General features: G+C 29.5%; 11 protein-coding genes across 13 annotated transcripts; 4 read left to right on the top strand and 7 right to left on the bottom strand.

Moving 5' to 3' along the window:
* Positions 1–9,384: 9,384 nt before the first annotated feature.
* On the top strand, positions 9,385–19,468 carry LOC126845547 (uncharacterized). 2 transcript variants are annotated; one of them, XM_050584229.1, is made up of 8 exons: positions 9,385–9,882; positions 14,550–14,780; positions 14,871–15,733; positions 16,907–16,993; positions 17,696–17,790; positions 17,971–18,379; positions 18,495–18,676; positions 18,747–19,468. In XM_050584229.1, the coding sequence occupies exons 1-8, from the start codon at positions 9,849–9,851 to the stop codon at positions 18,931–18,933; spliced, it is 2,088 nt and encodes a 695-aa protein (XP_050440186.1). In that variant the 5' UTR covers positions 9,385–9,848; the 3' UTR covers positions 18,934–19,468. The 2 variants fall into 2 exon arrangements, with proteins under 2 accessions (XP_050440186.1, XP_050440185.1); XM_050584228.1 differs by having other exon boundaries at positions 16,907–16,996; positions 18,747–19,467.
* A 772-nt stretch (positions 19,469–20,240) lies between these two features.
* On the bottom strand, positions 20,241–27,338 carry LOC126845548 (protein RCC2 homolog). The gene is made up of 8 exons (XM_050584231.1): positions 26,912–27,338; positions 25,628–25,856; positions 25,426–25,557; positions 23,659–23,747; positions 22,434–22,712; positions 22,161–22,341; positions 21,866–22,044; positions 20,241–20,740 (listed from the first exon to the last, which is right to left on the bottom strand). Exons 1-8 carry the CDS (start codon positions 27,077–27,079, stop codon positions 20,561–20,563), a joined length of 1,437 nt encoding a protein of 478 aa, XP_050440188.1. The 5' UTR covers positions 27,080–27,338; the 3' UTR covers positions 20,241–20,560.
* Positions 27,339–30,428: 3,090 nt separating this feature from the next.
* Positions 30,429–41,045, bottom strand: LOC126845822 (ABC transporter G family member 23-like). Its single transcript, XM_050584751.1, has 12 exons — positions 40,923–41,045; positions 39,822–39,981; positions 37,787–37,941; positions 37,592–37,699; positions 35,845–35,938; positions 34,785–34,899; positions 33,502–33,548; positions 33,305–33,399; positions 32,639–32,816; positions 32,457–32,572; positions 32,330–32,388; positions 30,429–30,549 (listed from the first exon to the last, which is right to left on the bottom strand). The coding sequence occupies exons 1-9, from the start codon at positions 41,036–41,038 to the stop codon at positions 32,789–32,791; spliced, it is 918 nt and encodes a 305-aa protein (XP_050440708.1). The 5' UTR covers positions 41,039–41,045; the 3' UTR covers positions 30,429–30,549; positions 32,330–32,388; positions 32,457–32,572; positions 32,639–32,788.
* Positions 41,046–45,463: 4,418 nt separating this feature from the next.
* LOC126845737 (carbonic anhydrase 7-like) lies at positions 45,464–50,704 on the top strand. The gene is made up of 7 exons (XM_050584605.1): positions 45,464–45,607; positions 46,503–46,579; positions 47,582–47,749; positions 47,820–47,964; positions 49,136–49,241; positions 50,203–50,433; positions 50,524–50,704. Exons 2-7 carry the CDS (start codon positions 46,510–46,512, stop codon positions 50,629–50,631), a joined length of 828 nt encoding a protein of 275 aa, XP_050440562.1. The 5' UTR covers positions 45,464–45,607; positions 46,503–46,509; the 3' UTR covers positions 50,632–50,704.
* Positions 50,705–53,542: 2,838 nt separating this feature from the next.
* On the top strand, positions 53,543–58,783 carry LOC126845665 (carbonic anhydrase 2-like). The gene is made up of 6 exons (XM_050584472.1): positions 53,543–53,712; positions 53,807–54,025; positions 54,100–54,250; positions 56,185–56,290; positions 58,210–58,440; positions 58,523–58,783. The coding sequence occupies exons 1-6, from the start codon at positions 53,637–53,639 to the stop codon at positions 58,643–58,645; spliced, it is 906 nt and encodes a 301-aa protein (XP_050440429.1). The 5' UTR covers positions 53,543–53,636; the 3' UTR covers positions 58,646–58,783.
* A 1,667-nt stretch (positions 58,784–60,450) lies between these two features.
* On the bottom strand, positions 60,451–62,127 carry LOC126845664 (guanine nucleotide-binding protein subunit beta-like protein). The gene is made up of 6 exons (XM_050584471.1): positions 61,890–62,127; positions 61,547–61,755; positions 61,256–61,366; positions 60,961–61,167; positions 60,758–60,898; positions 60,451–60,695 (listed from the first exon to the last, which is right to left on the bottom strand). The coding sequence occupies exons 1-6, from the start codon at positions 61,996–61,998 to the stop codon at positions 60,513–60,515; spliced, it is 960 nt and encodes a 319-aa protein (XP_050440428.1). The 5' UTR covers positions 61,999–62,127; the 3' UTR covers positions 60,451–60,512.
* A 2,017-nt stretch (positions 62,128–64,144) lies between these two features.
* LOC126845768 (serine/threonine-protein phosphatase 2A catalytic subunit alpha isoform) lies at positions 64,145–70,142 on the bottom strand. The gene is made up of 6 exons (XM_050584653.1): positions 69,904–70,142; positions 66,167–66,376; positions 65,841–66,104; positions 65,582–65,754; positions 65,397–65,504; positions 64,145–65,303 (listed from the first exon to the last, which is right to left on the bottom strand). The coding sequence occupies exons 1-6, from the start codon at positions 70,003–70,005 to the stop codon at positions 65,231–65,233; spliced, it is 930 nt and encodes a 309-aa protein (XP_050440610.1). The 5' UTR covers positions 70,006–70,142; the 3' UTR covers positions 64,145–65,230.
* A 1,489-nt stretch (positions 70,143–71,631) lies between these two features.
* On the bottom strand, positions 71,632–79,292 carry LOC126845811 (integral membrane protein GPR155). Of its 2 annotated transcripts, none has more exons than XM_050584730.1 (16): positions 78,933–79,292; positions 78,752–78,859; positions 76,640–76,789; positions 76,288–76,577; positions 75,933–76,207; positions 75,737–75,858; positions 75,417–75,591; positions 75,188–75,343; positions 74,225–74,302; positions 73,867–74,081; positions 73,663–73,802; positions 73,486–73,588; positions 73,285–73,426; positions 72,354–72,511; positions 72,046–72,186; positions 71,632–71,958 (listed from the first exon to the last, which is right to left on the bottom strand). In XM_050584730.1, exons 2-16 carry the CDS (start codon positions 78,796–78,798, stop codon positions 71,757–71,759), a joined length of 2,394 nt encoding a protein of 797 aa, XP_050440687.1. In that variant the 5' UTR covers positions 78,799–78,859; positions 78,933–79,292; the 3' UTR covers positions 71,632–71,756. The 2 variants fall into 2 exon arrangements, with proteins under 2 accessions (XP_050440687.1, XP_050440688.1); XM_050584731.1 differs by having other exon boundaries at positions 78,752–78,856.
* Positions 79,293–80,941: 1,649 nt separating this feature from the next.
* Positions 80,942–97,326, bottom strand: LOC126845687 (mitogen-activated protein kinase kinase kinase 7-like). Its single transcript, XM_050584503.1, has 12 exons — positions 96,911–97,326; positions 96,618–96,843; positions 95,508–95,625; positions 95,294–95,436; positions 94,370–94,556; positions 94,149–94,276; positions 93,988–94,062; positions 92,192–92,286; positions 91,978–92,122; positions 83,971–84,092; positions 83,321–83,473; positions 80,942–81,640 (listed from the first exon to the last, which is right to left on the bottom strand). The coding sequence occupies exons 1-12, from the start codon at positions 96,986–96,988 to the stop codon at positions 81,539–81,541; spliced, it is 1,572 nt and encodes a 523-aa protein (XP_050440460.1). The 5' UTR covers positions 96,989–97,326; the 3' UTR covers positions 80,942–81,538.
* Positions 97,327–99,686: 2,360 nt separating this feature from the next.
* Positions 99,687–100,597, bottom strand: LOC126845772 (uncharacterized). Its single transcript, XM_050584659.1, has one exon. The coding sequence runs from the start codon at positions 100,430–100,432 to the stop codon at positions 99,857–99,859; it is 576 nt and encodes a 191-aa protein (XP_050440616.1). The 5' UTR covers positions 100,433–100,597; the 3' UTR covers positions 99,687–99,856.
* A 1,316-nt stretch (positions 100,598–101,913) lies between these two features.
* Positions 101,914–110,720, top strand: LOC126845719 (armadillo repeat-containing protein 2). Its single transcript, XM_050584563.1, has 13 exons — positions 101,914–102,053; positions 102,141–102,360; positions 102,545–102,630; positions 102,715–102,869; positions 104,523–104,661; positions 104,842–105,026; positions 106,071–106,543; positions 106,672–106,840; positions 106,913–107,035; positions 107,104–107,374; positions 107,463–107,576; positions 109,953–110,231; positions 110,500–110,720. Exons 2-13 carry the CDS (start codon positions 102,173–102,175, stop codon positions 110,649–110,651), a joined length of 2,334 nt encoding a protein of 777 aa, XP_050440520.1. The 5' UTR covers positions 101,914–102,053; positions 102,141–102,172; the 3' UTR covers positions 110,652–110,720.
* Positions 110,721–121,716: the final 10,996 nt, after the last annotated feature.

Here is a 121,716-nt window from a genome sequence, read left to right as displayed (position 1 = left end):
ACGGTATTCCCACTGATTTTATCTATCAGCTTAGACTTGTTATAACCTTTCCGTTGTTCCTTTGATGAAGGTAACTTTCCGGAAATTTAGAAAATTAGCCACACCACTCCGGTTTTTATGTCTGGTATTAACACAAACGTAAAGAATTACCGGTCTATATTTATTCTTTCTCATCTATCGAAAACGTTTGAATTACTAATTCTGGATAGCATTATGTCCCATTTCAATCCAGTTCTGATTGATGAGCAGCACGGCTCTGTCCCGGGTAGTCTCAACCGTAACTTGTATAATATTACTTTCTATGACTACATTTATGATTCCTTTAAATATGAGTCTCAAGTGGACGTGATTTACACAGATTTTGCGACTCTGTGAACCATCATGCGCTTATATATCTGTGCTTGAGGCACTGGGATTCGTTTATCTGCTGCTTGACTGGTTGCGTTCCTATCTACGTAACAGGCCCCAGTGGGTTAGACTTTTCGGCTTCAAGACTTATATTTTTACAGCTATGTCTGGTGTCCCTCAAAGCAGAAATTTGTCTCTCATTCTACTTGCACTATTCATACCCAGCGTCTTAAGTGTCCCTCGTAACTGTAACATCTTATGTTTTGCAGATGACATGACGATTTTTCTTAGAATTTATACCCTAATGGATTGCGTGAATTTACAGAAAGACTTGGACAGATTAGTCAAGTGGAGTGCAAATATTGGACTATCTTTTAACGTTGATAAATGCAAATCTATGTCCTTCTCTTTATAGATACCGCTCCCCTCGTAAATTCTACTATTCAATAAATAACACCGTTCTTGTCTCCATTGACAATGAGGTTTGTGATCTTGATTTCGTTCTTGTTCCCTCGTTATGCCCTAAAGCTCATATTGACCATATCACCTAAAAGGCTATTAAGGTTTTATAAGGATATTAGCTATGGAGCTTAAACTCCTCTCTAGGTCCTTAAAGGCGCAGTTCTTTGCACTATTAAGGTCCATCCTTGAGTATGGATATTATGCGTGATATTATGTATACACACATAAATAATATCGAAATACAGTCCACTAATTTAATTACATAAAAATAAATCGCCCCCTAATAATAGCCACGATCGTGACTCTTAAATGCACTATACATTAAAGCATTTAAATGTCTCGGGTATTCTAAACATCTAATATTTGGAATCCAATTCTTAACTTTGAGTATTTTTTGTTTTAAATTTTTACATTTCGATGCTTTAGTAACATGTATTTCTTTCGAATAAAATAACTGGACATGACGCTGTTACTCACGGAATACTACAAGCGTGGTTCACGCATGCTCTCTAAACTTACAATGTATTTGTCAGAGATATATCCTAAAATTATGAGAGTGGCATTGACCCCAACAACGTGGATCACGCTAGCGCTATGGCGGTTAAGGAAGACTTGATAAAATCAATATAGTTAACCTATACTATCCGGGCCCTATACTGACGGTCGCGAGTGCGCTAGGCTGATTATCTCCCACCATTTTTCCAACTTCCAACGCACAAATGTCGACGCCGCCTCTCACCCATCGTCACCGACAAGTGTTCGATCGGTATGGCGAGGTATGTGGAAGGGGATTTGATGCGCAGCGATAGATGAATTTAACATGGATATGTTATTGGGCTGGATACAAGAAATGTCATGTGGCTATTTTCGCGTTACACTTTCACTTTCAGTAAGAGATAAGAAATAAAATATCCATGATTTAATGTTTTTTTCCGCGGAATGAAGGAAATAACTAGGTCTTTTACGGCCGTTCTCTCGTAGGTATGCCTATAGTACAAAAATATCATTAATATCAATACTAGGCCCCGGACCCTGATAAAAATGAATACAGGGATGATACTTATCCCACAACAACGCGGCGGTCACATTCTTTTTAGTACACCACTATAATATTATATTTATACATTATTATTATTATTGGTTGTGTAAAGATTTAATATATAATACCAAATACTATAAATGACAATACCGGAAGGCCAATGTTAATTTGTATTGACTCAGAAATTTCCTCCCAACAACACTGTTTCTCAAATCAAGGAATCAAAATAGCATTATTCTGAAACGATGTTTACACTGAAAATTGAAATTTTACATTGGCTTATCAAATTTTAATTATTATCATACGTAATATGCATACGGTTTATTTCTTACAATATATGGCTACACTGATATTTGGGGGGGGGAGTGAGCACCTAAAATTATTTATAGTATTTTATAATACTAAATAAATAGATTTTACAAAATGGCTGTCACTTTTTCGTTTACATTGAAAGTGACTCTTCTGCTTTCATCTATTGTGTGTCGGTACTATCATCTAGTTGAAAATATCAAACATATATCGATATTTTAAGTCATAGTTATCGATATTTTGATATATCAATATATTTAGCCCATGCTTACTCGTGGGCATGTGTATACATTGATTTAATGCCTGGACTAGTGACCGATGCGAAAGTTTTAAAAGTGTTAATCGACGTTGTCAAAATTAGCAGTAGGCATTTTTATTTAAGACCGTAGGTGTTATGTTTGTATAGTTTTCAGACATCAGGACATTTTGAGTAAGGAAGACAAATAACATTAACATTGCTATTATTACAACAATGTGGGTTAATTTTTTGAAAGTATTCAAAAACTATACATTTTGTTTTATGGTCACACTGCATTTGCAAAGCTATTGTCAGATGGCAGGTGCGCCTCGACCAAACGCCGCTCAGCCCTCTGGTGGCGGGCATTCATTTACGTCACAGCAGTTAAAGCAGGAAGTTTGTGGTTCAAGTTAACATTTCTCTGTGCTCATGCAGATACTTTTAATACTTTTTACCACAATTAAAGAGCGAGTGGCCCCTTAATTACAGTTGAAACATACGAGCTAAAATAACGGAAACAACACTTGATTTACGAGCTCAACGATGAGATATATATAATATAACACAAACAGGTAATCACTCAAACATGGTATTTGTTAGTAAATGCAGGATTGTTTTCTTAACACATTTTCTCAACTCCTCCATGGCATTGAATACATATTAAATTAAAAAAAAAAAAAAATTACATAGAACTAAATTAATACATTGAGTTAAGATATTACAAATTATTGTTGGATATTCTTCTATTAATATAATATGTTTACTGCCATCGATAACCAAAAACTTTCGAAATAAATTCCCGCTGAAATATCCATTATCACAAAATGTGTGTAAATTACGATCATTTTTTTAAAAAATGTATATATTGGTATACTTTATTTGATGCTTTATCAAAGAAGATAGTCAAACTACAAAAAATTCCGTACAGATTATTTAATCATATAACTTTATTGGGATATTGTTTATACTTTTCTAAATTAATGTTCATTTGAAGCCACCTACTGTGGGCCAAAAGTATATTTCATACGAAATTACCCCGACGTTTTATGCGTGGATATTATTACATAATATAGTTGGATCATTTTTTATTAAAGGTGGTTCGTAAAACAAATTATCAATCGTCGAATGAGAATTCTATATCATTAGCCATTACAGCTGTAAGACTGTAAGAGATGACACAGTGAGTTTTGTCAAACCATCGCCAACTGCGTGGGGTGCCATTTTACATAACAAGGTGGAGTTAAAAAAAAAAAGATAGAAAAATGGAACCTACTGGCAATATTTCAGAAGGTTGGTAATTACATAAATAGTTCATTTATTTATTCGTTACGCTCTAGGTAAATAATTAAATATTGTTTTTATCTTTATTATTTATTTATTCATTTGTATTATTAGTCTAGTGTTATTATCGGTCCTAGGTATTATAAATGTGAAACTCTTTTAAATTTATGGTTCTCAACTTCCATAAATTATCTTTGTTGGTACTCTCTATTTTAACAACAAATTATATAATAGACATTTTCAGCATGTTTAGTAGCAAGGAGTATACAAAAAAGTAAATTTTGATAAAAATGTTGTTGCTATGTTTAAGCTTTGCTCTCTTTGTTGTGCATTATTCATACAACATTAATTGATTATTCATACAAGTTACAACCATAAATAATAGTTAAATTAACTATTATGCGTGATTAGTTTAATCATGACTAATTAAACTATTGCCCATGATTAACTTATTCAATCATGATTTTAATTATTGTTTTCGTAGCTATTAATTACTTTTCATTTAATTATTGAAATATAACGCCCAAATGGGCATAGAGTATACAAATAGCATAATAATCTAACAAACTAATTAATTTTAAAAAAACTATCAATAAAAACAATAAAATATATACTAAAAAAAATATAAGGTATAGTTTAGAATGCATTAAAAAAAAACTTAGTCAAACAAAAAATACTATGTAATATAAACTTTCACCTGATCTAATAAATCATGAAAAAAATCAACGTAATTACTAATTAAATACATTCTATATAGCAACATACGGTGGACCGAGCCGAAATAGCTTAAGTTTTGCCGATGGCTAGGGGTGTAGTCTGTAGAATACAGGTGTGAAACGTAAGGAAAAATAAGAGACATTAAAGGGAATGAAATTAATAATTTCGAGCCAATAAATTTTGTTATTAACTAGACCGTAGATTTAAAATATGCCAGGAACTCGCCGGCGAGAAACTCTGAAGCTATTTCATTTATGTCTACATCAATTTTACCAATTTTAAACGCTATCATGCGTAAAAACCAACGTTGTAGTTTTTCTAATTTATTTACAAACGTAAACTAGTAAGGTGACCAAATAATAGATCTTTATTCTACTATAGACCGAACCAGCGCGCAGTATAGAATTTTAATGCAAATAGGGTTCGTGAACTCCCAACAATTCCTTTTTATAAAACCTTAAGTCCTTAGAGCTTTGTTATAAGCGAAAGTTCTATGCTCGTTTAAAGATAAATCAGCAAAAATAATTACGCCTAAATCCTTAATATGTTTAACATTAACTAAATTAATTCCTGCAATATTATAAACAAATAGATTATATTAATCTATTAATATAATATGATTAAATTAACAGACAATCCATTCAAAGAGCACTACTAATAAAATATATAAAAATCTGCAAGGAGGTTTAACAATCAGTAATATTATTAATAGATATCAGTAAAAATGTTAACGTCATTGGCAAACAATAAACACTGTGGACGAACGAAAACTTTATCAAGATCGTTCATAAAAACTAAAAATAAAAGGGAAGACCACCTTATGGTACACCTGATTCGACATTAATGATCGAGGACATCGAACCATCAATTCTAACAAACTATTTTCTATCAAATAAATAAAACGAGAACCCAGCTAGCATAGGATTACTTATAATAACTTTTTTTTTGTAATACTCGATTGATAGGATAGTATTATAATGTTTATTAATCAAGTAGTTTTAGGCAAAACAAAATACTACTTTAGATAAAAATGTCTTATTTTTAAATCTATTATCTCTATTAAAAAAAAAATTATCATTCTACGAAAACATGTTCTATCCAGTATTTTTAGTTTAAAGTCCATTTAAAAATAAGGCAAGCGCTATTATAAATGCGTAAACTTCAGTCTTATTTAAGTTTTTTTAATTTAGATGAAATCTTAAAATTATATTATATAATTGTACAAAAATGTTTTCTTAAGTCACTAAAAATATTATTTGCATGCACTTACAATAAAGTAACTTTTTAATCATGACTAATTTTATTCGTACGCAATAGCTAAATTTTTATTCATGACCAATATGGTTATTTATAAAGTTAACAATTATCTTTTAACATTAATAAAAATGACCAACTCTGTGCGGAAGGCCGTATTTTGTACGCTACACCTGATTGATTTAGTCAGGCTTCCACTTTCCAGACGAATTTACCAGATCGTATCGTCTGCTACTACTTTATTTATAACTGCGGCAGTCGTGTGCTATCTCATCCGCTCGCCCTTTCCCATTTAACGCCCTAAAAATTGTGATATTTTGTAGGTACTTTCAGAAACTTTAATTTCAAAGAAGAGATAAAAAAAATCGTCTATTGTCTATTAGTTGTCAGTTATCACGTTTAACACTTGTCCTTAAATCGCTCCCTATTGACCATTATGTATACATAATGTTAATAATGTGAAATACGATTACACAATATCTATTATCATGGAACCTAGTCAGTACTGTTTCGGATTCTCATTTAATCAGTCTTATCACAATATTATTGCATTTTTCTAATCGAAGAATATACTTTTTTTTAAACTATAGATGGCATATCGTTATTCAAAACATCTTAAATTTGATAAATTCTGTAAGTTTTTTTAATTACATTTTTACTTAGTTTACATTTATTATAAAGCTATATTTTATAGCAGTATCAATATAAATTTTATAGGCATGAAGAGCGTTGAATGACTTACACACTGGACGTTTTAAATGCGAGTATACGCGCTTTTTTTATAGCACGTCAAAATTGTTTATTTTACATAAGTGCAGCATTTACCATCCATCGCGAATGTCTTTGCAACCGCATTTTATTTTAAATAATTTTATTGAAATAGATTTGTTGGAGTTTGGGTCAAATATCATTATTAGCATACTTAAATTGTAGTATTTCATTTTAAACATGCATATTTAATTAATTTGTTAAAATTAGGTTTGTATGCTGATCAATTAAGGACGGGAGGAAGGAAGGGTAGTGTGACTGTATAGTATTATTTGTATCTGCGCGCATTACATAACGTAACGAAATATAGAAATTTGATTGAATTAAATAATTTTTAGTAATAATTAAGTTAAATGATTAAATAATCACTTCTTCTTCTTCTTCTTCTGGGCTTTTACAGGCTTTTAAGGCCCATCGCCGCAACAACATAGTCTCCAACCCTCTCTATCGTTTGCACATTCTTCTGCGTTCCTTACGTTCAGAAGTTTCAAGTTACTTAATATAATCACTTCATAATCACTTTTTAGTAATAAATAAATATAAATTACAAAATGTACTTAGAAAATTAAGTGTTGAATTAAAATACTTAAAATACAGTCAATAATCAAATAAAATTTTAAAAAATACGTAGAACGTTAATAAAATAATTAATAATCGCCTATAAACGTTAAATAGTTCTACAACTCGTAGGTACTAAATAAATCTATAACAAACAATGTATAAGAATCAAATATGTTCCAAAATGTCGATATTGAATACGACTTTTTATCCGTAAGAAATTTCATTTTGGATGGACAAAATGTTTTATAATTTAAACTTGAAAAATGTTGTAAGCTTATTGAATTTAACTAAGCATGATTTTTTAAGTTCTTTACGTGGTTTAAAATACAAATCTATTGCGTTTTTGACAGATTTAAAAATGTAATAAAAAATGGAAAGTCAATACAGTGCGTGTGCGGTGTAAGAAATAAGAATTAAAAATAAAAAATAAATGTACAAACATTCTACTATCAACTCTCAAAATTGCTATAAAATCATAAACGAAAATTGTACCATATAGCCAATACAAATTTACTTAAATTCGAATTTACTAAAACTTTTTTTTTATATTAAAAAATTAATTTAGACATTAATAAACCGGACCCGATTTGCCTGGAAATTTGACATGAAACCACGCTAGTATACTGTATGATAATTTTGTTGTTTTATTGTACTCGTATAAATATATTTTTAATCACTTCACTGTTTATTAATGACCACATTACGATTATAGGTATATAATATTTTGTGTAAAGGGAGGTTTACACATTCAGTTATTGTGCAAACGAACTGTACGTACTTTGGTTTGCACAAACTAACTGCGCTTCACGCTTGTAAATAATAATCGTATGATTACACAGTAAAACATTTGAACTGTGCGAGTTCAAGCGGTCCTGAAAAAACTATACAATCGCACAGTTTTCGGAGTGAGGGTGGGTTTAGATTTGAACAAAAATAAAGCAAAAAATGAACATGAAATCCTAAATAATTTACTCAACTCATATGCGCAAACTGACTACACAAAAATACCATACATTAGTTTGTGCAGTTTAAGTGCCTTGGCACTTCACTACATAAACTCAGCATCTCATGACTCAACATTTCAAATATTTATTTTTTTTGGTCCTTGTTGTCTTATTTTTACAACTTTATTATTAAAATGAAAAATTAATTTTGATATAGATTCTAGTATAAAATATTATAAAACTAATTTTTAGATTATGATTTACGTTATTTGTTTAACACCAAAAGTACTTAAATTGCCCATACATGGTTTTTGTTTATAGGTGTAAATAATGAATAGAACCTAAGCAAGGCAATTCAACCACTGAAAAATGTAATACTTTTTTTTGTTGAAAAAAATTATATTAAATTTGAATTATATTGTTTACTATAAATTTACGCTTTAGTTGTTGTAAATGTAAAAAAAAATAGTTTTTAAGAAAGAATAATTTTATTTAGACAGAACAACATATTACGAAGTGCCACGTGTATTATTTGTTATTAACTAGGTCGCCCAAGGCACTGTGCGAGCTAGATGTAAAATCTCCAAATATGTAATATAATATTATTATAATACAATTTACATGAACAAATGTATAAAAAAACATCATTGATAGTACATGATTTTGTATAATCGTTTTGTAAATCGAAATTGTTTGTTCGACGTGGATGGAATTAGTACGAATGGAGGGGGCTGGCCGCTGGGTCGTACGATCAGTACACAATAGCAGGCAATAGGCATTGGGCATTCCACAACCCAAAATCCCATTATATATATTATCAGACGTGCCAACCACTAAATCATGCGCGAACAATAATTGTAATGGGTAAAGTGGGTAACGGGGCATAATATCCGGCGCGCTGTCTCTAGGTCACAATGGTGAGTAGAACCGTAGGCAGTTTGAGTGAACGGGAATGGTGGGAGGCGTGGGGAAAGTTATAAACTATATAGGCACGGCAAACCAAACAGCATAATGTCGTTGCCGAGCGGTTGGCAAACGGCAATTCCGATTACGGAACGATCTCTCTACAGTCCACACACGAAGCAATGTGGTTCGAATAGAGGCGATAGAGAGAGTGCGCTGGCGTGCAACGGCTCGATGGCCGTGCGTGCACGTTCGCGGGTGATATACGATGATTGCAGGGCGGTGTGGTGGGGGTCGTTTTGTGTACAGTTGTTAGTTGTTTTGGTAGAAAAAAACCTTGAACTATGCGCGCTCAGGCTGCCGTAGCCTCTATCCGGGTACGTATCGTCGGGGTCGGCGCTTAATGGGTTTTTCATGTTAATGGACGGCGGAGCCATCCGATTGGTCGACGGTACCGCCGCTGTCGTATGACTGTGGAGAACGGCTCGGGCGGTGAACGGGGATTCGTTTCACGACGTACCTCGTTTAGAGGCTACCCACTGGTTCCCCTTTGTTTGGACATTTCGAGCGCTCACTCACCAGTCACAGTTGGCACCGCTTGCCTCGTTTCGTCATTGCTCTTATCGCTCCGCGTGGTACATTTTTTTCATCGTCGTCGTCGTTACCGTCGCCGCCGTTACCACCGCTGCCGACATTACCGATACCGGCCATCACTCGATATTAAATTATAATAACAATATTATTATTCAATATTTAGTAATTATAAATTGATATATTACGCTACGATGTTACGCATGTTGCGTGCAACTGATAATCAAAACGTTTACGCAAATATCGCTTCTTTATTTTATATGTAAAAATAATACATTTATATATACACTATCTATATATAACGATATTTATATATATACGATTATTTTAAATATATATGTATATTATGACTATTTTACTGTGAGTTTCAAAAAGCCGGTACACGTTTAATTTCAATACTCGTTATACGCGAATATTTATATAAATATAAAAAATGACTGCCGTTGTCAGCGTACCAGCAAACGAAGGTAAATACAATAAATTATTCAATTTGTTATCTCTTATTTGATTTGTGAAAACGTTTTCCGTTATTACGTGACGTAATTGTTTAACGAGGTATTTCGTTAATTTATCATTATTATTACACGTCGTTAAATGTTTTTTTTTAAATTTCGGCTAGGCGACAATCCATGATAACGCTTACAACGGGTACACTTGTAATTGGTGATTACAACTGTAATGACGGTTGTCGCGTTATCGTTATCGGTTCGTGTAATTTATCGATCGTTGTTTTAACGACAATTACATAATATTATTACCTACGATATTATTGAGCTCAATTTATAATTAACATCCTATTAAAGAAACGTCGTCGACACGTGGGATTAAAATAACATTTTTTTCATATAAATAAGCTAAATAAATACGCGTACATCAATGATACTAATAATAATAATAATAAATAATCGAAGTACCCATTTTGGATTTAATACAAATAATAATATTGCCATGTGATTTATGAAATGTATTAATTATACCGGTTACTGCTGTCATATTTATTGTATATGAGTGGTGTAAGGTGTCAGCAGAAAGTGACTATCCCTCAAAGATTTGTCTTTATTTTTTAAAATGCAAAAACCATTCAGGTGATTTTAAAACACCAATACACAGCGCAGTACTTAGCATTACTACTTAATGCTTTTTTTTTTTTAACAAAAGACGGTAAAAGTATTTTGTTTTAGATCGTTTCAATGAAATGTACCTAGTTTTTTATTTTGCATTTTTATGGGTGGTCGATTTTGCATACCATTGCTCATCTAATGAAAAATTAATAAGAGGTTACAATAAATTTATTAAATACGTAACTTTAGTACGTAATGTGTAAACATTCATTTTCATTACTTTTAAAAAATACTTTCATAACGTCAATATATTTTTAGAAATATACATTTTTTTATTTAAATTTTTACGTTCACCGAACATACAATACAATAAATTATTATTTATTCCCGCCTTTATTGTTTTTGTTATTTTAATAATTATTTAACTCTTAAGACGGTTTAAGGTATATTTTATTGTGACAATTTTTAAGATTTTACTCGAAATTTACAGGTGCTGTTGTGACATGTGGTATGTGTGTGATTTTATAGACTGTTTGTACTTACAATCTGACGTTTTTAGTCAAACATCTGAATCTATAACATTTATTTGCATTTCTTACTTTATTGTACAATGTTTTTCTTTTAGATATGTTTTTTTTTAACAATTTCCATAAATTCAGATTACAAAGATGTGTCGTGTTTTCAGACAACAACTTGCAACTGTTCTTTGTTTCGTTTAAAATGAAAAATACAAAAAAATAAAATCATTTTTCGGTTGGTTACTTAATGACCTGAACTAGGGAGAAGGTAATATTTATTTTAGCATTAGCGATGTTAGCAATAAGCTGTTTTGACCGCAGCACTCTTATTATTGAACACTTGTAATTTCTAATAATTGACAAACCCACAATAAAATAAGAAATTTGTTAACTTTTTATTAGTTGGAATGTACACGAAGGTAGGTAAGCCGCCATTTTAGGATGTTCTTGTTGACATGTTAAGTCTTAACTGTACAAGTTGTTTCCTACATTTGTTTTGTTGTGAATTTAACTTCAGATAATGATTTATATTTTATTACTTTTAAACTGTTTGCTCCAACTAGTGTTCGTACAACGATCACAATAAGTAATCTATTGTGCTATGCAATTTTTTTAGACGCCTGTATTTCTTTTTCAATCTGAAATAGCTGTTTTACATATGTCGATTCAATTTTGAAAAAATCTTAATCTTATGTCCTCCCTCATCTAATATCGCCTTGTATATTTGCATTTCCAGTAATAAATAATTTTGTCGTTTGTTTTTAACTACAAAAAATGGAAAATGAAAAAAATATAATTTACCTAAATTAATATTTGTTTGAGGTTATGTGACACTTTTTAATATATATTAGGTATGTAGCGTTAAGAATGTTTCACTGGTAGTTACTATAAATAAAAAATTAGTACTTTTTGTAGTTTCTAGCTCTAGATGGTGAATCACCAAAACTATTAGTTAGCAGTTAAACATTTTGAACACTGATGTCTTTCCACAATAATTATTACCAAAATTGCCAAGAATGTGTTTTTCGCTTTACCATGCCCAAATTAGGGGTTTGAGTGTTCGATTATTTGTGTTAAAATAAACGAGCAATCAGTTAAAAAAAAAAATTGAGTTCTTGTATTTCACTGATACCCTGGTATTGAGTTGATACCCGTATATTTTTTCTGGTACCTTTTTGTTAACCGGGAATTAATTAAACATACTTACCCGTATCTGTGTACCTGCATGTCTTCCATTCAAACTGGTAACTCTTAGCTCAAACCTATTGTGCCAAACTAATTTGGTACAATAATGTGTACAAACTGCAACATTATTTCTAAATGGCGTTTGCAGTTTAAGCGGAAGTTTAGATGGAGCATACTCAATATTGTCAACGCTTACCACTAACCATACTTCCTGTTATCACTTTGAAAAATATAATTATTTTAAACTGGTTAATGGCCAGTCATTATTTTTTTGGTTAGCATACTTTTAAATTCTAGATTAAAATTCTTAATATTATTTTTTTAAACTCGTATTGTAAATTAGCAACTAAAGACTTGAATAGGTTTAATGAGTTATTTAATCAAATGATTGAAATGATCATGTCGATTATTTTTTTTAATTAATACGATCTTTTACATAGAAGGTAAAATGATTGCCAGCAGTTTGAAGGTTGTCTGTTGATAGTTTGATGTTGTGTACAGTGTACAGTATACTTGGTATACATAGGTTTAAGTATCCTATAGTCGAACATTGATCATATCGCTTTTTGTTTAATTCGCTTGGTTGCAATTATGTGGACAATGTTAAACAAACACACCTTAATCGTGATACAATGTTTACAAATACAAAAATAGTTTTACAATTACATTTACAATAAGTAAAAACATAACAGCTATAGCTTTATGTTTCCACGTGTATGGGAAGTTAACATTTAGACAATATGATTTATGTAATATTTGTGCAAAATTTAATAGTAATCACGGTATTTAATGAGTAAATTTGTAAAACTAAAAACACACATATAAAAACTCGCCCTGAAGCTTACAATATTATTTAAAATAACCGACGTGTATTATATTTTTTTAATTGTTATTATAATACCACCATAATTCAGCTTGCATAATGCATAAAATATAGTACTTATTTTGAACATTTTAATTTTGAAATCTGTATTTGTTATATTATTATGAGCCACACAGTCCGTACACAGTGCAGTGATTTTAATTATTTTCCTAGGCTTTCATTTCGTTCACATGTTCTCCAAGCGGGAAGTAAGGCGCTCGTTTTATTTGGTCAAACTTTCTCTTCAGGTATTTTATTTCCAACTGTCTCTACTGACGCTGATAAAAAACACCTTGTAAAACTATAAACCCGAGATATTGTACTTATTTATTTTTTTTAAACAAAACTAAAACCGTGTTGACTTTCAAACTAGTGTTTAAAAATAATAGTTTTTTGTTAATACGTCAAAGCGGTCTCTAATGGATATTGCTCATCCCCCTTTTTTAAATGTAATCAAGAGCTTTTAAACGTTGTTGTTGGGAGTGGGGAGGATGTCTCAGACTGTAGGTTCAACGCCTCTTTTTGCGTCTGGCGTTGTACGGCATAATAATACAGCACTTTACATTCATAATTTTATTATTGTGATAAAAATGCAAAAAGGCTATTTAAAGGGCATCGTGGATTTTACTAAAATTGGTAGCAAGGAAAAAATCGATTTTTAATACATAAATGCAACTGATTTTAAGTATTGGTTAATTTATTATACAGAAGCAATAGCCAATCTATCGACTGTTGTTATAAGACAAAAGAGCAAAAGTGACACGGTATACAAGGTTAGATGGAGATGATAAATGAGCTGCATCTAAAATGTGCTTGAACAAACAACGCTGTTACCATTTTATAACATCCCAGCTGAGATAAGCAAATTATTCGGATTCAGTTATTCACGAAATTCCCAAACCAAAATAAATTGAACAAAACACATACCTACAATGTTATCAACATTTGTTTAAATACATATTTATTTAAATACTTTCTAAACCAAATTATTTGAATAACAATTTTTTCAATTATTTAAATAACTTCTCAGTGTTTGTATGTTTAAGTCTATATTTTATGCGAATATAATGTATTTGAATAATTTATTATTCGACTTCTTATGTATCAAAATCTTTTGAATAATTTTGTAATCCAAAAAAAGTGTTTTTTGTAATGGAATCATATTAAAATTTACATCCCAAGTATTTTTTAAATATGTATAATTATAAAAAACTAGAAAAAAAAACAATAAAAGAACAGGTATATTTAAGTTTTTGAATGTGTTACAAAATTATAATGTGTATTAGGCTTATTTTAGTCAAATTGTTAGCTCTCGAGTCTTAGAACTGAGTCTAAAAAAAAGATCTTCTTAATAAAAAGATCCCTTTGTCTTGTTACTATTGATCACACTAAATAAACATACTTTTTTTAATATTAACTTTAATATAACATTACAAAACTTATTATCAATACTCTGATCTTTATTTATTCTATCGTGTACTATAGTTTATCATATATTGTGCTTGCAGGGATAAGCGTTAAAAATGAACGGGATGACCCTGAAATCAACGCTATGGCTCTTAAGATCAAAGAAAATATGCAAAAAACAGCTGCAGCAGCTTCGTCGAAACCAGCTGGTACTCCTAACAATGTCTATATAAACAGAGCAGGTAGACCGGTTCCCATTATAACTATACCAAATGCTGTGGTCAACGCTACTCCAAAAGATGTATGTAGCGAAGATGAACAAAGCGTTAAGGGTAAGCTAAAAAATTAAATATTACATTAGTATTTGAACAACCCCTGAGATAAATAATAAGAACCCATTATTTGTCGTGTGTTTAATGTAGGTAGATTTGGTTGGAAGAAAATCGGTGATACATGCTACGTTCCTTACATCTTACGTGTTATCGATAACGAATACTTGAAATTTGTATCCGTACGAATTGCTGAAACGCAATTACTAAGCAAATATCTCAACTATTTACATGCAGACATATACACTTGTACTTCAGTCAAGAGTCATTTCATAACAGAATGTGAAGCAAAATTGCTAAACGAGATTAACCAAAAGCACTGTGATTTATTGTATGGCAAAGATCCGTTTTACTCCGGCAAAGACTATATTGTACGATTAGAAGACGTTGAAGAGTTTTATGCATTTATAGAAGTGTGTTACAAAAAGTTGCTATGTAACATTGCACCAGGACGTCGTGAAAAATGTGGCTTCATACGAATAAACAATGAGTCTGTCGTACCTTATTGTATCAAGGATAACCAAAAATATGTTCCTTTATTCTACTTTGAAGGCGAAACAGACAATTTAAGATTACGTTCTGAAAAGTTAGAAAATTGGAATTTAGCGTACTTGAAATTCTGTTGCAAAGTGCAAGGCATAAGAAATGAATTGTTTGCCAGTGATTCTTGCATAGTAACCAGCTTAGAGGACATAAAAAATTATTTTCCACCCGACACAAATTTCGAAGAATACTGGCCAGCTAAGGTCGTAGACACTCAGTTGCTTAATAACCAGAAGGCTACGACCGTCAACCCACCAGGAGCATGGACAAGGGCTCCACCACCGATTCTCAGTAAAGTGGTTGCTTCCGAAAAAGTCCTCTCGCATCCTGCTATGCCTACACCTAATGTGCCACCACAAAATATGTCAATGCAAAACAACACTTATCAAAACGGATGGCCAAATAATCAAATGGTGAGTACTTTATTTTTATAGGTTCACAATTATTACTTTTTTTTTCTGCTTTTATTTAATAGCTTTTACAATTTTTCTTAAATTCTTAGTTTTTTCTTCTAAATAACTTCCTAAGTCTTATTGCACATTATATAAAAAAAACGCTTTTAGAATAATTGGATATAGATTTTTATTGTTAAAACAAATTTGAGCTCTAATAGTGAAAAAAATATTAATAAAAAATAAGTTGTAATATTTAATTTCAAAACTTTTTTCTTTGGTATTTTACGATTATCACATACACAATTTCATTATAACAACAATATTATAGAATTAAAATGATATCATATTATATTAAACAATATGATGCAATATATTCGAAGAACATAATTTTTTTTTTGCTAATATGCTGAATAAACCAAAAGAAATTGATAAAATTAAAAGTTACCATAAATAAACAATTAATCTTTGGTCAATATTTGATATAACATCAACAATTACTTAGATTATCTGTTAACTATCATTTCAAAGGTTCATTCAACCAACATAACAGTTCATCAAAAATTTGAATACAATCTTAGCAACATAAAAATGAATACATAAACGACTCCTTCTGATTGGTTTCATTTGATATTGGCAATGAATATTTTTTCTAGACAAATAATGTAATTTAAAAATCACAACAACAAACTAACAATACTTGTCCATAAAATATCACTTTTACCATATTCATAGTTTTTTTTTTTAATCAACTCATCTGTTGTTAGTCTTAGCTATCCGTTTTATTACCTTATTATCACTGTAATAACTGTCTATTTAATAAGTAGTTTATACAAGTTTGTTTAATATATAATTTGGTTTACAATAGTTTTCTCAATATACTTGACTGCTACTTCAGATATTGTTATTTATGACATATTTGCTAATAAATATATACAAATAAAATTATTTTTCAGAATTTTGTATAATGGATGGCTACATATACTTTCTACTTTTTGTTTTTTTTTTATAAACTTATAGAAATTGTTTATTGATAAATCTAGCTGATTAATAGACCAACAAAATATTAAGTATAGTGCTAATTTTCTTAACCTAAATTATTGCGGTTGTGGATTAATTTACTTTTATTTTTTAGTTAAGTGATTTTTTTAAACTTATGTGTTCTGTTCTCAATGATTAAAAATGTTTTTGTAGGTAAATTCTTATGGCGCACAAGCTCAGACAACACGTAACTATACTGCTGTTTCCAGAAACCAAAGTGCAGCAGCTCAATATTATAACGTGGTACTTTTCTTCTTTATTTTCTTAAGTTATTAGTTTGTATAAAGTGAATATTGTTTCGACATTTGTCTGTTGGAAAACCCAAACCAACTTAAATTTGTGACAAACCATACATAAACAAACAAACAAACATTTACAAACAAATATTTATTTTTATGTGTATTTATTGATTTCACTTGGAGCACTTGAAAATTAATGTTTTGTATATATTTTTATTATGGGTGGATATCTTTTTGTTAGAAATACTTAAAAAATTAAATCTTATTATTACCATTCATGTCAAATGATAAACATAGTTTAGTTATAATATGTTTAAATTCATTAAAAAGAAACATTCTGTTGTTGGTAAACATTATTCTAAATTTTAGCATCATTGCGATGATTAAACATTTATAGAAATATTTGCTAATTTTTTTTTTCAAACGCACGTCAAATTAACACTTAAAATTAATAGCTTGAATATACCTCAATATTCCTTATTCATTTTTGTGCTTCCAAGTATGCTAAGTTTCTTGGATTTATATTTTTTTCATAAACTAATAAAATGTCAGAGTTAGCAATAATAATCTCATTACACTTATTGATATACAAAATAATATTGAATTGATGTGATTGATAGATGAATAATGTATTCTTTACAACGAATTGAAAATAATATTTTGTAAATGTTATATTTAATGTTGTTTGTAATGTTACTTTTAGGGTAATCAAATGTTACAAAACAATGGCCATATGAATGCGCATAACCAACCACCACCATTGGTCAGAGTTACAAACACAACCACTCCTGTTGTTGGGTAAGAACTAAAAAAAAAACCAGAACAGATTTTTTATTGACATAACTTTTGGCTGTGGGTCCAAATTTAATCAGATTTGTGCACAGATTTGCCAAAAGACATATCCGTAATCCAACGTCTTTCCCAGTAGAAACATTTCATATTTTCTTTTTGGTAATATATTTTTTTTTTTTTTTTCAGAAATCCTGTCTCATACGCCAATGCATCCATGAATCAGCAAATGACTACAATGTATAATCAAATGGTAAACAACAGTGCAATGCCGACTAACGGCCAGATTCGACAGTTCTTCAACAGTAGCCAACGTGGCCAAGGCCAGATGATAACTCCTCAATCTTATGGTCAACCGATGCCAACAAGCGTTCCAAGCTCTCGAATGTCAAACACACAACAACGCAACAATATGAGAAACATTAATCCGGCACCTGTACCTGTTCAGGCGTCTGAGATCATCGACTTGTCATCACCGCCATCCAGTCCAGCACCACCCTCTCAGCCTCCTGTGCAAGATCAAAGCCGAGGGTGGGAATTGAAAAAAATCCCTGATCGAGCTTGGGGGCACGATTCACAAAATAACGCTGCTTACAAAGTATGTTTAATCTAAGGATTACGGTTCATTTTAAATTTCTGTTTCAAATGGATTAAAAAAAAAATTACTCATGCTGGCTATTTATTTTAATAATAAAGTATTCATTTTTTTACAGATTCAAAAAGCTACTCTTCAAGGAAAAACAATTCATTGCATTAACGCTAAACCATATATATATTCCGATCTCATGGTGACCATCCAGGATTTAGTGCAAGCAATATTCCCTATCTGCAGTGTTCAGAGATGCTGTATGCTATTATATAAAGGCCTGAAAATAGCATTGTACAGCGGCAACAAGTGAGTTTATACATCGGGGTTGAAATGTATACAGCAGTACAATGGTTTCTAATAAATTTAATTTGTTTAGTGAACAATTGTCCGTGCTGCGAGAAAACGGTCGTTTGAAGAGTATCTCTTACGCCGATGAAATTCCGTTAGCCATGCTTAATGATATAATTGAAAATCTTCAGCAACTCAATCGTTTAATCAAACAGGACGAACTGCACTTACAGCAACAGAGTGGACAACAAAATAAACGGCAACGTCTCAGCTAGGAATGGGTTGGGCCTGGCGGCAGCCGACCCACTTGGCCGAAAATGGCAATGGGAGGTGTTTATCACAGTGGCGGATGGTACACAGTTGCCGATAGTAACGATTGGCTAAATGCTGCTGCAACTCAACATGGTTATCCACACAGTAGTAGCTGGCCACAACTGCCTCCGCCACCGCCTCCTTACCTATAATTTTGTGTGTTATCCTTTATTCCCTTTCCAACCCAAACGTAAAACTGACACAAGTCATATTGTAATCCTTTCATTATGTATATATTATCATATTTATTGACTTATTATTACGTTATAGATACTTAACACATTCCCAGTAACAAAATTACTTTCTATGTAATGGGGATTAAAAATGTTAACAATTCTTTTTTGACTATGTTTATTAAAAAGATTGTAACAAACTAATTTTTTGGGTTTTTGTTCCTATTTATTTCTAATAAATATTTATACATTATGTATGATGTGTATAAAGAAAGAATGTATTTTAAATCTTCATCGCCAATGTCGTTTACTTATTGTTATTATATTCCATAAATTGTATGTATTTATAAAGAAAGAACTTTAGGAGGTCTTTTTGAAAAATTAATAGTGTAATATGGTTTTAACTTCATTTTGTTGTTTTCGTTAATTTATTGTGTAGTGTAATTAATTTTGTAATAACCAATAAAATATTATAAATATAAACTTATTTTCTAATCCATTACTTTTACCTAGACTCGGTAATTAAACTAATAAGCAAATTTACAAATAATTTAAAAAAATGTCTGGTTTTGCAAAATTTTAGTGGATGCTAAAGTGTGATTACACTCTCGATATATCACACATATGACCGCCAAAAAAGAATTTTGCCTTATAAGTGTTGATATAATGCTGCAGACAATCTGTTGTTATATCCTAACATTAAAACATAAATATTCTATAAATAACCTATATACAGGTAAAAGTAGGTTTCTGCCATCAATACACATGAAAATAAAAATAAAATTTAGGTACCTATGATAACAAACATTTTGTTTTACAATAATCTTCTTGAACAATAGTGTCATTCTTGAGGAAATTATTAATTATCTAGACATTTTTTAAACCTTGGCTCTCTATGACTTTTCAAAAAGAAACAACATTACTGCTGTTGCAAGAATAAATCATAAAATGCCAAGAATTTTTGAAAAGGGCTATTCCTTCCAACAATCAAACCAAGTAAATGAACGTTTTTAGATTAACTTTTCATAAGTTTTTTTATTACCTTAGTGAACTCGGATGGCAATTAACTTTATTGACATAATGTCAACAAAGAAAAAAAAACAATTGTTTTGGTATAATTTCTTATTTACTATGTATAATCGCGGACACTTGTCATTTTATAAATGATAATATTATAATAAGAAAAAAAAATTAAGAACAGACCATTAATATGTATCTAGCAGGAACTTGGGTCTGATCGACATTGTTCTGCTTACTTTACAATTAAAGCTTAAGTCTAATGGAACAAAACGTATTGTAAAAAAAATATTAAATTATAGAGTAAAAAAATTATTAAATACCACTTGGTTCTTAAACACTAGTAAAAAAATTGTAAGGGTTGTTTTTTTGTTTATTTTTATATACCTAGCGAGTTGTGTTAACCCACAACAGGTTTATACTCCGGCAATGAAGCAATATTGTCTTTGTCATCTTCCGACTCATCACGAGCCAGTAAAATTGTATGTGAAGCTCCACAAGTAACATGTTCTACGTACACACCGTCAAGTTTCTTCATTTCACATGGTTTTGCACTGGACTTTTTTAATTCACCTAGTCCCTAAAAATTTTGAACACAATATTAAATTATACAAATAATGTTGGACATTAAAAAGTACTGTAACGAGAAATTTATAATAGGGGGTGGGGAGGGGAAGTACCATGGCTATGACATCGAGATAAAATATAGAAAAGATCTCTCAAGCCGCTGCTCCTATTGGTTCATGTAGCAGCCCTATAAACCCTAAAAATAAAAATCCTTTCGATTCAAAATCAAGAAAAACATCCCAAAAATGTACTTAAAATTACGAAATGTCATAATTTTTCAAAAAAGTTAAATTAGCTCCTAACTGGAAGAGAACGAGTAGCCAATTCAGTAAGGTGGCAGTGGCAGGAGAGAGATATCATTTGGTGAAAATTAGCCACCATACAAATTTAAAATTATAGCCATCTCAGCGACCAAACGGCCCATTCTCAGAGTCATAAGTCATTTTAATTCCAAACCTGTGTGGTATATTCTTTAGATATAGTACACTATCATTAAAAAATGAATAATAAAAGTAATATAAGTTACCCCAAAGTGCGTGCAAATTTTTATTTCCATTTTTAAGGTGTAGTTTTAGGACTTAAACTCTTATGATGAGACGGAAGGTAGTTCTAGTGTGCCTAGATTAAGGTAAACATTAATTTAAAAAACTATAGTCAATACTTTTTTTTTAAAGAAAAGCTGAAAAAAAAAAACTAAAAACACAGTTACAATTACGTTCATTCTTATAAAATTATTACTTGTTGATATTTACTTATTGCGACTTTTGTTGGTATTTTATACTTATACAGAGTAATCAATTTAATGTAGCACATTTTTTTTTAAATAATAGTTATTCTGTAATCATTGTTTGTTGATTTTATACACAATAAATAATTTAAAAATCGACAGTACCTAATATTATTATTCCCCACAAATGCATGTTACCATTAAAAAAAAAAAAAAATGTTTTAAATCTGTATTCACACTTTGTTTTTGAGGAGAGCCTAAAAAACAAATAACTAAAACTATTATAAGCACATTAAATGTGTTATAATAAAATTTAATCATTTTTATCATCTTTACTTTTGCATCAGGGTATTGTTGAAAGTGATTTTATCACTAAGTGGCATTTTTAAATTGGACCAGATTTATAGTTACCAGTTCTCCAGAGCTAGTCCCGGAGCCCCATGATATACACGAATCATCGGCGGCTGCAACTAATCCTATTCCACACGTACCGATACTACGTACGCTCCAGCCATGAAGGTCTTGTACGGGTTTTGGATACATGTTGGCTTCACCTCTACTACTCATTTGACCAAATAAATAGACAGCCCCTGTAATAATAACACGTCATTTACTTTATAAAAATGTTTAATTTAAATAAAATATTTTACACTAATTTTTTCTTTTAATAAACAATTTTTTTTAGTCTAGTTGAAATTGTACAAACCAAATTCATTAATAGCAATACTGAATGCAGGGCCACATGCTACATATTTCACACCACTTCTTTGAACGTCAAAGTATTTAATTAATCTTGGCTGCATTTCATCTTTTGGTTCAGCGTGTCCTAGTCGTCCATAGCCTCCGAAACCCCAAGAGTATGTCTTTTTACGATCATCTATCGCAACCTATACATATAGAAATTAGAATAAAATGGAGAAAAAATACTACTACTATACTGAGAAAACGATTTTTGTGATCATTTTTAAAAGTACATTACCGTGTGATTTGTTCCACATGAAAAATCTCTGATTTCAGGCTTGGGTAGAACTTCCACTTTGCTTTTGTTTTTTTCCACATAAGTCGTAATGGCTTTAGGTTGATTAACTACAGCATACTGAATAGCACCAGCTCGTTCAATATACTGGCCATTCGTATTGTGTCCGAGTTGTCCATACTCAGGCATACCAAATGAATACAATGTTCCCTTACAATCGAGCAGAATACTGAATTCAGCACCACAACCAACCTTAACAATTGGAGGGCCACTATATTTAACCTATAAAAAATAATTACATTATCAATATTATTATTCACATTTTGAATATTTATTTACTTAAATTATCAATGTTTTGAGTGCAACCCTTTCAAGAAAAAAAAATACAAGAAATTACGAATAAAATTTAAAACAAAAGCAAAGTGTATGCTGGTGTTTTGGACACATTAAGGTAAAATAAAAAGTATGAATAAATAACTTAACAATAATAATTTCAACTAGACTATAGAAAATTGTTTATTAAAAGAAAAAAATAGTTATTAATAAATAAGTTATTTAACATTTGTTTCATAATATTTTAATAAGGGTAGTAGTATAGAGGCGGAATTTTCAGGAGAGTTAAGAAAATGTATCTAACAGGCGTGACATTAGTTAAAATTTATCTTGTTCTCCTGTGCGTGCTACATGCCTGGCCCCTTACTTTTAAAGAGGCAAATATGATTCTAAGTTGACTCAGATATACTTTAAAAAGTATAACTTAACACATATTAAATTTGTATTACATAATATAAATCATGTAAAACAGCTTCCCAATAAATAAATAAATAGGGCGTTGCTTGGCTAAGTCAGCAATTTCCACTTTTAATGTTAATTCAAGTTCATAGACATGCTTATTGAATAGTTTATGCCGCATCTACTGGTTACACCGATTCTTATTACAAATGATTATCCGTAGAGATAAAACACTTTAACAGTAGGTGCCCGTTGCAGTACCTAATGCGCATTGTAAATTTTTGCAATATACAAAAAATTACAGAACTGTAGATAGCGCCGACTTTACCATGCAACACCTCAAGTATTTAAAATATTAGAGCAGAGAAATTTTACACTTTAGATCATATTAAAACTGTTGATAATATAGACAAAACATTAATAGGCTTAATTAATCAGACAAATTTATTTGTTTAGTCTTAGTTTTGTATTATATTTTAAATTTAAAGTTACTGACCTTCATTGCTGTTAAAATCATGGGTTCTTTAGATTTCAACCCACACTGACCATTCTTATTATCACCACAACTGTAGACTGCGCCACGATCTTTAAATATTACAATATTAAACATTAGAACATTTATCTTAACTGAAATACTTTTGTCTAATTAATATCTGCATGCATAGTTTAAGAATGTATATGATGCATCTCTTCTATCGTAACACAATTATTTTTACTTTTAACTTGTATACTCGAAAAACAAGCAAAAGTGCATATCATTGTTACAATTCAAAATCAAACATGTATAGGTATGTTGAAATCTCCTAATCTTACCTATCCTCTGTTTTAGAAAAATGAACAACCCCCAATTTATTATTACAAGTTTTAAAGTCCTATTAAATTTAAAACTCTGTCAAAGGGAGTATTCCTTCTTTCTTTGCCTTTTACTACCATTTTTGTTTCATAATAAACGGATAAGCCAACGTAAAGATGTAAAGATACAGTTTCAATGTGCTTTGTATTGATTGTTGAATATTTAAATTTCTTTGGGCAATAAAATCTAAAAATAAGTTTTACACATTTAAAATTTGTTTAAAAATTATAATTTTTAACTAAGCTTTTATTTGAAAATTTGAACCTTCCGTTAGTTGTCAAACATAAGACAATAATTATTAGTGTCTATCCACTCGTAAAACTATAATATGCAATGGTATTTACAATCCAACTTAACACCCAAGTGGCTGGATTTTGTACTCGAATAGTTTATGATACGCTAATACGGGAAACATGTTAATAATAGTATAAATATTCTGTATTTTGTTAAATTCAGAATAATATAATTTATATGATACAAGTATTTGGATTATACTTTTTTGTCAGTCACACCTGAATTAAATGTTGGTATAATATATGTATAATTCAGGATACGTCAGGAATTGAATAATTCCATTGCAGTTCAAAATTGTTGGAGTAGTATTTTCACTGCACATTATGTGAAATAAAATATTGCTCATTTTAGTTTTTGAGGGAAACAAATAAAGAGCTGGGGGGGGGGAATAGATCAATGTCAATTTTTTTTGAAAATGAGATTTTGGTATCAAGTTATTTGTATTGACGTAGTGTATCTTTTAAGCGCTCGAACCAGGGAAAAAATTGATTAGTCGAGGGTAACGACCTGGAAGTTTAGGAATACAGGTAAAATGTATTACGTTTTGAAATTAAAAACATGATTTTCTCAGAATGAAAAAAAATTGACATTGATCTTTTTTTCTCTCAGCCCTTCAAATGAATTCATCATTACAGTATCAAACCAAAATAAGGGTAATACTTTTTGTTATACAGATTGTTTTTATACATTTCAGATTTATAAACTACGTTTTGGCCAAAAATAAGTATCTATTTAGATTGGTGGTACTACCTAACAAGTAGATGTATACATATTATATATTATCTGTTCACTACTATATGCCTAATAATTTTTAATGATAGATCATTACTTTATATTATATCACATTTGAATGGCGGTGTTATGCAGAAAGCAACTAACCCAAAAAAAAAAATCGAGATTTTAGTTTAACTAGTGTGGTATAGTGTATACTACACTATAACGCCATTCATTTAATAGTATTACATCTGATTTTTTAAAATTTGAACATTTTGAATTTGCAATATAATCCACATAATGAACATTAACATACTAAGTAATATTTGTTGATACATCAATGTATTTAGCAGTGGATTTCTCAACAAATTTGTTATTGTACAAAAATATTCAATAACATACCAGTAAGAAGAAGTGTATGGCTACGGCCTGTTGCGGCATTAACAATAGCGTGATCAGGTAAACCTTCAATTGGAGTCGGTATGTCCCGTCTGTTTAAATCTTTCACTCCCAATTGACCTTTTTCATTACGACCTAAAATTTAAAAAAAAAAAGTTTTTTTACACAAAAAAAATTTTATGAATTTTTTCAATTGATTATATACCTAAAGACAGCGCTTTGCCTTCCTCTGTAATGAAAATAGTGTGTGATGAGTTACAACCACTTACGACATGACGAATACGAGTGTCTTTAAGTGGAACGAATACGTGGGGCTCATATAAGTTGCGTCCAACTGACTTGCCTCCTTTTGGCACAGCTTTACGACCGTTTAAATCCCAATTAGTACCACCGGTTATGAGTACAATACCAATATGATCTGGACCCTTCACTCTCTTAAAACAAAATTGTATTTTATTAATTGTTTGAAACATAAGTAAAATATTTTAACTATATAAATTTATATAGTTAATTACCTACTAACTAGGGATAATATTACCAGTTTACAATGACAGTAAAATGAGTTTAAACAATCAAAATACTTATTTCAATAAATGTATCGAAATAAGTAATATATTTATACACTATTTTTATTATATATACGTATATAATATCGACTAATATGTAAAAAGTAATAAATGTAAGCTTCATTACAAGAAAAGTTAATTAATATATATTTTATTTTCAAAATATACGTTTCTCATAACAGGTTCCTATTGATAATAATTTTATATACATAATTGTATAAAGTATAAAATAATTGTATGGATAAAAGCCTACGACATTTAAATTTTGGTCATGTAAACCGATTTGTCATATTAATTGGTGTATCATTATAATCAATTTCTACTGTATTTAGTGAATATTTAGTCTAATCAATACAAAATGTAGACGATATTTCCAGTACCTAGTCACAATTACATTTAAAATGTATTTCAATTTAAAGAACATATCACAACTAAAACAACTGTTATCGAAAACAAAATCATAGTCGAACATTACATCAAATGTTAATTCACAGATTCTAAATAAGTAAATTTTAGTTACTCAAAGCTGTGTGTAAAATATTGTTAACTATCAGAACAGTTTGATAAGCAGATAACAAGCATAGCATAGCTAATTTTTCTAGTAAGTTTCAGACGGGCTACGTACTACATAGGTCGTACACAATTGAATGACGGGTGTCTCGATGGATCAAGCAAGCATACCACAAGGAGGCAATGTAACTTAATAAATAAAGCTGGTCCCACAAGACTAATTTATTTGTCAAACACTGGCCCCCAGGTGATACTATGCCAGTCGTATATAGGAGGGTTTACTTGTTCAACTTCTGGCCACAGGCCTGCAGTACCGGACGAGTGTCGGTATAAACTTGTCACAAGTTAAACGAACGGCAGTGTTTGCCAAATGGACCAGTCGTGCAACACCGATTAAGACTAATAAAACTCACAATGGACTCGTTCTCTTCTGCCGCCATGTCGCCGGCTTCGTCGTCGGACGATTTTCTGTCGTCATCCTGTTCTTCGTCGGTCAAGTCCAACGGGTCTTCCTCGACCAGTTTTGACTTTTTGCGCGACACTCCGTTGGCCTTGCCCTTCGACTGCCGTTTGGTGGACATGGTGTTGTTGTAGTGCGCAAAACGAAAGTGTACGTTGGATACGACGAAACTAACGGCTTTTGATAGATATGTTTTTGAATTTAACCTGCTGACGCCGACGAGAACAACGATCGCGGCTTGCACGCAAACAAAACGGGATCGGGTCAAATGATAGCAGACGCCATTAGGAGTAAAAAAAAAAAACTGGTATACACCGAGTGAGCGTGAGAGAGAGAGAGAGGGAGAACGGGAAAGAAAGAAAAAAAAGGAGAGCGGCGATTATTTGTGTTCGAGTGTGCGTGTATAAAAATCGGGGACGGCGGTGCAGCAGCAGCAGCTGCAAGGTTTACGCGGGCGGCGGCGGGGCGGGGTCACGGTATATTACCCCCACCCGTGTAGTCAAGGTATCACGGTTTTTCAACAGAAAACCCAACGACGGCGGTGACGGCCACCACCAACCTGTCGAAAAATGATGCCATACTCATGGATTACAATTCATAGGCAGTTCCTAGTTCTAGAGGCGATTAGTAAAACGACTATATTTTGATCATGCCGGTGCTTTTATCAGGGTGAAAGGGCGACACGTGGATTCTGTTCGAGCACATTAGTTCGGTAATTGGTTTATTAGTATAGGTATTTTACATTAAAAACACTAATCGTTACATAGCACGTGCCACATAGGTTAATGTGGCAGTAGTGATTTTTTTATTGTCCGTGGCGTGGACATCGTCCATCTTAACTCGGTGGACAGCGCTCTGTACGAAAATCCGGGTTACAGCGATGTTGAAAATTTATGATTTTTACTACACATTGGGACAAAGGGTTCGACAGACGGGGCATAGTCTTGTCTACTCGATTACAATACTAATAAAAAAAACAAATCGTTTTCAAATTTTCACAACGGGTAATATCATAAAAAAGAGATTAGTATTTTATACTACTGGTGGCCACGATACTCGTAGTAAACAGGTAGAAAACGGTTCAATTCACCTGCTCGTGGCCAGCGTACGTTTTAGACTATCGCTGTGATAAATGATAATAAATAATAATTTAATATTATGAAATTTATATTACATTTTTGTGTACATATAGTTATAATATGTTAAAGAAATGCTAATCTCAAGCGCGTAGTGTACCGATCACGAGATAAAAATATTAGCTTTCACTAATCAAATATGTAATATATTAATATATAATATAATGCGATTATACTATACAACAAATCTCAACAGACAGGAAGTAATTTGATATGCATTTTTTTCTAAGCTATAGGTAATAAATGTTACATGACATAAATATTTTTTTGACAGACGATCCCCTACAACTGACTCGCCTAAAAATGTAAGGATAGTTTTCACAATTTTTCTTTTACATATTATTGACCTATTATCAAAAATACATTTTATGGATACCATGACATTTTCTTTTCATGTACTTACAAAATTTTAAATAAACCATGTAAACAATTTCAAACATGATTTAATTCAATGTCCATAATATTCTTAGACTAGGTCACAGGGACAAAAGAATTGTATACATATTATAAGAACCACAATAAATATAATATATAATATAAAAGTTACTTTAAAGATTATTAGATCCAGGTTAAAATAGATCCGATTAAAAAAGTTTTACATGCAGAAGCGGTACTATGATGTACCAATTCCCAATTGAAATTTCAAAATAAGTATTTTTTTAAGTCTCACTGGACATAATGTTAGCCCAAAGACAACATTTTTCTATTTTTGTTATTTTACAATTTTATAAAATTAATAAATATTTTTACTTTACTTTTATAATATTTACTTTTCATTATTTTTCAGAGCTCTATTAACTTTTGAAACTTAAATGGTCACGTATATATTTAATTAACTTTTTAAATTATGAACAACATGTTGATTATTCGGATAATTAATTGTAGTTATTTAAGTTTAAAATTTAGACTGTAGGTGAAGTGAGGTAGAATATTGCTCACGGGTAAAAATAATACTCATTTCACCCTTTCTCCTGTCCTAATTTTTTTACTTTAATAACTTTGAATGTAGTTAAATATTTCCATTATAAAAAGTCGATTTTTTATTTTTTATTACTGGCGTTTATATTTTTACTTTTTAATAATTTTTCTAACAAATCTACCTAGCCAAGTCAAAGATCGTCCTTTTAGCCCAAAAAGAAAAAGAAGGAATTTATCTTCATAATATAAAAAAAAAAAGTTCATCCAATAGATTCGCCAAAAAGGGACTTCAAGAAATTCTTTTTTTATCAAACTTTTGCTTTAGCTCGGAAAATAATAACTAGATTTGTAACAGAAAAACTTAATATGCGTTTACCTGTGAGCTAATTAGCATATTTAAAATAGCTATTAAATCAATTTTTGTCAAATATTACCTACCCTTTGACTCTTAACGCATCACTGTAATCTATACTATGTCCGAGTGAAAACACAAATATATCACACATAAAAACATTTATATCAAAACATCACCAATATGAGGTTTACGGTTAAAATTTGATTTTTCAGTTTGCCTAGTTTAATTATTTTTATTTAATAATAATAATTAATGTACACTAGTAACAACGACGTGTGTTTTTGAGTTTCCTCTGAACTGAACATTATTCACGAGGAAGAGTTGCTTAACATTTTTTTTTAACTGGTTCTTACTTCTAAACATATTGCTTCTGCTGATCCTTCACGTGTCGGTCTTGTTCTTTTAAACTCTTTTGTTGTTGTTTTTCTCTAACTGCCTATATTTATAATATAAACATTTCCAATAATCCAATGTTTCATGTTTATACGTATTACTTAACTATAAACTGAACTTTAATTATGATTGTGTTGTTAAAAAGTAAAGTTTATTTTATTTTTCAAGGGTTTGTTTTTGAGCATATACACGGCACCAATAAAAGATATAATAATCCAACAAGATGAGTTTAAAAATGAAATCCAAACTTCTAATGATTTCACCCGGCGGCCGTTTACTAATATACCTCTAGATATTTCGATTGGCGCGTGCAAAGGTAATAGTTCTGTAAGGGAATAGAGCACAAGTGGCATGGTGTCGACTGGCCATAAGACACCTGAAAATGTATTACATTTTCAGTTAGGTGTTTTAATGTAGGTAATATCAAGTATATTGTAAGTCAGTTAAATGATTTACCGCTGAAAATTACAGTTAATAGACAAGAAGCAATTGCAATATTATATAAAGTATTTGAATCATTCATGGATACACCAATAAGTAAACCTAAAATCATGAACGTACCTATGTAAAGAAATTATCTATCTTACACTCAAATGTATTATATATTATTACCCATACTCATTCCGCAGATACTCAATGTAACGTTAAGTATGACCACTAACAGTAGTGAGCTTTGCCACGTAAGGTACAAAATGAAATCGACTATTAAGAACAAACCAAATGCTTGTACTAATGAAAAAATGATTTGTAATATTAAGTAGGACAAAACAATTTCTAAAAACGTTGTACCTGTAATAATAAACAAACATTCTAAAATATGTATGTATAGTATAAAATTTATGAATCTTTATTACGTTGTTCAGACAGATTTACTTACGAAGAAATCATTGACGTATCCAGAAATATTTTTTGGGAGACATTTGCAATTTTTTTTAATTTATAAAAATGTGTGTCCATTCTTTATATAAATGTAATTTCTGGAGGAAATACAACCCCCTACACCCTATCACATCTAGATACGCCACTGAAATAATGATGTGTATTGTGTAAAATATCTTACAATATTGTCAGAACAACATTTCACCAGGGTTGCCATCTTACAACATTTAAAAAAATTTAATACATTACATTTTGGAAATAATCACACAGGTTGGGTTTTTTTATTTTACTTAAATTTTAAAAATATTTTTTTATAATGTTTAAATTTTCACTACCAAGTTTTGTAAAGCCAGAATTTTCGTAACATTTTTACTTTTTAGTGAAAATATGTTGAAAAATAGTATTTCCGACATTGATTTCTTTGGTCTTTACGCTTCGTTATTTTCAAGAGAAAAACCTACTAAGTTGAAGGCTATACATGCTGTAGCCTAAGATGAGGTCACAAGTCTGGTATTTAGTGATGTCAAGGTAAGCTATTCCTTTTTATAAAAAAAAAATTATGAAAACTAAGTTTTTGGTTTTAAATTTCGGAAGTAACTAGTAAGTATGATACGCATGGTGTGTTTCACTGATTTAGTGTTAAAAAATAGTGGGAGGGCATGTGTTACACATGCATATCGAGATCGTATATATAAAAATAATTTTTTTTTAAATCTTTAACGTGAGGACGAGGAGCGACTGTCATTAGCTTATTCCATTTTGACTTAACTGAAATAAGTATATTTTAGCTTTACTCGAAGCTAAGAAAGTATTGGTTTAACAATGATGGACTTTTTTTGTGTCCGAATACAATACATTTTTCTCTAGAACTGTGGCCGTGGGGCGAAGGGTGGTTGTTTGGATCCTGATACACAAAACTTGCAATCTGATAATCATCTCGCCATCTTAACAGCAACAAAACGTATCTGACGTTCTTAGCTACTTAACAGGAAAGTCAAATTATCGTCAGATGTTGTCGAATGTATATGATGTGTGTATGTTTCAGCTAAATTGTTTTCTAGGGAAAACATTGACTATCCTATAAATATTAATATTATTATAATTAAACTATTGCTAAGGGTAAGGACATTTTTGTAATAGAGTATAGATGATAATCTGGCAACCCTGCGTTGTATTCTAACCAAATTAAAATAATGTATACCAGCTATTATATTTCTTGACATGTTTCCATTTATAATTTCGCGATGAAACGTCAATGAATAATGAATTAATGCTGTTGTGAATATACAGCTATTTAACATAAAACATACATTCGTAAATTTTATTACAAAATTAATATTATGAAAATTATACTTAGTGACAGAATTGGGCGAACTTTGTCTGTATTAAAAAATACATTATTATATGCATCAAATAATAAAGTATAAACATATTTTGTGGTAGGTGATTTTAAATTAATGACTAGAAAAATAAAAATAATTAGTTAGAAGTTATTTTTATGTTAAATTTCTATGTTTTTTAATGATTTGAGAATTAATACGTTTCATACCTAGTTAAAAAAAAATAACTACAAGTAATTTTTTTATGTACCTACCTAATTTTTGTCTCAAAGTATAATAAACATATACAGCTATGACTATGAGTTATAAGGCTAAATAAAGTAAAACAATTGAATATCGGGTTTGCATACCAGGATATTATTCCAATAGCGGTATTTTCAGCAATGTCTAAATTTCTGTCTTCGTACATCTACAAACAAATTATAGATATCGTAAAATGAAACAATGGTCAATTGTTATATTAAACATATTTTGAACCTTTAAAGGTAAATCAGCATATTCTTTAGATAGGTTGTAGTGTTCATAAACGTTTGTTAAGAATGTATTATAACAATTCAACAATAACTTGTTAAGATAATCGCTAAATTTTAACCCTGAAATTTTTTTTCCATCCTTATGTTTATTCTAGATTCAAGATTAAACTTCTGATAAATCTATACTTGTCATGTCAATTCCTATAGAAAGTTCCGACGAAAATAATTTTCTTCTTTGCGGTGTTGCTGTTTTCCGCATAGCTTCAATGATCAATTGTGTATAATTTTTTGGTACTTTTATATATCCAAAAGATTTAAATGATTCAACTGAGGCTTCTAATTCATATACATTATCAAAAAAAACCTGAAATAAATAAAGCTATATATATATAAAAAATAACAGTATGGCTCCTAGCAGTATTTTAAAGATATTTATATAGCTGGTAATAAATATTAAAATTTGTGAAAAAAAAATTAGAAATTTAAATAAAAATTGTGTAGTTTTCACGTGGAACGTTCCATTTGTTATTTTATAAAAATATTACATCATACATGACTATGAATAATTTATCATTACTTACCGGGTCAATACTAAAAGCATGCAATAGATGTATCAAAAGACAAGAATAGTATGTACAGTTAGATAAATGTTTGCACGCAAATTGATTTTCGCATGAAGATTCTTGATTAAAGACAGACATAGGAATTGGTTTAGGAAACTTTCCATAATGCATACAAAATAATAGTGTTTGAATTGCAGGTAGGATAAAAAGAAGAAATATCAACCTAAATGTAAAAATTAGCATTTCGGTAATACTAATTTTTGATATTATAATTATTTCATATACTCACCACCTGCTTCTTAGTAAAACCCTTATATTTTTAATCGTTACAGTTTTTAATTTCCATATACTTGTTCTTGGGGTTAATGTTTCGACGTTAGTTAACTAAAAAGTTTCATAGTTATTAGAAAAAAAAATATTAATAATTAGTTTAATTAATTAAAAAAAAAAAATGTTAAAAAACTACAAAATATAAATAATACTTACTACTTTATCGTGTGGCATTTTCGATTCGTTTGAGTGAAGCCATTCGTCCTCCTATCGTATGAAATAATTATATTTTACAAACAATCAGATTAATCCTTTATTTTATGACAGTAGTTTTTAAAAATAATAAATATATAACGTCCTCTCGAACAATTTCTGTACCTAAATAGGATAGGTACCAATATTACCGAATATTACCACTAATCGGACTATATTATATTTGAACCACATATTTGAGAAACAACGTAAGTCACCAAATATTGAAAAATGAGATAACACATGGGATACGTTTTATATTGATATACGCATCATATGTAAAAGTTTTGGAGAGAAATATTTAATTTTAAGATAGTTTTTCATTGTTTTTAATTTTGTTTTCTCTTTTTCGAAATACTAATTCTGTATATCAAAATTAAATTTAACAAAGCATTAATGATTTATATTAATTATCAATAAAAAATATTGTATTGCAGTAAATTAGTAGTTTTTTTTTTACTCATCATTGGAATAAAGGTGAAAAATTAATATTTTTTAATTTAGTATTATAGATAGACACGCCTATTTATGATTAACTACGTGTATTTCAGAACGAACATAAGTCCAGAGTGTTCACTACAGTAATAAAACCACACCTTTGCATGACGGATAATCATGTATTTGAGAAATGACGTAAGTCCAGCAATTTCAAATGCATCCCGCAAGGCCAGAACGAGGTCAATATTTTTTTTTTTTTCTAAGTTGTGTATCCTAAACGAGCACTTTCCATTGGACCTTTCAGTTTCGGCGATATATAACACTGGTAGCGTTAAAACAGTTTTTTATTGTTTTCTCCTAATTACATTTTTTGGACTTACGTTGTTTCTCAAATATTTATGGGGATAATTTATGCCTCATTTATGGGGATAATTAAAGAAAACCAGTTTTCATCGGTTTTTACAATCCACATATTATCCGGTTATACAGATGTTTGTTAAATCCGAGTTTTATTGTCATCATCTTGGCAAATGGCATTCTTAAAAGAGCTACTGCAGAGATCTACTAATAAAATTTAACAGCAGTCAGCAGAAGGGTAGCAGTTAATTAATCAGGAAGTATCAACCAAGAACAATGAAATCCTAAATATACCACTGTACAAGGGAAGGTAAAATCGAGGTTTTACTTTGACAATTCTTATGCACCTAAATTTTAATGAATACATTTTTAAAATAAGCTATGTAATATTCAGTAAGACACTTATACTACTATTGTCAGTCTAGTACTATTACTTACGTTTAAATTAGCCATTCTTTTAGTATGCAGTATATCAACGATGTGTTCTAATGACTGATTAGGATGATTTTTCTTTAAGTCGGATACGTCATGGTCAAATATAATTTTACCGTCTTTTAAGTACACTATCTAAGTAGGATACAAATATAATGAGTACAATATTTCTACTTAAAAGTAGTAATAATTTTCTATGTTCTTTTGTAAGTTTTTTATGTTACACGTTACGTTCCAAAACTGTGACTTAATTTAAATAATACATACTGTATTCGTAAAAGAAAATAATAATATTAAAATGGTAGGTAGTTGAAAATACAAATAAACTCATCGGGATTTTGTAATAATTAGGGATAGTTAAAATCGGTACAAATATTAATTTGGCCGGATAATTAATTAATTAAAAAGCAAATGATAATAAGTTAAGTAATGATACTTAACATTTACGACAAATGCTCCATAATCTCAATGTTATATCAAGTATGGTTTTTTAAATATTTTAAATATTTGTATATATATATATATATAATATATAATTGTTTAGTATGTAACACTAGTAGAGACACAAAATAATAGTTAATTGCACAATTTTTAATATTACTGTTATAATAATTCAGTTTTAGTAAATAGTTAAATGCTGATTGTTACTATTAAGGATTAGTGTTTATCAATTGAAACGATCGTTAGTTTTTTAATTTATTTTGACATAAAATTATTATACGTTTTCTACAAGCTTACACAATTTAAATTTAAAAAAATTGTGGGAAAAATGAGAAAGAATAAATTGAGATGGTTCGGTCATGTTATAAGGAGAAATGAGACAGAGAGAGTGACAGTTGTTATGAAGATGGACGTAGAGGGAAGATAGGAAAAGAAAGACCAAAGAAATGATGATTAGACGTAATAGAGAGTGATTGAGGATAGCTTGGGATGATTGAACGAGGTGTTGAAGACCGAGCTGTATAAAGGTGTATGACTAGGGTGCCGACCTCATGCAGTTGGGAGTGTAAGGCGAGGACGAAGAAGAAATTGTAATAGTAATCTAATAGAAACTCTATATTAAATTCAATTGTTACCTACATTAGTGGCAAGTGATGCTTCTTCGACGTTATTTGTTGCGACAATTATGGTTGGTTTCCACGTGTGAATCATATGATGTATGTAAGACCAAACTCTATAACAATAATCATTTTAGTTTTATGCAATGTGTTATGCAAAATATTTATTTTAAGCAGTTACTAAACCTATCACACTCAGATGCACCAATAAAACAAAAACCTCACTCTACATGCTGTTATAGTTACAATTTCCAATGAAATCATAAGCTCCGACTTCAGCTACTTCAAATTTACATAGGCTTTGCATTCAGCTGTGGATTCCAAAATAAACTCTACAAACTCTCTCCCGATGTCAGTATCTTCACGGCTGAAATTCATACTACCAAAGAAGCAATACTATACGCCGAATCAATTCCTTCCAATAAAACACTTATTATCAGTGACTCTCTTGTCGCATTAACTTACCTACAATAAAAAAATCCGTCAAATAAAACCACACTCAAGATATCTTTAACGAAAAAAAAAAATTGAATTTATGTGCAAAATATTGCTTATACCTAACTCCTTAAAAAATATGGGTATAACGTCCTCTTAACATATCATCTAAAAAGTCGTATATTAATGCACACATGTTGTAATAATTGTCTCAATTTTGTATAGATTTTTTCTGATACATTTAATATATTTTTGAATAACTAAATGGCTCTTCAATCGACTTTTTAACACCATTGAAAAAGTTTTTGTTTTTAATAAAAATTATTTTGAAATCCGTTCAACAGATACACCAGGAAATGAATTATTCAAAAGTCATTTTTTTCTTCAAAATGTCGACATAACTATACCTAGATAAATAAACCAATCATTTATTTATAAACTAAGTTAGATGAATAAACTTAATTTAAAACTCAGAAAGTAAGAGGCCATTAATTAGTTTACCCATTAATTAGTTGGCATACTAAAAATATATCCTAGACTAATTTATGTCAATCATTGCCTATCTTTTACCCCTTAATACACATATCTTTCTATTCTCTCTAAGTATTTTGACCTGTTAATTTTTATCATTTATCCATAACGATCTAGCATAGATATTTCAATACTTCTGCACCATCATATTTTAAGACCTTGTTAATTGTTAATTGTTATCGGCCAACATCGCAAAGCGTATCATAAACTCTTCATCTGTTCATACATTACTTTAATAAAAATTATTGAATCATTATATTAAAAAAAAAAATGATGACGAGTGTAGTATTGTATTGTTTTTTTTAAAAATCACCAACATTTTAATCTTCACAGTAGGTATAAAATGTAATGGTTCGTAACTACGTGAATAATATGTGTATGACAATGAATAGTGAAAAACATTTTAAATAGTAACGTTATAAATTATAAGTTTAAGTATTTCATATTTAACGATATAAAAACTAATATATTTTAATTTAAACTTAAGATTGCGAAATGTTGCCTTTACCGGATACTTAAATTAATTTAGCGTAGACCCCGTCCTTTTAATACCCTTCGCACTTTTAATGCATAAAAACATGCTTTAATGTAAAATGAATGCGATGCTCTTCTACCATTTAAATTTGTGCTTATTTGCTATTCGTAATTTCCTTACAATTATTAAATAGTTCTATATTACATTTTTTATGGTTAAAATCTTTAACACTTCATCTCCCTTTCGTAAAACGCATTTACACAATGACTTATGACCATACAAAAATACTTTTACATTTCATATAATATATTACGATACATCTACTTACTGATTTTTTTTTGAAGTATCGAGACCAGTAGTAGGTTCATCAAGAACGATTAATCGAGGTCTGTGAAACACTGTTATTATAAATGAAACGATTCGCTTTTCGCTGTAACTTTAATCCATTGTAAACATTACAATAATATAATAACTTTGGTACATACTTATAGAGTATAGACTATAGTTTGATGTAAATAATTACCTCAAATCTTTTACGAGTGATTTAGACGATGGGAAAGTAAAAAAATCATTGTAGTATCTTAATCGCCACAAAATAAATTTAGAATTTATATCATATAACTGTCCAAAGTATAGAATCAGCTCTAATACTGTCATTTTTTCATATAAACAAAACTCCTTAAGAAAAAAATAAAAATTTGAAATTTATTTCAAGTGTGTTTTGAATATTCTCCAATTCTTCAAAAGGCGACCAAAATGTAAGGAGCGCATACGAATTGTCTGCTAAAAAGTACGAATTGCCTCACTTTCTTATTGTAACATTTTGAGTAAAAAGTATTATAGTGGCTTCCCACGTTAGGTATAAAATATTTTTTCTCCTTAGAATATTTTATTTGTATTTATTTATTTATTTAATAATAATATTACATTATGCTGTAATCATTTTTAACCCAACAAAAGATGACAAAGTAACTACCTACGTTTGACGGCTGTCAGTGTGGTTTTATCTGTGTGTATTCCGATATAAATGATAGGGGTTGCATCAATTGCGGGGAAAATGAAAAAGAATAAGTTGAGATGGTTCGGTCATGTTATGAGAAGAGATGAGAAAAGATGAGGCAGAGGCAGTAAGAGGTGTTATGAAGATGAATGTAGAGAGCAAAAGGAAGACTGGAAAAAAGATGGATAGACGGAATAGAGAGTGGTATAGAAGATCGAGCTCTATAGAGGTATAGAACTAGTGGCTTATTTTTGGGAGGGTGTCCACGGTGTCTGGCCACCCCTGGCTAAAAAAAATGTATTTCACATGACAAATTTGTACTAAATATACAACAAATGTATACATTTTTTCTTATAATTAAACCACTTATTTAACAATACAAAGACAAAAGCATTCTATAGGTTTTACATAACTTTACATTAAAACTTTCAAAAATATATTTGTGTAAATTATAATTGGCCTGGGCAGTCGGCATTAATATGCATTAGCAAAAACCGTAATCGTAGAGACCGACGATGTACTGCAAGAACTAAATAAAAAAATGACTTCTTGATTTTATAGTTTAATTTAATTTAGTTATGTTATAAAAAAAAATAGAATACAAAGAATATATTATAATCAAAATATATTGCGAATAAAAATCTTTAATTTAGGGTGAAGGAAGGTATTTTCGTGGCATAAGCAATTTCGTGATATAGTTTGTTGATCGTATCGCGTAATTCCCTATTAGAAAATTGTCTTGAAAATCACAATGATTCTTAAAACACAGTTATTTTAACAATCAGTGTGATTTTCAAGACAATTTTCTAATAGGGAATTACGCGATACGATCAACAAACTATATCACGAAATTGCTTATGCCACGAAAATACCTTCCTTCACCCTATAAATTATATTATAAATATTAAATAACATAAATAAGTTTTTAGTGGTCATCATTGAATGAAGGGGGTGGTGGCTTAGATTGAGAGTAAAAAACATTCTGTACGAAAGATAAAATGTTACGAATGTAACATGTTGACACCGGGCAGTACAAAAAAAAATGGACATCCCCAAAATGTTGTTCAAAATACGCCACTGGGACTAAGGTGGCCGTCCCCATGTAGTTAGAAGTGTGGGACGACGATAAAGAAGAAGATACGATATCAATGATATTATATATTAAAGCAGTAGGTGGTATCTATAGTTTAAATTTTTATTTAATTTGTGCAATTTTATGTAAAATACACACTACGATTATTTATTCTAAAATAATTTACAATTTATTTTTATCCACATTATTATAATTATGTATATAAAACTATAAAAAAATTAATGTACCCCATACACTTAATTCGGCTTAAAAGGGATCGTTGGGAGGGAATTCAGATATCCTCGGGAGCAACTCGGATGAAAAATATTGACTACCTGACACGAGAGGCAACTAGTACTTTTTAACCCAAAATGTTACAATAAGAAATAAAGATCACCGGAGTTAATTTGGCCAGTATTTCGGAGGCAATTAGTTCATCATTTTGACGACTACCTATGCATCGAATGTAAGAATGGAACTACTTACCTGAGGCATATACCCAACGTGTTTTGTTAATGTTTTGCTACTTTTTGTTTGAGGTTTTCCACCCAACACCCACATTTGTCCCGAATCGAAATCATTACCACCAACGATACAAGATAGTAACATCGATTTCCCACTTTCTATGCCTCCAAGAACAGCGCATCTGAATTATTTGAATATGATTAAATTATATACCGTATAGAGTTATCATAATTTAGTAGTACAATAAAATAGAGATTAAAGATCCGTTAAATATTTAAAGCTTTGTGACTATCATCATGTATTTTAGCGATGATAAACCACTTCAAGATAAAATCTTTGAGTTTAGTTATCGATTGACAGTCGCCTCAATAATTGACATAAGTTGAACTTGAAACTTTGCCCGTATAGAAACAACTAAATACAATTATATAGTAGAATAATCATTTCCTTCATTATCGTCATCACCATCAGTTCATATCAGTCCTGACGTCACAACGATTCATTAGCTTCAGCTAGGCTAAAAATATTTCTTTATAATATTATTGGCCTTTTTTTACCGACTACCGAGTGTGCCAGTAACAATTCCATTAAGAACAACTAAGGTTTTAGTTTTCAAGTATCGGGTAATGATTCCTAATTTGTTTTATACACTTTTAATAAAATAATTACCCAGTTTACCATAAACGAAATTATCAATATAAAATCCAACGCAAAAACTACTGTCGTTGCTTAAATTATTTTACTATCAACATTTCATTTTATTTGGAGGGTATTCAGTTGAAGATTGAAAAGAGTGATGTCTCGCAACAACTTATGGTATTATTTTAAGTAGTGACTAGAGAACAAAAAAATTATGAAATTTTTATTATAATCTATCTACACCAAACGATTACCGAACTCATTAACTATTGTTTTGATAGGTCACATACTCACATAAAATGTTTTAATTTTAATATTATGTTATTTTAACAAGCTGAAAAATGCACGCTGTATAATTATTAATGTTTTTTAAAATGTACCGTCCTTAGATAAACTTTGGAGCTGTAACTATTGACTGTAGTATTACATTTTAATATAAAATGCAGTTGTAAATACTGAATTTAAAAGTATGATTTCACTTACATCTTACCGCTAAATGCAGTAAAATTAATACCGTCAAATATAGTTCTACCCATATGAGTTTTGAACACATTAGCTAGGATAACAGAACATCTAGATGGTTTTTGGCTTGTATCCATTGTTCGTGTTTCGTGTTTTCCTTCGTTCATTTTTTAAATTTCCTATAAAAAACACACAATACCGATGATGCATTTTCGCTAATCAAATAATCAACAATTTATTACTATGTTTACGCAAAATGCAAATATGTCAGAAACATTAAAAAATGGTAAATAATATATTACATTAAATTTACATAATACCTATTTGCGCTTACGCCTATGGACCATAACAGCTATACTATTGTAAAATCACCTATATATTTGATATTTACATATTATCTGTTAAAATGTTCAATGTACATTTCAGTGGTGTAGTCTTTTTTTTTTACACTACTCTAAATACGAGACAAGGCCAAAAATGTAAAAACCTACATTAAAACTTCATAAAAATCTACGTAATAAAACTCAATTTTAAAATAACAGATCTTTTAATTTACGATGTTAACAAAAACGGAATTATTACATTTTCGCTTAATTTTTTTTAACCGAATCTAAAAATGAAAAATTGATGACAGCCATATGGTGCATTTATGTTTTTTAAGTTGATAGAACAAATTTAGATATAAATTACAGTTAATAATTAGTTAACAGGTAAATATCACCAGAAAGATAAATTAGGATAAACAGAAGAGCCGTTTTGTTATACAATCACCCTCATTGGCTGTAATGTAATAACAGTGTTCAATAGTAGCACAAATTATTATTTATACAGTGTGCAGCTGTCGAACGATAATTTGAGAAACACTATTTGCGGTTAGGTGTTTTATTTCCGCCTTGCTCAAATATTGATAGTGGTTATTGGATTAATAATTTGTCTATTACGTATTAACTAGTTAATACAAGTATTATAAAACAATGTAATGTCAATTATAAGATTAAAAATCAATAACGACTATTCATCCTTGGTATTATAAATATCACTATAATTCTTTAGTGAACCGACATCATATTAGCTAAATTGAATTAGTTCGTACATAAATATCGTTAATAAATAATAATGAAAAATGTTTTTTTTTTAATAAACCCTTAAATACGTTTGAAATAATGTCCATAACATTAAATAAGCCATTGTTACTTATAATAGGCATTTATGACAATTTTAATTAATTAAATAAGTATACTAAAATAAAGTTAAAATACAGTTCCATTATAAATTATTATAATTTAATATGAAATTTGTTTGTTTTTATATAAAAATATTTAATTGTTATTAACTTTTTATTAATTGAACGTTAATTATATTCTTATAACACAATAAAATAGGTAATTATATTTACGGTACTGTTTTTTTTTAAAGTGTTTAGTATTTACCTATTTAGGCTTACGGTTTTGTAGGTATATGTGTATAATTTAATACCTGCCGATCACTTTCGACATGCTTGTTACAACTAATGATGTTATATCATTCGTACGAAACTTAACCTACCTACCGAATTAAAATACAAGAATGAACACTTTAATTGGCGTAATAAATCGTCAGTGACAATATTTACAAGGAAAGACAAAACGAAGCACGTTGAGGTGTATTTCGGCAACGGCACTATGAAAAAAAAAAACACCTAAATAAATAAGCAACGGACACACACAAGATAATTGAGGTCTAGGCCGCTACAACGGTATCTTTCCCAGCCCGAATTTTCCTCCACGGGTAAGTCTACACTACCATTGTCATGTCACACGTAATTAATACAGTTGTCTATCGAATGGTGCATGCACTTTAATCATTACTCAGCGAGTAATACCCACACTCGTGCTTACTATTCTTCACAACGACAAGTTTGAGGAGATATCAAATTGCGTATGGAACCTGCTGGCAGGAGTAATCGACAGCTACCGATGGATTTGGAATACGAATATTGGAGAAAATTAGTATAATAAATTACAGGTGAGTGGATGACGGTTGGATTAATTTTAACGTGTAAACAAATTAAAATCAATACATAAGCCATGTAAAATCATACACATTTCTTGTTTAAATAAAAATAATACATGGATCTTAAAATAGACACCACATTTTAAATGAACAATTTAAAACATTTATTAAGTATGTAGTTAATCACAAAGTCGAGTCCTACTTGAATAGTACTTAAACAGTATTACTCGAATACTATGTAACACAGATTTACGATTGGTAATAATATTGTTGAACGGTCTGTATTTTACGACTGCGCTATTTACTAGTTAGTTTTCTCGTTACTCGTCAAATATCGATTAATCACAAATGCATTATATAGCATTATGTAGTATATTACATATACACTAATTACTGAAGTTTGTACGTAGTTACTTTAGACATAAACATTTTTTTACTAACGATAGTAATTGGGGCGCAGATTGTACGTTGTGCCATTTTCTTACCTGCAGTCTGTGCTATCAATTACTTGGGTGAAGTTTACAATAGCCAAAAAAATCAGTTTCCTCGCGAATCGTAAGTAGTGAGCCGTAAGTATTAGTTAGGCCTTAGGGTATCCTGAAGGACCTCCGCCGTCAGTACAATTAATATAATTACGAGTAGTACCGGGAAAATACTTTTATTTTATTGTTAAATACGATGTATTAGTAACAACGGCAAACTATTATTATGGGATAACCCTAATTGTATCCACCCTAATACTAAAAATACAATTTTAAGCTCAAATTTGGCTGAAACCTAAAATTTTTAGAACTTGGCGCGTCATATAATAAATACATTTTAACAATTTTCATTGGAGAATCCAGCGAAATGTGGCTATTTTCAACCCAATCGACCTTAAACATCACATGGGTTTAAGTATATAGTTTATAATTGTATAATTTATAATAAAATATGTATAGGTATATTATATTATAGTACTTCTATAGATTTGAAGTTGGGTAGTAATTAGTAAGTGAAAAGAAAAAGTCGAAAGGAACTGAATCTTTAGAAAATCCTCATTCTACTTCTATACAGTGGCGTAACTATAGAGACTAAAGCGCCCAGGAGCAAGACATTTGTAACGTGTATAGTAAACCGTACAAAAACGCCCTAAAATAGAATGCGCCCAGGGGCAGCTGCCCCCCCCTGCCACCATGGTAGCTTCGCCACTGATTCTATATAAGAACAATGGTGTATAAACTTGATTAAAACAAATAGTAATTATTGAACAATCTTCAGCTAGGACTTAAGAATAAGTTTTATAAAAATATTCTCATGAATATAATAATAAATATATTAATTAATAAATATGGTAATAATGAAAGTTAGTTTACCTTTCAACTGAAAATAAATTAATTTATTTTATGCGATTTGTGAGCCGATTGTCCTAGATATTTTTTGTATAAAATCTTAATTTGACACTAGTGTTTTATAGTATTGTAATTAAAACTTTATTTCTTAATGTTGAATAATTTCATTTATCGTCTGATTGTTCTTCCCAATACCAGCGAAAGGTTGTTTAAAAAATTATTTATCGGTTGCTAAGTAAATTATTATTTTTAAACTGTAGTTTACCACAGGATAAATTTAATTAGTTGATTAAATTAAATCTATTTTTTGTTTTTACTAAAGAATTCGTTACATAAAATACATTTAAATAGACTGAATAGAGTGAAAAACGGTGGAAACAGATTTTGGTTAAATTGTTTAATAAATAATTCGATTTCATGTGATTAGTCATTTTAACTCATTAGTCTAAAAATTACATAACATTTTAGCAATGCTATAAAACCTACTAATAAAATATAATGCTAAGGAAATTTTAATTGTTTTAAAAACTAACTACATCATACATAAACAGATGGATGCAGAGTATGTTTAAGGGATACTGCTTTTCTTGTATTTATGACTCAAAATAAATACATTTGAAAGGAAAACTGTTTTTGTACATATTCAGTTATTAAAAAAATATTCATGAAAACAGTGATTAGTTTACTTGAATTGTGGTACAGTATGGATTTATTAAAATCTTATAAGTTTTGCATATTGGTCATAATACATACCACAACCAGGATAGGTGTCTCAAGGCACAAGTTAATTAGGCAACATATTAGAAGTCTAATAGTGTGTAGTTTTGCAATGTGTAATTATTACTTTTTAGTGTTTATATTTAAATTTATAATTGATTTAAAATATGTATTTATATAAAGTATACCAATTACGATAATACATTAATATTACAAACAGATTCTTTAAATTCGACGTGTACCAAAGTTTTGAAGAAATCAACTCTCGAATGTTTAAATTCACTAAAGTGCATGAAATTATATATTTTTTACCTATTGATGTACTATATTCAACAGAAATATTAAAATGTTCAATTTGAATAAATAAAGAACTGCGTTATAACTTGTAACGCATATTGCAACAATTTGAATTATTCAATTTACCGTATAAATTAATGTCCCTTTATGTCGCAATAAATCAAAGCTAGCCAATTAAAATACCCTTCTACTAACATGGTCAATCTGTCTCACCGGACATACACAAATAGACCGATGGTTAAATAAACTGGATAAGTACAGTGATTGTTCAGTTGTGCAAAATAAAATGTGTTGGTGACTGTGGAATGCTCGTTATTTCGGGCTTGTCCTCGTTTATCTTTTTTTTAAATACTAAAAACAAAAATACACGTAAGTAGTATTAATTACATGTTATGCTATATTACCCCATACCTGATTATTTGGATTTTAAATACATTTTTAAAATTACAATCCATGCATAGAAAGTGTTAACAGTTTAATTAGGTTTTTAATATCAAAAACACTATTTCAACATTTCTGATAAAATTGATTAAAAAAAACGCATTTATAGTAATCGATCTCATTATGTCAAATTTTGCCAGCCTTAATATTGAAAATCTTAAGGAAAAAGTAAAACTGTTGAGAACAATAAGCATAAATACCTACTAACAAAAAAAAAAAATTAACTAGAGATTAAATAATTCATTATTTTATTTCTTTACTATATATAAGCATAAGTGTTGCTTAATTTTTTCTAGATTAGTGATTATCATTATGTCAAGATATTTTTAAATACAAATATTTGTTAAAGATAAAAATTGTTTCGATAATATTATTGATTTATAATTGTGATTTTTCATAAAATTTGTAAATAAAATAAAGAAGAAGATTTTATATTTGTATACCTATAGTTAATAGTGGGTTGTGAGTTACAGAAATTACGTAAATACAACTTACAATTCCAGTAGGTCTGAATTGCAAGAAATTAAAACTTAAAAAATTGAAATTTCACAATATTATGTATATTACCTTTTTACACTTTTTCATTAAGTAGGTTTAAGATTAAAAATATCAAATATGTAATACAAACTAGTATTGTTGTCTGTTTAGTTACAAAATATTGTACCCCGTTCAACTACAAATACCCCACTTGACCCCACTAAATATAGTTTCTTTATTGTGGATAGGAATAAAACCATTATCATAATTACAATTTACATAGGATTAATCAGCCGTGCCAAGCAGCTCATTATATTTTCTTTTCCTTTATTATATTTTGTTACAGTCATCCAATGATTTTGAAAACATTTGCGCTGTGGTTAACATTGGTTGCTCCTGCAGCATTGCAACCGACCAGTAGTGGTAAGTAAAATCACCATTGTTTTTCGAACATAATACGTCTATGTTAGTATAGCCCTCCAGACTACAAAAATAACTATTTAAGTTTTAACTATATTTAAACATTAAATTTCTAATTTAAAAAAAGCTTAGTAAAATAAATTTATTATTATACAAATTTCATAATAATGTATTACTCTATAAACACGTGACATTGCCGCAACTTCTTTAGTATTTCATGTGACAATAGTTTTGTTTGTATTTGTGTTGACGTATCATGAACATTAAAACAGCTTAAGACATTAAATAGCGACAAAACCAATTTCCACCTAAACCTGAAATGACTTAATTATGCATGGTTAATAACTAAAATTAAAATTGCTGATTGAATGGTTCACAATTAATCTGCGGGAATAGTGGCAAACGGTAAAAAAGTCCGATTTAAAAAAAGTTGGACAAAAGGTCTGGATGACATTTTGAAAGTCGGACAAACTTACCGATGGATGTCACTAAAACCGCTGGGCATTTTTTTAAAACTTTTTTGTGAACATTTCCATCGAATGGAATGTACTAGTAGGTGTTGTTTGGTATACGAATAATTGTGTACAATTTTTTTCCTTCCTTTAAAACAATAACTTCCATTTTACACCTATACACTTTGCAATACGTATCTACTAAAAAATATGTATAGGTAATACCTACATGCATTTATAAAATAGATAACAGTTCAATAATAGGTAAACAGTTTTTCTATAGATAATAAAATATCGGTTTTTTTTTGTGGTGAAAATACATTCGGACTTTTTGTCCGACTTTCAAAATGCCATCCGGACCCCTTTTGTCCAACTTTTTTTAAATCGCACTTTTTGTCCTCGGACTTTTTTTCGCCAGACTTTTGGTCCGCCATTCGGGAATAGTATTGTGGTAGAATAATATAATATAATATGTCTACAATATTAATATATATTATAATATAATGTAATTATTTGTTATCGGTGTTGTATTTTACCAAACACACACACACAGAACTGGACGACTGGCCTTACGTCGTGAAAGAACGCGGTTATGCCGAACAGTCTCCGGTCGACATATCTACGCAAAATGCACAACGACGATTTCTACCATTTTTGCGTTATTTCGGATATTTTACTTTCGATAACTCCGTAATGAACATAACAAACAACGGTCATACAGGTAAGAACTGTCAGGGAAAAAATGTCATTACATAATGTGTACAATATATATCTATATTACATACCATTAGTTTGTGTTACACTGTCAAAAACATCTGAAGCAATACCGTTTGTTACTGGAGGACCGCTCTTTGACGACAAATACGAATTCGTTCAAATGCACTTTCATTGGGGCAAATACGATTTAGGTAGCGAACATAAGGTCAACGGATTTCAGTAAGTGTCAAAATTATAGATTTGTTGCGGCAAATTGTGACGGTTAAGTATTGAACACTTTCGGTTAGTACACAGAAAGTGTTCGATTATTTAACAATCAAATAACAAAATATCGTACAAAAATTTAACTTGTTTCCGAGCTTTGAAGTATGAGCTCGAATCTACCTGATATCAGACACCGTAAAAACACAAAACCAATTCTATCCGAAACGAAAAAAAATGTCCATTACCGGTTTTCTCGAACGTCTAATAACAAAACCCAAAAACCGTTTAGGAATCGGTTGGTTAATAATAGTGTTAAGTGCAGGTTTTCTAGACTAAAAAAAAACCTACAAATATTTTTGACTCTAAACATAATTTAAAAAAAAAAATACAAATTATAAGAGAAAAGCAAACAATTTTATTATTATTTAGAAATTAAATTAAAAAATGTTTAGTTTTTTTTTTCAATTTGAAAAGTTTAAATATTAAAAAATAAATTTGTTAGAAACCCCATATCCAAATTACATTATGCTTTTAGCCGAAATCGTTAAACAATTTAAAAGCAGTATTCAGTACCCAAAACCAGTTTTTAATACTCGAAAACCCTATGCTTAAGTTATTATTTGATGTTCAAAGCCCTGATTTATTTGAAATAAATTCAATACATGTATTTATCCATTTTGTTAAATGTTATAGATAGTAATATTAGTATAGATATTATACAAACTATAGTATACCACTAAAAACATTTAGTATAGATGCATTATATACATTTTAACATTGTTTTTCTAAAAGTTTTTTTTGTTTATTACTTAAAAGTGATAGGTATGAAATTGCAAAAAATATGTCATCAGCTAGTTTTTAATTTTATTTGTGTACGAATTTTAATTGACTAACTTATTAGTTATTACCGTTTCGGCTTTAACTATAGGTATGTTTCATGTTTGGTATTTTTAATTACATGATGTATGATTGAAACCAATCATAAGAGGAAACCCTCTTTTCAGGCATCAGAAGTTTTCATTTTCATTTTTTTTTTTTTTGTTAATACAAAATTTAATTTAATTGTATTACTTATTTCGTCATTTACATTTTAATCGTTTATTAACATACGTCATACATACATCGAATTATTATGACATTTTAGAATTAAAAAATATAATTACAATAGATTTTTTGTTTACTTTAGGTATGCAATGGAAATTCATATGGTTCATTTTAACACAGCGTATGGAACTTTTCAAAACGCAGTAAATTATAGTGATGGTGTTTGTGTTATCGCATTTTTCGGACAGGTAATTGAAAACTGAAAATGTATTTATATTTGTATGCATTTAAGTTTTAACATGCTTGACGGCAATATAGATCACTTAAATATAACTAATCAATGTATATAAAAATGTATGTGCGTGTGTGTATAATATAACTCGGTGTTTCGGGAAAAACGTGATGTCAATCATTTGCGAAAATAAGTTTATTTCACGCTAAGATAATACCTAGATTCAGAAAAAGTAAAAACCATACAATTTTTTGGGTTAAACGACCCAAGTCATACAACAATTTAATCAGTCGCTATACGTTTGTGAGTTTTAATTTTTACGTTGTACAGTATACAATTTTTAATTTTTTAATTTTAAATCCCGAACATTTTTTAGACTTCGCACGTTTTTCTTGAGCACCGTATATTAATGGAATGAGTGATTATTTTTATCTCGCTCACTATTCGACCGCATTCCCACTCTAACCTAAAATTAAATTTCTATGAACTTTATAAAAATGTAATCTAAACTGATTATAGGCTAGTCAACATTTTCAACTTATACGTTCAAATTTAAGTTTCAAAAAATGATAGTGATCTGTAAAATCCTAGATAAGTAAATACTTGCTAATAGAATAATGTTGTACAATAACATAAGTACATAGTATGTTTTCAAAAGAAGAACTATAAAATCATTATTATTTCTTACGTTAAATCAATGACCTGTATATATACACAGGGTGCCTCTCTATTTTTTAACCATTTCATACAGAAACTTGTAAGTACATTATACCTACGTCCTACAAAACATCGTGAGGCTGTTAATATATAGGTAGATTACGTATTCATGATAAATATGTAATTCTAATTTTTATGGATCTAAAATATTCAATGATATTTAAAAATATTATGTATATGACATACAATCCAAATAGAATGATATTGACTATTTTATTCCTATAAAATTAACAGTTTTTTTTTTTGTACATATTTTTTAGATATCTACACACGATAATGAAGAAATGGCTAATTTTATTGCTGATCTAAAATATCTAACACAACCTGGTTCGTCAATTCTTCGACCATTCAAAGAGGAATTTTCTTTTATAAAAAGAACTGCTTTAAAGCAACATTACTATGCGTATCATGGATCTTTAACGACAGAACCTTTTTCGGAATGTGTAATTTGGATTATTTTTACGAAACCAATTAAAATATCAAGATCACAGGTATACATATATATATATAAATAATGTGTTAATTAATATTTGATAGATTATTATTTAATCTAATTTTATATCTTTTATGTATTATTAAAGTTGAAAGAGTTCAGACATTTACATTCAAGTCACCATGGGGTTTTAATTAACGAAAATGATAGACCACTACAATCATTTAATGGCAGACCAATTGTTTATGGATATTAGCATAAGCGAAATATTTTGAATAACTGTAAAATTTTATTGACCTGTGTTTTAATAAAACTATATTATTATTTTACATTCATACAGTAGTTTAAAATGTTATGAACTGGTGTTGAATTGAATTGAATTTTGTTATATTATACTTTTATTTTATTTTTCGTTTTTCAAACGAAAACCTACATAATACTTAAATTAAAATGTATAACTAATATTTGGGTTTAAATTATCATTTATCAAGTGAGCATTTACATTTTAGTGTGAAGAGCAAACAGAGTACACCTGTACTGATTGTATCTATTCGCGTGGTTTTAACATATTTTGTTCCTCGTATTTTTAAACCACTGAACCGATTTCGTTAAATACAAATTTGAATTATCATTGTGGTCTCCAAGACTCTAGAGCAAGGACCACCAGCTACAAATTTCGAAAAGCCATATTAATCATGTAATTACTAATTATGTAGACCCGACCGCTAAATAACAACTTAGTCAGTTAATATAACCATAAAGTAGTATAATATTTAATCTATGATATAAATATATAAATAAATAAAAAGCGAGTACAGTGGGGCCGGGGCATAGTGGGGATGGAGATGTCACAGGTCTACAGATTTTATTATAACTGAAAATGATAAAATCACTTTTAAATAAACGGTTCGATGCGAATCTGTGGATAGTATGTTCAAACCAGTTATAGTGTATTAGAAGATATCGTGGGACCAGCAATAATGTACTTAACATTCAATATTTAGTCCTGTGCAGGGTGGATACGATAAGGGTTGATCGTCTGTCTAAAAAAATGTACTGTCATAGTTACCCATACATCGTAATTAACAATATAATGGAAATTTTTTCATTACCTGTTGACTGTTCATTCACACACACATAGCAACCTGGAAACTGACTACGGCTAAAGTGTAAACTTACCCTATTTTTGGGGTTTTTCCTTAATAAAAAAAAAAAATTTGACCACAGATTTTTGAGAAAATTTTATATGTTATAGTTAAATTTTAGATCTACCTTCGGTCTAATTTTCAGATCTAAATCTCTAAAAATTTGCTTGAAAAAGTGAAATAAAGAAAAAAAATCTATTCCTTCTAGGGAAAAGGGTTTATGATATTTTTTTGTTTTGTTAATGTTTATCGATAGTACTATACTTGAAGAACAATTTATATAAATTTGGAACTTTTTCGACTATTTTTAAAAAAGTTATAGAGCATCGTAATTTTAAGTTGAAAAATTTATACATTTTTTGGGTGTTTTTCTCAATTTTGATGGGGAAGGGGTGACTTTTAAAAATGTTTGGCCAGCTAAAGTACCTTTCAGGTATGATTTCTGATCTATAGAGTTGCTACACGAAGAAATCGGTTCAGCGGTTTACGAGATATCATGGGCCCAGACACAAAAAATAAAAAAAAATAAAAACACATCATTGTAAAAACAATACCTTTTCAGCTCCGAATCAGCTAATTTATAGATTTGAATAAAGGAGTATACTGTATAAATTTGAAATAACTATTTCACACTAGTTGATAATAAGTATAAGTGTTTGAAAATTCATCATCTACTCTTCGGAAGACCATTAAATCCGCCACTGTTCATGTAACAGTGGCAAATGTTTACTCTGTTGTAGTTATTTGGACATTTCTTAAATGCATGTTTTATACTTCTATAGCTGGGTTGATTCTGGGTTTAATATTTTAACTTACTTTTTGTGATCCTTATCGCAGTATTTCAATAGTTTTTTTCTGTTTGTCGCGTATACCACTTCCTGCATAATCAATAATCATATTGTAAATCGAATGTTTGCATTTCTGGTATTTTATCCCTCCACCTCTGTTTTTATGTATAACAATCGTATAGTAGGTAGTAGATAGGTACTTAATTTTTTTAACTTCTGAATAAATATGTAATTTGCGTAAAACATACATCAGCATGCTGCACAATATGTGCACAACAAAGTATATACTTAGGTACCTTGTTTTCGTGCCTCCTACAGTGTCAACTATAAGGTGATATTTTAACTGATGGTATAATTTTCCTTATTTATAATACTTATGTGCCTTTTATGGTGTACACGTTTATGGTTAGATAGACATTCCAACTGTATTGCTAGTAGTTTTAAATCAAAGGACCTAAATCTCTCTTTAAGACCTCTCAGAAATTCAGCAACCGAAATTACCAACATTTGAGTAGTTTATTTATTTTTTACCATCACCACAATGACGAGGAAAGCTTTAAACCCCTTCCCCCCAAATAATTTGGCTATTTAAATTATAAATTAATTAACAAAGAGTTTTATGGTTTTCACTTAGTTGTTAAACAGTTGCAACTGAATACATATTAAACGTTTTATGTACATAATTAGCAGTAATTATTAAAAAAACAAATCTATAATCGCCTTGATTAAAACCATATACAGAGTGATTTAAATATTTAAAAAATAATAATAAGATAATTTAGAATAAATTTAATCATCTTCATAAATTATTGTTTTATTTTATAGAGCTTGTTATTATTGTTTTCCTAATAACACAATCTTTTAAACCTACAGGTTTTTGCTGTTTTGAATTTTAAAATGTAATTTGCATTTTTAAAACATACATTCATGACATATTCATACATTTATGGTTTGATAGAGAATAACTATTTGTACTAAGGTACTATAATAACAACCTAATGGTTCCTCCCTCCTTGAGGCTTGAATTACTAAACGTTTAAAAATGAATTATGATATTAATTACACGTGATCAAAATTAACTATAGTCATTATTTTTACAAAGTGAATCATCTTGTACATCGCAAGTTATGAGCAGGTTACCTATATTTGTATAAATAACGAAAATCATAAATTAGAATTTAATTCTGACAAGGTTAAACAGTATAAATTATTACACATACAATGTTATAAAAATACGCATGCGTTTGTTCATTTAAAATACACGCAATTTAGTTTTTGCTATTCATTTTAGTTCGAAGATTTTTACAACATTATTGCCAATCGTTAAAATGACTTACCCGAATGTTCTGTTCGTTTACTCCAGTTATATTATATTTTGTTTAGTCGTTTTTGCGAATTCCTCTGGTAAGTACATAAAATATTCTATATAATAATAATCTAATATTAATAATTTAGTAACGGTGTAAAAAATTATTATAATATGTTATTTACAATTAAGATAAACAAATACCACCGACAACAATTCCTGACACTTTCGAAGACGAATTCCTAAAATTCGTTTGGCCTAAAATACAATGGCGTCCTGGTCATAAAATTCAATCACCAGTAGATATACAGACTGAAAATGCAACTTTTATCCCACTTCCAGAGTTCCAACACGTTAACTACTGGGGCGTGGAATCACTTTATGTTAATATAACAAATAATGGCCACACTGGTAATTATTATATGCTTTTTTAGTTTTTAAGTTATATAAAATAGATAAAGCTACATGTACGCATTTTTGTTTAGTTCACGTTGAATTGACCGATGGAGAAAAAGAATTTTTGGTACTTGGCATTACAGGTGGGCCACTATTTGACAACTTCTACGAATTTGACCAAATGCATATTCATTGGGCAAATGATACTCACGGAAGTGAACATACCCTCGATGGAAAAAGGTACTTAATCATTTTTATTGTTATAAAACTATTAAAAATATATGTTACGCACGATTTGGTATTACATTTCGCTAGAAAAATTAAACATCAATACTTACAAAATAAAATTTATAAGTATGTGTTGCCAAACAAATAAATAGTTAGTAGGTTGCACATATTTTCACTTATTTGCGTTTTTGTTGCACTTATAATATATTATATGTAGACACGAGTATTTTTTTTTTATTGAACTTTTGATAAGGATCTAAATATAAGTCATTCGATAGAACAAGATATGCAGATAATGTTTTCAAACCGGTAAATATTAGTTTGCAGTTCTTAAAATTTAAATAGCTTTTATTGTACAAAATCGTGATATTTCAAGAGACGCAATTTTATAGGAAACTAAGCAAAGCAAAAAAGTACAGGTTTCGAAATTTAAAGAACAATTTAATTTATAAACTTTAACTTGAGCGATTTTCAAATGTTAATACCTTTAAACTTTATTTCATGATTAACGATTCTAATCATATGTAAAAAATACATTTTTAATAGAATGTTTTAAGTTAAGAGGTTAGAGGATGTCATACCCTTTAAAAATAATCGTAAAAACGCATTTAAGGAAAAGCGTGTAGGTCAAAATGAAATGTTCATAGAAACAAATGTTGATACCATGAAAAAGAGGAGAACTTTAACTAGGTTCTCTCGTCAGTGTTTTTTAGAAAACTTAAATTTTACTTTAAATACAAGCACTTAAAAAAGTAAAAAAAATGTCAAAACTAAAATATAAATTATGAATGTTGGGTTAATAATTTAAAAAAAAAAAGCGACGAGAGAACCTAGATAAAGTTCTCACTATTATAAGTATGAAAAAAAAATTCTAGGATTATTATTTAGTCAATAATATGCGTAGCTATGTTTAGATGAACTATATTCTGCATATTATACGTGTACAGTTTTATTTTTTTCATTTTTTTTTAATCGCCAAAAAGAAAATTTAAAAACATGCAAAAACAATTTTTTTTTAACATTGATTTAATTTTTAAAGTGAATAATAAAGTTTTTTTGAAAAATTCGTTTTTTACGCTCTAACCTAGTTTATTTCACATAAAAATCAGACTTGAAAAAAAAATTTATGAATATATAAAACAACTATAAACAAAAAAAAACCTGGATTATGAAAAAAAAATGTTTGTTACTCTATCATTGGAGAAACAAAAAATAGCAAAGCATATCTTTATATGTGGTAAATACATTTCTAGTTAGTTGTTTTGGACTATAGGGAATTTGATTAAAACTTAATCGAGTTTTTGCACACATCTTGTTTGTAGTGAAAATTAATATACTAAAAATACTGGCTAAACATGTATTCCTGTGATATGTATGCAAACACAATGAGCCCCCTTTCCCGACCATCAATCGATAAGTCAAAAAAGTCGATTAAGTCGTCAAAAAAAAAAAACAAGTAATATTATTATAAACTACTATTTCGTGATTCTGAGAAATCATTATTTACAATTTTTCATAATCCGGTTTTGTTTTTTTTTGTTTATAGTTGTTTTATAAATATCATATTTATTTTTCAAATCTGATTTTAGTGTGAAATAAACTAGTCTAGAGCGTAGAAAAACTAATTTTTCAAAAAAACTTTATCATTCACTTTAAAAATTAAATCAAAGTAAAAAAAATGTTTTTAAATTTTGTTTTTGGCGATTAAAAAAAAATAAAAAAATAAGAGTTGCCAATTTTTTTTAGAAGTTTTAAATAAATAATATTTAGCAAATTATTCCATGGAAAATTGTGGATACAAATAGTAAATTAATAGGTACTAATTCATTTTAAAAGATACCTATCAAGGATATCAATATAATACACTTAGAATAGTCTCAACACGAGGTTAATTACAACAATTAAATGCTTGTGTTTGTTTATATAGTTTAATTATTTTATTTCAGTTATGCTATGGAAATCCATTTTGTACACTTTAATTCAAAATACAATAATGCCGAAGAAGCTATGAATTATATTGATGGATACTGCGTGCTTAGCTACTTTGGAGAGGTTCAAATACTTATTTATTATTTTAACATTTAAGTTTACATGATCTGGACCTAGTGTCCAATTACAATTATTAGTAGGTACCAATGCAACCAACTAAAACAAGTTAATTAATAAGTAAAGTGCGACGATATGTTTTTAAAATAGACAAGCGAAATAAAGACTTAAGTGATATTGGTAGAGGTAATACCAGTAATAAAAAAGGACTTGTACAAGGTTTATGTAAGGATGCACTTTAGTAGATTTTCATTTAATCAAATTAAAAAATAGCGTACTCAGTTTTAAAAATAAAGACGTATGTAATTATAAGAGTTTCATTAAAAATAATTTATTTTTTTTAATACATAAGTATTAGGGGTGTAAGATTTTTAGAATACTTAAATCTTGAATAATTCAATTAAAAAATTAGAAAAATTGCGCTTTTTTATTAAAAATATGAATGATTCAAAATAATGAATAACTCGAGTTATGTATTCTTCAATTTACGAAATTTTATTTAGAAAGTTGAATAATGAAAGTAATTAATTTGTTGGTTTTACCTGATATTTATTCATAAATTATCGAATAATGGTTATTTGGCCGACCTAATCAACGAATTATTCATTAAATTTTATGAACTGAACAATTTATTAAATTTAATTTAATTCATCATTATTGACAACTCGAAGAAATACTATGATGTTTCCTTGAAACAAGACCATGCCAATACCTATAGTTCATTCCATTAGTTATTATAATAAATGTATTGATATATTATTACATTATCAACCGATGTATAATTAACAATACTTCATAAATAGTACTCTCTCCTTCATCTCGCCATATTTTCACTTTTATATGTAATGAAGCAAAGATTAAATAACTTTTTAATTGATATGTAACATTAATAATGTTACACTATTGTATTATGAATCGGTCGAAGCTCAATCGTGGATTGATAAATTATTTTGAGATTTGTTGGATTTATCTGTGTGCATAGTTGTTTTTTTTTTCGAAGTTTCGAATCTTTTACGAGGTCTATCTTCAATTTCGACATACTTACAAATTGCATGTATCCACAGCTAATACGCAGAATTAACATGTCACTGAAGGGTTAACGATGAATTGCGGCAATCGATTTTGTCTAACTGAAATATGGTGGGGTAAACTGCACCGACAATGTTATCATATGATTGTATGGGGTAATAAATAGTGCTGGGAATATTACTTTAATATCTTTACGACTTTTAGTGTAGTAAACTACGCACGGCAAACTTTCAGTTTAGCTTTAGTAGTACTCACATAGTAATATGGCTGATTCAAATAAAAAAAGAGTGACAAAAAATTAGCCCTAAACGAACCTCAAAAATACTACATAAGTGCTTAACAGCAAGCTTAGCGCAAAATTTAGAGTTTAGTGACGTATAAAGTAAATTTAAAAATACATATATATGAACAATGCAAGATGCTGACTTCAATTGTTATATCAAAAAGATAAAGAAATATATTTTACATCTCTGGTAAAATCTTTACCTTATGGGTAAGATAAAAAAAATCCTGCAAAACTAACTATTGACCTAATTATTTCGGCGCAATTTACAATCGCCTCTCTAAAAATGAACCCTGCAATGGGTTTGAAACTTTAGAAGAAAACTATCGCTATTAATATATCCGAAAATCTCAAAATGAAATTATTATATTGTTAATCTAGAAAAAAACCTAAGCAACATTTGTGGTTATATATTATAAAATAATTAAATAAACAGTCAGTCTGTTGTATGCGCTGATGATGTTACATCGCTGCCGAAATACGTTAAACTTTAGAGAATTATTTTGTGGTTAAGGGCTTATTTAAATATTTAATTATATTATTATGACTTGTGTTATACCAATAATTTAATCAACTGTCAATTTTGTTTTTATGAAACCGTTATTATTATAAGTTATCCGAAGAAGATGATCCTGAAATGGAAAACTTCATCAGTGACTTACAATTACTTATTGAACCTTATTCATCAATAATAAGAAAAATAGGAGAAGAATTTCAATTTTTAGAAAAAACAGCATATCTACAAGAATATTTTACATATCCAGGTTCATTAACTACGACACCTTTCAGCGAATGTGTAATATGGATGGCTTTTATCAACACATTCAAAATATCCAAACGACAAGTAATTATATCATAACATAAATGTTTCAAATTGAATAATTCTGAATCAAAAAATAATATGTAACCCATTTTGCATTCAACAGCTGGCAGCTTTTCGACAATTGCGTTCAAGCGAAAATCATGCCTTAATAAATGGCAACGATAGAGATTTACAACCATTTAACAATCGACCAATAAAGTGTAATTTTATTAAAGACGAATTGTAAAAGCTTAAATTATAATATAATAAGTAATAACGTATTCATCTAAATAATTCATAATATACTAACATAATATTAACATTGAGTACTAATACATTATTATATACATAATATTGTAATACAAATTTGATTCATTAACACATACTTGTATGACACCTATTTTTTTGGCTTCCCTTTACTTAGAGAGTAGAAATGGGATAGTTATTGAATAATTGAGGGAATGTTAAAAATGTATGTGGAATTTATGACCTGAACTACGTCATTTTTTTTCAATTTTGACAAACTTTGATAATTAAAAAAATTAAACCAACTACTAAATTTTTTGTCAGAATTCAAATATATTATTTATTTAGTAATACTAACTTGAAAAGGTTGTTATTACTTTTTTTTCATTGGCCATAAGCCATGTAATGATAAAAGAAATTGTAGGTATCACTGCGGTAGAGATGGACGAGGTACAGTAACTTTTCGAAACAATATACAAAATAACCTATTTAAATTATTTGTTTGTATTTTGAAACCTAAGATACTGAATCTTGTCCGCCCTTGATAACTGATGTATTTTCTTACTAAATTGGGGCGTTTGATAAAACCCGTGAGAGTATGTTATAAGTTATAAGAACTTTTATTTTATACCTTTAGGCGATATATTATATTATTATAAATAATATTTTTACAATCTAAACGTCCACTTACACCCTTTGCTTCTTCATTTGGGTTTTCATCTTCGCTATGGCATTGTCACCAATTCACGGCTTACAAAGAACAACGATCGGACCTAGTGCATATATTTTTTTAATTGTTTTTTCGCGGTTTGGGAATTAAAAAATAACGCATTTATAGTCGATAAATATGATTGCGGATAATTAATTACACAGTTTTGTTAAAAATCCCCTTTTTCCAATGACTTAAATCAATTTTTCTATTTAATGTTTAAATCGCCCAAATTAATTTATAGTTTTGTTCTCTTAGACATTTTTTTTTCGAATATCGGTATGGGAGTACACATGTATTGTAATCGAAAATGGAACAACTTCCTTTTTCGCATTTTACATCACAGATGAATTCTAGATATTTAATCTTGAAATAATTCTTTACTTAAGTCAAAACTTAAAGTAATACAATTTTTTTTTAAGTATTTGCTTTTAGAGTTTTTTTTTAAGTATCAATCATTTTCATTTTAAAAATTCACTTGAAGTCTTTTGAAATGGATTGTTGAATCCATTTTTGGTGCATGGTTAGAGATTTTCTTACCATAAGATAATGTTGGTCACTACTGGCTTTTATGTTTGTTTATCGTCTTGTTTCATAAATATACCTTATCAACAACTTTAGTCTTAAGAACTATTAACATGGAGAAAATAATTTATTGTTTAACTGACCGTAATCAGCAGTTTGTGTGCATAAGATGAGAGAAGTTCCTTTTTTCACAACTAAGCAAGTTATTTTTTCCCAGTTTTTTTTTTTTAAGGGATTTTACATGTATATACACTTATCCATAAAATATTCTTGTAAGTGATAATGCGTTTATAGTTTACATCTTTAAGTAATTGATAAAGATAAAGTTGCATATAAAAGAGAGCAAGAGAATCTCTGACCACACGACTATCGACATATACAAAAAAGAGAGACTAAAAACAGGTTAAAAGAGCATCAAATATTAAAAAATTATGATTAAATATACACTCATAGATTTAAAGTAGAGTATACCTTTTTCATACAATTATTAACTACACCATTTGAACACAGCATGATAATATTACCAAATATCATTTAAAAACTAGGATTAAAAATAAAAAAGGAAAACAAGATCATCAAACAAAAAAAATGTAATATAAATTGTTAATATATTACATCAATGTTAAATGAGACATTAACGTGCACTAACAGACACTTGCCAAACTCTGATATTGTTATCTGAATATCCAGCAAACAAAGTCTGTCCATCAGTCGACCATGCAAGTGAAAGGCATTTAGGTGGTTCAGTATTGCTGTTTTGTGATTGTGATACAACTTCAGGCCGCAGTTCTTCAACCATTTCTTTGCTTTCCAAATCCTAACGAAAAATTAAAAATGTTAAATAAAGACAAACTTTGTAACAAAAAATTATTTTATTACCCAAATCTTTATTGATGGTCCAAATGCAGCACATAGCCAATAACGATTCGGGCTAAAGCATAGAGCTTCGATAATATCATTGTGGTCAAGCGTATGCAAGTGTTTGCCATCGTTCAAATCCCACAGCATAGCCTTGCAGTCCTATAAAAAATATTATATTGATATAAATTATACCCTAATTAAAACACAGTTCTACTTATTACTTTTCCTCCTGAAGCACACAATGAACCGTCTGGAGATACAGTGACTGTGTTAAGGTAACCTGTGTGTCCATAATGGTTAGTCTTAATGCGGCAGTTAGTCAAATTCCATACTTTGACTACTTTGTCCCAACCAGCACTGACAATAATAGGGTTATGGATATTGGGAGAGAAACGTACACATGAAACCCAATCACTGTGACCATCATCCTAACACATAAAATATATTGAGGGTAGGTTAATACACTACTTTTTAAATTTTGTTTAACTGACAGCTATAGTTCAATATTTTATTCACCTGAATTGTGTATTTACATTCAGCCAACGTGTTCCACAACTTAATGGTTTTGTCCCGACTTCCAGAAACAATTTGACGGTTATCAGCTGAGAAAGCGACACTCAAGACATCCTATACACAAATATATCTATATTACGGCAATATTCAAAATATCATATATCGTTAATTTGTGTACCTATTATCCGAGAAGCGTATACCAACCTGAATACTTGTTAAGTACTTACCAAGTTGTAAAGCTTCTAGACATAATAAAAAAAAAAAAGAAAAAAAAAAGCTTGAGATATATTGAACCTTGGTGTGATCTTCGAATCGACGAGTCGTGCGCCCTGCAGCTAAATCCCATAGACGTAGAGTCTTGTCCCACGAACCCGAAAGAGCGTAGTTTCCATCGGAAGAGAGTACAACGTCGCTGACGAAATGAGAATGACCATACAAACGCTTCTTGGGAATGCCGTAGTTCAGTTCGTCACGTGTCAAGTCCCAAACAATCAATGTTTTGTCTACATAAAAGTATGAACGTACCATTAACCGAATAAATCAAAAACCACGATGGTGGAAGTTGGTCGATTGACCAAACATAAAATACTTATAAAATAAATTGGCCTAAGCTAATCAAGGCGGTCGAATACTTTACCTCGTGAACAAGACAATATCATGTCAGTGTGAATCGGATTGGTGGCGATCTGCGTAACCCATCCGTTGTGACCACGAAGGGTACCTCGCAATTGCATAGTTTCGGCCATTTTCTAATGTAATGTCCGAACGAAATAACCAAAATATTACGAACACCTAATGCTCATATGTGCATGCACGACAGAGGTAAAAAGAATTGGACACGAGTGATGTGTGAATATCGTGGTCTACAAACGCCGACCAACTAAAGTGGGGTTAGTTGTTGGCTACGATCGGTTGCAACCACAACCGTGGTTACTTCAAATAAGCTCATTATTAAAAATATAAATTATGTTCAATTAGCTTTTAGAAATATTTGTTTCATGGACTGTATTATTATAATTTATAACCAAATGTTTTAAAAGTTTTCAATAATTAGTGATAAGTTTCAGTGAGTTATTATAACTTATATATGTTAAATCCTAAGTTATTTTATATAATAATAAAAATTCCAAGATAATAAAAAAAACATTCCTTTGAAGGTAACACTGTTTTTTAAATGCCGCATCCGACATACGCCCGCGAAATTCAAAAATTACTACGACTCACAATACACGTATTCAATTCCGTTCATTCATTTAGTTTATATATATACTACATAAAGCTATACATGATAAATAATTAAAATTTTCGGTAACGGTTTTATACGCTTTTTAAACTCCACCTAATTATCAGTGGTGGGGCAATATTGTAGTTTTATGGGGTGAAATCCTTTTTACCATTTTGTACAACTTATAGCTGACACTACACAATTAATACTATGGTAACTACATTCAATAACAAAACTAAAAATTAATTGAGGGTAAATTTGGCTCAATTTGTATGTACTTAGTTGAACAAAGCGGGCGATGACGGACTACGCCGGTCGCAGCATTCAGCAATTGATGAATAGTCATACTGTGGATGATACTTCATATGTAATCAATCAGCAGTACATTTGTCCATTTAAATAAAGTAAAATTGATATCCCGTAATGCTGTCATTTTATTTCTGAAGACATCGAGACGATGTGCAATAACCTATATATTTCAACCACGGGGCACCGTTTTTTTTTTGTTTACCATCTTGTAGTATTTTTTACGCCAATTCCGAATCTGAAGTCAAATTTGCAGGACTCGTCTAGTTCTAGATAATTGAAAACTGCATATTTCTGTGTGTATAATAGGCGGCTATGGCCACACCATACATTTGTCGGCGACGCGAGGATAGGTCAGGTCGCTGACGCTTCCAGAGCAGTAGGCTAGGTTAGTTTAGTTTTTAAGTCAAGCTATTTTTTCATCTGGGGCTCGAGTCGGCTTTCGAAGACGGCAGGTGTAGAGCGATTAGTTATTAGTTTAAGATAACTTAATGCTTTAATACTCAAGAAAAATAAATTGTTGTTCAATACAACATTGATATTTCATAATTTATAATAATATAATGATCAATAATAATAACAAAAATAAATAATTAACTATTAATACTGTAGCATCTTGTTGCTGACAAATGTATGGCGTGGCAGCAAAATACTGGCAGAACAGTCAATCTATTCAAGTAGTAGTAACACAAGATGTACTAATAGTGTAAACCTTTTATTTTGGTTTTATCTTTAGGAAGTTTGGTACTTACCAATTCCTATTTCTGAGAATAGAACAGTTGTAGAAATCCAATTAATTGTTCGATGCAAAACCACTTTTCAGTATTAATAAAAAATTAAATCTAGTTCTAGTTTTAAATCTAAAATTCATAATGCATTTATGAACAGTCATGTTTTTAATATAAAATATGTTTGACTATTTTTGAAACTTTTATTTAATTCAAGAACTTAGTATTGATAAAATAAAACACAGTCTGAATTGTGTTGTATTTTAATAATATCATATTTTCATAAATCTGCTACCTTGCTTTAATATTTTGCAAGACAATTATGTTAAAATATTACTCTAGTATTTAAGCATATACATATTTATAAAGAATTATATAAAGGTTACTTATTTAATATTATATTAATTATCCTTATTTTTACATGTTTAAATTTTAGTAAGGTACTTGGTCTCCTCATTGAAATCAGATACATTTTTTTAGTTTTACAACGGTGTGTAAATTATAATTACCAATAGAAATGCTCAATATTTGATTGAGGTTGTCTTAAAAGTAAAAACTACAAAAGAGCTCTTTACTTTTTTTCATGTTTCATTATTTGTTTTAAGTATAACAAAAAGAAACAAAAATCCTAAATAAAATTAATTTTGTTTAATTTAAGAATTTTTAAATATACAAATTGAAGACGTGGTGAACAAGTAAATTATTTTTATGACAGGGAACATATTAAGTCAAAATAAAAAAAATACTGACAACCAATTTAAAGCTGTATCAATATGCCAACTTATTTCGGATTTAGCAATGGTTATAACAAATTAAATAGGTTAATTAAAAAAAATTAATAAATTAAAAACAACATTTATATATTTATAATATATAAAAGATTTGATTTAGTTAAAGGAGTATGTCACAATTATAATCCAGTGTTAAATCCGAATTTATTGCTTACATAGACAAAATAAAAATAATAATAATATAAAATAATATGTATATATATATAACAGATAAAACCTGGCTTACTTAACAACTCATATTTTTTTTAAATCTACACTTACACAATGTGTTATATATAGTTAAAAAAATGTACAACACAATAGCTAATCTATGTGCAAGAATACAGTTACACATTTGAAAATGTATTTCAATGATTTAAAATGGACCTTTTTCTATTTATTTTCGGTTTTTCTAATATTATTAAATAGGATAGATGATTAAAATCATATTAAAAACTACACGTATACGTACATGTACATATAATTTTTTTCTTTTGATATTAGATTAGAATATAAGTATTTTAAATTATTTTAGAAGATAATTTGTTAGGAATACAGATAATAGATTTTCTTAAATAATGTCAAAAATGCAAAATAGCATAAAAAAACAATTATATAATTTATTACTGAAATAATTATTTTTCTCTATTTTTTTTTCAAATATATTTTCTAAATATCCTGTCCATTTGGTTGAAAGTATAAATAAAAATAATAAAAATGCCAGTAGTAAAAAAAAAAGAACAAAACACACACAGTTCCACTTTTGCTCTACATTTTTTTTTTCATTATCATTAAAATTGTATTAATTAGATAAGACTTGGCCATAAACATATATATATATATATATTTAGATAATGTATATTTATATTATTATGGATAATTATATAAATATGTATTATTTAATCATACCGAAAATGGGTTAATACCCATTACGATTGGTGTTGTTAACTTATAAGAAATAATCTGGTGTCCTACGGGTGACATGTGGTTCACCGCGTCTCGGTGCTGGATCGAATTGCAAACTAAAAATGTAAAAAAAAAAAAAAATATATATATATACATAAAAAATTGAATTTTAAAAAGAATACATTTGAAATTAACAATCTAATACATACAAGGAGTATTTTAAGCCATCATCTAGTTCCATTATAGCAGCTTGGTTGCCACACCGATAACAATAATTAGGTGCTGAAAATATAGTGACTACGTTGCGATCGTGACACCTAGTTGTAGAAAATGAAATTAAATGTAGTATTATAAAATATGTTAAAACATAAATAACCAATTAAAAATGTCTCACCAGTTGTAACCTTCCATTACAAGTTGATGAGCTCTGGAAACAAGTGTTAAACCATTTGAATGATTGAATGTTTCTGAAATGTCTTGACCAAAGGTATACCCGGCCCCTCTAGGTGATATACCCCAACCGATTCGATCGTCGGGGTCTGACCATAATAAATCACACATAGGGCCCTAAAAATAAATAATGAACCAAAATTCAATAAATGTAATTTGTTACATGGTAAATTATGTTACATAACAATTAACTTTTTTATTACCTCATGTGGGACTTCTTGCATACGATCTAATGCTCTAATATGATCTAAGGTGTCAATGGAAGGTGACAACCCGCCATGTAGACAGAATATCTGTTCATCAACAAGAGCGGTCAATGGGAGATAATCAAACAGGTCAGTGAAGAATTTCCACACGTTTGCATTGCCATATTTTCGCAAGCACTCGTCGTAGAATCCATACACTTGAGTAATTTGTCGGCTCTCATGATTACCTCGTAAAATTGTTATTCTTTCTCGATATCGTACCTAGAAAATTGAAATGAAATAAAACAAACAACTTTAGTTAAAATATATTTTTAAATATATACCTTTAATGCAACCAATAATGTAACGGTTTCAACAGAATAATAGCCACGATCGACATAATCACCCATGAACAGGTAATTTGTGTCTGGAGATTTTCCACCTATCCGGAATAGTTCCATTAAGTCGTGGAACTGTCCATGTACATCTCCACATACTGTGACCGGACATTTTACTTCTTGTACATTGGACTCTTTTGTCAATATTTCTTTTGCCTGTAATTGAATACTTTACATTAGTTGTAATGAAGTAATTAATTAACCAAAGATAAGGAATAAGAATAACAGCAAATACAAAAACAAAACACATGGCAGTGTTAAGTGACGTATGCAGTATGAATATTATTTTAGACATCTATTTATAATGATTCCTCTTGGATGGTATTCAAAACTATTCATATTCAATTCATAAACATCAACATCTATTTTTATAAGGGGTGAATCAACCCACATAATTAAACTAAACTTTTTTTTATTATACTTTTCCTAGGGTAATTTATTATACTTTAAACAAAAATGTTAATACATCAATAGATTCTGAAGGATGAAGATGAGAGAAAATTATTTGCTTACTAGTAATACCTAATATATTTCTTACTATCGATAATCAAAGTGTTCAAATTATTTTTTTTTTACTTAAGAACCAATGATAAATTGAATAGCCGTAGGTATAAAAAAGCCACTACCCTACAAACATTGAATAATAACCTTCAAACTCAACTAAGTACTTTCTAATAATTAAAATACTCTCATTAGAATTAATGTACCTCCCTCTAAGAAGACATACCAAGTAGCACATGCAAAATTGTTCTACTCTTTTAAAAGAAAAAAGTTTAAAATATTTGTGAGAAAAACTAATTAAGGAAAAATTTAGGTTAGATAGGTTTTTTTTTATAATTATGTGTTTTTACTCGAAATGTATTCAGACTTAATGGAAATTATATAATCTAATTACCTAACAACGGAACAAATGTAATATATTTCTATGAAATAAAGCACGCAAAGAGAACATTTAAAAGGCAACGATTTTAGGGTAGGTAAACTAGGTATACTTAAGTAAGGAAAGGTATAATTATAATTGTGTAACTTTATCCAATGCGTGTTGTTTAAATAAAATTAAACCAATATTTATTAAAAATTTTAAATTTCAAAAATAACTTAACAGATGTTTAAATAATAAATTGATGAATGTCAAATTTTTGATATCATCTCGTCTTAAGTTCACGGGGAAGAAAAAAGATTTTATTTTATCAAGGTTATTCACATGTAAATACATAAACTAGTAAGCCCTTGTCATTTTAAAATATTTCAAAATATTTTTCTCATTCAGTGGCAGTTTAGGCAGCAATAGAATAGAAGAAAACAACCTTTTATAGTATTCTACAGAAGGGAATAAATCAAAATTATGATATATGGGTTGTAAACTCCAAACTTTTAAATTATACATATTTTTGCTTAATGAAGTCACATTTGGTCATCTTTCATAACAAAAGAGAAACAACTCTAATAAATGCAAAATAAATAAAAAATGGAAAACACTGAATGAATACATGTATCGTTTTTCCTACACATTAATTTATAAAAAGATTGTTTTATAAAAATTCAATTACAAGGAGACAATTCACTTTTGCAATGAATGACACATATGGGTGATAACTTCTGTAATAAGATAAATTGCCCATTTTTATCTTTTCAATTTTATTATCTCTATTAGGCCATCTAGAGGCTGGGTATATTTTTATACCTTATCGTTGATGGAAATTTTAATTAATTTTTTTTAAATTCTTTAAAAAAAATGTTGAGGTAAAGAAGTTAAGATATAAACAATTATATAGGAATTTCAAAATAATGACAGACAAGCTCTATATTTTACTTTAACAAAAGCAACCATGGTAAAGACATCTCTCTAGAGGTAGTTTTTTGTTTATAGAACTATTCAAAATAGCGCACATTTTTATAAATAATGTATGATAAAAGTACACTACGGAATTAACGTGGAAATTAATACCCTAAATTATAGGACCTTTCTTATTTAGGTTGTTGATATACATTTCTATTTTATACAAATAATACATTTAAATGCTGGAAATCAAAGCACAAAATAATAAAAATTGAGGTTAAATTTTAGAAAGTATTTAGATTGATGAACCTTTTAAGTGCATATCAAGCAGTACCATTTTTACCCACATTTTTGCATATAAAGGCTAAATGTTGTTTAGACAAGGGATTAAATATTGTTATTTGAAGCTACTAAACTGATCTTAAAATACAACAATTACAATTAGTGTTATACTTTTCTTTAAGTTGAAAAGTTATTACTACTTATGAATTAAATAATTTGCTTACATTTAAATTCACTTCTCACCAACAAATTTAAAATATATACACTAGTTTGTTTTTTTAAATAATAATTTCAATGAATTTTTTTCTTACACAAAACATAAAAATGCATTAACCATTCATTAGTAATAATAATTAATACTGTTAATTACACTATTAAACTTGATTAATTATTTACGAATAATTAATTTTTTAAACATTTAATTACAGTTTATGGAGTGAATTTCAGTTTAACAGAAACTAGGGTATTGTTTTAACACAATACAATGATAGAAGCAATTGAATGCCTTCATATTATATCAATATAATCAAATTTTGAATATCAGCATTGTTTTTGATAAGGAGATTTCTTATTAAACATAAAATTAATAGGTACCATAAACCTTGCATTTAAAAAGAAAAAAGAAAAAATGGAACTAAAATGATATCAAATACCTATAACTGGGCGTGTAGTGAATTAAATTTCTTTTAATAAAAATAGTGCCTATTTTAAATTTATCAATATTAGTTGAACACTTGAGTTTAACTACTTAGTAACAACACTTATTCTGAAATTTGCCAAAATAACAGATTGTACAAAATTCTAATATGTAAATAATATTTAGGTAAATAGACTGCACTAACCAAAACTACTAACTAACGTCTAAGAACTTGTTTATAAAGCTTCTTGCAATTCGAAATTTATTTAGTTATTAAGTTTCTTTCAATTTTTAGGTAAAACATAGATCATGACTATTCATGATCATTAATTTTTGTCAAAAACCCAATTTTTTTCACAAAAATTAAACGCTTTCACGCATTTTAATTTCGTAATCGTTTACCAATATTACACATTATTGTTCAATAGAACAATACGGTTAGAACGGCTTAATAATTTGTCAATAGCTGTAATAACTTTAAGTTACAATGCCTAATCAATTCCCTTTTTACGGTTAATCGCGTTATCAACAAAAAATTAGTTAACAAGCCCGGAAAGTGTCAAAAGGCGAATGATGACGTCGGATCACCTTGTATGGATAAATGACAGTTTCGCACAAATCAAAACATGCAAACGATTAGTGAAATCGGAATTCACCGACCGAACATCAAAAAGCCAGACACATCCAAGGGCTACCGGGCTTAGATGGTGTACCGCCGAAAATTGAGAAAAATGGGAGGGCCCGGGGGAAGGGGTCACGTGGTGGTAGTGGTGTCGGCGGATGGGTCAAGGGACGCGGCGTCGCCACCACATACAACGGCGGCATCACAGAATATCGGTTAGGAGATCCGGAGCGTGGGTAACGCAAACGACGGAGAAAAGTCAAACGACCGGCCTATTGAAAACTACGGTCGGTAAACAATATGGCCGAACCGCGCGCGCGAACCCGTTGGGCCCGTCGTTACGCGTCTACGCAATAGTTTACCTTGTCACACAGGAACTTCACTTGGCTCTCGGTCAACTGTTTGCACTCGTTCAGCTGCTCAATCCATTGATCTAGTTCCTTCAGGGACGTTTTATCGTCCATAATACGAACGTAAAACGTCGACGAACGAAAATTAACCGATTGTCTCTCAGGGTAACATGTAAATACAAGAGTTATAACACGGAGCGCGCGAGCGGTGTACTGCAGCGGTCCGAACGGAAATCACAACACAAATGAAATGACAGGTCGTTCGTCGGCGGCGTACAAGGGTGGAGGGGGACGATGGCCTGATGATTATTTTTGTTTTCTTCGTTTTTTCCTCCACCCGTACGAGCTGCCAACTCACACGCAGTGTCGCCACTACTGCTGACCGCCTAACGCACTCATTTAGTCGTGACTCAACTGTAATAAGATGTTAGCTGCTGATGCCTACCTGCTGCCAGCCCACTTAAATAATACATTTTAATTTGATCCGTTGCCCGTTTTCCGACATCCGCTCTCCTACATGCATTAAACGATATAGAAGTCCGGCCTCGTAAATCACCATTATAGGTTATAGCCAAAATCAAATACGATGTTATCTCATTAAACGTCATAAAAAGCACGGTGTTTGACGTTTGTATATTTCAATACGCAAAATACAGAAGCGTAATTATACAAGAGGGGTGGAGGAGCTAAGCACCAAAAAAATTACTAAAATCAATCCAAATTATTAATATTTACTACGAAAAATATAATAGATCATTAATCGTGACCAATTATGTTGCAAAACAGGCTTTCAAAGCCGACAGTATGTATTATTGTTGATGCGTGGTGTGTTATATAAACGATTTATTCCGGAAAAAAATGTTATTCCTATATTATAGTAATTTTGTAAACCTGTATGTATAGATTATAATAATGTTTATAAAATATTTAACATTTTTATTTTATCTTGATTCTTTACGGTTTACCTAATCCTATGTAACAGGTTCTAACTTCCATACTTATCATCTTTTTAAAAATGTATTAACTCGCATTTAACCCTATTTGTAAGATTTATTGGGGGGGGGGATGTAAAGTATACAAATCAAATTTTTGAGAGGCATTTTTAAAGATTTAGAAACCGGTCCTCTTAATCAATAACTAGTTTGGTAATTTACACAATAATGGATCATATAAGTAGGTATAATGTTAATAAATTAACAAAAATTTGAACCAAGGATTGAAAATGTTTTCAAGGAAATTTTACAATATTTGTTATAAGTTATAACTATGAGAAACATTGACAGAATGATGGTCAGATAGCTTAACTGATTTTGAACTTGTAAAAATAAAAAGTAAATAAAAAATATTTTAAAGTTAAGTTGTGGTTTTTGTAACAGTATTAATGTTTCGTGCGTAAAATTTATCCTGAAACGTTTTCAATCCATTCAAATAACAATTTCTAAAAATTCTATTTTTATTTTTCCATTTAATTGCGTAGATGGTTTATTTAAAATTTGTAATAACAAAAATAGACTTTCATTAATGGAGTAATTTAAAATAGGAGTTTGCTAAAAGACCAGTCGTCAATAATATAAAACCAAAAAAAAAACAGTACATTCATTAGGTACAATTGATAAATCGGTTTTTAAACAATAATGTTGACTAGGATCATAAATAACTGATAACAAATCAAATGTACAACATATAACAAAAACTGTTTATAATAAAATAAATAACAAATTAGAAATTATTTATCATTAGTTTTTGGATTAAAATACACCAATAAAATTAACATGACAATTTTCTCACTCTTAAAGATTATTTATCACGATGAAAATATTTAAGTATAATTAGGATAAAGCTGCTAGGAATATGTTTAAATAATATTAACGACGATTAAATGTATATAAAATATCACTTGAATCTTGAAAACTTTCTGAACAATTTAAATGCCTTAAAATTTGACCATTCCAAAGCTTAATAGCATAAGTTAATGCATCATCTCTATCTTGACAAATGTTGTTTTCTACTAACCACGTTATAAGTTCAGAACCTGTAAAAGTTTTCTTATACTTCCATAACTTCCACCTGTGAAAATTTTAACAAGTCATGATATTAATACATTTTATATAATTTATTATATTCTACTAAATTAAACCTGAAAATAATTATTACCTAGTAAGGTGAGTAATCTCTGCTAAACATTTTTCTCTATGCTTACACACAAAATTATCACATATTTTCCTCGTATCATATGGTAGTTCTTCCCATAATGGTAACTCTATAGGAGATCCACCCCACCAGAATTTGTTCCAACTAGGAAAAAAAATGCATCATTCATTATGTTAATAAAATTCAAATATATATATTTTTTATTTTATATTATAGGGTATGACATTTTAGATCGAGAGTAGGCCCTATTAAATTATTAAAATAGGTATATTAATTTATTATACATAATAATTAATAGGAAGGAAACTCACGCTCTGACAACAGGCCTATTGATCATTTGGTAGTTAAGACCATATATTAATAATGTGAAAATTGATTGCCCTTTTAATAATGATGTCTCACAATAAGCCAATTCAAGGTATAATCCATTTGTATCGCCAAATATTCTCCAAATCGCCACAGAAAATGTCTAAAATAGGAATAATAATAAATTAGAATTTAATTATCATGCTAAACAATTTAAACCTAAAATTCTTTAAAACTAATATGCAAGTATTGTATATTAACATATTGTAGAATGTAATGGCAAAATGCAGATTTAAAAGAAACACAAAGTAATTTTCAGGTTTTAAATTATCAATCCTTACGCCCTAAAGTGTGAAGCAATGCAATCCCGTTATGTTAAAAATTAGTTGTTTGTATCTCTAATCAAGATGTCCATAACCTTAATAAGAGTATCCATGATACAAAGCAAAAGATAAATATGTAATGCCCGTTTCACACCTGCGCATATAGTACACACATTTATTATACATGATATAAAAAAAAACATGTGTATGCTCATTTAATCGTATGATGTACATGCATAACACGTGTGTTAGGTACAAAACAGGCTTAAGTCTAATTTCTTTGTTCACAAAATTATAGTAATTTTTTGTATTATTATTTCTGTAAAATATGATTTTTTTTTACTTATAGTTATTTCATCTCTTCTCCCCAAGTACTTCACTATTGGGATACATTTATGCATTTTTTCTTGACCTCGATATTGCAACTTAAATTCCCAAAATTTACTAATCGTTTTCTGTGGCTTGTTTAAAATAATATATTTTTAAAACTTAATGTTTTGCTTATTGGATAATTAAAAATATACAATAGTTATTTCGTTATTAACGAATATGATTGATGTCGATTGTGAGAAATTATTTCAATACATTTTTTAAAAAAAATTATTTTACTTACAACAAACATAGAAACTGCTTGAGCCACAAGTAACAAAAAGTGTTGGATGTGTTCAATATCTTCAATTGTTGCATAAGTTTGACGTTTATTATACAGAAGACCTTCTTTTAAATCTTCTGTTTCAATGCTATGTGACTCCGAGCTAATTTATGTTTATGAAATTAATACAGTTCCATATAATAAGCAAATATTAAAACTCACTTTTGTTTTGATGTACTTGGTGTAATTTCATTTATTGTTTCAGAATAAACAGCATGATTTCTATACTTCCGTCGTTGGTATAATACTAAACAAACAACTATACCTAAAACAAATACAAAAAATATTGAAAGAAAAGAAAAAAAACAGACATTTTTCAGTAAATACAAAAGTGCATACAGATAATGGACATAAGAAGAACTGATGTTAGCATTGCTGCTTCTGGTACACCATACACATAATTTTGATCGAAATCAGATTTGATGAATTTTGGCGGTTGGCAAGTTAACATCAAAATGGTCACTAATAATATTGGAACACTTAAGACAGAAGGTATTAGTTAAAAAATTAACTGTATTATAAAAAAACAATAATAATAGTTACCCCCAAGATAATATCATGTAAAAATAAAGAATTTTGTTCTGAAAATCATTAGTGAACGGCTTGTGCATTATAAGCAATGTAAAGGCTAAACATGCTGTCCAAATGTAACAACTCATATCACCAGCTATACTTAGCATAAGTTGTATGTAAGTTAAAGGATGCGATTGGGGAGTTTCAGATAAATACTCTAGTAAAACTCCAGTGCATGACACTACCTAAAAACAAAATGAATTCAAATTTAAACTTAACATCAATAATATTATTTTTGTAACAAAATCATATTATTATAATAGCAATATATATATATATAAATATATTATTAATATTATTATTATAAAAAAGGAAATTTAACACTAACCTGAGATACAACCAAACAAAAAATCACTTTAAAAGGAAAACTTTTTAACTTTTTCAACATGACTAGTATGACCCACAGCTAAAACAAAAGTTATATAAATAAACATGTATATATATATATATATATAGGGTGATTCAGTAACTATGAACAAGTTAATATTCTATATAATAATAGTACATCAGTCATATATTAAAAATATAACTATGTAATAGTTTGGGGTAAGCATATATATTTTTTTTTTTACAGTTTGCCTTAAACTAATATTTACTTCTGATTTTCAAGAGCAACAAACAATTTTTAATTAATTAATTAAGTAAATTAAAAAAAATATGTCTTATCAGTCAAGTATTATAAAAGTTACAACCATTTATATTTTGTTTTTAGGAGAGATTTTTCCAAATGAATGTGTTACAGTTTACATGGTATTCAGTGGTGTTAGTGGTTGTTTAAATTATTATAAACCAGTTATGTAGACTGGATGCAACTACAATAACTTAATAACTTATAGTTTATTATTAGAAAAGTTGTTCATCACAGTGAAACAATTAATTGTTGATACAGATATAGATTAATGCATACAATAGCCAGTAGCGGGTGGTAAATTATTAGCAACTCATAAATGCAGTCAATATTTGTCCAACGACCATAATCATTAAAACGCTGTAACTCTTAAGTATTGAATGGACATAAAATGTATTCAAGACAAAATATTTTTTTTTTTATTGAAAAACAAATATTAAATAATAATTAGGGGTTCTATTTAAAATCAAAAGTAGACCTCAGTTAAAGGCATTATTGTGTAAAAAAAAATGTTTAATATCATTCATAGATAATAGATGCCAAAACTATTATATAGTTTTATTTTTAATGTGTCATTGAATCTTATGAAATATTGACCGTTTCATACTTAGTGTATACACAAAAAATATATATTTTTTTTAAACTACAAACGAGATAACTTACAGATGCAGGAATAGCCACTACACTGACATTGAATTGATAGTTTATTAGAGCAGTAATATTATTAGTTGGATCTAATTTAGCTACAGATATTATCTTGGCGGTTAAAAACATGATCGGAGCAGAGAAAAAAACACATAAAACCATTGAACTCGCAATCTGGAAAAACAATTATGACATAATATTTGATTATTGCTGCATTTAGTTAGTGAAACCAATGTTTTGTACAAACCAAATCCATTTCTAAATTGTAGGCAGACGCGTAAACAAAAACTGCTGGAGCAGAAGGAATCATTCCATACAAAAATCCAAACATTGTGAATTCCAGTTTATCATTAGGGGCAATTGTGCCAAAATTACCCAAAAATATACTTGTTATTTCTCTTATTACTAATGGTAATACTAACCTGAAAAGAAACAAACACTTTAAGTTTAACTTTTTCTTAAAATTACTTAATAGAAGAAAAAGCAATATAATGTATTTAAATATGTTATTTAAATTGTTACACTTAGTTATTAAGTATGATTATGTTTGAAATTATCGATATTTACAACTTAGCAGCAATAAGAAGTAATGGTAAGATCAAAGCTTCTCCTCTAAGTTTGTTGACATTTCCAACCATTTTCAAACCAAGTAAAAATAATGCTGTTGCTGTAAAAGCATTTCCAAACGTCTAAATTTTTTTTTTAAAAATAAACATTTAATTAGGGAATACATTTATTACATATTATATATATTGTTACAAACCCCAAGAAATGTTGTAATAATTTTTGGTGGACTATGGTTAAAAACTAAATTAGCTATTACTCCAAGAGCTGTCATAAACACAACTGGATTGCAAATGATGTTTCTTGAAATTCTACCCATCAAAGCTGACCGTCTAGTTGTTTCATGGCGATCATATTCTTGTCCTAACTCCATCATGGCAAAACCAAATGGATTAAGAATAATCAAATTAATGGGGGCTACTAGATACAAATAGTTCACAAATTCACTGTGTTTATGTCTGTAAAGGGCTTCAACTGAAATATTAGTACAATAATTAATAAATATAAATATTTTTTAAACCAGTTTTTCTTAGTTAGTAATTTGTGTTACATACATATCGGGGCGCCAATTGCGAAGTCATTGCTTTGTGTGCAAAATATTGCAAACAAAGCTGCTCTAGCTATGTCTGGTGGTCTTGTAACTAAGACTGTAATTAAAGCAACAGATACAAAGACAAATGTTTTTGAAACCAGAAGTGATCCAAGAAACACCAAGTTTACAGATGACAAGTCTAACACAGCCATATTAACAAAAATCAGTGATGGTAAAGCAAATGTTCCAACAAACCGGTTCAAACCAATTCCAGCAGCATGGCTAACAAGGCCTAATCGACCTGATAAATACCTGAAATAAAAAATACAACATTAAGTTATTGTGTTTGTAATATATATTTATATTTAAATTACCCTGTAATGATGATACCAAAACATTGAAAAAGAGCATTGTACATATTGTTCATCAAGTCATCATCAGAATCAAGCAAGTTAGCTATTGTCTTATTGGAAATCATCATGTTGTAAAATTCTCTTGGTTTATAATGAGTTTCATTGAGTAAACTGAAAAACATAATTTAAAATCATCATCATACATCCAAAGCCGGTCCCACACGACAATTTTGACTGGCAAATTCACAAAATTGTAAAAAAACTAACAAAAAAACATATTAAAAAAAAACAAAAAGGACCAACAAAAGTTTTGAAAGTAGTTATAACTAGCGAATACTTTTAAAAAAGTTGTAGTGTGGTTATTTTATGTTTAAAAATGTGTACAGTTTTGCCCTTTAAGAAATATTGTGGATCCAGACACAAAAATTAAAAAAACAATACCTTTTTAAATTTGTATCGAAGCTAAAGTTGTTAATAGTAACTGTTGTGTATAAATGGTCCAGTAAAAAAATGAAAATGCAATAAGAAAAAAATTTGAGGGTAGTAAAAAAAGAAATTACTTAAAATTTAATAAAATAAGTATTTTTCTTAATAATCAACTTAAATAACATTAAACAAACAAATATTAGAGTAACAATATACTTTATTATTACTTCATTATACATTTAAGAAATGATAGTAGAAATATTTTCCTCGAAAAGACCATAATATCCTCAAATACATAGCTATAAATAAAAATCAATACATTCCGTAGTCATAGAAATTTCAAGTATGCCCTAATATCTTTCCCTGTGAACATTCCTTCTTACACCCTATACTAAATTATTTAATGAAAAAAAATGTGATATAGGCTATATTATTAAACCAAACTTGCAACGATAAAAATAAATTATGGTATATGACTAGTAATACTTATGGACATTTCCGTATCGGGAAGCTTGTGCTTTAGTTCTCCTCTCCAAACATTTTTACAACAATAATAAATGTAGGTTGGCACACAAATTATCAACTGTTGTACAATTTATACTAACCCTTTGACCTATACAACTACTTTTTTTTCCCTAAAAAAAAAAATATCCTGGCTACGGCCTATTGGTTATTATAATGATATGAAAAGTAATTAATTTTATTTAAATCTCTAGATTAAAATGTATTTTAATGTTGATATACCTACCAATCTACAGTGATTAAATATTTCTAACACAAACAGTAATTTTTAACTTATAGTTTTTATGCTTTTTATTACCTTCACAATAATTATTAATGTCACTCTAAGCAGTAGACACATAGAGAAGTCTGGGAATAATGATTAAATGTAAAAAAATAAAATCAACAAATGAGCCGTCAAGAGCAAAAGTGGTATAAGTCACGTATTCACTGACACAATCTGCAGTAACACCAGCAGGCGATAATTCTAGTTTCAATTGCCTATGAAAGTAAAGCTGAGATTCCTGTTTTGCTTGTTTTCCACTAGATGGCAAAGGATCCTTTACGTTCTTGTAAAATCGTATACAGCAATTCTACTTTAACATTTTGTTTCTCAACTATAAATTTTCATGACTTACACCACTTTTAATCTCGACAGCTGAAATAATAATAAGGACAAAATATAGAACTTGAAATAAATGCATAGAAGAGATGACGTCATGATAAGGCAGCACTAATAAATGAGCCTGTATGTTAAATTTATACATTTTTAATAATTACTCAGTACAGTGGTTCAAGTTAACTTGAGTTGACAAAAAAATAATAAGGACAAGCTATAGTCTAGTGGCTAAAATCACTTGGTTTTCAAATAAGGTCACGGTCTACTCCCGGAAGCTGCGAGATTTTACTCATTGGCAAAGACACTGGTGTAAGTCAATTATGCATTACCCAAACCATTATTAGTTTGTTGACTAGACTTATGGTAGTTACCAAGAATAATCTTTGACCAATTACAAACTTGAGTGGCATAGCGCTATCACGGTCTAAAGCCAATACACCAAGACAGAATTATTTTGCCACTGGTGATATTAAGCCAGTCAAGAGAGGTTTTACTTAAAATAATATTAATATAAAACTTTATTATTAAAATGTTTTACTTATAATCACGTATAAAATAATTGTATGGTTTAATTAAAGTTTACTTACAATAAGATGTTTTGAAGAGTCTCAGAATCTGTGACTTCTTGATCCATATTGGCTATCAACTGTGAATGTATTCGGGCACCTCTAAAGTTAAGTACAATGACACCACTACTAAATATGACGAAATTCAATGTAAATATTATAACACGATAACACTCGAATATTTATAAATATTAAGACTAACCTCTTAGTACATCGGTAGATGTTTTACATATTAAAATGCGTCAAAATTTTTTTTAAAAACTTTTAAGTACAAATAAATGTACTAGCGTTAATACCACTGACCACACATATAATACCGACACTATCAACCAGCATTGGTAATGCTATTAGTTTTCGTTGTCAGCAACAGCTATGGCCTTTGTATAGTTCGTCGAATGATTTGTTGTGTCACGCCTATGGTCATATATCCATTGATACATTAGTCATAGTCTGTCTATTTTTCGTGAAATTTATAGCTTGACGCTAGTTTTTGAATAGCAAATATTCAATAGCACACAAAAATAACAATCATGCGAACAAAGATAAGAACAAGGATACATACTACATAGCTATGTTGATAAAAATGTTCAGGCTGGGTAGATATTGATAAAAAGGATGGGTATGTATTGATAAAAAAAAACAGAATTTTCGCGCCACCCGTGGCTTTTGTTGTGACTCAGAATTGCGTCGTAGCCTGTTGCTTTTAAATTAAAAGCTACGTTTTAAATCTTTAATGAATATCACCGATAGCAAAAGCATACGTCAGGCAGTTTAAAGATAAAACACAAAAAAAGTAACATATTAATTTTGTTCTACTTAACGAATGAAATAAATAATATTTACAAAGTACTATAACAATACAATAAAATTATAAATATTAGAAGTACCCCTGTATTTTTGGGAAGAAGACAATAAAAGAGAAATTTGTCACTATAGTGTATTATTTTACTAGCACAGTTGAATTAAAATATACCTAACGTTAGGTTTTGGCTTCATGAGCAAGCTACACGCATGATATATCATAACTAACAAGAGGTTTATTCGTTTTGACAAAAAGTGTACACTTTTTCACAACAAGTATACACCAAAGCGTTCGTTTTGAAATAGTGTAGTCTTACACGATGATTGTTTTAAAAAAGTGTTGTATCAGTGAAAAGTGCAAACATTTTTCACATCCACCGTTGAGTGGACAGTGGACACCGTAGGTGTCATACCTATTTTTCGGTGTTGGTCGTTATCATATTTCTTATCAACTAGTTTTTATAATCAATTGTACTATCAATAAAAATAACTTATCAGTTGATCAATCTATACAAAAAGTGTTTGTTTTGAAATACCACATCTGATCAAACCTCTTACACTTCTTGACCCAGACACTAAATTAATTACTAATTAGTGTACACTTTTTTTGAAAACAAAGCTAATATATGTTCTTAGCTTTTCAGCCGGGCAGTTTTGCTGGTGGTTACTAGATGACACCACAGATTAGATAAACTTTCAGATTTGTTTTATCTAATCTGTCGTTAAACTGTGATGTATAATTATTATTATTACACCTCCATTTCCATTTTCCACCGATGTGGAAAGTGTATAACCAAATTAACATTTTTTAGAACGAACAGTTTGTACAACTACACTATTTTAAGACAAACTTTTTGGTGTACATTTGTTGCAAAAAGGTGTACACTTTTTGTTAACACGAACAAACCTAATAATTGTATTGGCTATATAGGTACTTAATATGAGTTATCTTTATCTACTATAATGTATCCACTGGTAAACTAATGAAGCATAAAACATCGACAACAATACTTTTTATACTTTACATACCAACGTGATCATCGTGATGTGTATTTCAGATTTCTTTAAATACATAAAAAAATGAACCAAAATAAATAATAACTAATATTATATTAGTAATCATACCTAAAATATAATAGGTATAGGGATTACTATCTACATTTTGAGTTTTAATAATCGCATAATCTAAATTCATAAAAATAGGATATTAAAATTCTTAAGATAATTGTATGACCTTCGATTGGTTTTAGTATACGATAATCCATCATATTGCTAAAAATGTCAAAGGTGCTCATTACTCGCAAATTAATAACATATTATCATTTATTTGTGTTTCAATAATATAACAAAAATGTGTACTACATAGTATACATATTTGTAGATATACCATATTTAATACAATAATAATGCTTCTTAGAAAAAACGTGTAAAATACTAGTCAATATCAACATATTGTTACACAGCATACTAAAATAATTTCATTTTTTAACAATATGTTTTCAAATAAATTCGGTTGGTATATTATTACCTACAATTTGTATGCATGCTTAATGCTACAAAGTATAAATTTAATTCACTTATAAATAAACATATTTCCTAATGAGTATACATAAATAATATTTAAAAACAATACTAACAAACAAACAAAAACAAATACATTTTAAAAACTTGAATGATACAATTTAGTTTGACTAGAATATAATTAGTCAATACTTTACACCGTTAAAATAATATTAATTTATTTTAACTAAAATGTATTGTATAAGAGTAGGGATGAACAATTTCTTACATATTTTAATTATAATTAACCCTTAAAATACATTTTCCCATAAAAAAAAGTATATATAATATATTAAAATAATTCACAGTATTGTTGTCAAGTTATTAGTTCAATAATTAAACATTTAACGAAAATAAAATATTTCAATGCCTACAATAAAACACAGTGATGTAAAAATATACATTTTCTACTATATACGTAGTTACTGTAAAATTATTGTCTGATTATTAAGAAGTAGATGGATCCTTCTCATTAAGTTTGCTATTGTCTCTTTGTTTTATCATTTCTAATTGTTTTTTTAGGTTCGTGTGCATTTGAGTTAAGTGTTCCTAAATACAAATAAAACATTAAATATTATAATTTTTTTATTATTGTCTACACAAAACACTTTGTAGAAGTTGCACTTTTAGTACAAACAACTACGATATTTTAATAAAATAAATAATTATTCTAGGTTGCAAAATACATGTATATATCAATAATGGTTATGAATGTCTACAGACTTTAAATCTTTAATGAACGGTCATGCAGCACACACAGCATTATGTTACTTAAACGATGGGTTATCAGAGTACATTATTTATAAATTGAATATTAAAACAAGTTCCATTTACTTACTATTTTGAACCAGGAATAGAACTTAAGAATTATCTTTTATTTCAAATAAATAAGATTGTTGCAAGTAATTGTTGCTTTTAGAACTAAGTTAAATAACAGTTATTTTAGAACTTTTGTTTTCAAAAGTTTGGAACTTTGTTAAATACTTGTTTTAAAGATTAATGTTTAAATGGACCACTTTGAAAAAGTTCCTTAAATTCATTAACTTTAAATCTGTTCAATTTAAGTCATAAGTTGTTCAAGAAAAATGGTTAAGAGGATGCCACACCGGCCATTTCTAAGGAGTAAAGTATAGGCAATTTTTCGAAAAATCTTAATTTAGAGTTTGAACTATAATGTATACAGTAATGAGGATACTTTGTTGATTGCCATTTTTTTTCTCAGACTATCACAGTCATGTCTATAGGATACATTACAATTTTTTCCCCATCAAAACTGCTTTGCACGGATTAATTTTTCTCAGGCTTCATATATAGTTAAGGAAAGAAATTCATACATATTATTTATGACAAAATTATCTGTGTTCCATCATCCGTATTTTTTCGATATACCTAATACAACCAACGGCTATATCATTTTTAAAAAAGTCAAAAAAGTCCTTTCTTAATTAATTAATTATTCATTAACTGGTTGAAATAGTAAAAAAAGGGCGATGATGGAACACAGACAATGTTGTTGTCTATATTATGTAAAAATTTGGTTTCTTAGTTTTGATTATAGCCTTTGTAAAATTAATCCGCGCAAGACGGGTTTTTTGTAGAAGATAACGGGTGTGTGACGTCCTCTTAAAACTAATGGTACATATGTATAATAATAATCCCAAAAAATAATACATTTTAAAAAGTTTTTTTTATTAATTATTAATTATTTGTAAAATGTATATTTTGTATTTGTAATCCTACTAACTTTATTAAATAATGAAATTAAAAATATATTTTAAAAGAAATTTCGGGATCTTCTTTTCCAGAAAAAATACTCTGCATTCGCTTAATAAAAATAGAAAATATACCACCCTTGTAAGTAATCTTTTACTCAATATTATTATGTAAAGGGTAAAGTGTATGTAACATTTAAAACGGAATTTTTTTTTTTTTTGCTATTTTGCCTTTTTTTGATTTTTGGGGAAAATGTATGTGATGAACCGTTTTTTTTTGTTTATTGGTCAACCTATTATATATTGGCCCATTTACTTTAGAGCACATGCCAGACAAAATGTCTATGTTAATAACTGTTGTAATTTGTAAGAATGATTTTAGTTCCTGTATATTGATAAAAACCTGATGACACTAGGCTGAAGAAAAAAATATAAGTTGTTATAACTACTTGGGACTAGATTTCTTAAAAATAAAAAAACATTGATTTATGATTAAGTTAGTGTAAACTATTCCTACCTTTTCATTTTCAAGTTTTTTTATCTCTTCGTCATCTTCTTCCGTTCCTTCATCACTCAATATTTCTTCTTGACTTAATCTCTCTGCTAATTGTTCCATATGTTTAGATAAGTACGCTATTTCTGTTTGTACTTTTAGGTATTCTTGGGCAAGCTAATAAAAACATTACAATAAAGCATTCATATTAGTAAAAAATTGTAATAATGTACAAACAGTTTTAAAAGTTATTTGATAAAAATCACTTAAAAAAATAAAACCAGCTAAAATGCAATTCGATTTTTAACAATAAAACTACAATTATTATTTTTAAGTCAAACTAAATATTTTTAATTTTAAAAATACATTTTATAATTTTTATAATTTAAAACGTAGAAACTTAAATAATGTCTAGTATTATTTTACAAAAAGTAAAAATAAATAAAAAAACATATGAATAACAACAACAATGTAATATTGGTTTTGCTTAACCATTTTAAATAATACCAATAAGAAATACAGTTAAACAAAACTAATTGAAAACATTGCTTTAGACATATTAAATTGCTAGATCGTTTAAAATAACCTAGGAAATTAATTTAATAGTCGAAAACCATCCAATGAATCTAAGCTATTGCATAGCGCAAAACTAAAAATACACATAAATTTCATACTTGTTTGTGTTCCTCAAATATCTGTATCGATTGTGGACAAGTGGTGTCGGGTAAGATCGGATGGAGTTGATGGTCCAGCATCAAGTACAGGTTATCCAGCTCGGAATGTGTCCCGGAAGCGCCTGGAATAAAGTGCGTGGTTTTTAACATCCGATATTCAAATGCAAACGTGAGGTTTTGCTATTGTTATTTTATTCAAACCCGCTGTGGTGATGAGCATACTTGTAATCGTTTTCATCATGAATTTCAAAGTAAAAAAAATATCAAAACATAAGGCGATTTATTAAATAAAAACACCGGAGCCAAGTAGTTAGGCTACTTACTGTAGTGTTCATTCGTGACGCACTCGCTAAGCTCGCACATAGTAGTTAGTCGTCAGGAATCGGGCAAGGAAATAACACACACACACACACACACACATGACGCTAGGGAAGCGGTCTCTCTCTCCACAACCGTGTAGTTACTAGTTTCTAAATCTAGCTTAATGACTCACACCCTTCACAACGTGAGCCAGATCACTCCAGACATCTGGACCGCGATTTTGACAAGCCACTGACGACGAATAATATGCGATTTTGGTTAAACACACACACCTTCGCAAATTATAAATTGTCGTTTTGTATTTTCATACTTAACAAAATTCATTTACATGTTTATCAACAATCAGTTTTACGAGACATAAAACATTTTTTTTTTTCTATTCACACAACACGCAACAGCTAAATCTAGCTATCTAGAGCCGAAGCGTAGTGAACACGTTTTTCCAACTGCCTAGTGAGGTAGGAGCAGTACCAAGGCCCTCGTGACTATCAGTCAAACTACTTAAAACGAAGCCATACAAGTAGCCAACTTTTAAAATAATAGAGAAATCGCCGGCAGACAATATTAACGATGCAAAACTGTTCAGAGGAAACGAGTTGAAAAAATGTATTCTTATGCTATAAGAATTATAATTGCTGTATTGGGCATTAATGTTTTAAACAAGATATAGTAAAAACCCAAGAAGGTGCTCTGCCGAGATATATTTATTGTTAAAAGTGACCTGTCATTTTATTGGCCGGAAGCTGCACGTGGTAATTGCTACATTATTGTGAACTACTCATCCAGAATTGCATCATCCAAGGACGATTTCACAATGATGAATACAGTTATTAGCATAATCTCAAGACCAAAGGTACCATTTTATAAACATTAATACATTTGATAAATTAGTAATTTTGTTTTTTTAATCTCGTGTCCTGTACGCTGCATACATAGTCACCACTCACAGTCTGACAAAAAAATAGTTATGATCCATCCATAACTAGAAGTAAAAACAACGTAAATATTAGTATTATTGTTAATTAAGTTTCTATGAATATTCAAAAAAAATTAAAAGTTAAAACAAGTAGTTTAAGATTCAATCCAAAATTGGGGACGCGCAAAACCATTCTAACTTCGTACCTTACAAGCCCTCTAATCCATCACTATGCGTATTATCTCTTCCGCCCTATGGTATGTATCCAATTACACACTTCAAAAGGACTTCAAAATTGAATCAATAAACCAATTAGCCACAAAACACTACAAACAAATTCATTCCAAATTACAGACTCACTCAAACCCTTCAATAACACAACTCGCATCCAATCCACTCCCCGGAAATCCAACTCGCTGACTCAGAAAACATTGGTGTCGAGATCCATTTATCTAACAATTAACAAATTAATCTAGTTACAAATAATTAGGAAAAAATCACGTCGGGCTCTATCACTCGATGGCCTCCTCCTCATATTATATCACCGTTTTATTTTTTCTGTATATATTATATAAATGTAACTATTTGCTTATTATGCCTCGTAGCATAGATTGTAAATATTCTTTAAATACAATTTTTTTTTTTTTAATAAAACGGATGTTTACAAGTTAGTATAGACCAATTGATCATACACTGTATCATTCGTTGGAATAACTTCAAATAAAAATTTACTAAAATGCAGTAAGTAGTTTAACATTTTTAAATTGATAAAATTCTCAAAAACCAAGGCGTAATAAATATAAATCTGAAATGTTTCTGTTGGCTTCAGAGGGCGTTATATATCTAACTTTTAAGCGTAAAGTGCAGAATGGGTTTTATTTGCTCCATGATGAAATCGAATTGGCATGACAGTTTCGACAGAATGCCACAACTTTTTTTTATAAATACTACTGGAATAAAAGCTAATGCTGTTTTAAAAAGTAAAAAATATCTTCTTAGCTAAATAATTATCATAGAATAATTATCAAAAACATTAAGAAATTCCCACCAAAATGTCATCATCTTTCGATTTTATAATAGGTTTTTTGTTTCTTTAACACCGCCATAATGTTGTAAGATGCATTCTGCATAGCTATGTTTACATGACAAAAATATATAAAATGAACAAGGATGCTGTGAATATTTTCTATGTTGCAAAATTATTTTTTGCTCTAAATTCCATTTTTTACATTAGCGACTAATTGTAAAAATCCGAAGAAAGTAGGAAAAGCCCCGCCTGTCCTCCACCGCAAATTTAGGTTTCAGTTCAATAGGTTAAATTATAAAATGTCTAATAATAGTAGTTTTTAATGTAATAATATGTAATTATTAAAAGCCAATATTTTTTATACAAAATTGTGTGACATACCTTATTTCTCTATAGTAAAGATAAAGTTGTTTTTGATTTACATCATGTTAAAATTTAATATTACATCGTTAGATTTTTGATTTCCAGTGCTATTTATAGCAATGTAAGATTTGATAAATCTAGTGCTGACCGGTATCAAGACGAAAAGTAGCACAATTTTCACTTTAATTACTCGATCATACTCGTAGATCAGATTATGAATTTTATACACTTATTTAATGTTTTCATTCGATATAATTATAATAAATGTTTTAAATTAAAAAGCAAACATTAAAATTGCTATTAGATTATAATAAATATATTAGATACCGATGGTTAGATCTTTTTAATATCAAAACTAAATTTCTATAAGTAGTCAAAATGTTTTCAGGCTTTTCGGCTGAATCTTAAAAAATACACGTAGCTTTAAAGTTCTGATCCTGTTAGAAAAACATACAGTAAATCGATTTCACATTTATATAAAATTGTTTTTTTAATAGGTACTCGGGGATCTAATACAGATATACTAATGATAAGACATAAATTGGAATTAAAATCTGAAAACCCATGTTTCAGATTTTTATATCCAAAATATATATCTTTTGAATAAAATGTCAACAATAAAATATTATTTTTCATAATCCGAAATCTAGATTTTCGAACATTAAGAAATCCGAATTTATTCTACTACTAGTAGGTACTGGATTGTGGGTATTATTATAGTTGTATCAGACTTTTCACGCTTTGATCCACCGACTTCCTCGATATTTTAAATGGCATTATGACATAAAAACTGTTTTCTGTTACCATAAAATAAATGTTGATATAATAATATCAACATTAGACAATAAAAAAAACACATTATATCCCTACGTGCATTAAGAGGTATTGGTAATAGTTTTGCGTTTTATGGACAAAACTAAAAAGTCTTCATTATGATGTATACATAAAACAAAACAGAAAACAGTTGTAAATAACGATAGCGTAAATTTCTACACATTTCCCTGATTTATCGTTTATTGTAAAGGTGCCAATTACATTACGATGCTAGGCGACCATTTAACGCATATACCGGGCATTTAAGCGTCGTACACATCTTTGTGTTCCGCCATATAGCTATTTGTGTGAATTCTATATTTATCAAGCTCTTTATTAAGAGCTTTATCCTCGGTATCTATCCCTTCCCACACAAGTTATACCTCCACCATCAACACGGTTAAGTATTTTTTTTAAAGAAAATTACAATGCATGCGCTAACATATAATAGATGATTAGGGTGTGTTTGTATTAAGTACTAACTCTTTTCCTAACTATATGGATATTTTGGATAGAGATCGTGGGTCGGTTCTCAGGTCCTCAACTCCACTCAACATGACCTTGTTGAATCTTCTACACCCATATTCGCTGTCCTAATAACAATCCCAGTAGCTGTAACAGTAATAACTACGTCCAGCTACTTCCTTTAGGTCTATCCTTTTACATTCATCGACATTACCTCCCTTACAGCTCTCATTTCCTATATGATATGCCCCACACCCAAGTTTCTCCTTGGATATTCAATATAGACTAATTATTTTTTACATTTTAGTCACTCTACACATCCACCTTGTATCTCTACAACGTAAATAACATTTAAATATTCTTAACATTCCGTCTAAATGAAAAGCTAATAAAATGCGTCAAAAAATTAAAAAAACCAAAAATGCTAAAAAAATCAATAGTACTATGTATTTTTTTTTGTAAATCCAGATTTTTTAAGTTCCTCCTACTAGATATACATTTTTTACCGGAAATAATCCAAATATTTACATAAAGATGTTCAGCTGAGGCTAAACGTCCTTCTTAGCCTTTAATCTCCGGACACATATGACATCTATTGTGCCTACTGGAGGGTAGCCAAAACAATAGATTCATATAAAAACTTTTATTTTTAAGTTTAACGTAACAATAAATTAAATGGAATTTCTGTATTTTCAATAACATAACAATTTCGATTTATTTATTAATTACTGATAGAAGAAGATTTGTTTTAGTTTTCTGCATAAATTACACTTATTGTATTTTTAGTGAAAGGTAGAAACTAGAAGTTATATCCCATAAAAACATATATTTTATTAAGAATAGTTAAAAAAAACTAAGTCGACAGTTTTTTGGCAAGAATTAAAAAGAAACAAATTTTTAATAATAATTTATACCTAAATTAAAAACAACACAGTTTAATAAAAACGGAAATTGTGTTAATTTTTTTTTAACATCATAAAATGTTTAATTTTAATTAGAATTTAAACTTAATTTTAGCATTCTAATTTAAAGGCTACCCAAGGTAAGTTTTCCCTAAAAAAAAAAACGATGACGCCTAGTGGATTTTTAAGGTAATCTGGGAGGGATAGTTGGAGATTCTTCAATAATAAGAAAAGAAAAAGAAAGGGTATTCTGCAACCCTACTACGCAGTATATATGTATAAAATAATTTGTAATAAATAATATTTTATATAATTACAAATAATATTTTTTTTAGGACGAATTATTGGTGGACAACAGAATAGTACTAAACACTAATGCAAAAAGATTAGAAGTACATATAATAAAAATAGTAAAGCAATTGTTTTAATTAAATAAGGATATTAATCATTGATTAAATCAAAAAATTCCAACACCTTATAATATATGTATATTTACGCAGGGCCTATTTCTCTCAGGAACATAATATTTTGAGCCAAATCAAGGTTATTATGAGAATGTTATATAGTAAACTGTATAAATGTGTGTGTATATTATATACACACTTATACATGCACATAAACATAATATATAATGGATAATTCTTTCAGATTTGTTGGCCAGGCTCTGGGTCATTCACCGTGTGACTCATGCTTATGTGATTTATTACTAAAATAGTTACTTGCATTCTCATATCAACAAAAAAATAATTATTCTTTTGACCAATCTTTTAATTTAATAACAAATTAGTAAAACGCACTTTAAAACAATTTAATGTTTGGAATTTGAAAATGTATTAAATAAATAAATTGGGACTTACATTGAATATTAATCGCACAAATGATACAGATTTATCATTGGCAAGGTGATGTTATTTGATAACAATAATATCCTGGTCAGGTCAACAAATTTTTTAATGTGTTTTTTATATTATAAATCAGCAGTGAACTTGTAACGATTATAAGCGTGATTAAAATAAAGCTTCAAAAAACCCCATTTCCTTAAGAATCTATTTCTGGCATACATTTTGATTGGAAACCGACCAAATAATTTCATTGTTTCTGGTATAGTCCATTTATGTAGTTTAAAGAAATATCACTGTATGACATAAGACTAATACAATTTTGTAAATTACTAGCGTATATTTATTATTTCCATACCTATTTCGTAAAAACTAAAAGATAACATATATATAAAACTATTTTTCTTTAATAATGAAATTGATAATTGCTATTGATAATTAGAGTTTCAGTACTTTATTAGAAATCTTTAGTCTTGGTAATAAGTTTTAAGCAGACTCCTTATTCAGTAACAAACACATCTTATTTTTATTGATACTTTTATTTTAAACTTTATGACACATTGGTTGGCATTCAGCAGCACAAATGCATTCAACATATTATTGACACATGTGAACGCCAAGTCCAATAGTGTACAGTCTATTTGGCTGACGGTAAATAAAAATAGACATATGATTTTATATAAAGGCTTTTACGGTTCTATCTTTAAACAAATTCCTATTTTTAGAGCCTAGCCCGAACAGTGATAAACTATATTTAAATGATTCATTGAATCAAAATGATTGCCATATTTAAACATACATGGTTAAATATTAAAAATTTCAAGGATATATACAATATTGATTGAAAAAAACAACCTACATTTGTAATTCATTAGCTTTTAATGTGTTCTTTAGCTACAATTGATGATTAATTATTATAAAAGTATAAAAAGAAATTTGAATAAAAGAACTCCATAAAATAGGTATACATTTAGGTATGTAACAAAAAAAAATTACTTAATTACTTAGTGATTTTATAAGAATATTTACAGTGATGATATTTTATTGTGATAAATTTAAATTTATCATACTGCTACGTCAGGATAAATAGTGTTTAAACTTGATAATCAAATAATTATTTTGTAATCACTCCCCGCAATAAATTGTTTAGCTTGATTATGTCCATTTAGTTTTAATTATTATAATTATTTAATTACATTCTGTAAACAACATCACTATATTAAAAGAAAGACTTCTTACTTTAAATAATTTTTTTTTACAATAAGATAACAATTATTAGTTAACACTGGATATGTAACCAAAATTTGTGTGGACATTTTTGCATCTTACTACAGAAATTTAACCTATACTGGGTTCCAAAATGGAAGACACCAGTGCAGAAATTAAAATGTGTTACTGTACTTATACTGTACAAGAGTAACAGGTTTTAGTTCATGCACTGGTGTTTTCTGTTTTGGAACCCAGTATAGTAACCTAGTTGTTACTCCATTTATTTACTTGTTACTTGATTTTTTTTACTCGTTACAAAATTGTATTCAGTCGTATGCTCTATTGTATTTGTTTTCTGCGAAGGAAATAAATATTTAACTATAACTTAATGTTACATTTTAATAATATCATAATGTATTGTATTGTCTAATAATAATTATGTTCAGAAATTAAATCTTGGTGGTTATGTAAAACCATAATTCTAAACAAATTTCTATGATTCAACATTCTATAATAGAGCAGAGAAAAATAGATGTTACATTTTCATTTATATTTTCGCCATGTATTTTACTATTTTTTTATTAACTGGTTTTAAAAATAGAATGAACTAAACAATTTAATAATTTGTTTGTTTAGTATCTATGAGTAAAGTAGTATAACGAATAGGAAATATTACAACAATACTTCAATTGCTTAAGGGGCTTCTACACTTTTATTAAGGCGCATTGTATAGGAAAATGTTTACTAAAACTTATAGTTAAGCTATAATTTTTAAACGTACATATTACCATAAGAGAGATATATTTTGATACTTCATTTTTTTTTCAACTTTTATATCGCATATAGAATCTATTTTTGTATATGTTTATACTACGAACAGAACTTACCTAAAATACTACAATTTAAGTATTGAAGAAACATTTCAATTCTTCATAAAAAATACAAATTTTAACTTTTTTTTAACTGAAATAATTAATTAATAAAAAATTATTTTCAAATTATGCCACAATCGATTCCTTGAAAACGTTATGCATAATTTAAACATTTTTTCAAAATTTAAATCGGAGTATTCTTAGGAACAGTATGCTTGAAGTAGAATGAGTTGTATGAACCAAAAGTAAGAGTAATAAAATTAATACTAATAAAATATACCTTCGACATTATCAGTGACATCAGATTGGTTATTGCAATCAGACGTGGATTCCTCTTCTTTATCAGTTGAGTTGACAGTGTGGTAAGCACCAACTTTATCAAATCCAGGCATTGTTAATATTTTTAAATCTTCATAATGCTCAAACTATAAAAATTAAGTTACGTAAATATATTATACAGTTCACTAATTTTATAAACTTTTATATAATATTACTCTGTTATCCACATTAATATTTAGAGGTGTCGATAAATTAGGATTTGACTTTAAACTGTCATTTGTTAACATTCCATTTACTCCTTTATGACTTCCTAAATTATAAAAAAATGTTTATAAGACATAATTCAACAATCAATTATTACTTTTTAATTAAAATAAGATACTTAAAAAATTATTTGTTATATTACAAACAAATGACAAACTAATTGTTATTATCATCATCATTATGAGAGCTTAACCGGCCATGAAGGCCCAACGCTGCTATCATTAGATGGTTTTTAGACAAATTCGCTACCGGGGACGGGTCGTCAGTCCGTCCCTGGAGAGAGGGATGGCGGCTCCTTTTCTCCGGACGATTGCTCGCCCAGCAAAAGGAGCGTTGGTGACAGAGTGTCAAACCAGCGACAGTGATCGCTAACACACATTACTATACATTTAAATTTTAATATACTAACAATATTTTAATTTGTTTATTATTTTTTAATTTTTTAAGAATGTTTTTATGGAAAGCAAAGTGTCACCTTTCTGTGTTAATGGCATTTTTAGGTCCCATTGCCAAAAATATTAAAGTAGCAAACTATGAGCAACTTACTTAAAGCTTTATTTGTATTACCCATAAGGTATAAAATAGTCAATCTTTTTTTACATAATTCTTGGCTATTATAGTGGTGAAAAATGTCATTACAGAAAAAATTATAACTGAATTGTATTATCAAAATAAAAAAAAATAAAAAAGGTTAAATAAAGTTCAATAAATACAGGGTGCGGCAGTCAAACACGACGCTTTATAATGCTTTTACCGCGATCACAAGCTGTTCACTTGACCAACGTTCTATGTTAACTAAATTCCGAGTGTCTGGAAGCGATAGGTGCAGTCCCAAACTTTTAACCACTTAAGCCACGGGCCCCAGCTTCTGCTAAAATCGTGAGGTTTGACTTCCACACTCTGTAGTTGTACTCAAACTCTTTTCTTTAGTCATATATAATTAAAATTTTGAAAATTTACAATCTTTAGAAAGTCTTCCTCTTATAAAAAAAAAAAAAAAAAAATTAGCAAAATTCTATAACTTAATGAGATGTCACTATTTTTAATGTAAGGTGTGCTTTTGAAGTAAAAATCCTACAAATTCCAAGTGTTTAAAATTTAATTTAGGACAAGAAAGAGGACAGAAATGTCTTTAATAAATTTTAGAGAACAATATGGTTTCTATTTGGTAATATAAGACTTGAGCTCTGCTTAAAAAGAGGGGGCAGGCATTTTATAATTAATTAAATGAACAGAGTGTGACAGCTTAACTGTGTTCTAAAAATTGTAATTTTGTTAATATTAATTATATAATATTTAGATATTTTTTTTTAATATGGAAAAAAACCAATGAAACTTTAGAGCTTTATAATAAGTAAAAATAAACATTGAATGGAATAATTGAATTTTATATTTAATTAAATGCAACTTCACTAAAAAAATCAGCAACATGATAGGCCCTAGAAAAAATATAATAATGAAAATAAGTATAAAAAGTAAATATCAATGTATGGAATTTTGGACCTGTCAATTGTAACATGGTGGTGAAATTTGCCTCTATTAGCGTTCATGTTAATCAATGACTACTAACTAATCACTAAATTTTTTTTTTTTTAATGTCTTCATGATCTACACTAACTTTAAAAGAAATTTTTTTCTTTTAATTTAAAAAAATTAATATAATATTGAAAGCCATCAAATTTTTCTTTAAATTACTTAGTACAAAATCTTAATTACTATTTCTCAAAAAAGTGTAAGCATCTCTTACTTAAACTCTCGATGTATGAATCTGGAATGTCTGGACAAGAATCTTCGGAGGAACAATCATTTTCATATTCACTACCTTAAACCAATAATTAATTAAAATATCATAAATAAATAAAAATATTATTATTTGCACATAATGTGTAGTTTAAAAATTATATTCACTAAAGGTGTAGCAATCATTTGGATAAACTAATGGCTTGTCATGTCCTGAACAAAATGACATTAATATCCGCATCACCTCGACAACATGGTCAATAGACGGTCTAATATTAGGATTCTGGTCCCAGCACCTTTAAACAAAACGTAAAAAATATTACATTATTAAATTATAACTTACTACTCAATTGCAAAAAAAAAAGTAATCTGTTATGCTATTAATTTACGTTGTAATAAGTTCTTGAAATGGCCTAGGACATTGTTCAAAAATTGGAGGTCTAGTACCCTTATGCACAGCCCACATAATTCCATATGCAGACCCTCCTATTTCATTAAAAGGTTTCAGTCTTGTTAACACTTGCCATAAAATTATACCCCAGCTATACACATCACATTTTTCAGTATAATTTGAACCTAAAAATTAAAATTATACCAGTATTAGTTTTTATTACAAATCAGGGGGCCAATTTAAGTTCCATGCAAATTTTATATTATATTCCCTAACTTAATTTTTTTTTTTTATAGTTTAGAAGTGAATGTAAATTTTGCCCATAACTTTACCTAGACCATTTACGGCATTTTTGTTTAGGAGGGCAGTACACTACTAAATATAATAACTAATTAAGTATTAAAAAAACATTAATAATATTATTATTCTCACAAAAACAGGATATACTCAAATGAAAAAATGTTCTAAATTAAATATATTCAGCTCAGTGGGATCAGAGTATAGTGGGCATAGATAAAACACAGTTAAGTCAGGGAGGTCACAAGTCTTCAATTTTTTAGTGAAATTAATTGTAGGCAAGAGTTTGTAATTCTGAAAAAATGATAAATGTTTTTTAAATTATCTTTTGAGTAAAAAATAAATCATCCACTCAACAGAGAAGAAGGAATTCTTGACTTTCTACTTTTACAAAAAAAAAAACAGTCACACCTTATAATAAACATTATTTAACATGTGGTCAGTTTTTAAGGTATTCAAAATGATACTATTTGACACTGTCATAACTTTAATGGTGTAAGTGCACAATGCTCCTCTCAAGATTAATTAAAAATAAATAAATACACATATAAAAGAACAGATTTAATTATTATAGAAAATAATCAATTAAACACATTAATGGTAACATACAGTAATAAGATCTTACCTTCAAATACTTCTGGAGCCATCCAAGCAGCACTTCCTTTGTTATTAGTCATATATGTTTTCTTGTCACAAGCAGTACCAAAATCACATATTTTTAAGGTTTTTCCCTCATTGACAAGAAGTAAATTTGGGGGTTTTAAATCTCTAGAATAATTTAAATAGTTATGTTAAAAAAAAATTTCAATAAAACTGTATACATATATGAAATCATATACCGGTGAATTAAAGGTTTAGGTTTCATATTATGGAGATAAGCCACTCCTTCGGCACACTGTAACGTCCAGCTGACTGCATGTCCTAAATTGTACTCGGGCTCTGGTTTACAATGTAAAACTATAAAATAATAAACAAAATTTACTACATAATATAAATATAATTTTTTATAAACTATTATATATAGATGGACTCGATAGGTATATAATTTCTTTTTTTCAAAGCATAGAACCTAACAGTTGAAGAAATAAGAAGTAAAAACAACTATGTAAAACTATGTAACTAAGTAAAACAAATATGAAAGTGATAAAATCATAATCCTTTCTTTAACCTAGTTAATCATTTGAAATTAGAAATAGGTAGAATGTGAGTACATAAAATAATTTTGGAACAAATTCATTTTACCGGACACCCTTTTTTTTAAGTGATATGAAACTGAAGTCAGAATTATGCGGACTCCTTTAGTTCAAAAGTTATAGCATCTTAAAATTTGCCTATTTCCGCGTGTATAACCAAAAATTTGTCAGCAACCCAAGTGCGCGCTGCTACAGTATTATTAGTTAATTATTTTTATTATTATTATTGATTATTGTATCAATGATGTAATCCACCCTCCGTTGAGAGGCTTAACGAAACAAATAGCTTGCCAAAAGGACTTAACTAACCTAACCTACCACTCTGTAAGGGTCAGCGACCAAACAGTCGACAAATGTATGATGCGGGGGCTGCAGCCGCCACCGCTTATAGTTAAACAAGCGGAAATATGAAAATTTCAAGTAGCTATAACTTTTAAGCTAGAAGAGTCCATCTAATTCTGAATCAGCGTAAACAATACTTTAATGTAGAAAAAAAAACTGCAAAAAAAAGGGTGTCCGGTTAAGCGAATTTATGTCATAATTTTTTTTTTAAACTGCTTTCAAGACCTCTACCTATTAATAATGGTCTATCTCAAAAGAAAATAAATACTAACAGCCAAATAGATAGGCAATAACAGGTTACATATATTGAATACCAACTACCACTCATTTTAAGTGATCTAAAGCTCTTCTAAAACATTTTCAATGATTTTACAGTACGTCACCTACAACATATATACAACATGAATTGCTAACCATTATAAAGAGATCCTCCTTCTGCAAATTCCATAACTAAGCATACAGGATTTGACGTGCAAGCTCCATACAGCTTAACAATGTTGGGATGGTTTACTCTAGATAGCTGTCGCACTTCTACTGTAAATGCTTTACGTTCCGCTTCTGTATCAATGTGTTTGACAGCCACATAATTGTTACGCCATCGTCCGCGATAAACCACTCCAAACGAACCCTTCCCCACCATCTATAAGTTCAATAATAAAAATTATTAGCTATGTTGTTACATTAATATAACAAACAGTAATGTATACTTCGAGTTTTTCGATTTCATTGTAATCGATTTCTTCAACGAATTTCTGTTTATGTCCGTGAGGTTCTTTAATAGCCATTAGATGTGTGCATGTTCTCCAGCCGAACTAGGATGTATCGGACACCGTACATTGCCCAAAACACACAGCAAGAGTAACCAAGACTTAAAAAATACTACAGAGTACCTGTATTATAATAATATGATTATTTAGTTTAAAAATTTTAATCTGTTTGTTTTTTCCTGTTACTCGTGATTTGTGATGGGTGATTGATTGATAAAAAGTAGAATTAACGTGATAAATGGTTTAACCGTCGTCAAACTACGGTATAAACTTTTTTACAACCGTGGTTACAAATTTGTAGTTATGCGGTACTCGGTTGTATGAAAGATAATATCTTATCATTGTCCATTAATATTACATAGTTTGAAATTTGAATTTCACCTTACTTCAAACGTTTTCCTATTTCCTAATTTCTGTAATAACGTCTTGATAGTTGATCGTCTTCACTTATGATTTGTGGACGATGTGAACTATAATATAATATAGTCAATAATAATAACAATAATTGTATTATAATATAATACAATCATTGATACAATTTATCATTTAAGCATTTGGACTTAACGTTTTCAAACCATTTCGTCAAAACTCAAATTTATTTAATGTTAGTAATGGCAAAATTATAGAGTTCAATGACAGAAAAATATTTCCTGATTAGTATTTTTTGTGATAATTCTTATTTGGTAATCATCGAGGTAAAGAAAACACAAATAAAATAATAGTATTCTTTATCTCGATGTTAGTAATAAAGACAAATCAAATCTATGTATTACATTGCTAAATTTACTCGTTTTGAAGGAATATTCTCGTATTGTCCAGAAAAGGGCAAAGGCCTTGTGCTTTTTCGTCACACTGGCCTACAATGAACCGGTGATTAATTTAGCCATTGTTTGACAATATTTATCTAACATGAAATTGTGTGGTATAAGTGTAGTTTACCGGGCACCTTTTTTTCGATTTTTTTTTAATTGATTGTACTTTTATGGGTGATTACGAATCTGCAAGAAGAAACGAACTTAGTTTGGGAGTTATAAACATTTGTAATCGACATACGCGGGCGTTTGGTGGTGCACGTTTACCTACGCTGCCGACTTTTTTTTGCCGTAATATTTCTGTCTGATAATAATTATATAAAATCGAAAAATAAATAATAATAATCGGCGATGTTCAAATGTCTATAACTCCCAAATTAAGTTCGTCGTGCAGATTCGTAATCATAAAAGTATTATCGATTAAAAATGAAAAAAAGGGTGCCCGGTAAACTACATTTGAAAAGTGAATTTGTCAAACGTTCCATATGCCAAAGTATAGAAATTTAACTTTATTATTTGATTTGTATTTTATTCATTACCGGAAAACCGCTAACATATTTTTGAGTTTTAAATATGGTTGTATTTTTTTTTTATATAAATAACTATTCCTTACTTGAAACTTTAAAAAATTGTTTCCGGTAATTAATAAAATACAAATCAAATTATAAAGTTAAATTTTTATACTTAGGCACTTAGAATGTTTGACAAATTCACTCTTCATTTGTTCCCAAACCTACCCAAGTGAAGGTTGATAAAAAAAAAATATTGCATTATATAGAAAACATATTTTACTATTTAACATATTATCTATTTTTACTATCTAACATATTTTTATATAAAAGTTATATGAAGAAGAAGAGTCTAAGATAAAGTCAAGTATATCTATTTGTTATTTTATCTGTTTATTTTATTATTACATTTTTTTTTAGAGTGGTATTTAACCTTTCATGTTTGTTGATTCTGGTAATACTTGTGCCAACTGAAATAATTGTAGAGATCGTTAATTGTGATATCAAAATTTTGTCTTATATTTATTAAAAATATTGGTTTTAGAAAATTTTTCTAGCAAGTGTTATAATATATTTTATTGTTTATAACGTTTAAAAAAATATATTTTTAATATATAATTTTGTTCGACTTAATTAGAACCTAAATATTTATCTAGTACTAAACTCATTTCAGAAAACATGCCAAGTTCTTCAACGACTATTAAATCACAATTTACTAACAAACAAATTTATAGCAACATTTGTTGATTTATTACAAATTCCTACAGCTCATTTGGTCTCATGAATAATTACAATTTATGATTTCATATGTACAGATTATTAAAGCTCTTCAAGTCTTATTAAAAAATGAAGATGATAAAGTATTACTACGTTCATTAAAACACAGTGAAGATAATAGTTTAGATAAAGGTGATATTAAGATAAAAAATGGTGTTATCAAGGTTTAGTAAAACTTGAATATAAGGAATTGTTCTTTTTTTATAAGTTTTTAAAATGAAAAATATTGAACCACTTATTAGGATCAAAGTTATTATGTTTAGGTTACCATTTAAAATGTGATCTCCTTTTCAATGAAATTATACTCCAATATCCACTGCTGATACTGAAAGCTAAATTAAACCTTTACTCGAGTTAAATACATATAAACATCCAGATACTAAAACGATGGAGGTTTTTGAGGAAGAAATGATTGTTATATTATGATAGTGAAGAAATTATGATTTTGTATAATATGCCTGCTGAATTAAATGTGAAAATTTATCACAAGTATCTATTCGTAAATTTAAAATATCTTTGTTGTAGTTAAGAGAACAACCAATAATTTTTAATTTAATGAGAATGTAGAACTAAATCGATTCAACAGTTCTTATATATTATATAAATATAAAATAAATCTGAAAATAATTTATGTTGTTTATTTTTATTATTATAACAAAAGATTAAAGTAGATATAACAAAGGAATTGGTTTTACAAGTATTTACAAAATAAATTGAACATTTATAATAAATTAGTATTAGATAACATGTGTTAAGAAAAAAAATACACATATTTGTTATATTTTTGATCATTTGTTTAATAATCGCCTAACTTTAGATTTTGGTTTTGGTCCATCGTCTTCGTCTGATTCGGCATACCTTTCAGCGTGAGAAATAATTTTTGTATTATCAAGATAATCGGTACCAATCAACTTTTTATACTCATACTGATTTGGAACACTCATTACAAATGTTAGACAGCGAATGGGTATCAATCGTGTATCAATAGACACGTGAACAAAATCTCTTGGTTGAAATTTGTCATAATGCACTTTATCATGTTCGTTAACAACTCCGACATTTGCTTTTGGGCCTAACCACATAATCTTTGCGAGTTTTTCACATAGGTCGTTCTCGTACAACTCTATAATTTGAGCATAAAATATTCTTTTGGATTTTACTTCACCTAAAGACACTATGTCGCCCACTGTCCAGGAACGATTATTAAATTGAATCCGTCTTACTTTACGTAATGTGTAAGGGCATCGGAAAGATATTAACTCGGACGGTGATGGTTTCTTATTTTTAGTTGTCAACCAACTAGCTGGTTGTCGAGCAACAAAGATGCCTTCGGAAGATGTTGTTGGATCACTTGAATTGCTCATGATAAACTGATTTTCAATAGTAATTTCCAGATGAAAAAAGTAATATTACATAACGTAACTTATAATTAAATGAAAATAATCATCACATCACATTTTTTGCAATAAAATATACTCTACATAGTATATAATAGACAAAACATTTTATATAATATACATCACAAACTACACAACTAGAGTAAATTAATTTGATAATAAACTATAAAATAATCTATAATGATAACACTGCAGTTGTCGTAATACGCCATCTATTAGATAAACCCGAAAACCAAGTTTGCGATAAAAAATACTTGTGACTTAATAATTCAAATAATTTACGGTAATATATATCTTAATTTAAAGGTTAAACTGTGATGTGTAATTATTAGTTCAATAACTAGGACTCTATTTTGGTAGTTAATTTATTATTTGGACTATCACAGCATCCTTGAAAGCGATTTAAAAATGTGTTTTCATCTCTACATGTTTAAGCAGACTGAAAATAACTCGCCTAATTTTGGTTAGAGTAAAATCACCCATTATAAAATTAAAATAGAACAATATTCAGGAGGGCAAGACGGTGCGTTTTAAAAAAAAAAAATTTTTTTTAAAAAGTTACAATCATTTAAAAATGTTAAAATAGTCGTTATTTCTAATCTATGTATTGAGCGTTGTACTTGGAATAATAAAAAAAAACGCACCGTCTTGCCCTCCGGAATATTGTTCTATTTAAATTTTATAATGGGTGATTTTACTCTAACCAAAATTAAGCAAGTTATTTTCAGTCTGCTTAAACACGTAAAGATGAAAAAACATTTTTAAATCGCTTTCAAGGATGCTGTGATAGCCCAAATAATAAATTAACTACCCAAAATAGAGTCCTTGTTATTGAACTAATAATTACACATTACTGTTTAACCTTTAAGATTTTGTAAAAAATTGCCTATACTTTACTCCTTAAAAATAGGCGGTGCGACGCCCTTTTAAGGAGTAAGGACTAGAAGTACCACTGTAACAAGAGTTTCCAAGAAATATGTAATACCAGAATTTGCTGATAATCATTTACCTACTCGGTTAATTTGATTCCTTATAGTATGTATTACAAACAAATTATTATTTTTTAAATAATCAATTTAACATAAATGGTATTTATTTGTGACTTTCTAACACTAATCTTATTACATACTTTTATTGCTTGGATCGTTGTGTTGTCATATTTATTGATCATATAGTATAAAAGTTGTTTTTATTTGCCATAGAAACCACCAAACTATCACCAGACACACTATTTAATTGAGAGAAGATGAACTTAAACATCCAGGTGAAGGAGGTGACGGTTTAATGCAGGATATTTGAATTGAAAATTGTACTTCAGACTCTTAGCACTTTTATCCGAACACAAATTTTATGTTTATTTAACAATGTTAAAAAAGAAATAATTATACTTGTATTTTAAGATTGTTATAATACCTTAGTTTTTAATATTATAATACCGCTGCGCTGGAAGTAAAAATAACAAGAAAAAAAAAATCAATAATTTTCGTGTACATCAAACTGTTGTTGTGAGCTCCTTGGTAACAGCTACGTAATGTATGGAATTGTGACAATCACACGGTGTTGATAATATAGTTTACCTGCAAGTAAGGTAGGTGTCAATAGTCTTTAGTTTTAGTGGATCCTACTAAAAAACAAATGTTTTATTACTACGAATCGCATTAAACATAATAATTAGTCAGTTCGTATTGCGAGAGTTGAACAATCAAAATGGCTGATAGGCTGTGTGCTAAGACGTTACCAAAAACCAGTTCTGAAATTATAAGTGAAGCCAAAGCTGCTCTTAACACACCGCCATGTTACTACATTAAACCGTTGACGACCAAAAGGCCTTTCACGCCGAGGGAAAGAGTTTTCTTTGGTCATCGGCGACCAAATCGACCGCCAAGTGTCATAAAGTATGTAACACATTACACACCTCTGAGTAAAGCTGCGTCCACGCCATAATGTAGCTAAATTGTTTCACAATAATGTAGCTTGCGCTATTTTACTGGACTAGGATCGAGTATATCGACTGTTGTTTTGAAATTCTGTATGTGCATCGGAAAACTTAATAATATATTATTATGTTTTACATTGTAGATCACATCACGTGCAGTTCCAGGAGAAAAAAATTCCAATTTACACCAAGTTACCGGCATTAGACAAGTCCAAGTGTTTGTACTATTGTAAGAACTGCAATGAAACAATAATATTCTTATTAATAGCTATACAACGTGCACATTATTCATTTTTTTTTATCCCCTACAAAGTCGAAAACACAAATGAAGTCAATAGGCAAACCCGAAGCAGTCCTCCGAACACGATTCGAAGGCGTTCTAATCCAGATTTGGTCTATAATGAAAACGTGCCGGGAAAAAAAATATCCTCATTATCTTTTCCACTCTCGATTGATGCACTATTAAAGGTAAGAAGAAAGTAAGAGGGTACGCAAGAACGCCTATTTTAAAATTAAAATAGGATGACTGTTTGAAGGGAATATCATAAGTATTTAAAAAAAAATATTTTACAGAAAAAAAGGCCTCTACACATGCGTAATTTTTATCCAAATCAACTCATTCTAATTAACTCATTCGTATTCTGAAACGAGTGATGCGACAATAGTTTTAAACCCGGTTAAAGATTTAAACGGTTTAATACATTTTTTTAATTTTCGTTTTAAATGTTATTGCAAAAATCATGAAAACTCTTCAAAAGTTATAATTTTTCACATAGAAATTAATAATTAACTAAAAATGTGCCCCGACCATACCTTGTAAATCTTGTGAAGAATCCAAATGTTTTTTTCAAAACTTAAATCGGATTACTTTTAAGAACGTACTGTTCTATGTAAAAACATACCTTTTTGTACAAATAGAAAGCCTGTATGCGTTGAAGAAGTTTAAAAAAAAAATGTAATGCCCAAATGGATCCTTATTTTTTGTTTTACAAAATATTGCTTAATGTTAAGTTTAAGTGAGAAATTGCCTACACAATGCGCCTTAATAAATGCTAGTGTAGACTGTAGAGTGTAGAGGCCCCTTATTATACCAAGTCGAATAATTTATTTATTGAAAAGCGGATATGAAATTTCCTCCTTTATGTTATCATATCTGATTTCATAGATATAAACGTCTGTACTACTGAAATATACTTCTTTTTACCTAACGTAATAATATTATATTATTTGTTTGTATTTCTAGGACCACATTATAGCTAGAGTACTGTCGTCGTTAGTCAATGGATATTTTTTTTATGCTAAGGCATATAGGAGGGGGCGTTTTAAATGTTGACTCACAGTGTAAAATGTCCAAACGCAGCTGTGCATAATGGGGAGAATTGCGTGTTTTAAACACACTAATGAATTGGAAAGGATTCAGAATTCCGATAACGTCCAGACGTCCTGGCACGAATATTTTTTTCAACATTTTTGTGTCCCTCAAAACTATGAAATCGATTGGTCTTCGAGCGGCCTGCTCACTTCGTTAGGCTTTGGTCTCGAAGGTCTTTGATATAGACCGTTGGCCAATGGTGTTTTTATGTAAAAAATATTTTTATGTGCGCGCCGATTCAACTGTAAAATGTCGGTCATTCGCTTAGGTATGAATCGCCGGTATTTGTATATAGTCGCGTTCAGTGTTTGGACATTATAATATCGTTGAATTGATTGAGCAATACACCTTTACTTTGGTATGTGCGAGGCGGTCTGGCGAATTTCGACCGCACCGAATCGGACAGTCCAGTAGATACATAACAATATTGCAATAGCTGGTTTCAAATTAACTCCGGTTAAAATTTACATTTCGCTCTTGATCCGAAAAAAATATTATTATACACAGCGTAGTGTTTCCAGAGCCCAGATTGTGTATCTGTAAACTATCTCTAGCCATCTAGGTGATTGAGGTGAACGCGATGTAGGTATGATAAAAAAAAAAGGAACGCTGATGAGGGCATAACGACGCCTTACCGGTTTCTTATCCTTCTAATAGTGGATACAGTTAAAATTTTGTCGTATTCATTAGTTGAATTTAATTTTAAAATTCATCAAATTAGTCTTGGGGATAACATAATTTTTTTTTAGCACCATTGTGAACCGAATTATTATGACCACGATTACATGAACCATGAAAATAAAATAAACGAAGCACGTGCTTTGTGTTTTGACGCCCACGTGGATTGTTTGTGTGTCGTTTCGCTGATCGAGAACAAAATGATGAAAAGTAAAAATTGATTACTAATATTTACAATTTACTTTAATAGACTATTAATAAATACTGAGGACAATATCATGATGTTGAGCCTTCAAGGCCTGTTAAGCTTCACGATGTTGAGTAGAATATGACTAGAGTACTTGATAGTTAACGGTAATAAGTAGGTATGATTTCAAAGTAAATTTACAGCAGGCTTGGAAGTCGGTGAAATGTGTGCCCTTTTGGACAAACTTGCGACGGCTGTTAAACGAGAAAGCATATCCATTGCCCGAGACGGTCACAAAAAAGCTTCTATACTTAGGACTGTGTTCAGATTAGCCAACAGTTCAACGAATGATGAGCTCATTATTCATATACTATTGGTATTACTTCGGGTACGTTGTTATTTTTTCTTCTTAATTTAAGTAAAAAAGCTAGTGGTTTTTTGGGTGTTTCCGTTTTCCGCCAAAATTACCAACATTTAATAAATCAAAATTTGTTACCTAATATTTTTTAAGAACCCCTGAAACTGTATCTACAATATCATTTACTGCTTTTAGGTCACAGGCTGAGTTAATAATTTGTTTATCGACAGCATTATGTTCTGCTATATGGTAACCCACCCTATATTCTGACGAATTCATAATTATTATTTTTTTGTGAAAATTTTTGCCGTACACTTTTTTTCGTAGCACCTCCATCGTGTAATGCCATTTTAAGCTGTATACGCGTAGTCAAATTTAAAATTGTTATAAATTAGCATAATATGCTCACGGTTACTCGTAATTACTTCAACCTTTTTCGACATAAAAAAAATGGCACTTCATATTTGAATAATTCATTTTAAAAACAAAATAAATAATAAAATAAATAAATTAGAATACTAAAAAAAAATGAATTATTATAAATTAGGTTCAGGGGATTTTAAAACGTGTTAGGTAAAACATTTTTATTTATTTTGGAGGAAACGGCTATAGTGATAACTGTGACGCCCGTTTTTTTTATTATAAGTTATAATCTTGATTTAGGATGGTACCTAGCTGATGGATCTAATGAAAAACATGTAATTTTAAAAACGTTTAAATTAGTCTTCTAAATTAGTGATCATTATTTTTTTTTTTTCGATATTGTGACTTGTTTTACTTCTAGCGAAAGTTATATTTCTTTGATTTAAGTTATCAATACTAAATCATAGACGTTTCTAATAAAATGTATCGCACCTGTATTTAAAATGCTATGTCGGGTTATTGAATTACTAAAGAGATCAAAAGAAACCTTTAATAAAGAGATCGTGCATCATGTATGATTCAAAGAAATAACGAAACTAGTATAAAACATTTCTGGCTCAACTTAAACTGTGTCTGTCGCACAGCACACTATGTAAAATTTGTACTTGTGAAATGATACAATTTAACCATGAGTCGTGGTGTACGTTTCAGATGCAAATCTCGGGAAAGTACTTGGCGACCGTTTGCAAATTGTTTTTCAAAGTGGCTCGTTCAGACAAAAACGACCGATTGTTCTTAGAGACCAACGCTTTAGACCTGTTTGTCGACATGCTCGGCTTGGCCACGCCGAACGAAGACGCCGAGGCTTTAATATACGGTTATGGGGCATTGAAGTTTCTCACCATGAATCCGGATCTAATGGAGCGAGCCATGAGTAACGGTTGCCTTCCGCTGATGTTACTCCACTTGAAAATGATCAACTTAGAACGAGCTGAACGGCCGAAATTGCCAGAAACTGTTAACCACGTGCTGTTCCAATTGACTGGCGCCCTGAGAAATGTGGTCAACGACGATAAGTTCTACTCCGATCTGCTGGCTTCGGGTGGCTTGGCTACCGTTTACAGGACGTTGGAGTTATTTTCTGGAGACGTGGATGTGGTTACTAACATCTCTAGAATCATAAGGTAAAAGGATTTGTCCATCAACAGTTCACGACACAGAGTAGTACTCTTATATTGAGCGGATCGCTTTAAAGTTAAAACCTATTTCCTACAATAATGTATAACGTGTACTACTGTTTGTTATTCTATAGCATCCTGTCCACAGACGGAAAGTGCTGTGAGGTTCTAGTGGAGTCCTGGACGAATGTGTCCGTACTGTTGTCGCTGTTGGATAAATATCCCGGGCAAGGAGAAGTAGTAGTTCGCATCACTTACGCTTTGGGCAACATACTAACAAACAATGAAAACGCCAGGCATCAAGTATTTTTTTAATACTGTTGTATTATATCTCTAAAAAGTAAAAACACACTCGCGCTTTTTGTATGTGTTTAGTTGTACGACGCGTTCTGTTCGATGGGAACTTTCCTAAACCTGTTACAGTTGTACTTAGAAAAAGATCTCATTAACTTATCTCGTAACACAGAGTTTAGCGTTATCGAGGACGTCCTCATTAAGGTCAGTTCTGTGTAACCCTCGGGGTAGATGTTTGTCTCATAAACGTCTTTCGACTTTTTGGGGCACAGGTCATAAGGGTCGTGGTCAACATGAGTATACAGCCGGAAATCGGCGCAAAACTGGTGATGGCGGTCAACGATCGACATCCGATACACAAGGTGAAGGAATGCGAACAGTTTTTAGACGTTTTGCTGACCGTACTCAGACGCAAATCTGTGGACGAAAACGAAGAACTTGTGCACGCCGCTTTAGCCGCCCTCAACAATTTGTCTTACTTTGGCGACATGACAGTAGCAAGCCGCGGCCCATTTGCTTGCCGCCAATTAGATATAACGCAAAGTATGACGTATACATGGTTCAATATTATGTTTTAACTTACTAAATACTAATAGTATAGTAATCGACGTTGATATTTTGTTCAATTCAGCATTAAGTTTAATGCTTAACACTAGAAATCATTTGTGTAAAGTGGAAATTGTCAGAGTGTTTGGAAACTTGACCCGATCAAGCATCGTCCGCAATTATTTACTGGAAACCGACGGTGAGTTTTTAATTGTATTGACTCATTAATAACGCGGTGGTGAAAAGGAGGAAACACAAGGCTGTCGCAGAAACACCGGTTTCATAAATACATTATACGTGTTTTTTTTATAGATTTTATTGATATACATGTTTGTTCGAATAAATTAAAATAACTGACGACGGGTACTTGCCTATTGAAAATACGTTTTCAAACTGTATTAACTTAATTTAAAAAAAACGCATGTGTGAGTTTAGGAAAAACATAAAACGATAATTGAAGGTTGAATCGAATTTGTGCTCATCATCCTCCTCATATTTACAATCGTCATCGATAGCCAATTCTAATTTCGATTTGTAGATATATATAATGACTTTATTTTACTACTGTGTAATTATTTTAACGCCCTACACTAGTTTTACACTTATAGTAAATTTTGTAGTGTTTCTTTTTGAAAACATTTGTATTTATGTTGGCTGTTGCATTATAATATTAGACAATATTTCAATTTTAATATTTGTTGGTAATTGCTAGAGCATTATCAACTTTTGAAACTTAAATGGTTACTTTTAATAACTATTTAATTAAAAATAATTCGCTGAAAACGTTGCCTGGTCGATAACCAGTTTTGAATAAATTGTTGTCAAATTAATAAAATTTAGGACGGGGATAGAGTGCGGTTGAGTAATGCGCGCAGATAAAAATTACTCTACACTCCACCCTAACACTAGTTAGATATACTTACTTAATTTTTATAGGAATAACTAAAAAAATAAGTTTAAATTATATACTCAGTAGTGAAAGATAAAGTCAAAATTGTATTTGTATTCTTTAAAAAATACTCTTCCGTTTACATGTCATAACTCATCAGTATATCATATATGACTTAAAGGCTAACACTGTTTAGACTTGATAATGTATTATAATATTTATTTATTAAAAGGAAATCATATTTATAGTATAACAATGAAATACTCAAATACGTAAGTGACTGTTAAACAATAGACTAACAGAAATTAATGCCACAATTCAAGTTATCAGTTTGTCAACTTTGTTACAGTATTAAAGTGCACTGTAACTTTTTAGTAATATATAATGTCTAATGGAATAACTATTACCAAATAAATGCATTTTTAGGCACACTTAGAATTAAACTTGACAACTAATGAAATAACAGCCTATACATTATTTATAACATAATAATAATGTATAATATATGTTATGCAAATCACAAATGTTTCTTTATTGGACATATCGCGTAATGTAGAACCCTAGCGTAACCTTATAGGGTACTCGTGGTATCGTAACGTCTTTGAATTGCCCTATAAATACTTATTAAAAGATAATTGAAAATGTCATAGTAAAATTAAAAAATTTGAAGAAAATTATAGAGATCGAACGAGATTTAAAAATATTAATAGTGAATGTTGTGAAGGAAATAAAAGAATTCAATTCTTTTTAGCTGCCATAGCAGAACAATCAAACATAATATGTAGTGAAAGCTTACAATTTATTCATTATGAAGGTAACAAAACAAAATAACGGAATTTGAAGAAAAGAAACTATATTATGAGCTGGTAGAAGGTTGTTTCCAAATATTATAGACGGGCAAAAGACAATATCTTTATTCAATTAGGATCAATTAGGTTCTTAAACTGTGGGTGTCGCGACGAGGAAAAATTTTATCACACCACGCATGTGTTTCATTATTTAAAATTGATACAAGTAAAATAATCGTAACAGTAAGACTTAAGGAATCAGTTCTCAAAGTATGCAAAAATTATTTTGAATCATTTTTTTCCTAGCACCTATACGATTTCAAAAAAAACTATTAGTTATGCAAATGCTCTTTGATAGGCTCATTTAACAGTTTTACGTAATTTTCTCAAAACATTAATTTTTCACTTGTGTCACCTTTGAAACACACATGTGCAACATATTTGATAACATTAAAGGAATTTGAAGGTATGTTCTAGATAAGAGGGATTAGGGATGTATATCATATTAAGGTCTTTGTTCGACCTACGAATTGACCATTTTTTGAAACAATAATGGTGAAACGTAATTTGTCCAAAGACTAAAATCTCTAAGAGTCCAATATTAATTATCACTAACCTTGATTATTTCTATGTAATCTATATATTTCAATATCCATTCTTTGGACGTTGATTTAGCAATAGGAACTTTTAATCATGGAGATACTTACAAATATTTACTCAAGTACGCTGTTAAATTAAAAAAAAAACATCTCATAAGTAAGGTATACTGACTCTATACGTCTAAAGACACCAGCTAAGGTTTTGTTTCAACAGTACATTTTTTTTTTTTTCATTAGTTATAATGTCATTGTAGGAAAAAGCTTAAAAATTGAAATTGTCGTTTTGTTTCTCATCGTAGGATTGTTGGCGCTAACCAATTGTTTGGAAAGCGGAGACCGTGAACTGATAATCGTCTGCTGCGGTGTTTTGGTCAACATGACGTCCGACGAAGACAGCCGAGAGGCTTTTAAGAGTTATGGTGGCATTTCTAAAATTGTGAATATTCTTAAAACCTCTGACGAACGCGACTGGACCCTATACTTGTTGATTTGCCAGACCCTGTGGAACGTGTGTTCTGGCACTGACTGTTTCCCTGACGACCCCATGGTCGTTTTAGATACTCTGGTCAGACTCACCGGCAAGTACATTTGTTAATTTATCAATTAGTTATTCATTTTGAAATAATAATCAAAAACACGTATGCCGATAACATGTAACTCATACATGTAACTATATTAAACTAATGCCGGACCGATCAACATTTTTTTATAAATTTAACAACTCATTCAGACTGAACTGACCAATCAAACGGTAAAAGAATACACTATATGCATACCGGCATAAGAGTGACATTGTCGTTATTATTATTATTATTGTTGATTGTGTACATATTCATGATCTTGTAGACGAGGAACAATTATTCACAGCGTTATTGTCCTCTGACGAGGAGAAAGCAACAGAGTACAAACAGTGGGAAGATTTCGCTTCGGTGGCTACGAATCTCTTGGAGTGGTTGGACGAATTGCTAGAAGGGCGTTTTTCTAATGTTGAAAGTTAACTTGTAGCCCTTACAGTGATAATGGTCAGTATATGTTTTCGTTTAATTACAATTTAAATGATTAGTGAAGTCGATTTTATACATTTAATTATTTATTTTACTACATAATCATGTGTTAATTGTTTAGGTTATTTTTTGATAAATATTACATTACTTACTTATTAGGTACGCGTTTGTTCAATTCTATCGACAATTACTTTGTTTACTATATATTGTAATTGTAATTTTAATAGAGCTCAATTGTTGTTATTTTATAGTTAAATTTTATAGGATAAGTACGTATTATTTTTAAAAGTCGTATTACGTTCCAGAAAAAATATTCTATAATAATTATTGCATTGTCAATCAAACATATTATTAGGCATTTTGTATTAATAATAAAACAGCGCTTTAATTCCGAAGCTCAATGTCTATTAGTCCATAATAATAATTTTAATTACTATGTATGTATACTTCCTTTTAAGCTTTATACTAATGAGAATACCAACTTTAAAAAGTATACGCTCTAATTTCTCAGAGTTATGTGCTAACAAAATAATATTTGCGTACGTCATTAAATTTGTATACTAAACACAATATAAATTATAATTATTTTATTTTAAATTTAAATGCGTCTATATTCTTATCTCTCCATTTTAAACTAAATTATATACCACTTTTAAATTTAATACTCAATCCAAGCCAGATTTGAACCTTAGAAATATGAATCCCGAACACTAGTTTACATAAGACCAAAACAGTAAAACATTTTTTTTTTTATGACACTCTCCCTTAAAATTATCCAAATTAAATTTTAATTTATTTTCGAATAATTGTTTTAAAATGATCATTTAAATAAATTGTTCGATTTTTTTTTACGAGGTAGATATGCCCATTTGAGAGCAGGATAATTGTCGAACAATTAACTCCACCAAGCTTTGTTATGAGTTACGGACACAACTGATACTTCTTTTGTTACGACACGCGTGTTAAACGTAATAACTAGTAACAAACAAAAAACTTAAAAAATTCTATTCAATTATAATAATTTGGTAACTGTCCAAGAACAGCCACGACAAGAACGTCGACCCCGGTCAACATGAATATAAACGCGCCAAAACACGCGTTAAAAAAGTTTGCACGCAAAATTTATTAGTTTTATTTTGAATTTCGCAGAAACACATTTACAAAAGCGTCCCTGAGAAATTGCGTATGTATGGTTTGGTTTTTTGACACGACAGAACAACGACACAATTATTATTACCGCTCTTCTATTTCAATATTTGCCTACATTATGTTATTTCATGTCAAATGTACAGTATTATTGTTCTGCACGAGGTTCTGTCGATACGTGCATGTTTTTTTTGAACATAACATGAACTTAAATAATGATTAATTAAATATACACATACATTAAACAGTTCTCGTTTAATTTGAAATTAATTAATGTACACATATTTTTTTTTCCAATGTATAAATACAAATAATTATAGCTCCTTACATCCGCATCTCTTTGCCTTAGGTATATAATATTTTCGAGTAAGGTCAACCGCTCTAGTATTCTTCCTTCACACTTCTTTACCCGTCACGCCAGTATTCGCACACCTTCGCGTTCCCATAAATAACACACAACTATAAACTTCCCGTCCACGTTATTTTTGGTTAGCTACTTTTGCTACTCTAATCCCTCATATTTAGATTTTTAGTTTTTACTATTTCTTGATCATGCTCACTTTTTATCGTTTTGGTTCCAACTTCCAATGAAAAACGAAATTTAATTTATGCCCACAGTTCAAAGTTAATATCAATGTGAACCTTAGAGTAAACATGAATGATCTGAACTAGTATGTTTGAGTTACCTTTATATTAAAATATATGATGTCGACATTAATAGAAAGATCAATATCTATACTATGCCAGAGTATTTTTATTTTCATAATTATTTTTTTTAAGCTATTAGTAAAAAAATAAAATATTGTTTTGGAAATTTTAATAATGATTTGGCTTTTAAAATTACCAAAAATCTATTCGAGTGGGAACATCTCATGTGTTTTACAAAGCGTTAAAGAAAGTGTTCTACCTGAATTTTCAAAAGAGCTGTACAGGTAAAGCGAGAGACTGGGTTTTTTTAGAAAAATAGAAAGTATTCTTAATACAAGCCTGAAACATATAGAAAACGATTTCAGCTCTAAGGGGTTGTAAGCAAATTGCCTATACCGAACGCCTTAAAAATGCGTTAATACGATTTTTTTTCATTATTGGCACTAGATTCAATTCGATCATAGGTCATAGGCTATTGGGTAACATGAATAATTAGATGTGAAAAAACATTTCGGTGTAATAACAACAGTTGTGCGGCTTAGAACTATTTTTATTTTAGCTTCGATGCGATAGCCGAGAAGGTATTGGTTTTATAATGATGTTTTTTTTTATGCCTGTAGACACTATAACTTTTTTCCTGTGGATCGAATTATTCGTGTAGCACCTCTGTATACACCGGGATCAAATGCAGATGGTATATTCGTGGTTTACAAGAAAAAGTCAACTCCTTCAGCCCCGAAACCAGGAATAACGAAAAAAGTTAACCGGTTTTCAACCGTCTTTTACTTGCTATACTTCGAGAAAAATAGTGGAGTCAATTCGATATTTTTATAGAACATCGATTACGCATGTCTCTATCAACCATGCCTTCAAACCCAATTTCGAAACCCCGCCCCCTGGGGGAGATGGAAGTTTTTTCTATTTTTTAGGCGCAATTTTAGGATTTTAGAGCTGAAAATTAGTCCGAGAATAGGTCTAACATATGCCTATAGCATGTGTGAAAAAACTTATATGGGTTTAAACACTGCACAAATTTAGTGTATGACCTGTTTTTTTTTTATTAACCCAATCACGGTCACACGCCCCAAACCTAAAAAAAAAGGTACTGTTTAGCCTGCGGCGCACAGGTTAAAACGTTTGCATAAACGTTAAATATCACATAATAATAGTAACATAATACTTTGGTGTATGCATGTCATCTGTAACATTATATTATGATGTTAGAAAATATTTAGCTGCATGGTTAATTATTTTAAAAACATGCAAAAACGAATCGAAGCTTCAAGTTGGAGTTTTATCTAATTTTAAATATAATTACTAGGCGTGTAACAATAAATGTATCATTATCGAATGTACAATTTATATCATGTAATACCATTTGAAGAGCAATTGGTTTTGGTTTTAATTGATTATTTCATGACTGGTAAACCCGTCACCGATTGCTCATAATAATATATGCATGTATAGCCTAACATAATATAGTACTCCATTCTAAACGGTTACCGTTTTATTTCGAAAGTCAAAAATTGTGTATTTACTGTCAACGTCTTCCGTCCCTTTTAAAGAAAAAAAAAATTACAAAGGTGTACACGTTTTGGATAGGTACCTAACCGGCGTGTTGTTCAGTTTTTGCCCTGCACTGTATCCTTCCTCCGACATCGAGGGTATATTATACGAGTTGCAGGTAAGCAGAATTTTATGTTCTCCGTTCTACAGTACATGCATGTACATTATTATACAATAAATAACAATAAATTAACGTATACCTGGCACATGTACATCCCTCTACGGGTGGTAGACTAAGTAACTGAGGTCGTTTCAGTTCTGGTTGAACGTTTAAATTTGTGCCATAGACCTGAAAAATATAATACATATACGATAACTGGTGTAGCTAAAAAGTTAACAAACCACCATGATGGAAATAATATTATACCTGCTAGTCTTGATTAAAAACTGTATTAGGTATCTGCAAATATACTGTGTACGTCAAAAACCTAAACTTACTGACGTTACACGTTTGAATAAAAACAAATACGGGAAGGCGCGGTAGTAAATAAAGTAAAGCGCATGCTTTTTCACTTTTATCCTGTCTATAAGCCCCGAGGTAATAAGTACCGTGTTTTGCATTCATCGCATTTAAGTACCATGTATGATCAATAGATGAGTTACACAAAGAAATGGTGGGCCATGGGAATGAGAACGCATCAAAAAAATGTGCAGACACATAAAAAAACAAATAATAATAAATAAATAAATACGATGTTGTAGAACCAATAGGTATCTCTGCGCCGAAGCCATAACGAGAGAATTTTGTTTCTCGAGTCGGATTACTATTTCTTTTTTATTATTATAATCTTCACACGTTTGATATTTGCGTAAAGAAGATACGACGCATGCAAAAAAAAAAAAATATGCTCACATATGGATAACATGCGCACTGCAAGAGCGAAGGAGATAAGAATAAATGTTAAGTAAAAAAAAAAATGTTAGCTGTACACATAATGTATTATTATTATATTATATATACCTACCTATATACATAATATAGGTAGTCGGTTATATTCAGCTTAGTCGTTTCCTAAAGTGGTCGAGAAGACAAAAAAAAAAAATGCCAGTGTGCAATAATTAGTTTGCTGAAAAACTATAAATATAATATACTGATTAAACATTTAAATTGATATTTAGAAATGTAACCAACCGAGTGATATTGTAAAAAACATCCGAACATGATTGATAAAATATTATAATCACGAAAGATGTGTACGTTGGTGTAATAACGGAATATTACGAAAAAATATCAATAACTGACTGACCGACTATACCATTAATGCGTACATAATACATGTTTGTTTACCTTTTGCGCTTCCATCAAAAGCATTTTGTACTTTTCAATAATTTATAGTACAGTGGGTACTAGAACTAATGGTTTTACAGCGAACGCATTGAGACACTGACACGTGTTGAATTGTGTTTGGCTTACAAAGTTATAATCATTGATCGACACACAATAGGGTCAACCCCCAGCATATGACTTGTTTACCCGTGGAACATTTGGTAATGCACAACAACAAAAATGACAAGTTATGAAATCTTACAAATGTTTGATACCGTACCTAATGAATTGTAACGTTGTAATTCGGTTGAGATGTATGTTTATTTTGTTTTTACAAACATAGTGTGAACTCATTTTCTTACCATTAACTATAATTATAGTTTTTACAAACACAACAGTATAGGTGAGTTGTTTAAAACAAACATAGTAGTGTATGTCTCAATGTTTGAGCTTGGATGCAGAGCCGAAAAAGTAGATAGCGTCTTTAAAATTATGTATTTTTATTTATTATTTTTTTATTTGTGTTTAGACCTTCGATATCTCTTTTTTCCTGTAGCAAGTATACCAAGTATATGATCAGAATTTTTACCCAAAACTACTTTATTGGGCCTAACTCTTTAAAACTCTATCCCTTAATTTTCAAATTTTTAGAAAACAACGTAAAAAATGTAAATATTTTTGACAATTACAGCTTTTTTTTTTTAATAGTCGAATTAGTTCCAAATTTGAGCGAATTATTCTTTACATATAGCACTATCAATTAACGCCGATAGACAAAAAAATACTAAAAACTCTTTCCCCTAGGAGGGTGAAACTTTTTCTTTATTTTAATTTTTCGATCGTAGTTTTGGGATTGTAGGTAGATCTAGTGTGAGGCTATAACATGTACAATTTTCTCAAAAATCTGCGGTAAAATTAAGGAAAACCCAAAATAAAGGGTTGTAGTAGTAGTAAAAGTATAGCGACATTAAATTAACAATTCGTTGTTGCTGGCTTGAATCGCTAAATTTGTATTCAATTAATCATCATTCATCAACATCAACCAAACTTGAATTAAACAATTATTCAACTAGTAGTCGATCAGTTTAAATTGTACTACTCATCACATTTTGATACAAATATTTAATCATAAATCGTCCAACCAAAAATTAATAATAAGCATTCGGACTACGGAGTTCAATTAACTGTGAAACACATCCTCACAGAGTGTAGAAAATACCAGACACAACAAACAGATAACAAATTATCGAAATTTTGCCAGAAACACTTGAGTCTCAATTTGAAGCAACCAACAAACTTATACATTTCATAAACCAAACAGACTTGAGTAATTATGTGTAAAAAACCAGTTTATAAGATTTACTATTATGTATTTAATGTTTTCGCTTCAAATGTATAGCTAATGTAACGTAACCCACTCAATGGACTTTTTATTTAATAAAATATAAAACTCTTTTTTTAAGTTTTTAAGTTAGTATAGTCTTGAACTGTCGATATTTATATATATAATGTATATTATATAGTTTTATAATTTGCTCATCAGTCATCGCTGGCGATTGATGATTGATTTTTTATTGTTTATTAGTTGTTAAAAATGATGTCAACACTACTTACAAAGAAAATAATAACATATTATCTTTGTTTGAACGGTGTACGATGCAGTTGCTATCAATATGCACATGGGAAGTAATTCGGAGCTCGCTTTATCTCGAGTATATAAAAAAAAAATGATTTATGCGCGTACGGTAGATGATTCGAAGAACGTTTTTGTCGAGATAGATATTAATATAGGTAGGTGTGTGTGTATGCAGTGTGTAACTGAAAACGAGTCCGATTGTCGATTTGTATGGCGTGTAATACAACACACGTTCTCAAATTCAACAAAATATGATTTTTTTTACGCCAAATCTTTCTTCATTTCAGTATTCGTTTGATAAAACACGTTTTCATCATCGGAAGCCGAAATCATTAAAAAATATCATCACGATCCGAGTTTGAAAAAAAAAAACAAAAATTATTAGGAACTTATTTATCAGATTAGAGTATTTGAATTTCAAAACATGTGATATTTTTTTAATTATTTTATGTTAGTTTTTTTCTAACATAAAATAATTACGAAATAGTTGGTAATATAATATATTATATTACCAACAATTTCATAAAAAAAATTCAAAAGTAATGCTATAAATTGGTAACGAGATAATTTAATAATGACGCTCATCGTTATAATATAGAATTTAGAAAGGTGGGTAATCATGTCCACCTATTTATATCAAATCGCTCTTGTTAATCTTGCTAGGCCGTATATTTATTATCGGTTTACCTAACATATGGGTGCAATAATAGGTGCATAGGTATTTTACAATATGTCCTCGTGTATGATCGGGGGTCTACAAAATTGAACGTTCATTTCATTTTTAGGTAATCGTTACAGTGTTGTACACATCATATTACATCAGCCAAAAATAAAGAAGGAGAACCTTTTTTTCTGATATTTCAAAACACTGCATTTTATTTTATATGAAGGCTGACATTTTATAATATATTTTATTTTACTTGTGGAATTTGATTTAAAAAACAGTTCCAACGCGCCTCTACGTCAAAGTTAAAAAAAAAACAAAAACACAATGCTTTTATTTGTATATTTTCGTTCCTCGAAAATAAATATTTTCATATTTTTCAATCTTGCACCAAAAATATTATAATATAATCAAACACCGTTGAAAAATTTGAATTACGATGGTCGATGTCAATGTTTCTAACTTCCAACAATCATAAAATGTAAATTTGTCTCTCCTTATTGTTTTTATTTACAAATTACAACAATTTAATGTGCATCGTTCAACGATTTCCATGAATATTTAATGGGTACAATTTTTATCCAGAGATGTTGTTTTTGTATTAAAATAAGTGTGCAGCTCTTTTTTTCGAGTGTTCGGAAGTCATGGTGTGACCGAGCCGTGTATGCTCCATTTAAAAATATTCAGTTTTCCGTTTGTCACACAACGGTGATGAATACTTAGGTACTTATAAAATATTTAGATATATGCTGAACCGATATGACGAGCCGATAAACTTCAGTCCTCTCTATATGCCGTTTATTTTACAAAATGGGTTAATCGTTTTTCGTACATAATGTACCTATTACGATTTGCGTTTGTTTGTTTAGAATTTGTTTAACTATTGTTTAGTGTATAGGCGGCAAATTTGAAATGCACATATAAATTAAATACGTGTTTATATATTCTATTTATCCACACTGAATGCAAGGATAAAGTGAATATACTTTGATCTATATGTTTGCAGTTTACATAACACTTGCGGACTTATGTATTTAAATTCGCACTTTACTCATAAATAACAACTATTGTGAAGTAGAGTTACATATTAGTATGAACAAGACGTATACTGCATAGCCAGTCGGTAATTGATTAGAGAAAAATAAAAGATAGAACACTGTTGTTTTTAAATTATGTTTATGATTGGAGCGTTTTTGTAGAAATTATGAATAACATGGTCTAGTTTGCAGACCTTAGACAATTATTCACAAATGGCTGAATAATAATATTTTCAGAAGCCAATTTAAAAGTTTCAACCCTTAGGAAAATAATATTTGTCGCCTATTATGATACATTTTCATGTGCTGGTAGTAAAAAATATCTTTAAACAATTTTGCCGCCCTAGGCAACTACTTATATTATGTTGTCTGCCCTCGCGGAACAAAATATAGACCAACTATAATAATTATGGTTTGTATAGGCACACAATAATTTGTTAACTAAACTAAATAAATAGTTGAACCAACTGAATAATCAGGTAAAGCAACTATACATTTTATTGTGAGTTGTGTCCCTATTTTAACTAATAACTACATTTTTTTCATGCACAAATCCGCCGATGAATAAAATATTATAAATCTGAGGAGTGCAGCCAAGTTACAAAAAGGTGCGATGGCCATAAGAAAGGCTATAGTTTGTTAGAAATTATAGTAGCGCAGCTAAGATATTAAGAAAACTCTTTTATTTTGTTTTATCATAATTCCTACATGAATATATCGTTCACCTTATGAAAATCATACTGGAGACAATAATACTGTAGACGGCGTAATAATTTAATTTAAATAATATTTTGAAGACTAAGGTCAAGGAGACGCTTATATAATGTTTGTGAGCCGATAAAAAAATCTGGAAATTCAGATGAGCAATAAATAAATATGTATTAGTACCAATAAGGAAAAATTGGTTATACACGTTGGCAATAAACGCCATAATTCATAACGCTACTCTTAAAGTGAGTGAATGTATGAGTAAATTATTTTACTGTATCATAATAATTATTGTACAATTTAATATAATGGCTATGCGTAACGTCTTGTGGTCGAGTTGAATGTGTTTACTTTTGAGCATACACATAATACCGATATCAGAGTCAAAGGCGCGTAACTGTTTTATATTTATATCAGGTTAATACCGTCAATGCTATTTAACTAAAAATATCTTCAAAATAGTCATGCGATAACATCTATAAATTGGTCAACGATCCTTTATCGATTATCATACACAAATAGTGTGTACCTGTCACTATGACAAGAAATCGAGTTCGGTGCTTTTACACTATGCGTTACCAATATCGTGATCCGGATTGTAATACTTTCCCAGGATTTTTTTATCGTTTAAATGAATAAAAAAAAAAGATTAAATTTCTATTATAGTATCGGCCATCGGATAATACGAGAAAAGCATCAACAGTAAATTGTCATTGGAGTTTTGTATAAATTTAAAATATTTGGAATATAATATGTATTATATTTAGTACGATATTTTATTCTGTCTATTGAACATTTTGAGTTTATAAGCGATAATATAATTGATTGTTTTGACCTTTTCGGCTTTGATATCCTTTCATGTAGATATTACTCTAGTTAACTCTAGATTTTAGACAGAGAAAGGTTAGATCACACGCGCAGAAAAATTGCACTCGCAAATCACAATGCACTCAATACCTAATGGCCATTAAATTATCATTGAATATCAGCTATACTCAATGCTGTTATCTATGACAGAATAAAAATTATATTTTATTTATAAACATTATTTATTTTGTATATATTTCATTACGGTACCCTCAGCAATTTGACGACAACTATACTTCGTTTATGAACGGCTCTTAAGATTGTATAAATTATTTTATAATTTAAGTTTAGCGTGTAGTGCAGAGTGCTACTAGCTATAACGCTATAAGTTATAACTTATAAATCGTATACTTAGTACATGAACGGAGGGACCCTGCACTCAAGACCGTATTTACGGACAGGCTATCCAGCCTATGGGCCACACCATAGAAAAAATTGTTTAAAAATTGATTTTTGTACTTAGTATTTAATGCGTTGTCGACGGCAAAACAAGTAACAAATATATTATGTAAGTTGTAACAAAAACTTTTAAATATTACGACTAAAAATATATTCTGACTTGCAATGTGGATTAGCAGATTACCCGTGTTATCGATTGTCAGAGGTCGTCGATCGTTTTATGTCCGCTAAGAGCTGTATCAATGTTATGTTATTTTATTTATATTTCCTTGACGTATATTCTAGACTGCAGACGCCAAAAATGAAAAAACCTCGGTCGTCAATAAAACAGGTAGGTATAATATTTTATTTTTACTCGTTACTGTATAAACTACAGACAGTACATTATTTGTTTGCCACTAGTTTTAATTAGTCATTTTTTATATTCTACTTGTAATTGAATTAAATATAATATGTAAAAATGAATTGTTTGTTACAATCCTTTTCAGGTTCGTGCACAGGATTTTACCAAGGGAGGGGGGGGGAGGAGATCATAGTGTTGCTAAATATTAAGTTTTTAATTTACGTTCATAATGATCTCGAAATGTCTACTACATAATTTACATTTCTGTATTCGTTTGTGTTAATTATTTCTACAATTAAATAATTCATAATTACATTATTATTACAATATTATTTAATGATTGAAACTATTGACGGGTGGATTGAATGTCTCATGAAAAATTACGCAGTTTCTCTTATAAAGACAATGGAGTGGACGCAAACACTGAGGCCAACCTTATTCCTGACAGTTTAAAAATATTGCTATATAAAAGATACTTCCGTGAATCAACCCGTGGAAGATTTTATAAAAGTGTTAGTTAACTTTTAGTTGACTTTAGTCTAATCGGGTTACAATAGTTCCAGTTTAGCAAACTAGTTGTGTCAAGTATTTAACATTTTTGTCATTGCAGTGTGTGTAGAATAAGCAAGATGTAATGATTTTATATTTTACCTTGGACATTAAACTTAAAACTTGTATACTACCAATCAAATGATTTAAAATTTCTTAGGAATTAATTTATGCTCTGTCATTGTATAAAAAAAAAATTGGGCATTAATACAATTTATACGCATAAATC

This window comes from Adelges cooleyi, unplaced genomic scaffold (genome assembly GCF_023614345.1).
Source record: "Adelges cooleyi isolate 19-005CV unplaced genomic scaffold, UGA_ACOO_1.1 ACOO_flye_CR_arks_rails_tigmint_CR_PRNA_8, whole genome shotgun sequence".
NCBI lineage: Eukaryota > Metazoa > Arthropoda > Insecta > Hemiptera > Adelgidae > Adelges > Adelges cooleyi.
Note: the sequence above shows the minus strand (reverse complement) of the source record. Positions and strands in the feature narration are given on the sequence as shown.

Coding starts and splice junctions, on each gene's coding strand:
- LOC126845547 (XM_050584228.1), top strand. CDS start 9,849: ATGACTGCCGTTGTCAGCGTACCAGCAAACGAAG. Junction 14,781..14,870: donor AGATGAACAAAGCGTTAAGG/GTAAGCTAAAAA, acceptor TGTTTAATGTAG/GTAGATTTGGTTGGAAGAAA. Junction 16,997..17,695: donor CAGCTCAATATTATAACGTG/GTACTTTTCTTC, acceptor TGTTACTTTTAG/GGTAATCAAATGTTACAAAA.
- LOC126845548 (XM_050584231.1), bottom strand. CDS start 27,079: ATGTCCACCAAACGGCAGTCGAAGGGCAAGGCCAACGGAGTGTCGCGC. Junction 25,558..25,627: donor AGGCAAAGCGCTGTCTTTAG/GTATATAATCAA, acceptor TTTAAATTTTAG/GTCGTAATGAAAAAGGTCAA. Junction 23,748..25,425: donor CCATACACTTCTTCTTACTG/GTATGTTATTGA, acceptor TAATATTTAAAG/ATCGTGGCGCAGTCTACAGT.
- LOC126845822 (XM_050584751.1), bottom strand. CDS start 41,038: ATGGATACAAGCCAAAAACCATCTAGATGTTCTGTTATCCTAGCTAAT. Junction 37,700..37,786: donor TCACTCGTAAAAGATTTGAG/GTAATTATTTAC, acceptor AATGGATTAAAG/TTACAGCGAAAAGCGAATCG. Junction 35,939..37,591: donor GATACTTCAAAAAAAAATCA/GTAAGTAGATGT, acceptor TTATTGTTATAG/AGTTTGGTCTTACATACATC.
- LOC126845737 (XM_050584605.1), top strand. CDS start 46,510: ATGATTTTGAAAACATTTGCGCTGTGGTTAACATTGGTTGCTCCTGCA. Junction 47,750..47,819: donor AACAAACAACGGTCATACAG/GTAAGAACTGTC, acceptor ACATACCATTAG/TTTGTGTTACACTGTCAAAA. Junction 49,242..50,202: donor TTATCGCATTTTTCGGACAG/GTAATTGAAAAC, acceptor CATATTTTTTAG/ATATCTACACACGATAATGA.
- LOC126845665 (XM_050584472.1), top strand. CDS start 53,637: ATGACTTACCCGAATGTTCTGTTCGTTTACTCCAGTTATATTATATTT. Junction 53,713..53,806: donor CGTTTTTGCGAATTCCTCTG/GTAAGTACATAA, acceptor TTTACAATTAAG/ATAAACAAATACCACCGACA. Junction 58,441..58,522: donor TCAAAATATCCAAACGACAA/GTAATTATATCA, acceptor TGCATTCAACAG/CTGGCAGCTTTTCGACAATT.
- LOC126845664 (XM_050584471.1), bottom strand. CDS start 61,998: ATGGCCGAAACTATGCAATTGCGAGGTACCCTTCGTGGTCACAACGGA. Junction 61,756..61,889: donor GATATTGTCTTGTTCACGAG/GTAAAGTATTCG, acceptor ACTTTTATGTAG/ACAAAACATTGATTGTTTGG. Junction 61,168..61,255: donor AATGTAAATACACAATTCAG/GTGAATAAAATA, acceptor TTTATGTGTTAG/GATGATGGTCACAGTGATTG.
- LOC126845768 (XM_050584653.1), bottom strand. CDS start 70,005: ATGGACGATAAAACGTCCCTGAAGGAACTAGATCAATGGATTGAGCAG. Junction 65,755..65,840: donor TGCAAGAAGTCCCACATGAG/GTAATAAAAAAG, acceptor ATTTATTTTTAG/GGCCCTATGTGTGATTTATT. Junction 65,304..65,396: donor GATGGCTTAAAATACTCCTT/GTATGTATTAGA, acceptor TTACATTTTTAG/TTTGCAATTCGATCCAGCAC.
- LOC126845811 (XM_050584730.1), bottom strand. CDS start 78,798: ATGGATCAAGAAGTCACAGATTCTGAGACTCTTCAAAACATCTTATT. Junction 75,344..75,416: donor ACAATTTAGAAATGGATTTG/GTTTGTACAAAA, acceptor TTGTTTTTCCAG/ATTGCGAGTTCAATGGTTTT. Junction 73,589..73,662: donor TCTTCTTATGTCCATTATCT/GTATGCACTTTT, acceptor TATTTGTTTTAG/GTATAGTTGTTTGTTTAGTA.
- LOC126845687 (XM_050584503.1), bottom strand. CDS start 96,988: ATGGCTATTAAAGAACCTCACGGACATAAACAGAAATTCGTTGAAGAA. Junction 94,557..95,293: donor GGCTCCAGAAGTATTTGAAG/GTAAGATCTTAT, acceptor TTTAATTTTTAG/GTTCAAATTATACTGAAAAA. Junction 81,641..83,320: donor AAAAACTTGAAAATGAAAAG/GTAGGAATAGTT, acceptor ATTTGTATTTAG/GAACACTTAACTCAAATGCA.
- LOC126845772 (XM_050584659.1), bottom strand. CDS start 100,432: ATGAGCAATTCAAGTGATCCAACAACATCTTCCGAAGGCATCTTTGTT.
- LOC126845719 (XM_050584563.1), top strand. CDS start 102,173: ATGGCTGATAGGCTGTGTGCTAAGACGTTACCAAAAACCAGTTCTGAA. Junction 104,662..104,841: donor CGAGAACAAAATGATGAAAA/GTAAAAATTGAT, acceptor GTAAATTTACAG/CAGGCTTGGAAGTCGGTGAA. Junction 107,036..107,103: donor TCGAGGACGTCCTCATTAAG/GTCAGTTCTGTG, acceptor TTTGGGGCACAG/GTCATAAGGGTCGTGGTCAA.